Source organism: Schistocerca cancellata, chromosome 9, assembly GCF_023864275.1.
Source record: "Schistocerca cancellata isolate TAMUIC-IGC-003103 chromosome 9, iqSchCanc2.1, whole genome shotgun sequence".
NCBI lineage: Eukaryota > Metazoa > Arthropoda > Insecta > Orthoptera > Acrididae > Schistocerca > Schistocerca cancellata.
In genome coordinates, this window is record NC_064634.1 from 156,343,778 (window position 1) to 156,487,956 (window position 144,179).

At 41.7% G+C, this 144,179-nt stretch overlaps 1 protein-coding gene across 1 annotated transcript; it reads right to left on the minus strand.

Moving 5' to 3' along the window:
• Positions 1 to 14,591: 14,591 nt before the first annotated feature.
• Positions 14,592 to 73,659, minus strand: LOC126100936 (uncharacterized). Its single transcript, XM_049911600.1, has 4 exons — positions 73,349 to 73,659; positions 53,999 to 54,494; positions 38,123 to 38,266; positions 14,592 to 15,045 (listed from the first exon to the last, which is right to left on the minus strand). The coding sequence occupies exons 1-4, from the start codon at positions 73,639 to 73,641 to the stop codon at positions 15,028 to 15,030; spliced, it is 951 nt and encodes a 316-aa protein (XP_049767557.1). The 5' UTR covers positions 73,642 to 73,659; the 3' UTR covers positions 14,592 to 15,027.
• Between the last annotated feature and the right edge of the window lie 70,520 nt (positions 73,660 to 144,179).

Below are 144,179 nucleotides of genomic sequence, written 5' to 3' on the forward strand. Positions count from 1 at the left end.
GGTGCGCGACTTCAAAAAACTGTGCTCGTTTTACGAATAATAACAGCTACATTGCTTTGTGTTTTTTATTTACTACATTAGTAACACGTTACAGCTACTGCCAGCATCAGATCCCAAACTCATGACACAAAATTCAGTATAAACAAAGCTATGCCCTAGCAAGGCGTCAATTGTGTGGAAAGAAGAAGTCATTATCTGGTAGTAGATGTCTCTGTTGTTGTTGTTGTTGTTGTTGTGGTCTTCAGTCCTGAGACTGGTTTGATGCAGCTCTCCATGCTACTCTATCCTGTGCAAGCTTCTTCATCTCCCAGTACCTACTGCATCATACATCCTTCTGAATCTGCTTAGTGTATTCATCTCTTGGTCTCCCCCTACGATTTTTACCCTCCACGCTGCCCTCCAATACTAAATTGGTGATCCCTTGATGCCTCAGAACATGTCCTACCAACCGATCCCTTCTTCTGGTCAAGTTGTGCCACAAACTTCTCTTCTCCCCAATCCTATTCAACACTTCCTCATTAGTTACGTGATCTACCCATCTAATCTTCAACATTCTTCTGTAGCACCACATTTCGAAAGCTTCTATTCTCTTCTTGTCCAAACTAATTACCGTCCATGTTTCGCTTCCATACATGGCTACACTCCATACAAATACTTTCAGAAATGACTACCTGACACTTAAATCTATACTCGATGTTAACAAATTTCTCTTCTTCAGAAACGCTTTCCTTGCCATTGCCAGTCTACATTTTATATCCTCTCTACTTCGACCATCATCAGTTATTTTGCTCCCCAAATAGCAAAACTCCTTTACTACTTTAAGTGTCTCATTTCCTAATCTAATTCCCTCAACATCACCCGACTTAATTCGACTACATTCCATTATCCTCGTTTTGCTTTTGTTGATGTTCGTCTTATATCCTCCTTTCAAGACACTGTCCATTCCGTTCAACTGCTCCTCCAAGTCCTTTGCTGTCTCTTTTACAATGTCATCGGCGAACCTCAAAGTTTTTATTTCTTCTCCATGGATTTTAATACCTACTTCGAATTTTTCTTTTGTTTCCTGCTTGTTTACTGCTTGCTCAATATACAGATTGAATAACATCGGGGAGAGGCTACAACCCTGTCTTACTCCCTTCCCAACCACTGCTTCCCTTTCATGACCCTCGACTCTTATAACTGCCATCTGGTTTCTGTACAAATTGTAAATAGCCTTTCGCTCCCTGTATTTTACCCCTGCCACCTTTTGAATTTGAAAGAGAGTATTCCAGTCAACATTGTCAAAAGCTTTCTCTAAGTCTACAAATGCTAGAAACGTAGGTTTGCCTTTCTTTATTTTTTCTTCTAAGATAAGTCGTAAGGTCAGTATTGCCTCACGTGTTCCAGTATTTCTACGGAATCCAAACTGATCTTCCCCGATGTCGGCTTCTACTAGTTTTTCCATTCGTCTGTAAAGAATTCGTGTTAGTATTTTGCAGCTGTGGCTTATTAAACTGATTGTTCGGTAATTTTCACATCTGTCAACACCAGCTTTCTTTGGGATTGGAATTATTATATTCTTCTTGAAGTCTGAGGGTATTTCACCTGTTTCATACATCTTGCTCACCAGATGGTAGAGTTTTGTCAGGACTGGCTCTCCCAAGGCCGTCAGTAGTTCCAATGTCTCTGCCAGAAGATATACAGTTTCTTGCAGAACAGCACATCATGTATCTCTTAGCTACTTAAACAGTGAAATACAAAAATCAGATATTTTTAATTTTTGGGAGTACCAATGGAAAACAATCTGTACCGGACATCCACACTAAAAACTAAAAATTAAATGGTTCAAATGGCTCTGAACACTATGCGACTTGTCTTCTGAGGTCATCAGTCGCCTAGAACTTAGAACTAATTAAACCTAACTAACCTAAGGGCATCACACACATCCATGCCCGAGGCAGGATTCGAACCTGCGACCGTAGCGGTTGCTCGGCTCCAAACTGTAGCGCCTAGAACCGCACGACCACTCCGGCCGGCTCTAAAAATTAACAAATTCCTTAGGACAACGACATTTGCTGTACATAATGTTATAAATAATTTACTTTTTCTGCATATTTCTGTTAATCAGTCTGTTACAAAATCCGTATTTCAGCTAATCTGATTTACAGAGGTAACTTTTTCATAACGCAGAAGAATATCTGTTGTTGGTACTTGAAACGTCGACGAAACGATGTAATCGTAGCTGTAAAAGTGCACTTATTAGTATTATTTGCTGTTAAAATATTTCTTCTTTTTCTAAAAAAACTAGTAAGGCATAAGTACCATACTGGAGAAAATAATAATGTAAACAGATTTCAAGAGCAGATACGTTAATGTACACGTATTCAACAACCTGACAATCTGTTATTAAACCAACATGAAATACAGGGACTCCCTAGTGAAAGATGGGAGGGCATTATGTAACAGCAGTGAAGCATGTTAAAAAATATAATAATTAGTAGAATGAAGAATCCATGCTGCCAAATCATACACAACTTCTCTTGCTTGTGTTTTTGTCCCGCATCGGCGCAGCGTTGGCATGGTTGTGAACGGATGTTAGTAATACTAGTATGATTAACATTAGTATGATACTGTCACTTCTTACCTTTAAAAGCGCAAAGGGATGACGAAATTTACACCGTTCACCAGCTTCGACACTCGAAAACAAGACATTTAATTGTGATACAAACTCAGTAACTACATCGCTCACTTTCTGGCAAATGGCATAGTGATGTCTTCCCTTTATTCCAAGCACTTCATGCATCCGCTGTATAACAAACCCAATCTACCCACTCTCCCATACTAACCATCTGTCACCTATAAAATACTTCACTTACATTCCCGCAAACGCCGTACCTGGTTTTTGTAATTTAATATTGGCTGCAAATGCCAAGCTGTACAGTAATTTTCTTGATCATTAATGAATTTACTATACATAAATTAACTTCCTATGTTAAATAATATTTTAAATCTACTATCGGTCTAAGAACAAACGAAACAGCAAATCTGTTGCATTTATATATCGGTTCATATATCGCTAAAAAAACGTTTATCGTTTTATTTGTATCAATTAGTAGAAGCCATGAGGCATTCTTCAGTACAAGAATTATGAGGATTATTTCTGAGCATGAGAGCATTTTTTTGACGAGAAGAATAGTTCTATTAAAAACAGAATTGAATATTTTACTAATTAGTAATCTAATGAACGGAATGTGATGTATTTTATTGTGTGTAAGTGGGTTATAAATCAGATGTAAGCTGAAGTATGGGAAGTCCATAGCATGCACTTTTTCGCAATTTTAAAAGCACGTAATATTAACGCTAGGGAGTTCTACCTTTGGAATTGGATTCGCTTTATCATCAAGGAGATACGGTAGATGTTTTCACGAAGCTACCTCCTTTACTTTTTGAATTGTTAAGTTAAAATCGATTTCCATCCCAAAAACTATAAAAACGAGTTGGATTAAATTACCTTGGTATATAAGAAACAAGGCTAAAGTACAGTACTGTATTTGCCTTAAGTAATAATAAAACTGTACCATCCTTGGCTATATATTCTAATTTCACAAAGGTACAAAAAAAACCAAAGAGGCAGTTCGGAGGCCACTATCTAACCTTGGTTCCGTTTGAAAAATTCTAGAGGTTAAAGTTAAAAAGTTATCGGGATGAGTATTTTATATAACATAAACAGATTGTATAATTGCTTAGAGAAACATTGGGATCGTTGTTGGTCTTCAAGTAACAACAATATAAATAATTTTGTGGTGAAAAGTGGCGCTGTGCGTGCACTGCTGCCTTCGCTGGATGCAGGTTTGGACCGAGCGGTTTCTTCGCCGTCCGCACCGAGAATACATAAACACCGAAGTGTCTGCATCAGCCATAAGAAATAACTTACGCTCCGCTGCAAAATCTGCCGTGATTCTGTCCGTGAGAATTCACTTAAGCCTTGGATGGCGTTAATGACGACAGACGTTATTGGTTCTTTGATCGAATGATATACATTGAGTATATATTGTAAAACTGTGTAAAAGTTAACCTAATTTGATTAATTATTTATTGGCAAACTCCTGTTTCGTTTGCGATGTTATGTTTTATGAGCCGCTCGCTATATTGTAGAAAACCACATAGTAAGTGTCTGAGGTAATCCTACACTTTTAAGGCGAGTAATTAACTTTACATAATTAGGAATAAAGAGTAGAGATCTTCGTTGAACTGTGTCAAGTGCTGAGTACGTTAGAACAAACTCCAAGGATTTTCGAAACTATTTCTTGTGCTAGTGAGATTTTGCCAAAATATACTGCTCAGCTAAACGGCAGTAGACTATTATTAATTAACGTCGTGGTCCCTGACTCCTCAGCACTATTCTTATAAAGTTAGAGTACTTTATTTCCGTTTCGGTGACCTGAATAAGGTACTTGTGGACTGAAGACTATGAACGGTACGTTCTCTGTCGCTTTCTGGTTGTTTGCCCTAATAGCTTTCAGGTCCTTGTACAAGGCAGTGGTTTACAAAAATCGCACAAGACTACCAAACATTTCAACTTATGAAACCAAAATTTAACAAACGAAAATATTTTTACTCTCCGACCACTCCAGAAAAACGTACGGCAGTGTAAAATGCTGCAAGATTTGAAAATTATCAGGAAAATAGGTGTAGGCTGTAGCGGAAGGCAGGTAATATGTAGTATGTACAATAACGAAGGAGGAAGAATAAGAATCGAAGGCTAAGAATGAGTTGTCGGATTAGAAAGGGAGCAATACATAAATAAATGCACTCTTTTGGTCCCACCGTTTAGTCCATATATCGAAGGAGCATTGTCAGAAATAAAAGGAAGGTTCAGTTGTTAGGTTTAAATTCAAGTTAAAAGGATATCAACGATAACATTCGCTAATGACATTGCTGTCTTCAGTGAAAGCGGAGAAGAACTGCAGATCCTCTTAAATGAAATGAACGATCCAAATAGGTAACACTACGCATTGATAGTAAACCAAAGAAAGTCGGAAGTAATGAAAAGTGGTAGGAACGACATTAGTTATAAACTTAACATCAAAACAGAAGACCAAGAAGTAGACGAAGTGGAGGAATTCTACTGTCTTGGAAGCAAAATAACACACGACAGACAAAGGAATTACGACATAAAAAGTGGACTAGCACAGGTAAAGATGGTACTCCTTGTCAAAACCAGTCTGCTAGTATCAAGAACCGACCTTAATTTGAGGAAAGTGCGTTTGGAGCACAGCATTATATGGACATGAATCATGAACTGTGTGATAGATGGAGAAGAAGAGAGTCGAAACATTTGTGATGCGGTGCTGTAGAAGAAAACTGAGAAGTATACAAACTGATAACATAAGATATAAGGATGATATCCGCAGAATCACATGGGAGAGTAACATTTGGAAAATTTAGGCAGGATGAAGGGACAAGATGATTTGACATGTGTTAAGACATCAAGGAATAATTTCCATGGAAGTTGAGAGAACTTTAGAAGATTCAAATCGTAGCGGAAGATAGAGACAGGAATAAATCGAACAAATAATACAGGACGTTGTTTTGCAAGTGCTATTATGAAATGAAGAGGTTGACACAAAAGAGAAATTTATGGCATTCCGCATCAAACAAATCAGAAGCCTGATGACAAAAAAAGGGCCGATCAGAAGTTAGTGTCAGCAAATAATGCGAAAGCACATCGCGAGAACAAAGAGTCATTTTTATGTGATGAAATTATCGAAAGGACCCCTATCATTTTTATGAACAAACGAATAGTCTCGGTTGCAGTGTTAAATTTTTTAATACTTCCCAAAGGACGCGTTTCATCTTTATTTAGGCATCTTCGGATTGGCTGACATTTGGCAGCGATGGGTAGATGAGATATCACGTATAAAAATATCCCACCAGGTGTATGTCCCTTGTCAAAGCCCTAAAAACCCTGCGCGGTGTCCGTATTACGGCATGTGATGCAGTCCAATGCAAACCAGGCCTTTGTAATGGACTGCGCCACATGCCTTAATAAGGACACAGCACAGTGTTTTTAGGACCATGACAAGGGACATATACCTGCTTGGATATTTTTATACGCAATATCTCAGGTATCCATCGCTGCAAAATATCAGCTAATCCGAAGAAGCCAAAATAAAGGTGAAACTCGTGATTGTGGAAGTAATAAAAGACTTTAACACTGCAACCAAGACTGTTTGTTTGTTCGTATTACACATACTGGTTGTTGTACGAACCCCGAAATGAAGTGGAAGAAACTTATCAATTTTACAAATCTTTAACATAATGCAGCACTTCAACAACCGTGAATTGTTCAGACAATAAGAAATTCAGCCTTCAGTTGCTTGGTAAAATTTTACCTTGCAACTGAAGGCTGAATTTCTTATTGTCTTATCAATTTTATTTGCTGATCAACAACACTAGCGTCAAAAATTAAAGCAACAAATCGCTGGTTCCCCGTCCTGTGTTTAATTCACTATATAATCATACAAATTGTCGACAGACAGCCGTACGGTCGTGTTCTGCATGGAAGGTGGCATTTCAGTCAACGGAAAACCACCCCATCGTTGACGTCAGAACACCTATCAAACGAATTGTGTTTGTTGGGTAGTCCCACATCCACAATCGCTGTGCATACAGTCAAGACGGTGCAGTATGGCACAGAGAAGACGCCTACCAGTGTCTTTGCGGTGGAGGGTCGTAAGAAAAATGGAAGCAGGATAGTAGCATGATGGCTTAACATGAGTCTTTCTATTGTTTCTCGGATGTGGTGACAGGTAACAGAGACCAGGGCAGGGCAGACCACACGTGACATCAGAAAGAGGGGGACGTTATTCGGATGTAAGGGCACGACGGTATGGCCTTACCACTGCGTGGCAACTGACATCGGACCTCGCAGCATCCACTGGACATGTTGTATCGAGTCTAAACGGTATACAGAAGGCTTCGACACAGTGGCATTTATTGTCGGAGATCTGCTGTACAGGGTGTGGTAGATAAGTAATGAGACTGGCCGCCACGCGGCGCCCCAGTCGCTCGCAGGGCGGTCTCCACCTGTACGTCACGTGGTGGGGGATCTGAGCTAACAATAGAACCGGTTCGCAGTCGCGTCGGAGCTCTGGTGCAGTGAGGGTCGAGCTTCGCGTATTACGTTGTTTGTGTGCCCGTGACACTTGTGAAAACGCTGAAGATGGATCGCTCGATAGAACAGCGGTATGCAATCAAATTTTGCTTTCGCTTGGGCAAAACTGCTTCGGAAACTTTTGCTATGATTACGGAGGCCTACAAAGAAGACTCCCTATCAAGAGCTCAAGTGTTCCGGTGGTTTAATGAATTTAAAAACGGGAGGGAATCCGTTGAAGACATGGAACGATCTGGACGCCCTTCAACGAGTCGTGTGGATGAAACGGTGGCCAAAGTGAAAGAACTCCTGGACTCCGGCCGTCGTTTAAGTCTCAAAATGATCGCCGATGAGGTCTCCGTGAATAAATTTACGGTTCACCAAATTGTTACGCAAGATTTGATGATGAGGAAAGTTTGCGCAAAATTGGTTCCCCGAGTGCTCACCGCTGAACAAAAGCAACAACGAGTGGACGTTTGCCATGAGATGTTGACTGATTTGGAAAATAATCCACACTTTTCAGACAACGTAGTAACAGGCGACGAATCGTGGACATTCCAGTACGACCCGGAGACGAAAGCCCAGAGCTCGTAGTGGCACACACCGGCATCCCCGTGGCCGAAGAAAGCGAGAATGTCAAAGTCCCGCATCAAGACAATGCTGATTGTGTTTTTCGACAAGCGGGGGTTAATTCACGAAGAGTTTGTCCCTCAGGGGAAGACTGTCAATGCCGAATTCTACAAAGAAGTCCTTCAGCGATTGCACAGAGCCGTCAAACGGAAGCGACAGGACCTTGCTCAACGCTGGCGTCTCCACCACGACAACGCTCCGGCGCACACAGCGTTCCTCGTGACCTCCTACTTGACCCGAATTGGAGTTGAAGTTTTGCCACAGCCACCATAGAGCCCTGACTTGAGTCCTCCTGATTTCTTCCTATTTCTGAAGGTCAAAAGATGCCTGAAGGGTCATCGTTTCGACGATATTCCGAACATCCAACGTGCTGTCACGAAGGCACTAACTGGGATAACTCAAACGGACTACAGTGGGGCCTATGAAGCTTGGAAAACACGCTGGCAACGTTGTGTCGACGCCCAAGGCGAGTACTTTGAAGAATATTAACGCTTTGTACAAATTGGATCAATAAATTTGTTTTTCTAGACTGAGTCTCATTACTTATCTACCACACCCTGTATGTGTGCCTCTGACGCCTCTTCACAGAAGGGTACGTCTAGAGCGGAGTCGTCAACAGGCCACCGGCCAGTCGAAGAGTGGGCTAACATTCTTTTCACAGATGAGTTACGATTTGATCTGGAGAGTGATCGTCAACGTATTCGCAACTGAAGGGAATGTGGAACACGGTTTCGAGATCAGAACATTGCGGAAAGAAACCGACACCGCGAAGGATCGCTAATCGTGTGGGCAGGGATTATGTTGACCACTCGCAACACCTCTTCATGAAATTTTATGGGTGAATGGGAAAGGTTTAACTGCTGTCAGGTACCGTGACGAGGTCTTGGGACTTGATGTATGGTTGTTAAGAAGTGCTGTGCGCCCAGATTTCGTATTGATGGACGACAATGCTCGACCTCGTAGAGCACGAGTAGTTGATGTTTTCTTGGAAAAGGAAGATTCTGCGCGCATGGCGTGGCCTGCTCGCCCTCCCGATTTGAATTCCATACAGCATGTCTGGGATGCACTAGGGCAGGGGCGGGCAAACGTTGCACACGGCTCGTGAGCGCACAGCGCTGCACGTGTGCTGCTCCCGTGCAATCGTCGAATGGGGCAGTGGCGACAGCCGGCAGGTTGCGGCAGTGTAGTACAAGGCTAAGCCGCGGACATTGATGCGAAGCGACCACTACGTAGCGAACGCTGTATTTCAAGAACCGGAAAATGCAGAGTGAATCAAGGAAACGGAGACGTGGAGATTTGCTATCTTTTAAAAAGTAATGGGAGAATCATTTTTTCTTTGTGCAAAGACGTGAAAATTCGAAATGTTTAATATGTGGCAGTATTCTCGCTGGTCAGCGGAAGTTTAGTATTGAAGGCCATTATAATAAATTTCACGAGTACAGTTTATTGTCGGATGCCGAGCGGATGGGGAAATTGACTGAGCTTAAGAAGAGCGACCTGACGATATTAGTTGCATCTGTCCTAGTTGCCGTTGTCACGAGAGATCTGCGACTTTCTCTCGTCATGTCTCTCATCTAACTGATTTAACATTTTATGGAGCACTGTTTTCAGTTTTTCAGGACGACAACAATAATAGCCCAGCGGTACGTGCAAGCTATAAAATTGCACATAATATAGTGAGAGCTGGAAAACCATTTGCTGAATCAATAAGCCTCGGTTAAGAGCAAACATAAGTGATGAAAATTTACGTAACTGTTTGCGTTTGTCTGTATGCAGAAATTTTGTTCCAGATATTAAACGTATTGTAAACTCCACCTGTGATAATTAAATAAAATGTATCGTAGTTAATAGACACTCTTTCAAACCATGATTTATTTCAAGCACTCCTGCTAACTTTATTCCATCATTCAATAAAGCAAGCTAGAAAAACAAAACGCATTACAGAGGAAGGAGTGGACAGAAGGTATGGTGGGAAGGGGAGGTAAGCGGGTGGCCAGCTTGCCCCTGTGTGCACGCAGAACAACTGTTAACTGCACGCGTGCAAGTGCACCGCACACGTGCAGGATTCCTGCCCGCCCCTGCACTAGGGAGACGGGTTGCATCACGTCAACATCCGCAAACCGCCCTCCAAGACTTGCGGGCAGCTCCACAGGAAGAATGGGTATTAATGCCTCAACATGACATTCGTGACCTCATTCAAAGAATGCTCCGTCGTTGTGAGGCGTCTATTGCTGCCAGAGGTGGTAACATCCCGTAGTGAGCACATTAACCAGTTGTAGGAAACTGTTTGCAAATCTGTTTAGTTGGAAAAAACGAAGAACATGTTCATCTGCTGTTCTGCATGGGAATCGCGCTGCTGTTACGGTCGCAGGTTCGAATCCTGCCTCGGGCATGGATGTGTGTGATGTCCTTAGGTTAGTTAGGTTTAAGTAGTTATAAGTCTAGGGGACTGATGACCTCAGATAATAAGTCCCATAGTGCTCAGAGCCATTTGAACCATTTGTTCTGCATGTTGCAGTTGTTTACATTCTGAAAAAAAAAATGGTTCAAATGGCTCTGAACACTATGGGACTCAACTGCTGTGGTCATAAGTCCCCTGGAACTTAGAACTACTTAAACCTAACTAACCTAAGGACATCACATACATCCATGCCCGAGGCAGGATTCGAACCTGCGACCGTAGCGGTCGTGCGGTTCCAGACTGTAGCGCCTTTAACCGCTCGGCCACTCCGGCCGGCTTACATTCTGAATTCCTTACATTTTTTTCTACTTTGTTGTCACCTGCTTGTACTATTTTGTGATAAAATAAGCCCAAACTTGCAAAATTTACGTTTGTTGCTTTAATTTTGGACAACAGTGTATATGAAGACTTAATTTATCTGACGTTCTGTCTGTTGTTGTTCTTTTTGTTCTCTTTGTACAACGACACATTTTCCCTAGGTGCGTAAAGTGTCGAAGGTGACATAATATTAAAACTGTCTGAAGATTTTGGAACAACAGAGGTCACCATAAGTAAGTTGTAGTTTTCATGATATTACATCTCTATAATACTGATATATTGTCAGGGTTGTTGATATTCGTATTATTGTTTATGTCCAGACATAATTATGCTTCGTGTTTGTAATACAATATAATGAACGTAGTAGAAAATGCACAGTTAGGAAGTAATTATCAGTGTTGCCGTTAAATGTAACTCACAATCACTTCGAAATAAGCGAGGTGTGAAATAGGTAAACGAAGCTATTGTGTGTACGACGCTATACAGACTTTTATCTGTCCACCATAGTCCACCATTGTGTCTTACACGCAAGTTGAGCACTGTGTTCTATGGCTGTGCAAGATAAGCCAATCTGCCCCTATGCATAGGAGACATGACTCTGAGGTCAATGACGCCATTTGCGGGCTTTCCACAAGTGGAGATGACCCTGTTTTCTACTGCAGATGAATACAACAATAATGCAGCGCGGGAGACAGCTAATGAGACAGGACAGGATTTAACAATCATCGGGCAATATTAGCAGGCATGCTGGGTTATGGTGCGAGCGTACAATCGCGTACAATATGAGGCTGGTGGCAGAGAAAGTGTCTGTGGCGCGGCTGCAGCGTGCAGCTCTGCTGAGTTGCTCGAGTTTCATGAGCCGTCGATCAGTCGTGAGATTAATCGTAATTACGTGGAACGAGTCATTTTACATGTATATCACACGTTCATATTTAAATATGGCTACATACTGGTCATTTTCTTTTTTAATTTTAATACCAGTACTGTTACGAATTAATAATTCCTATCCATCATCTTTTACACATTTCAGAGTTAGAAATTCTTTTATTTAATAGAATAAGCTGTTAAGGAGAAGAATGGTTAGTTTGTCTGTCAGGCATTTTATTTCATTGGGTAAGAGATCAAAAATTTTGATGGAAAACGTGGAATAAGGAACATCATTTTTTTCCTGGTGTTGTAATTATGCACATAATTTTTCCTTCTGAACTGGAGTGGATTGTTTACAGCAAACTTCATGACGGAATAAATATGCTCTGAAGCAGTAGTCAGAATACCTAACTCCTTATGCAGATGGCTACAAGATGATCGTGGCTGAGCATCAGGTGTTATTCTTACAGCACGTTTATGAGCAATAAACACTTCCTTTCCTAAAGTTGAGTTAATCCAGAAATTATACTTTATGACATTCATCATTTCCTTGGGCCTTTGTCCCACTTCAATGCGGGGTCACGCCTATTACTATGAATTTGGCAATGTTAGTGTCGGAGGATGGCAGGATGCCCTTCCTTTCGCCACCACGTACCCCCCGGGACAAAATCAGTGTACCCCAGCTGTCTGCATCTAGTGTAAGCCATGAAATAGTGTGAACGGTTTCAGATGTCTGCGATTCGTGTAATTGAGGCGGGACATTGGGACCAGCTCGATATTCGCCTAGTTGGATGTGGAAAACCGCCTAAAAACCACATCAGGCTGGCCAGCACGCCGGCCCTCGTCGTTAACCCGCCGGGCGTATTCGATCTGAGGCCGGCGCGCCTACCCAAGTCCAGGAAGCAGCACATTAGCGCTCTCAGCTAACCTGGCGCTATTCCATATGACATTATTGAATAAAAATTCACAAAATATGTCAAGTTCTTCATTTTCTCTCCCCAAGCTTTACAATGACTCGCAGTGCAAATGTGGCTGAACTAAGTTGTCTTACGTGTTCCAAAACGTGTTTTATGCGGAGCCCTGAATACGTTACGTTCTTTTGAAATTGAGAATGAGAATATTCGCTGAAAACCACTCAATAATACTTTTAAAAACATTATTTACTGTTTCTTGTGTTGCTGTATGTATGTTTGGACTTATTACGATACTACTCACTCCCGAAAAAAGAACTAATTTTGCTTGTTCTATGTTAAAAGCAACGTTGTTTACAAATATGAGAAGCAATAGTGAACCCAAGATGAGTCTTGTGGAATCCCCATTAGTGATTTTTTCCCCATTCAGAAGAATTTCCCCTGGCTACACTGGACGTTTCAGTAAGTACAACTTCGTGCAGTCTTTTATTAGATATGACGTCAACTATTGGTTTACTATACCATAAGTTCCATAAAATGTCAGTTTATCCAGTAGAATATTATGATTTACACAGTCAGATGCCTTAGACAGGCCGAGAAAATACCAACTGGCGCTGTTACATTTTTCATTGTTTATAAAATATGGTGAGTGAATGTGTAAACGACGTTCTCGGTAAAGTAATTCTTCTGAAATCCAAACTGAGATTTATTGAGGATATTATTGATACTGATGTGGGATAGTATTCTAGAATATAGTGCATTTGCCACAACACCAGCTGGCTCTTTGCTAGTAGTATTTGAAGTCCTGGATGAAGAAAAACATGCTGCATACATTAGATTACATACTGAGAACCCGTGAAGAGAGCGTATAATGGATTTCTAGAAGGAGAGATGGGCCTCGTCTCCCATTAAAGGCGAACATATTTCTTCTTGTATTCATTACCAAAGCGGAAATATTGTTCCCAAATGTCAGGGAGAGATACCAAATGGTCCACATTCAATCAACCTCTGACCTTGGTCGCTATCTAACAGTATACGCCGCATACCCGAATTATTTACATATAACCCAGCTGTGACTGCGTAATCGTAGCTACACATGACCTTGTCCTACTGGAACGTCCGAATACTGAGTCCGTGATGGTAGAAGAAAGACAGAAGCTTCAGAGCACTCCTGTCTACGAGGCAATGCATACTGAGAAGACACTTGACTTCTTGAATGGAAGAATTTCGTTGTAATCTACATAAATAAAATGCACATTTCTGGAATAGCTTCTCAAGGAATTACCTCCAGGTATTTTTGCTCTTCGTATTAGCAAAGAAGGTTTTAAATTTGATCTGAAATCATTTATGATAAACAGCTCCTTCTATTCCATGAACAAATTTCTATTTAAAAACTAGTGGCCTGAAAAAAATAGTTTTTAAATTTGGTTGCATGAGTAGGACTAAAAATTAACGGGTTCACTAGTATTAGCATTAAAGATGTTTGTATATTCTGCAAACTGAGTCGTTCCACATCATTTCGACAAAATAATCGTTTAAATGATGTATGGCATATGTAACTAACTATTCCCACATTCCAGAAAAGCCTCTCCATGGGAACCATCGAATATGATATGTATCTCCGTAACTGTATTGGTGTTACGTTGACCTATCATCACATTGTGCTTTACCGACTGAAGTAAAGGACAGGTTCTCTGTCCATGCTGAATTAATGAATGCGCATCCATTAGACGAGGGCCGATCCGCTAGGTGTACCTAAAGTTACTGCACTTGCTGTCTTCACAGTGTGTTTATTCCGTGGAACATTAGAATAGTGGAAGAAAAACTGATCTTACAGATAAAGACACAAAGGTAGGACTCTTAATTCTAATAACAAGACCACTCCCTGAAAGCGCTTAAAAGGGACCTAGGATCTATAAGGTTCCCTAGTTGAGTGTGGTGGAAAATTTAAATCAATACATTTACGGTGGAACACACACTGGAAAACGTTTTTTGTACTGCGTACATAAATGCAAGAAGCCTGGAGCGCTAAATATGGACTATTAATCAGTATTAACAAATGACGGTTCTACTTTTTCATTGTTTCTGAAGAACTTTCACGCATGGATAAAATCCGATGTCTAAAACCGAGACTGTATGTGTGAGATTGCATCTTCCAAGATTATAATGCTCTGAGCCACATCACTGGATACGTCCAATATTCATTTCATACGTATTCCCCGGTGAATTCAGGCAGTTCTGGTCCGCAAAAACAGCAGTACACAGTAAGTTCAATATTTACTCCAATTCCTATATTTAAGCAACAAGCATTTCTATTTACAGAAGGTAATTATTTTTGTAGCGGGCTTAAGAAGGTATCTCTCCCAGAAGAAAACGTTATACATTCCAAAATGCATTTAATTTCCAGTCCCATGCCATGTTGCTAGAATGGGAACTCAGATTTCATTTTCCTTTCTTTCTCTGTCATCTTTATGGTAGATTCCTCTGATGACTGGAACCAAAGAACGCTCTTAGATGCCAGTAGGGCTACAAATGTAAGAAACATAACTATGGTAGGCGGGAAAAGTATATTTTTCATTTTAGGAACGCTACCCACTCCAGCAGAAGAGCGAATTCATGACACAGAATCCTAGTTGTCCTCTTCGGTATGTTTTCATCTGTCAGTCCAATCCTGCTGACACTACGATGGGAACAGCTTCGTAGAATCATTTAGAGAATGCATCCTGGAAAGAAAATAATTGTTTTTGGTTATGGTGGTAAATGAACAACATAAGCTACTATTACACAAGGCCATTTCTTGTTTCTTACATGTCAAGTTACTATTTAGCGTAGTATAACTATTTTACTACCAACTAATCCCTCTTCCGGTTGTTCGTTAGAGATGTCTATATCTGGAAATCCATACCAATTTGCTTTCAAGAAAAAAGTAAATTCATCTACTAAGGAAATGCACTCGTAATAAATAATAAATATTCTGTTTCTTGGAAGACAGTTCTGAGATTATCAGTTATTCGGATAATAACTCTGCCCGTCAACACAAACGTGATATGATATAAGCTTCGATTACCTAGTAAAAATGTTATTGGGAAATTCCCAAGATATCAGATGAAAATGTTCAGAGCTATTCGTAGCTGTATTGAGAATGTTACGCACCAGTTGTCTAAAGTTGTGATAAAAATTTACAACAGGTGCGTAACATTTTCAGTGATGATACATGAGACAATTGTATTATGGATTCACAACGGACAACTTCTTCGTAGCATTTTAAACTATTCAGAGAAGAATTTGATATAGGACGCAGAGATCGAAAGATTCTTTAAAGCTCGGCACGAACAAAAAGTGCCTCTTATCTATGTAGAGGCCGAATCGGGTCATGCACTTATCAGAGACATATTTTATTTCATTACGATTTCTTTGCAAACACAAGTATCTCAGAAAAAGACTGCGAAATGAACCTTGTCACACGAATTGCCAGCGCTGTTCAAAATTTCAAATTGTAATGTGATTCATTCCCCCCACCCCCCCCCCCCCACCCCCCATGAACCATGGACCTTGCCGCTGGTGGGGAGGCTTGCGTGCCTCAGCGATACAGATAGCCGTACGGTAGGTACAACCACAACGGAGGGGTATCTGTTGAGAGGCCAGACAAACGTGTGGTTCCTGAAGAGGGGCAGCAGCCTTTTCAGTAGTTGCAAGGGCAACAGTCTGGATGATTGACTGATCTGGCCTTGTAACAATAACCAAAACGGCCTTGCTGTGCTGGTACTGCGAACGGCTGAAAGCAAGGGGAAACTACGGCCGTAATTTTTCCCGAGGGCATGCAGCTTTACTGTATGATTAAATGATGATGGCGTCCTCTTGGGTAAAATATTCCGGAGGTAAAATAGTCCCCCATTCGGATCTCCGGGCGGGGACTACTCAAGAGCATGTCGTTATCAGGAGAAAGAAAACTGGCGTTCTACGGATCGGAGCGTGGAATGTCAGATCCCTTAATCGGACAGGTAGGTTAGAAAATTTAAAAAGGGAAATGGATAGGTTAAAGTTAGATATAGTGGGAATTAGTGAAGTTCGGTGGCAGGAGGAACAAGACTTCTGGTCAGGTGACTACAGGGTTAAAAACACAAAGTCAAATAGGGGTAATGCAGGAGTAGGTTTAATAATGAATAGGAAAATAGGAATGCGGGTAAGCTACTACAAACAGCATAGTGAAAGCATTATTGTGGCCAAGATAGATACGAAGCCCACACCTACTACAGTAGTACAAGTTTATATGCCAACTAGCTCTGCAGATGACGAAGAAATTGAAGAAATGTATGATGAAATAAAAGAAATTATTCAGATAGTGAAGGGAGATGAAAATTTAATAGTCATGGGTGATTGGAATTCGAGTGTAGGAAAAGGGAGAGAAGGAAAGTAGTAGGTGAACATGGATTGGGGCTAAGAAATGAAAGAGCAAGCCGCCTGGTAGAATTTTGCACAGAGCACAACTTAATCATAGCTAACACTTGGTTTAAGAATCATGATAGAAGGTTGTATACATGGAAGAACCCTGGAGACACTAAAAGGTATCAGATAGATTATATAATGGTAAGACAGAGATTTAGGAACCAGGTTTTAAATTGGAAGACATTTCCAGGGGCAGATGTGGACTCTGACCACAATCTCTCGGTTATGACCTGTAGATTAAAACTGAAGAAACTGCAAAAAGGTGGGAATTTAAGGAGATGGGACCTGGATAAACTGAAAGAACCAGAGGTTGTACAGAGTTTCAGGGAGAGCATAAGGGAACAATTGACAGGAATGGGGGAAAGAAATACAGTAGAAGAAGAATGGGTAGCTCTGAGGGATGAAGTAGTGAAGGCAGCAGAGGATCAAGTAGGTAAAAAGACGAGGGCTAGTAGAAATCCTTGGGTAACAGAAGAAATATTGAATTTAATTGATGAAAGGAGAAAATATAAAAATGCAGTAAATGAAGCAGGCAAAAAGGAATACAAACGTCTCAAAAATGAGATCGACAGGAAGTGCAAAATGGCTAAGCAGCGATGGCTAGAGGACAAATGTAAGGATGTAGAGGCGTATCTCACTAGGGTTACGATAGATACTGCCTACAGGAAAATTAAAGAGACCTTTGGAGATAAGAGAACCACTTGTATGAACATCAAGAGCTCAGATGGAAACCCAGTTCTAAGCAAAGAAGGGAAAGCAGAAAGGTGGAAGGAGTATATAGAGGGTCTATACAAGGGCGATGCACTTGAGGACAATATTATGGAAATGGAAGAGGATGTACATGAAGATGAAATGGGAGATACGATACTGCGTGAAGAGTTTGACAGAGCACTGAAAGACCTGAGTCGAAACAAGGCCCCCGGAGTAGACAACATTCCATTGGAACTACTGACGGCCTTGGGAGAGCCAGTCCTGACAAAACTCTACCATCTGATGAGCAAGATGTATGAAACAGGCGAAATACCCTCAGACGCCAAGAAGAATATAATAATTCCAATCCCAAAGAAAGCAGGTGTTGACAGATGTGAAAATTACCGAACAATCAGTTTAATAAGCCACAGCTGCAAAATACTAACACGAATTCTTTACAGACACGGGGAAGATCAGTTTGGATTCCGTAGAAATACCGGAACACGTGAGGCAATACTGACCTTACGACTTATCTTAGAAGAAAGATTAAGGAAAGGCAAACCTACTTTTCTAGCATTTGTAGACTTAGAGAAAGCTTTTGACAATGTTGACTGGAATACTCTCTTTCAAATTCTAAAGGTGGCAGGGGTAAAATACAGGGAGCGAAAGGCTATTTACAATCTGTACAGAAACCAGATGGCAGTTAGAAGAGTCGAGGGACATGAAAGGGAAGCAGTGATTGGGAAGGGAGTAAGACAGGGTTGTAGCCTCTCCCCGATGTTATTCAATCTGTATATTGAGCAAGCAGTAAAGGAAACAAAACAAAAATTCGGAGTAGGTATTAAAATCCATGGAGAAGAAATAAAAACTCTGAGGTTCGCCCACGACATTGTAATTCTGTCAGAGACAGCAAAGGACTTGAAAGAGCAGTTGAACGGAATGGATGGTGTCTTGAAGGGAGGATATAAGATGAACATTAACAAAAACAAAACTAGGATAATGGAATGTAGTCGAATTAAGTCGAGTGATTTTGAGGGAATTAGATTAGGAAATGAGACACTTAAAGTAGTAAAGGAGTTTTGCTATTTGGGGAGCAAAATAACTGATGATGGTCGAAGTAGAGAGGATGTTAAATGTAGACTGGCAATGGCAAGGAAAGCGTTTCTGAAGAAGAGAAATTTGTTAACATCGAGTATAGATTTAAGTGTCAGGAAGTCATTTCTGAAAGTATTTGTATGGAGTGTAGCCATGTATGGAAGTGAAACATGGACGATAAATAGTTTGGACAAGAAGAGAATAGAAGCTTTCGAAATGTGGTGCTACAGAAGAATGCTGAAGATTAGATGGGTAGATCACATAACTAATGGGGAAGTATTGAATAGGATTGGGGAGAAGAGAAGTTTGTGGCACAACTTGACCAGAAGAAGGGATCGGTTGGTAGGACATGTTCTGAGGCATCAAGGGATCACCAGTTTAGTATTGGAGGGCAGCGCGGAGGGTAAAAATCGTAGGGGGAGACCAAGAGATGAATACACTAAGCAGATTCAGAAGGATGTAGGTTGCAGTAGGTACTGGGAGATGAAGAAGCTTGCACAGGATAGAGTAGCATGGAGAGCTGCATCAAACCAGTCTCAGGACTGAAGACCACAACAACAACAATGTGATTTCCCAATGCACTTGCACCAGAATAATTAAACAATACAATCCCATACACTCAAGCGAAAGGTATTATTTTCGAACAACTCACTTAAAAATGTAAGAGCATGATATAAGTGTTTCGTTTCATATTCAGAGCTAGCTTGCTATATTTAATTACAAAAGTATTTTTGTATTAGCTTATTCTAAAAAGAAACTGTTGCATTTGGTTAAGACAAATGGAGACATCGTTTGGAGGTTTATATTGCTTTTTACTGCATTGGGAAGAGTTATGCTTACAAACCAAGTTCTAGGAAACAAAATACCTGACCTTACACACTTCCACAAAAAATCACAAATTCATTTGTCTATGGTCAATTTTAAGATGATTCTCGACTTTCAGAGTTCTCTATTATCCTCTTGCAACAGTCCAGCTTACGACCGCTTGTCACGCTGCATTGTACGTCAATGTCGACAGGTTAAAATGCGCTCTCTTGTGTGCGTTAGGTGATACGTAGTTTTCGTAAACACCTGAATAGTATTCTTTTTATATATATATATATATATATATATATATATATATATATATATATATATACAGTGATTACGAAATGACTACACTGCCTCCTAGCCATAACACTACATTAGGGATGTATACCCCACGTCTTCTAGTGCTGTTGGTCGAGATCCAATGACTGTTAGCAGAATATGGAATCGGTGGGTTCCGGAGGGTAATACGGAACGCCGTGCAGGATGCCAACGGTCTCGTATCAATAGCAGTCGAGATGACAGGCATCTTATCCGCATGGCTGTAACGGATCGTGCAGCCACGTCTCGATCCCTGAGTCAACAGATGGGGACGTTTGCAAGATAACAACCATCTGCACGAACACTTCGACGACGTTTGCAGCAGCATGGATTATCAGCTCGGAGACCATGGCTGTGGTTACCCTTGACGCTACATCACAGACAGGAGCGCCTGCAATGGTGTAAACGACGAATCTGGGTGCACGAATGGCAAAACGTCATTTTTTCGGATGAATCCAGGTTCTGTTTACAGCATCATGATGGTTGCATCCGTGTTTGGCGCCGTCGCGGTGAACGCACATGGGAAGCGTGATGGTATGGGGTGCCATTGGTTACACGTCTCGGTCACCTCTTGTTCGCATTGACGGCACTTTGAACAGTGGACGCTACATTTCAGATATGTTACGACCCGTGGCTCTACCCTTCATTCGATCCCTGCGAAACCCTACATTTCAGCAGGATAATGCACGACCGCATGTTGCAGGTCCTGTACGGGCTTTTCTGGATACAGAAAATGTTCGACTGCTGCCCTGACCAGCACATACTCCAGATCTCTCACCAATTGAAAACGTCTCGTCAATGGTGGCCTAGCAACTGGCTGGTCACAATACCCCAGTCACTACTTTGATGAACTGTGATATCGTGTTGAAGCTGCATGGGCAGCTGTACCTGTACACGCCATCCAAGCTCTGCTTGACTCAATGCCCAGGCGTAACAAGGTCATTATTACGGCCAGAGGTGGTTGTTCTGGGTACTGATTTCTCAGGATCTATGTACCCACATTGCGTGAAAATGTAATCACATGTCAGTTCTAGTATAATATATTTGTCCAATGAATACCCGTTTATCATCTGCATTTCTTCTTGGTGCAGCAATTTTAATGGCCAGTAGTGTATGATAACTTTATATGGGCATCATTATTCTCATTTTTATGTTAAATGATGCAAATGTGAGGATGGTTGGTTGTGAGCCGTGTTGGGCTCATGTATGCGTTGGCTTAAGCCTTGGTTCCTATTCTGTGTTTGGTTTCCCGCGGTTATTGCGATTATGCTGTTGTTCGCTCTCTCCGCGAGAGGCATCGGTGGTGTGTATCGATGTTAGTGTAGCTTCAAAAAAGGTATCTGCGTCAACTTAGAATTTGTAAAAACGTTTAGACACTGTGTACGCCCTTGTGCTGGTCCTCAGGTCTGAGCTGCCGCCTTATCAAAACTCTAGTGAAAACTGACTAAGTAGATTGGAAGAGCTGAGTGGAAATTTATGGTAAGCTTTTATGGGGCCAAACTGCTGAGGTCACTGGTCCCTAGGCTTACACAGTACTACTTAATCTAACTTAAACTATCTTACCCTAAGGACAACACACACACACACACACACACACACACATTGTAAGTAGGCTGTTTAGGTTTTTATATTGGTAACGCCACGTAGCGCTCTGTATGAAAATCACTGGCTGTACTGTGTGCAGTCTGTGGCTGGGTGGCATTCTTGGAATATTCGCTATTGTAGTGTTGGGCTGTTGGCTGTTAACAGCGCGTAGCGTTGCGCAGTTGGAGGTGAGCCGCCAGCAGTGGTGGATGTGGGGAGAGAGATGGCGGAATTTTGAGATCGGACGATCTGGACGTGTGTCCATCAGAAAGAGTAAATTTGTAATATTGGATATCATGGACTGATATATATGTATATATTATGACTTTTGAACACTATTAAGGTAAATACATTGTTTGTTCTCTATCAAAATCTTTCTTTTGCTAACTATGCCTATCAGTAGTTAGTGCCTTCAGTAGTTTGAATCTTTTATTTAGCTGGCAGTAATGACGCTCGCTGTATTGCAGTAGCTCGAGTAACGAAGATTTTTGTGAGGTAAGTGATTTGTGAAAGGTATAGGTTAATGTTAGTCAGGGCCATTCTTTTGTAGGGATTTTTGAAAGTCAGATTGCGTTTCGCTAAAAATATTGTTTGTCAGTTTAAGCACAGTCATGTATAATTTTTCTAAGGGGACGTTTCAACATACACACATGCCCGAAGGAGGACTCGAACTTTGATTGGGGGAGCCGCGCGAACCGTGGCAAGGCGCCTGAGACCGCGCTGCTACCCAGCGCGGGAGCTGAGTGGAATGAGAAAGTTGGAAAAGAATGTCAGGTTTCAGCTGTTAAGTGGAAAGACAAGAAATATATTTTATCTTTGCTGTCTTATGACTATAGTGATTCACAGACTGTGTAGCTGCAAGAAAAACGGGGAAAACGGATGTAAAACAACTGGCTGAGGTAGCAGGAAGAAGATATTTTTGTGACTAGTAAATGCCATACTATACGTGCAATGTTCGTGTGATAAAGCGGAAAGTGGCAAATTTTAATCAATTTGTGGATCTAGTTATTGACATTAGTTTTCGAGAAAAATAACATTTATCGAAATCGAGGTATAAGGGATAGCCTGAAGATGAAGAAACACTAGGAAAGTGGTACCTAAGCCTGTTGATGGCGTTACATGTGATAATGTGAGTCATATACCCTAATCGATTGAAGCAGACAATGCGAAGAAATGCACAATGTGCTTAAAATGCAGAGTTGACCTGTGCATCCTGTAAAACGATTTTTTTCTGAAATATTATTAAAAACAACTCTTACGCTTTTTGTACACTAACAACCCAACAATAATTCCAGTGTATCAGTTACAAGTCAGTCACCAGCACCATCATCATCATCCGTAATTGTTCTGCCTTCTGGCAAGTACAGGCGTTGTCCTTGACCATCTCTCCCCGTCTTGTGCTTTCCTCTTTAGTTCCACGTGGTTATCCCTTCCTCCCTGAGACTGTTAGTTGGTATCATCTTCGACACTGGTATCACAAGATGTGGCCTAGCCATTTTATTCTTTCCCTTATGACGCCCAAGAAGTTTCTGTTCGTATAAACTCAGCACTTCCTCTTTCCTCACATTTTCCCTCCCACTCACGTCCTCTAGTTTCCTCCGTACTCATATTCCAGCCTTCTTGCCTCATCTTTTCCGAAACTTAGAGTTTCTGCAGTTTACGAAAATTTGCCCCACATGTAGCATTTGGCCAATCTTCTCCACAGCTTTTTATTCACTGGCTCACACAGCAATTCTCTCTTTTTTTTGTTGATTGACGTGTATATGAAATTTAGATTTTAATTCCTTTTTTATTGTGTTTGTTCCACAGAAATGGTCATATGTGGTGATGCGTGTAATTAATTTGCACCTTTTTGCTCTTTTCTTGGAATAAATAACAGCCGCACGGAGTAGCCGCGCGGTTTAAGGCGCCTTGCCACAGTCCGCCCTCCCCCCCCCCCCACTCCCCCTCCGTCGGAGGTTCGAGGAGTCCTCCCTTGGGCATGGGTGTGTGTGTTGTTCTTAGCGTAAGTTAGTTTAAGTAGTGTGTAAGCCTAGGGACTGATGACTTCAGCAGTTTGGTCCCATAGGAACTTACCACAACCAAACAAATAACAGGTTTGCCGAAATGAATGTCAGGATGAATTATAGTCTCTATTAAAACAGCTGCATGAATTTTGTTTATTTTATTGACTTGGGAGAAGTTCTCCTCGCATGACAGTAAATATAAAATGAAGAGATTTCAGGCAACTGCCACAATGGAGGCACTCTTCATCTCTTACATTTTCCAAAATAAATAAATAAATCACCTGTGCGGTTGGGAATGAAGGTCTGGGGTAATTAACTGACGAGACCGAGCTGAAAACTATTTATTAACAAAAATATCCCTCAGATGAAGCTAGTACTCTCGACTGGCTACAACCTCGCGCCCTCGCGGTTGCAGGACCATCAGCTCCGGGGGACACGCTGAGCGCCACCATTTCTACAGTCATAAGCACCGATCTCAACCTTCGACTATAACAGGTATAAGGCAGCGGCCCACTTACAATGTTCCCAGAGCCTTTAAGCACAACAGCGATACAGACAATGAAAGTACTGCGGAGAGTTAAACTTGAATTCAAATAATCAAAGCAATTTCATTTCGCTTAAGCTCTCAGTAACTCAGGCAAAAAAAAATTGAGACGTCTATCCTGACAGACTGACTGAAATTGCTATCTTTAAAGTATATCCATTCATTAATAAAAGTTTTACTCGATAAAACATTCAAGAAAGTGATCACAAGTAAAATCTAGCTTTAATTACTTTGGAGCCGTGGACAAGAATCTTTCAATACATAATGTCCGCTTTTGCATTACTAGTACAACAGGCAAAATAAAACGACACCTTTAGACGGATAAATCAAAAAACTAAGTGGAATGCACTATTCACTATTGGCGGCCAACGCTGTGTTCCCTAAAGGTGAACATTTAACACTACATGCTACGACGCCACATCGGCGTCTCACAAACAGGATACGTCACGCAGAGCTTGCCCCGAGCACCCCACGCTTCTCACACAGGGCGCTCCGCCGACAACGTGCAGACCAGTCGCAGGCCAGCGCCACCAGAGTTCGGCATCGGGCTGGCGCGCGCGTGAATTCAGACAGCCGGAACGATGCACATTCGACAAAAAACAACAAAACAAGTATAAAATAATGATACGCATTTCCAAATCAGACCATTTTGGTGAAAACACACAAGGAAAAAACTTGAATTAAAATTCGTATTGTGACGAAACAAGTGCTGTATCATTTGAGAGATACAGAGGCGAGGGAGTGCGCCGGGACTTATCCCAGTTCACTGCTACTACGGCCACGTCATCATAACGCGTCTGTGAGTAGCATACAAAGTACTGCGCCATAATCTAAGGATAAAATTAAAAATTAAAGTTCCTTTTCCGAAATTTGTCAACATATGCTTCAGTATATTAATGTTTAAATTGTTCAATCTCAGAATGATCAGATAAATATGTTTACCTACAAACATTATTTTAAATAAAAAATAAGCGGCGCTAAATAATGTGCAAATGTACGTCAAAACCAAGTGTTACAAGCCTCAACTTGATTGGAGCAATGTTTTGGTAGAAATCCACGTTTTTACGAAAAATTGAAGGCGCTAAGTATTAGACTTAGAAAATAGAAAATTGATATGAAGCGTCAGTTTAATATGAAAACATTAACTACGGGGCCCCATTAAGCTACCTCTAATAGTTTTCGAGTAATTTGCTGAGATCTAAATTTGGAACAAAAACGTCCTTATTTGTAGTAAATTAAGTATCAGTTATACGAGGGTGAGTCAAATGAAAACCTTAAATTTGTAATAACAAATCGAAATTTCGCGCCGTTATCCTGTAAGTTGGTAAGCGTGCTACAAACAGCGTGCAGAATGGCCTGTAGGTGGCAGCATAGTGCAGATGCACACATACCGTCGCAGTATCAGTATAAAGATGGCTGCCCCACTTGCGACTTGCACCAGGGAACAACAGCGTTCTGTTATTCGGTTTTTGCGTAGTGAAGGTGTTGAACCTATTGGAATTCATCGACGGAAGAAGGTTCAGTACGGTGATGCATGTTTGTCACAGCAGCAAGTCTACGAATGGAGTAGGAACTTCGCAAATGGTGTGACTTCAGTGGAAGATGCTCCTCGTTCAGCTCAGGCACAACGAGCTGTGACTCCACAGAACATTGCAACAGTTGAAGCCATAGTGAAGGAAAACCACCGAGTGACACTGAATGACATTGGAGCATGTTTACAGATTAGTCATGGGTCAGCACACCACCTTGTGTATGATGCGCTCCAGTTTCACAAAGTGTCTGCAAGATGGGTGCCACGGCAGCTGACTCCTGAAATGAGACAACGACGTGTTTATGCTTGTGAAGAACTTATTCGGCGCTTTAAACGAGAAGGTGATGGCTTCCTTGCAAGAATCGTTACTGGGGACGAAATCTGGGTTTCGGAAACGAATAGAGCGGGCAAGGAATGGCGCCATTCCTCATCACCAAAACCAAAGAAATTTCGAACAGAACCATCAGCAGGGAAGGTTATGCTGACTCTCTTTTGGGACGAAAAAGGCGTCATTTTGGAGCATTACGTGCCTAGAGGGACCACTGCCACCAGTGCATCATATACAGATCTCCTAAAAAGTCATCTGCGGCCTGCAATCAAATCAAAGCGACGTGGATTGCTGTCAGCAGGTGTCCTTTTGCAACATGACAATGCAAGGTCCCACACTGACCGTACAACAGTTGCAACAATCACAGACCTGCATTTTGAGTGTCTTCCTCATCCACCATACTCACCAGACCTTGCCCCAAGTGATTTCCATATGTTTGGACCATTCAGAGACGCAATGGGAGGAAAGAAGTTCCGTTATGATGAAGAGGTACGCCACGTGGTGCATGAGTGGTTGCGCGGACTACCAAAACAGTTTTTTTCTAAAGGAATTTATGCAGTTTGTAACCGCTGGAGGACTTGCATTGAGCGTGGGGGAGATAATGTTGTAAAGTGATACAGCTTTGTACCACTTCTGCACAATAAATAATATTTAAAAATATTTAAGGTTTTCATTCGACTCACCCTTGTATTAATGATGGTTCTGACTACAGAACTTGATTAACTGAGATATAATAAGTTTCAAGACTTTGATGCAAATACAAATCAATACAAGGTCTCTTAAAGATGTAGTTCAGAGGTCATATTCTACTGTTAGTTCCGTTCTAAAAATTCTAGCTGGCAAAGTTTAAATCCATGGGAGCTAAAACTTTTTTCTGTGATTAAAGCCAACTTACTTCCATTCATACAAAAATTACGAGGATTGTTAATTGATTCATGACCGAGTTACTAAATAATACGTATCCGAGAAAGCAACCATTTAGAGGCTGCTACCGGGGCATAGAGTGGATGACTGCAGGTGTTCCCTTCGGCCGTCCGCGGCGCCCATATATAAATACGGCGTGAAAGGCAGTGATTCTTTACTTCGCACCCACCTATTATGCGGTCCGCGTCAGTCAGACGCCGGCTTACGCCCTATCTCGAATGACGTCACAGTATGGTGCTGCTAGACGCACGTTTTTGGCACAAATAGGAAGTGCACTCGCGAGGACTGTACACCGACCTGGATCGCTTAGATTATGCGGAGGTGTGCCGCCCGTAATGTTAACAAAACCGGGTGGCAAGTGGTGAGATTATTTTCCACTTTTGTGGTGAGCAGTTAACTAGGATTATTAAAAGTCAGGGCGAAAGAGCATTTAATGGGTACTTTCCGTAAAGGTCGCCTCTGAACTGCTCATAGTGCAGCTTATGATAGAGACATCATTACTATTATTATCAGCAGGGGCGATTCTAGAAGTCGGTAAGAGGGGAGGGGGACTAATGGAAGGGGGGGCGGGGAATTTGGGGGAATGGAACATCGCTTAACAAAAGGAGAGTTGGGGGTCCTCCACCGACAAATTGGTAAAATTTCGTGTTGCTTAAAGTAGTTTTTAATAACTGCTTTGGAGTTCAGGGTAAAAAATGTGTATTAATAAATAATAAGACGTTCATTTTAAGTTAAATGATATTTATTGGTTTAGATAGTGAGCTATTTGCCGCTCTTATTCTTTTGTTAAAATGTGTCTGAAATACATTGCAACCTATATTGCTACATAATTATTTTAAAAAAATAAATTGAATCTGTTGGAGTAATACACTCCTGGAAATTGAAATAAGAACACCGTGAATTCATTGTCCCAGGAAGGGGAAACTTTATTGACACATTCCTGGGGTCAGATACATCACATGATCACACTGACAGAACCACAGGCACATAGACACAGGCAACAGAGCATGCACAATGTCGGCACTAGTACAGTGTATATCCACCTTTCGCAGCAATGCAGGCTGCTATTCTCCCATGGAGACGATCGTAGAGATGCTGGATGTAGTCCTGTGGAACGGCTGCTATGCCATTTCCACCTGGCGCCTCAGTTGGACCAGCGTTCGTGCTGGACGTGCAGACCGCGTGAGACGACGCTTCATCCAGTCCCAAACATGCTCAATGGGGGACAGATCCGGAGATCTTGCTGGCCAGGGTAGTTGACTTACACCTTCTAGAGCACGTTGGGTGGCACGGGATACATGCGGACGTGCATTGTCCTGTTGGAACAGCAAGTTCCCTTGCCGGTCTAGGAATGGTAGAACGACGGGTTCGATGACGGTTTGGATGTACCGTGCACTATTCAGTGTCCCCTCGACGATCACCAGTGGTGTACGGCCAGTGTAGGAGATCGCTCCTCACACCATGATGGCGGGTGTTGGCCCTGTGTGCCTCGGTCGTATGCAGTCCTGATTGTGGCGTTCACCTGCACGGCGCCAAACACGCATACGACCATCATTGGCACCAAGGCAGAAGCGACTCTCATCGCTGAAGACGACACGTCTCCATTCGTCCCTCCATTCACGCCTGTCGCGACACCACTGGAGGCGGGCTGCACGATGTTGGGGCGTGAGCGGAAGACGGCCTAACGGTGTGCGGGACCGTAGCCCAGCTTCATGGAGACGGTTGCGAATGGTCCTCGCCGATACCCCAGGAGCAACAGTGTCCCTAATTTGCTGGGAAGTGGCGGTGCGTTCCCCTACGGCACTGCGTAGTATCCTACGGTCTTGGCGTGCATCCGTGCGTTGCTGCGGTCCGGTCCCAGGTCGACGGGCACGTGCACCTTCCGCCGACCACTGGCGACAACATCGATGTACTGTGGAGACCTCACGCCCCACGTGTTGAGCAATTCGGCGGTACGTCCATCCGGCCTCCCGCATGCCCACTATACGCCCTCGCTCAAAGTCCGTCAACCTCACATACGGTTCACGTCCACGCTGTCGCGGCATGCTACCAGTGTTAAAGACTGCGATGGAGCTCCGTATGCCACTGCAAACTGGCTGACACTGACGGCGGCGGTGCACAAATGCTGCGCAGCTAGCGCCATTCGACGGCCAACACCGCGGTTCCTGGTGTGTCCGCTGTGCCGTGCGTGTGATCATTGCTTGTACAGCCCTCTCGCAGTGTCCGGAGCAAGTATGGTGGGTCTGACACACCGGTGTCAATGTGTTCTTTTTTCCATTTCCAGGAGTGTATATACGCTGATTTCTGAAGTCATTTTATCCAGTGTAATATGACACTCCATTTCGGGGGGGGGGGGGGGGGCTATAGCCCCTTAGCCCCCATCCCCCTACTATTTTTGCGTGTGTACTCTTCTTAAATATAAATGAATGCAGTTCCTGATCCCGCCGAGTAAGCCGGCCGGAGTAGCCGAGCGGTTCTAGGCGCTACAGTCTGGAACCGCGCAACCGCTACGGTCCAATGTAAGAATCCTGCCTCGGGCATGGATGTGTGTGATGTCCTTCGGTTAGTTAGGTTTAAGTAGTTCTAAGTTCTAGGGGACTGATGACCTCAGAAGTTAAGTCCCATAGCACTCAGAGCCATTTTTGAACCCGCTGACTAATCAGAGACTAGAAACATTTCTTTCAGTGAACAGAAGAAGAATGTGGACTTTCAGACTCGAAAATATGGTCAGTATGTTGTCCATCGCTTTCTGGCTGACCACAAAAATAGTTTTCAGGCTCTCGTAAAAAGACGTCGCCGCCGTCTCAGATCAGATCATGTATCATTGCAGTGGCGGCCAGTTATCATGTGCCACGGCACACTGTAAATATCACACTAAAGTTATTTACCTTCGAATGCAAGTTGGGAATGGCATTAAAATTACACCATTTCTCTTTAAATGTGAGCTGTAACTCACACTAAAATTACACCATTTTCTTCCAATGAATGCTAGTTTGCAAATAAAACGGACGAAAACGTTTGTTGTTGCGCTCTCTCCGCGATAACTAGAAACGCTACGAACAATTCAGAGAAAAGGCGTAGCTGTCTCTTTCCTACTGCGCATGTTACGATGTGACGTCCCGTTCGGCGCTAAGAGTTGATGACCTCACAGTCCCAGTTCAGCATTTTTCTTTGAAATTGCTTGTAGCGTCCTGTGCAGATATACTTTTTTAAAGATTAGTTGACTTGACGGCACTGTGAATGAGTGGTGCAAAACGCAGATTAGTAATTTGGCGATCTATGTTTTATTATATTTCTCTTATTAATTAAAAATTTAAAAATAACGGTTCAGTTTATATACGTAAAATTTATATATTCCATTTACTTACGATTACTACCCTTGGAGTAAAAAGGCTATAGGTTAGATGGTGGTAAAACAAGCGAGTACACGAGGAAATCTAGTAGGCAAGTGTTTTCTGGAGATGACCTACTAATCGGCCTCTTTTCCAGCAGATCTGTGGAGAAGAAAGTGCAATTTAGAGAGTTAGGTGGATGTACTTCAAATGTAAATCTAACAACAGAGGGGCATGGGACGAGGCTCTCCTTTGGCCTATCTAACACTGAAAACATCGAAATACTCGTAAAATATTTTTATCAACAGAGGGGCATGGGACGAGGCTCTCCTTTGGCCTATCTAACACTGAAAACATCGAAATACTCGTAAAATATTTTTATCAGCTGCTTAACTATCCAGAAGCATTCCATCTACATCATACTCCGCTTGCCACCTAATGGTGTGTGACGGAGGGTACTTTTGTACCAGTAACTGAGTCTCCCAACCGTGTTCCACTTGCGAATGTCGCGTGGGAATAATGATTGTCGGTAAGCCTCTGTCAACCGTATCATCTTCACCTTTGCCTAGGTGTGTTGTGTCGTCACCCGGAGCCTTTGCTCTGCCGCGATTGGTCCGTTTGCTTTCAAATTTCGGAGGGCGCTGCGTTCTGTGGAGAGACCTGCTGACGACGAGAGTATCGAGTGCTGCTGCCGGAGTGAGACGGGGAGTTTTAGTTTCCGGTTGTGTGGCAGCGCAATGTTCCGGGAAAGGTGGTATAACTTCCTGTGAACGCACGTGATTGCTACGAGCGTGAGTACTCGGGGCGGCGGCAGTCGTTCTGGACGGGCTGTGTGATAAGGGAGCTCGGCGTGGAACTGTTGACGCGGCGTGTCCGCGTTGCTATGGAGGAACTGGGGCGATTGACATAACTCGAGTTGGTGCTGGTTGCAACCTGTCGCCGAATGCTTGTCTGCCTTCTGGACTAACGAGAGTTGCTGTTATGCCCTATGTGGACGATTCGCCACGTTGGTGAAGTATCTAGTTGTTCTGCTGGTCTGTACTAGAGTCCTGCATGACCGAGTAAGCGAGCACAAAATACAAGATGGGGCGAGCACACCCTAACTGGATAGGCTGCCCGCACTAGTTCTAGTGACCGAGCATAGAAGCCGTGACCGAATACGTAGCACGCAACTTCAAACACATTACACGTGTCATTATCCGTGTGAGACTACAGCCAGTACGGGCTTCTCATTTGTGGTGTCTCTCTCTCTCTCTCTCTCTCTCTCTCTCTCTCTCTCTGCAATTATGCAGTGCGAGGAAAGCAGTGCAGTAAGACGTAAGATTGAAATCAATGTTTACACATTGAAGAGACGGGAAGGTCTAAAAAGCCAAGTACGGAGCATATTTTTGGTGGTTGTAGACGAAAACAGTGCGTCTACTGGATACGTATCGTGCATTAACTGCTCCACATTATTGTGTTTCCAATCGGGAACCACTCTTTTAAAGAAACACATTTGCAAGAAACCTCACAAACATACAGCTCCTTCAGGAATACCGGCAGTAATAAAAAATAGTATTACAGCAAAGTGTGTTGCAATGTGTGCTAAAGATATGAGACCTTTTAATGCTGTTTGCGGTGAAGGTTTCAGAGAACTAGGCCAAGAATTAATACATCTAGGTGCGCATTATGGAAAAGTTAACGTGGCAGATGTCATGCCTCATCCCTCTACTATAAGCACACATGTCAAAGAACAAGCTGATGCGATACGAAACAGTATAATGCCTTCTGTTATTGCGGAAGTTATTAATAAAACATGTGCTGCGATAGTTGATATGTGGACTGATTCGCATAATCAGGTGCACTATTTGACGCTTACATCTCATTACATTAACACAGATTAGTCTCTTCTGATCAATGTTTTATTTACAACAAAATTCCCGGACGTTAGGAAGACGGGAGTAAATATTATAAAAGAAAGTGCTCTATGAATTTAGCTGTGTAAACGTTACTTTTGTATTAAAAGAAAGAGAGAGAGAGAGAGAGAGAGACAGAAATAGAGAGAGAGAGAGAGAGAGAGAGAGAGGCGTTGGATTTGCACAATACGGTGCAGCGAGCCGGGGTCAGGCGAGGTGAGACGTCAGCGGTGACCGGTGATGCTCGGTTATCCGCGTGTCCGGAATCCGGTCATCAGACATGGGGCGAATACGTGACCGAGCCGAGTCGTATGGGGCCGGACAAGAGCGGCTCGGTCCCCCCGTCAACAGGCGAGCCGTGACCGGTCAAACATGGAGCGTTGCAGCACTCTAGTCTGTACCATATTGCTAAAGCAGGCAATGCTAGCACAGCTGATTGTAAATTTTTCCTTGTGGTGAGTGCTAACTCACTAACTTCAACCATTCTCAAATATTTATTACTACCGATATTCTGGCCCTTCAGGCCGAGTGGTGACGTCACTACCCGTTTTTGGTTATTTTATCTTGTTAGCTTGTTTCATAAAAAAAAACCTTTGGTATACGAATTTGTCTTTTGGTCTTTACTGCTCCTTTGGACGAAGTAAATTAACTGTTGGTTTTGCATCCTTGTAGCATTATCAAAACAGCATTTGTGGTTATATTTGATTGGCCCTTCTGGCTGAATGATTCAAGTCATTCCTTTCAGTAACTTATTGGTTCAAATGGCTCTGAGCACTATGGGACTTAACATCTGAGGTCATCAGTCCCCTAGAACTTAGAACTACGTAAACCTAACTAACCTAAGGACATCACACACATCCATGCCCGAGGCAGGATTCGAACCTGCGACCGCAGCGGTCGCGCGGTTCCAGACTGAAGCGCCTAGAACTGCTCAGCCACTCCGGCCGGCTCAGTAACTTATTGTATTGGTCAATAATTAATCAAAAGTGTTGGGTCCTTCAGACCGTGATTATCTCTTATGTTGAATCTTAAGGTTGTCATTCTGACATTACAGTTGTGAATGTTCAGCGGCCCTTCAGGACTGGAGTTTAAAAAATTTTGTGTTTTGTGATATATATGTATGTATGTATTTGTATATGTATTTGTACCAGTAAACAAGTGTTTTTTGATGTTTAATAAAATTAAATTGTGTTTGAAACTGTAACCTCATTTGGGTCTACGCTTTCACTCCCTGCAGCCTTTGAGCTCTGCTTACCTTACGTTTTGGTTAAGTTTTCCTATACCACGACGCATCACTCTGTATTGGCTGTAATTTCTCGAATTTTCTCTTCATGGTCATTACGCGAGAGGTATGTAGGGGGGAAGTAGTATATTGTCCTACTCTTCCCGGAAAGTGCTCTCTCGAAATTTCAGTTGTAAATCTTTCCGTGATGTACAGGGCCTCTCTTGTAACATCTGCCAATGGAGTTTGTTGAGCATCTCCGTAACGCTCTGGTGCCAACTAAACAATCCCGTGACGAAGCATGCCGCTCTTCGTTGCATCTGCTCTCTCTCTTCTATCAGACCTGTCTGGTAGGGATCCCAAATAGATGAACAATACTCAAGAATGGGTCGAACAAGCTCCGTACAAGCCACTTCCTTCGTGGGTGAGTTACATTTCCTTAAGATTCTTCCTATGAATCTGAATCTGGCATCTGCTTTTCCCAATAGTTGTGTAAAGGATGAGCCAGACAATAAGGGATTTTACTTTATTACATGAGCCTCAAACCGGTAACTTCATTTTTCCATTGTGGTCAAGCCACGGCCGGCAGTGTTAGCTGCCTGTAAATTCTTTCGTCCCACGGTTTAGTAACAGGAAGTCAGCACCGATGAAGGGCACCTTGTTCACGCGCCTCTCTCGTGTGCTGACGAGGTAACGCCACCCCAGGCGTCGCTTAGCAGGCAACGCTCTGGAAAGTTCCATGCCGCCCGCACGGTTTGCTCGGTCCTGACCAATCAGGGCGGAGGAAGCCGCGTGGTGCGTCGAATATACCCGGCCGCCCGTCGCCGGGCTCGCTCTCTTGTATTCTTGCTCACCTGCGAGTCGGATGCGCGCCCAGTAGCATCGAACGTCTCCCGCTTCTCCCGGTGCTGCGGCACTGTGGACTTAGTTTTGGCAGACAACCACTTTCGGTAGCTTCGCGAATAATGTTCGCCAAATTGTAAGCTCTGGCTCACCCTCACCTCCCTAGGCCTATGTAGCCCCTTTTCATCGTGCTTTAGCCAATAAATGGCCTTTCTCTAAAAATTAGCCTATTATTCCACAACGCCCACCGCCTGCCCATACCCGCCATCCTGTACAGTTGTTTTATGTGGTCATTCCGCTTAAGGTCCCTCCAGATAGTTGCTCCTAGATATTTTACGGCAGATGCCGTTTCCAGCGGTTTGTCATCAATAGCGTAGCTGCACAGTAGTGGATCTCTTTTCCTATCGATAAGCTCTAACACTCATACATTCATGAAAATCTAGAAGAATATTTACCCCCAACTAGCGAAGAAACTGAAGAAGTACTTTAAAACCTTATAAAGGTACTTGGCGGAGACTCTATTACAGCAGAACCTTTGAAATTGTCTCTACCAAAAATAAGAAAAATGAGCTAAAATTAATCTTTGGGAAATCTAGGACAACATAAAAACTACAAGGAGAGTGGAAAGTGACCTTGACATATCTACCGGATAAGGAAGGCAATAAACAAGATGTTAACAACAACAGAGGAATTTTATTACAATCATTTCCTTGTAACGTATTTTCCAAGACCATGTTAAACAGAAACATCACTGGAGAGTAATTTAGGTGAATATCCGGGTTTTTTTTAGGTAAGAGAGATCATGTTCTGAACCAATATTTAATCTGAAGTCAATCATTTGGCAGAGATTATTGTGTTGAAAATTGTGTGTAGAATATTACGCAAGAGTAGAGAATGAGGAATTTTTAAAGCACCGTCGTCATAAACATATCTTCATAGAACAGTGAATATGTTCTTCAAGAACAAGGTTCCACAAATTGCCAGTCGCCCATTTTTTCCAAAAACCCTTTATTGTATTAAAACACAATGAATTACAATTTTATACAAAAGCTCATCCAAACTCTATCACTATCAAACTATTCTTCAAATTTTTACGTTAATGAAAGAATTACTTTTAAAAAATAAAATAAACAATAAAATAAGAGGCAATGTCGATCAATATTCGTACCCCCAGCATGAACCGATTTTAACTTACATGACCGCCCAGAAGCGGTATTGGGAAATCGATTTACGAAATCCGCTTTTGGGAGACCCAAGTAAACGGGTTGTTAGAATAGCGGATAAAAACGTCACCAGATTTTAATCAGTTTCAAGACAAGACGGCAACGTACAGACGAAACAATCAAGACAGTTAATCAAGAATTAAATGCCAAACAAACGAAATGTATCGTACTAAAGTGACTGTAATTTTTATCGCGAGAATGAATTATTGGATCAAGACCCATATTGGAGATACTACATTCAGATCTCACTAGACCGCGGGACGAGCGAAAGCTATGACTGAAATCTTTTATTTATTTATTATTTGGCGTAGTTATGCATGAACCGCACCCTAGAAGATATTTCAGTCCGTGTTTCACAGTTATTTTTGTTATTAAAATCAATTTATTATTAAAATATAAGGCATGTCTTTGTGATAGTACCAACAAAAATCGCTAGATTGCAGGCCGATGAAAAGGTCGAACAGAACGCGAGATTTCGCGAACTGTAACGTAAGCTGTTCGAACATCTACATCTACATCTACATCTACGTCCATACTCCGCAAGCCACCTGACGGTGTGTGGCGGAGGGTACCTTCAGTACCTCTATCGGTTCTCCCTTCTATTCCAGTCTCGTATTGTTCGTGGAAAGAAGGATTGTCGGTATGCCTCTGTGTGGGCTCTAATCTCTCTGATTTTATCCTCATGGTCTCTTCGTGAGATATACGTAGGAGGGAGCAATATACTGCTTGACTCTTCGGTGAAGGTATGTTCTCGAAACTTTGACAAAAGCCCGTACCGAGCTACTGAGCGTCTCTCCTGCAGAGTCTTCCACTGGAGTTTATCTATCATCTCCGTAACGCTTTCGCGATTACTAAATGATCCTGTAACGAAGCGCGCTGCTCTCCGTTGGATCTTCTCTATGTCTTGTATCAACCCTATCTGGTACGAATCCCACACTGCTGAGCAGTATTCAAGCAGTGGGCGAACAAGCGTACTGTAACCTACTTCCTTTGTTTTCGGATTGCATTTCCTTAGGATTCTTCCAATGAATCTCAGTCTGGCATATGCTTTACCGACAATCAACATTATATGATCATTCCATTTTAAATCACTCCTAATGCGTACTCCCAGATAATTTATGGTATTAACTGCTTCCAGTTGCTGACCTGCTATTTTGTAGCTAAATGATAAAGGATCTATCTTTCTGTGTATTCGCAGCACATTACACTTGTCTACATTGAGATTCAGTTGCCATTCCCTGCACCATGCGTCAATTCGCTGCAGATCCTCCTGCATTTCAGTACAATTTTCCATTGTTACAACCTCTCGATACACCACAGCATCATCTGCAAAAAGCCTCAGTGAACTTCCGATGTCATCCACCAGGTCATTTATGTATATTGTGAACAGCAACGGTCCTATGACACTCCCCTGCGGCACACCTGAAATTACTCTTACTTCGGAAGACTTCTCTCCATTGAGAATAACATGCTGCGTCCTGTTATCTAGGAACTCCTCAATCCAATCACACAATTGGTCTGATAGTCCATATGCTCTTACTTTGTTCATTAAACGACTGTGGGGAACTGTATCGAACGCCTTGCGGAAGTCAAGAAACACGGCATCTACCTGTGAACCCGTGTCTATGGCCCTCTGAGTCTCGTGGACGAATAGCGCGAGCTGGGTTTCACATGACCGTCTTTTTCGAAACCCATGCTGATTCCTACAGAGTAGATTTCTAGTCTCCAAAAAAGTCATTATACTCGAACACAATACGTGTTCCAAAATTCTACAACTGATCGACGTTAGAGATATAGGTCTATAGTTCCGCACATCTGTTCGACGTCCCTTCTTGAAAACGGGGATGACCTGTGCCCTTTTCCAATCCTTTGGAACGCTACGCTCTTCTAGAGACCTACGGTACACCGCTGCAAGAAGGGGGGCAAGTTCCTTCGCGTACTCTGTGTAAAATTGAACTGGTATCCCATCAGGTCCAGAGGCCTTTCCTCTTTTGAGCGATTTTAATTGTTTCTCTATCCCTCTGTCGTCTATTTCGATATCTACCATTTTGTCATCTGTGCGACAATCTAGAGAAGGAACTACAGTGCAATCTTCCTCTGTGAAACAACTTTGGAAAAAGACATTAAGTATTTCGGCCTTTAGCCTGTCATCCTCTGTTTCAGTACCATTTTGGTCACAGAGTGTCTGGACATTTTGTTTTGATCCACCTACCGCTTTGACATAAGACCAAAATTTCTTAGGATTTTCTGCCAAGTCAGTACATAGAACTTTACTTCCGAATTCATTGAACGCCTCTCGCATAGCTCTCTTCACACTACATTTCGCTTCGCGTAATTTTTGTTTGTCTGCAAGGCTTTGGCTATGTTTATGTTTGCTGTGAAGTTCCCTTTGCTTCCGGAGCAGTTTTCTAACTCGGTTGTTGTACCACGGTGGCTCTTTTCCATCTCTTACGATCTTGCTTGGCACATACTCATCTAACGCATATTGTACGATGGTTTTGAACTTTGTCCACTGATCCTCAACACTATCTGTACTTGAGACAAAACTTTTGTGTTGAGCCAACAGGTACTCCGAAATCTGCTTTTTGTCACTTTTTCTAAACAGAAAAATCTTCCTACCCTTTTTAATATTCCTATTTACGGCTGAAATCATCGATGCCGTAACCGCTTTATGATCGCTGATTCCCTGTTCTGCGTTAACTTTTTCAAATAGTTCGGGTCTGTTTGTCACCAGAAGGTCTAATATGTTATCGCCACGAGTCGGTTCTCTGTTTAACTGCTCAAGGTAGTTTTCAGATAAAGCACTTAAAAAAATTTCACTGGATTCTTTGTCCCAACAGTTCTAGTCGTGTTCAAACACGGCCCTACACAAAATTTTAAAATTTAAATAGCTAGATTTCTATATGTAAAATTAATTCATTCAGTTTAATAACGATTACTACCATCGTAAGTCATAAGGCTATGGGCCACCACATTGTAGCAAACTGTACTGGAGATGCGAGAGCTCACCTTTGACACCCGGAACCTGCACCGAGCGGTGTAGCCACCGGCGGCCCGTACCACGAAAGTCACCCTCTTGGCCTTGCTGGAGAGAGAGGACGGCTCGCCATTGCCTGCCCGCTCGCAGCGCACCGCGTGGTTTCCCTGAGGCTCCTGTAAGTATGGGCGTTCTCATATTGATGATGATGATGATGTTTGGTTTGTGGGGCGCTCAACAGCGTGGTTATCAGCGCCCGTACAATTACCCAATCTTTGCTCAGTCCAATTGCGCCACTTTCCTGGATGATGATGAAATGATGAGGACAACACAAACACCCAGTCATCTCGAGGCAGGTGAAAATCCCTGACCCCGCCGGGAATCGAACCCGGGACCCCGTGCTCGGGAAGCGAGAACGCTACCGCGAGACCACGAGCGGCGGACCGTTCTCATATTAATTACACTTTTGTTTACCTCCTACGGTATCAGTACGGATACCCACTCTGCTTGACAATGACTATGGAGTAACTGACATTTGCTAAGAAACAACTGCCAATTGCTACGGAACAACGGACAATTGCAATGGAAAACCCGACCGATGACATCGGAAGACAATACAGGGGGAAGGACGTGTTAAATGCAGCGCAGCCTCTGCACGAACGCTCAGTATGCATCTGGCCACCAGTTATCGTGGAGAGAGGGGAACACGCTGTACACCACAGAATGTGCACGATATTCATCGGTATGGCCTAGGCGTTATTGTCTGGGTAGATATTACGCACAATGTCCGAACACCGCTGCATATCTTTGTGCAAGGTACCGTTACAGCAAAGCGATATTGCTGGGAGATTATTCTGGCTCATCTCCATCTATTTGTGGGAGCGGTAGATCCCGACTTTCTGTTTATAGACGAAAATGGCCGTCTGCTGTGGTGTCGGACACTTAGGAAAGTGAAGAACACATAGGAAAGTGAAGATATTGAACGTAAGTAATTGCCTGCCTATTGTCCGGATCTAAACCCTATACAGCATGCCTGGGATGTTCCTTTCAGATGTGTTTCTCAACTAACACCCTCTCCCCGAACCGCGCAAGAACTGAAAACCGCCTTGAGAGAAGTGAGGGACAATACCCAAGAACTCATCAACAGTTCGGTAGCCAGCATTAATTACGGATGCAAAATTTGAATTAGTGCCGGAGGAGGACATATTCCTCACTAAGAGTGCAATATTGGGAGTGTGAACTGTGTCACACATAAACGTTATTTATGTCAATTATCCTGATTTCCTATGTGGTGAAATCTGTACTATTTTTCGTTACAAATACAACACTCTACCTCTATTATGTGTGTACTGTGATTCATGTTGCCATCATTGCCTTTGATTAGTTTTGTCCAACAATGACTCCGTTCCTTATCTGTTGTCAAGCAGTGTAACTGGCTATTCAGTAATTTCATGGTATTTTAAGAAATATCACTACTGGTATCCAAAGTATGAAATAGTGCTTGTGAAAATAGTCTTCCACCTTAGTTTAATGAAAATTAAATTTTGTGCAGTATCTGTGCAGCAAACAGGAAACAGAAGTGCAGTAGTGAAAATTATATGCCATGTGCGTAACATGTGCAGCAGCCGACAAACATATCAGATTTCAGCAACATGTGCCTGCAATATTAACTTCACTGACGGAAAAAGTGTTACACCAACAACAACTTGGCCGCATACCACCAAATTGGGACTTCAGTATATTCATGCCTGTACGAGATGCTGATCAGAATTTCATCCAACTTCTTCTTAGATTCTTAGCGATAAGGTTGATTAGCAGCAGCTCGCCATACATTCCTCTCTTTACACAGTGTGACCATAACTGTTGAAGTGCAATACAAGAAAGACCAGCACCAACGTAGTTCAACAGTTCGGGTCGAACTGCGCAACTAATAGTGCTACCTGTTCTTCTACATATTTGAAATGACAGTATTTGAAGTCTGCGCAAAGTCTCATGTATTTGTATCTAAAATGATATGCATTTCTGTTTTGTCCTTGACTATTATTGTTTTAGAACTGACTTTTATTAGAAATAAGGTTCGGTAAAATTTATAACATAGCATCTATTACTTTTGTCTATCTATAATAGGTCATCAGATGGTGGCTTAAACCCGAAACGCGTGATAACAGTTAACAAACAAATTCAGAGAAAACTACCGACTATTTTAAGCAATCAAACAGCCTTTTTAGACGCTTTCCAATAATTATATTCGTAACGGTTGCATCCCTTTACAAAAACTTTCAGTCTGACTCAGAAGTGTTTATGACGTCATACCGTCTTAAGCAATTGTACAATGATTTAATTCTGTAGGTATATTATTCAGCGGCATATGTGGGTACCACCTTCGAATTTGGTTGTGAATAGGATTAGTGGCAGAGAAGTAACAAATTTAAACGTAACGCATGATGCGGCAATTTTTCACGCATCTCAGTGTTTATGACGTCATATCTCCTGAACTATGGGTCGCATAATGATATAATTCTGCAGGTACAATCACTGCTGTATGTGAATACTGTCTGAAAAATGTGTCACGAATTCAGTTAATAATAAAGAAGTAATAAATTAAAACGCCATGCCTGATGCGGCAATGTTATTGCATGAACAGCGCAAATGTAGCACACGATAAACTGTTTTCCTTTCATCATTTTTTGTGGCTGTCAGCGAGAAAAAGCTTGAAAAGGATTGAGATTACGTGTAAAGCTTGTTCCTAGTCAGTAAGTGCTCTCATTTTCAAATACTGTATGAATAAAGTCTGGGAAACTGCGCGTCGTGGGTTACACTACCTTTTTCATCCCCAGACTCCGTCTCTTTGATATGCAGGTAGTTCTTACCGCCACAGCGATTCTCTGCAGACAATAAGTGATATGTGTACCAAGTTTGGTTGAAAACGGTCCAGTGGTTTAGAAGTATGAGCCGAAACATTATGTCCACCTGCTTAATAGTATGTTGTTCCACTTTTCAAACACAGTTCAGCAAAGATTTTACTCTGCATGGGTTCTACAAGTCCTTGACAAGATTCCAGAAGTATGTGGCATAGACGTCTGCGAACAGGTCAAGCAATTCCCGCAAATCACAGGATGGTGTTTTATGGACACGCAGCTGGCACCCGACACGTGCTCCAGAGGAAACAGATCAGGCACATTTTTTGTCCGAGATGTCAATATGAGTTCACTGCAATGCCCTTCAAACCACCGTAGCGCGATTCTGACCTTGCAGAACGGACACTTATCGTGCTGGGAAGATGTCATCGCCCTAGGGGGAGACTTCAAACATGAAACGATGCAGGTGATCCGCAGTAATGTTAACGGATTACCACCAGAGATCCCTTGGAAGCCCAATTCCGTAGCATAATCCTTACCTCCCCAGCCTGCATCTGTGGCACGGTTGCCGGCCGCGGCGACCGAGCGGTTCTAGACGCTTCAGTCCGGAACCGCGCGACTGCTACGGTCGCAGGCTCGAATCCTGCATCGGGCATGGATGTGTGCGATCTCCTTAGATTAGTTAGGTTTAAGAAGTTCTAAGTCTAGGGGACTGATGACCTCAGATGTTAAGTCCCATAGTGCTCAGAGCCATTTGAATCATTTTGTGGCGCGGTTCATGTTTCGTGCAGTGATTCGTCTGGATGACGGCGTGTAAGGACCCAACCATCGATCTGGTGTAACAAGAAAGGCGATTCATTCGACAGGCGGCACGTTTCCATCTATCCACGGCGAAAACTCAGTGATGCTGTGCCCACTGTCATCACTGACGATGTCTTTGGATCAACACAGCAACACATAGGGGTCGTGTGATGTGGAGTTCCATGCTCTACAATGACCATTGAACGCTGTGCTCCGAAACGTGTCTGCACCAGCATAGTACCCTGTCATCAGATCTACTTCAGATCGCATAGGAGACCCGTCGATTAAGTTTTGTGATGGGACGTGGTCGTCCAATACCATACGGCCTACTCGTTGTTTCACCATCCTTCAACCACTTTCCGCAAGGGCTCACGACAGGTTACGCCAACAGGCTACCAACTTCGCCGTTTCAGAGATTGTCGTTTCCAGCCGCAGCGTCCCAAAAATGTGAGCCGGTCGCTGTGGCCGAGCGGTTCTAGGCGCTTCAGTCCGGAACCGTGCTGCTGCTACGGTCGCAGGTTCGAATCCTGCCTCGGGCATGGCTGTGTGTGATGTCCTTGGTTTGGTTAGGTTTAAGTAGTTCGAAGTCTGATGACCTCAGATGTTAAGTCCCATAGTGCTTAGAGCCATTTGAACCATTTTGAACCAAAAATGTGTCCTTTGACAAAACCGTTTACATCTGTGGATTTCCGAATTTGCGGTCCGTATTTTCGCTATAATAACTGCCATTCGTCTCTCTTCCGCTTACATTCTTTCCTCACGGCCTCACGTGCTCTCAGCACCACAAGGAAGCATTCAGCCTCGCGGTGGGCAGTTGTCATAATGTTTTAATTCATCAGTGTCTAATGTGTATGGATGTCTAACACACGTACATTTTATTTTTGTTGAGCTTGCTCACCGAAACTTCACTGGTCTCAAAGATGAAATTGCAAGTGCTTTAATGCGTTTTGCGGTTGCAAAATAGTCGGCAAGGTATGTTCCTTTCCTGAACGATTTATTGATTTTGGGTACCATTTCAGACAAGTGAAACAGGGATAACTGATGTGTCAAAACACATTTGGTTAAAGAAGTAAAAAAAAATGGATAAAATAGCGTGCTGCAAACGATGGAGATTTAAAAATCAAATTTAGTTAGTTAACAATGGAAAAGGATTACACGAGCTTCCAATATTAGCAAAAGGATTGTGTTTTAACATATGTTAACGCCTTTATCCGTGGTCTCAGGGTATTATCTTTGGGTACTAATCAAAATCTCGCAACCCCTGCTTAAATTTTGACTAAAGTTCATCAGCATGGCGCCCGAAGATTCCGGCATGAAGAGTCATCCTCGTTCAGCCAACAGCCTTCTCAAAGAGGGCGGAGGAGCTGAGAAAGGTTCAGGGCACCCTTTCGCCCTTGCGTTGCAAAACTGGCTCTAAAAGACCGAAGAATCAGGAATGATCCGCGTCGTGAGGATGCAGAGGGCAATGGAAACCACTAGATTAGAGACGTATAATGTGTATCCACATGACATGTAGCTACCAGTTCAAATACTATCATGTTAATCTTCCCGTTCGTGAAATATTCCGGATTAGACCCTCATTCAGATCTCGAGGAGATGACTGCCAAGGGCGAGGTGACAACGAGAAAAAAGTGAATCTGAGCGTGTAACGTCAGAGGTTTGAAAGTGTCTAAGAAAAAGCCTGAAAACGGGAATCCAAAGACTCAATCTAGATACAACGGGGAGGGGGGAGACACTGAATTGAAACGGATTTCTGATCACACGGATATATAGTAATCTCAACATCAGAAAAAAATTATGTATAATGGGAGTTGGATTCGTTTTGAATAGGAACGTAGGACCGATCGTAAGTTACGTGAAAAGTTCAATGACAGGATCTTTCTCACCGTAATCGACAGTAAACCAACGCCAACAATGGTAGCTCAGGTTTACAACTATGAAGAGAGAGAGAGAGAGAGTGAGAGAGTTGTTTGAAGTCATTAAACGTGTAATTCAGTATGTAAAGGGAGACGGAAAACTAATAACCTGTTGTAGAGGTAGGAATAGAAGACAGTGTTGCAGAGGAAAATATGAGTTTGATATTAGGAGTACGAGAGGGTTTATTTTTTGTGTGTGTGTCACCAGTCTTCTGACTGGTTTGATGCGGCCCGCCACGAATTCCTCTCCTGTGCCAACTTCTTCATCTCAGAGATAGCACTTGCAACCACATCTTCAGTTAGTTGCTGGATGTATTCCAATCTCTGTCTTTCCCTACAGTTTTTACCCTCTACGGCCCCCTCTAGTACCATGGAAGTTATTCCCTGGTGTCTTCACAGCTTTCCTATCAACCTGTCCTTTCGTCTTGTCAGTGTTTTCCACATATTCCTTTCCTCTCTGATTCTGCACAGACCGTCCTCATTCCTCGCCTTATCAGTCCACCTAATTATCAACATTCGTCCGAAGGACCACATCTGCTGTTCTGGTTTTCTCACAGTCCATATTTCACTACCACACAACGTTGTGCTCCAAACTACACTCTACTCTAAATAAGGTCTATGTTTAATATTAGTAGACTTCTCTTGGTCAGGAATGCCCTTTTTGTCAGTGCTAGTCTGCTTTTGATGTCCTCCTTGCTCCGTCCATCATCGATTATTTTGCTACCTCGTAGCAGAATTCCGTAACTTAACCTACTTCGTGACTATCAATACTGACGTTAAGTTTCTCGCTGTTATCATTTCTGATACTTCTCATTACTTTCGTCTTTCTTCGATTTACTCTCAGTCCATATCGCCGCGCGGGGTAGCCGCGTGGTCTTGGGCGCCTTGCCACGGTTCTCGCGGCTACCCCGTCGTAACACTGGACTCGCATTCGGGAGGACGACGGTTCAATCCCGCGTCCGGCCATCCTGATTTCGGTTTTCCGTGATTTCCCTAAATCACTCCAGGCAAATGCCGGGATGGTTCCTCTGAAAGGGCACGGCCGACTTCCTTCCCAATCCTTCCCTAATCTGATGAGACCGATGACCACGCTGTCTGGTCTCCTTCCCCAAAAACCAACCAACCCCGTCGTAGGTCCGAGTCCTCCCTCGGGCATGGGTATGTGTGTGTTGTCCTTAGCGTAAGTTAGTTTAAGTTAGATTAAGTAGTGTGTAAGCCTAAGCACCGACACCTCAACAGTTTGGTCCCATAGAAACTTACCACAAATTTCCAAATTTCCAATCCATATTCTGTACACATTAAACGATTCTAGTCAGCAGATCCTGTCACTTTCACTGAGGATAGCAATGTCATCAACGAATCTTATCATAGATATTCTTTCGCCTTGAATTTTAATTCCCCCATTGTACATTTCTTTTATTTCTATCGTTGCTTCTTCGACGTATAAACAACAGCAGGGGCAAAAGACTATATCCCTTCTTGCACCCTTTTTAATTGGAGCACTTCGTTCTTGGTCTTCCACTCATGTTGTTCCCTCTTGGCTCTTTTACATGCTGTATATTACCCGTCTCGTCCTACAGCTTACGATTGTTTCCTTCAGAATTTCGAACGCCTTGTACCATCTGACATTGTTTAATGCTTTCTCCAGGTCGAGAAATCTTTTGAACATGTCTTGGTTTTTCTTTAGTTTTGCTTCCATTATCAACCACAGCCTCAGAATTATTTCTCTGGTGCCTTTACCTATCCGAAAACCAAACTGGTCGTCATCTAACACATCTCAATTTTCTTTTCCGTTCTTCTGTATATTATTCTTTCCATGAACTCGGATGCATTAGCTGTTAAGCTGATTGTGCGATAATTCTTGCACTTGTCAGCTCTGCAGTGTTCGTAATTGTCCAGGTGATATTTTTCAGAGTCAGATGGTATATAGCCAGACTCGTACATTCTACACACCAACGTGAATAGTCCTTTTGTTGCCACTTCCCACAAAGATTTCAGAAATTCTGATGGAATATTATCTATACCTTTTACCATATTTGGCCTTAAGTCTTCCAAACCTCATTTAAATACTGCTTCTAATACAGGATCCCCTATCTCTTCTATGTCGGCTCCTGTTTCTTCCTCTATCACATTAGACAAGTATTTCGCCTCATAGAGGCTTTCAGTGTACTCTTTCTACCTATCCGTCCTCTCTGCATTTAACCCGAAATTCCCACTGCGCTCTGAGTGTTACCACCCCTGCATTTAATTTCGCGGAAGACTGTTTTCACTTTTCTACATTGTGAGTCAGTCTTCGGACAATCAGTTCCTGTTCGATTTCTTCACATTTTTCGTGCAGCCATTTCACCTTACCTTCTCTGCACTTCCCATTTATTTCATTCTTAAGCTGCTTATATTTCTATATCCCTGAATTTCCTTGAACATTTCTGTTCCTTCTTTCACCGATCAGCTAAAGTACGCCTTCTGTTACCCACGATTTCTTCACAGTTACCTTCTTTGTATCTATTTTTTCTTTCTAACATCGTTGACTGCCCTTTTTAGCGATGTCCATTCCTCTCCAGGTGAACTTCCTAATCAACTGTTCCTTATCTCAATATTGATAGCCTTAGATAACTTCATTACCTGCGTATTGATTCTTGCAGACTAGTCTCTTAAACTTCAGCCGGTTCTTCATCACTACTACATAGTGATCTATGTCTATATCTGCTCTTGACTGCGCCTTACAATCCAGTACCTGACTTCGGAATTTCTGCCTGATCATGATGTAACCTAACTGATATCTTCCCGTACACCCCGGCTTTTTCTAAGTATACCTTCTCCTCTTGTGATTGTTGAACAGAGTATTCGCTGTTACTAGCTGGAATTTATTGCAGAATTTGGACTAGGTCAAACATGTTTAAGAGATGACGTGAAAAGTGGGGATTATATTGGAGGAGGAGGAGGATATTAGTGTTTAACGTCCCGTCGACAACGAGGTCATTAGAGACGGAGCGCAAGCTCGGGTGAGGGAAGGATGGGGAAGGAAATCGGCCGTGCCCTTTCAAAGGAACCATCCCGGCATTTGCCTGAAACGATTTAGGGAAATCACGGAAAACCTAAATCAGGATGGCCGGAGACGGGATTGAACCGTCGTCCTCCCGAATGCGAGTCCAGTGTGCTAACCACTGCGCCACCTCGCTCGGTGTGGGGATTATATTAAGGAAACAGAGGATCTGAGAACTAGCGATATGTTTAAGACTTCTGGCTAGGAGGCGTGGCTGACAGAGATGAGAAAGTTTCGGGAGCAGATTATCAGGTATATTTACAAAGGCAACAAACACGACGCGCATAAGAACAGCGATGTATTGCTGCACTTGCAAGAAAAGTGAATGGGCATGCCAAAGCTTAAGACGTATAAATTTAAGAAGCTTTAAGTTGGTAGGAGGCAACTGTACAAAGAAGTGTCAGTGAAAGGTTTATGGGTGTAGGACAAAGAAACGTAAGTTTGATGATTTTGAAGTAGAGGTTAGGCCTCGAGCTTATCAGAAAGGAAACACTTTTAGTGGGTGGTTAAACATGTTTCGTATTTAATGATTCCACGCTGGCGAGTAGTTGAGCAGTGACCATATCTTTTTGTTAGTGTCCTGCTCTAGTTTGAGGTAGGTTAATGTGTTATTCATGTATCTTTGCTAATAAAAGGATGGTTGGGCTCTGGATGAGGCAGCAGGGATAGGTGGTTCCAGAACATAATTTTTCTTTTTATCTCTGGTATTTCAACAATTTGATTGATATACAGATATTATTAGATAGGGTTATTGATGTCATTGTGTAGAGAGAGAACCTTACGCGCGTTATTGGAGTGTCTGTTACTTTTGAGTAGTGGGTTTTGGGATAAAGCCGTTCATAGCGGAATAGCATGAGTTGTAGGTAAGGCATTTTAAGTGATACCTTTAAAAAAATGTAATTAGCCTCACGGGGATTGAAATGGAAGATACATGTTGTCGGGCTGAGCCATGATAATGAAGTTAGAGTTTTCTGTATAATGACATATAAAAAAGGTTTTATCGAGCAATTTAGCTAAACCTAATAATGATAATGAGGCAAATTAGACCTATTTTTCTCTCTCACCTCATTTACAAGCTTTCAGGTCCAAGTAATGAATGGTGTCAGAACCAGAAAGAATCGCAATGTAACAATAACTAAAGTTAACAGGGCAGCGGTTATTCGACGATGAGTTACAGTGAATAGAAGGCTCTGTGCTATGTCAAGCACGTTTGAGACACTCGCCGTCACTCGCGTGCGAAAGGTCGCTGCGGTATAATCATGTGTGTAAGTTGTTAATTATATTATGTGAACATGTTCTAGATCCACCATACTGGTATCTAAAAGCTACATTTATACTCCGCAAGCCACACAACGGTGTGTGGCGGAGGGCACTCTACGTGCCACTGTCATTACCTCCCTTTCCTGTTCCACTCGCGTATGGTTCGCGGGAAGAAAGACTGCCGGAAAGCCTCCGTGCGCGCTCGAATCTAATTTTACATTCGTGATCTCCTCGGGAGGTATAAGTAGGGGGAAGCAATATATTCGATACCTCATCCAGAAACGCACCCTCTCGAAACCGGGACAGTAAGCAACACCGCGATGCAGAGCGCCTCTCTTGCAGAGTCTGCCACTTGAGTTTGCTACACATCTCCGTAACGCTATCACGCTTACCAAATAACCCTGTGACGAAACGCGCCGCTCTTCTTTGGATCTTCTCTATCTCCCCTGTCAACCTCACCTGGTACGGATGCGACACTGATGAGCAATACTCAAGTATAGGTCGAATGAGTGTTTTGTAAGCCACCTCCTTTGTTGATGGACTACATTTTCTAAGGACTCTCCCAATGAATCTCAATCTGGCACCCGCCTTACCAACAGTTAATTTTATATGATCATTCCACTTCATATATGATCATTCCACTTCCATGTCCATTGTGAAAAGCAGGAAATAGCAGAAATCAGGCAGTGGACAGCGCAGACTCTCAGAGATGATACGACGCTGCGTAGCAGCTGGCCACTACCATGACATCACCAGTACGTGAGTCTAAATGTATTGTCAGAAGTCGAAGTTGCGCTACGCATTTGTATTTTTGATAGTTCCCTATTGTATTTTGCATGGAAGCTAGGCAGTTGTTCGCTAGAGCTGCACGAGAGAGGTACTTAGCGTAATTTAGTAGCAGAATTGCGTGTACGCTGATCATAGGAGAGAGTTCAGCAGAGATTTGGAGTTGACGTCTGTTGGGACAGACAAGTAGTTATAGTGAAGATCTACTGTGTGGTCAGTCGAGATGCAGATGGCTACTACAGATCTTACTGACTTCGAATGATATCCCGTGAAGACCTACAATAAATTTCTGTATCATTAGGTTCGAAAAATAGAGTTCCGTTCCTACGAAATATCATGGTTGTGACAAGGGCGATTTGTAAGATTTTGAGTTGGTAAGAGGGGACATTAGTTTTTATAGGGACGAAGGGTCACGTATATAGAATAAGAAGTCAAATTGTTAGTGTTTGCTGTTGGAGTGTATCGTAATCGTCCGATTTTCTATGATGAACTGTTAGTTCACTGTTAGGCACTCCCAGAGGTAATTGGATGGTTGCAAGTTGATGTTATTGAATAGTGTGATAGAGTGATGCATGGACGTGGCACTAACAGAAACATTCACAGATTTTGCTTGGCTTACGTTCAGACTGTTGCCCAAAATACACTCCTGGAAATGGAAAAAAGAACACATTGACGCCGGTGTGTCAGACCCACCATACTTGCTCCGGACACTGCGAGAGGGCTGTACAAGCAATGATCACACGCACGGCACAGCGGACACACCAGGAACCGCGGTGTTGGCCGTCGAATGGCGCTAGCTGCGCAGCATTTGTGCACCGCCGCCGTCAGTGTCTGCCCGTTTGCCGTGGCATACGGAGCTCCATCGCAGTCTTTAACACTGGTAGCATGCCGCGACAGCGTGGACGTGAACCGTGTGTGCAGTTGACGGACTTTGAGCGAGGGCGTATAGTGGGCATGCGGGAGGCCGGGTGGACGTACCGCCGAATTGCTCAACACGTGGGGCGTGAGGTCTCCACAATACATCGATGTTGTCGCCAGTGGTCGGCGGAAGGTGCACGTGCCCGTCGACCTGGGACCGGACCGCAGCGACGCACGGATGCACGCCGAGACCGTAGGATCCTACGCAGTGCCGTAGGGGACCGCACCGCCACTTCCCAGCAAATTAGGGACACTGTTGCTCCTGGGGTATCGGCGAGAACCATTCGCAACCGTCTCCATGAAGCTGGGCTACGGTCCCGCACACCGTTAGGCCGTCTTCCGCTCACGCCCCAACATCGTGCAGCCCGCCTCCAGTGGTGTCGCGACAGGCGTGAATGGAGGGACGAATGGAGACGTGTCGTCTTCAGCGATGAGAGTCGCTTCTGCCTTGGTGCCAATGATGGTCGTATGCGTGTTTGGCGCCGTGCAGGTGAGCGCCACCATCAGGACTGCATACGACCGAGGCACACAGGGCCAACACCCAGCATCATGGTGTGGGGAGCGATCTCCTACCCTGGCCGTACACCACTGGTGATCGTCGAGGGGACACTGAATAGTGCACGGTACATCCAAACCGTCATCGAACCCATCGTTCTACCATTCCTAGACCGGCAAGGGAACTTGCTGTTCCAACAGGACAATGCACGTCCGCATGTATCCCGTGCCACCCAACGTGCTCTAGAAGGTGTAAGTCAACTACCCTGGCCAGCAAGATCTCCGAATCTGTCCCCCATTGAGCATGTTTGGGACTGGATGAAGCGTCGTCTCACGCGGTCTGCACGTCCAGCACGAACGCTGGTCCAACTGAGGCGCCAGGTGGAAATGGCATGGCAAGCCGTTCCACAGGACTACACCCAGCATCTCTACGATCGTCTCCATGGGAGAATAGCAGCCTGCATTGCTGCCAAAGGTGGATATACACTGTACTAGTGCCGACATCGTGCATGCTCTGTTGCCTGTGTCTATGTGCCTGTGGTTCTGTCAGTGTGATCATGTGATGTATCTGACCCCAGGAATGTGTCAATAAAGTTTCCCCTTCCTGGGACAAGTAATTCACGGTGTTCTTATTTCAATTTCCAGGAGTGTAATTGAAATCGCCAGATTTGGTTGTTTGAAAGTTGATAGAACTCAAGCAGTCATCAACATAAAGCGCGTAGCAATACTGAATCTGGGAAGCTAATACAAGTCGAGTCGCTGTTCAAATGTTTCGACTAAGGCATGTATCGCCGACGCCTGAAGAGGTTTAGCTTCGTAATTTTTGTATTAATGTCACTGAAAGGTTATCGACCAAAGCGGTGGTGACATTCAGGATTTTTGTTTTGTTTTTGTGGTTCTGCTCTTACTGTGTAGTGGGAACGGGTGTTTAGCTTCGATCACAGCACTTGCACTTTAAAATCTGTAGTAGTTTGAGTTAACAGAATAAAAGGGCTGCTAGGCTGGCCGAAAGATAATAAAATCTACCTTATAAGCTTGCAGTATTATGTGATAGTGATACGTGTTATGCGGTTTGGCATTAAATAATAGAATTGTTTATTTTGGCGGATAAGTAGGAAAATTTAAAGAGAGAGTTTATCTTTGGAAGACAAAGATGATTTCGTTTGATTAACTGACGGTAGTCAATGTGGTTAAACGATATTACTGTGTTTCTCTTTAAAAGAGAATTTGTGATATATATATATATATATATATATATATATATATATATATATATATATATTTGTAGAGAATTATGTTGGCCTTAAGAGAACGATAGGAAAGAAGTAATTATACATTCAAAACAGCATAGGCTTATGATCCGTGATATAGCTACAGAGATTCGTTAACAGTCGACAAGCTTAGGAAGTTAAACAGTTGAACGACTTGTCTGTATCATTTACGGAATTATTTTGCAAGTTGGATGTTTAACGTTGGTTTTTTATCGCTAACCTGAACGCTGATCCCGCTTCTGCCTTTTGCTAAAGGGATTACAATACAGGCCAATATAAAAGGTTGAATGAGGTGAGGATAGCCTACATATACCTGTGCTGCGTTGACTGAGATACTTACGCACACCATACGTAACCGCTTTGCTTGTTTGTGCAAACATTGTGTTTGAAATGATTATGCACAAACTATTTAATTGACGCCTCCCGTCCAACTTATCCTTCTACCTTCACAATGACTTTTGATTTTCCCTGCCACCCCTAGAATGTTTTGTGAAGTCAGATGTTGTGTCCTAGGAAAAGGTAACTAGAAGTCGCTGTACTGTACAAATTCCGATGTGCTGTGCGGCATCTGTACTGGAGTAACAGCGCAACAGTTGGCCTTACAAGAATGGAGTGACGTTTCGTACAGTGGCGCACTCCGTTAGCAGTAGAAAGCACTTTTTTACAGACCGCCACAGTTAAAATGGTTCAAATGGCTCTGAGCACTATGGGACTTAACTGCTGAGGTCATCAGTCCCTTAGAACTTAGAACTACTTAAACCTAAGTAACCTAAGGACATCACACACAACCATGTCCGAGGCAGGATTCGAACCTGCGACCGTAGCGGTCGCGCGGTTCCAGACTGTAGCGCCTAGAACCGCTCGGCCCCTACGGCCGGCACCGCCACAGTACAAACTCAATTAGTCTTTCTCCTCTCCCATTTATAGCACAAAGCCCATACTCTCCCGCAAGCTTTTCTTCGACTCCTCGACTCCTTCTCCTACAACCGCATTCCAGTCGCCCAAGACTACCAGATTTTCATCTCCCTTTTCGTACTGAATTACCTGCTTAGTATCCTCATGTACTTTCTGCATCTCTTCAGGTTCAGTTTACGACGTCGACATGTATACCTGACCTACCGTTGTCGGTGTTGGTTGGCTGTCGACTCTGATGAGAACAACCCTGTTACAATACCTTCCTATTCATAACTAACTCTACAGCCGTTATACCGGTTTCTACTACTTTCGATATTCATCTGACCAGAAATCCATGTCTCCTTTCCATTTCACTTCACTGACTCCCTACTGTATGTAGATTCCCTTTTCAGATTTTCTATCTTCCCTAACGCGTTAAAACTTCTGACCTTCCAGGCTCCGACTCGTAGAACTTTATCCTTTCGTTGCTTATTCAGTCTTTCTCTCACGGTCACCTGCCCCTTGGGAATCCCCTGACGGAGATCCTGACTATTGCGGAATCTTTTGCCATTGGAGAGATCATCATGATACTTTCTCAATTACAGGCCACGTGTGTGGATACATATTGGTGCCTTTAATGGCAGTGGTTTCCAATGCCCTCTGCATCCTCACACCGTTGCTCATTGCTGATTCTTTCGCCTTTATGGGCAGGTTCCCACCGCAAGGGCAACAGAATGCCCTGAATCTATGTCCGCTCCTCCGCCCTCTTTGAACAGGCCGTTGGCAGAATGATGCGACTTCTTGTGCCAGATGTCTTCCGCCGCCAATGCTGATAACTTTTTTCGAAATTTAAGCGGTGGCGGTTTTCAAACATGATGACATTTTGGTTACTAATCAAAGTGGCTACTTCTCGACGACGGGACCAAATGGCGAATATTCCATTCAAAAATCATTATAGGAGGAAAATGCTAGGAAACACACGAAGATTTCAGCTTAGATGGAGATTTCAAAATCAAGTACTAGATTGTAAGACGTACCCAGGAGCACACATACTCTCGGATCAGAATTTAGTAATGGCTCAAGATGAAGAGAATTGTCCTGAAGAAAAAATGTGGATGACTCTGAGCACGATGGGACTTCTGAGGTCATCAGTCCCCTAGAACTACTTAAACCTAAATAACCTAAGGACATCACACACGTCCATGCCAGAGGCAGGATTTGAACTGCGACCGTAGCGGTCTCGCGGTTCCAGACTGTAGCTCCTAGAACCGCTCGGTCACTCCGGCCGGCAAAAAAATGTGGAAAAAAGTGGGGTGTTGAAGTACTGAAGAATTACAAGACGCATTGTCGGTAATGTGATAATGAATACGAAAGAAGGCAGTTCACTTGGACGGGAACGGACAGTCATAAAACGAACAATCATTGAAGCTGGACGGAGAATGGCATGTCAAAGAATAGGAATGGACACCCCCAAAAGAACATTCATAGATTCTGGACTGGCAAAGAGGTGTCAAGTCTTCAGTTTTGACATAAAAAATACTATCGAAACGTTGCGATGCGCCCAGTATCGATATTTTTGTATCGATATTATGAATGTGTTGGTAAATTCTTAGGTATAGGTACAGGCGCCGAATATTGTGTAGAATCTGGTACTGGAAGATCCTACCTGAGAGGCGCGCAGCCGCCGCTGCAGGTCGTCCAGCTGTCGCTGCAGCTGCGTCTCGACGAGCCCGGGGAAGTCCCGGTAGGTGCGGAAGACGCAGACGAAGGGGGGGTCGGCGAGGCCGGGCAGAGTAAAGGCGGCGGTGCCGGCCGAGAAGTCGTCGGGCGGAGCCATGGCGCAGGCGACGGTCGGCAGGTCCGGGAAGTCGACGGCGAGCGGCGCGAGCGCGTCCAGGCCGCGCCAGCCGCGCGGGTAGTGGCGCTTCCAGGCGCAGAGCGCCGCCTCCGCCTCGGCGGCGGGCGGCCGGCGCACCTCCAGGTCGAACAGCCAGCGCGGCAGCGCGCTGCGCCGCGTAGTGCAGTCGAACGGCGGCAGGTCGCCCGAGAACCACTTCTCGTCCTCGTACTTCATCATCACGATGCCCACGCCGACGCGCAGCATCTCGCGCTGCCGCAGCTCCGCCCGCTGCGCCTCGCTCGCCTCGAACCGGCACTCGTACCTGTTGCGAGCACACATCTGCTGCGTCACTGCGACACCCGAAACGTACTGGCAGATTAAAACTGAATCATTTATTTTTAAAGGCGTTTAACACAACGGACACCGATCTGTGGTGAACTGAGGAACATTTTTTAAAATGTATAATTACTTTATATGGGTATCTTTATTCGCACTTTTATGTTAAATGATGCAAATGTGAGGATGGTTGGTTCGTTGGTCGGTTGATATGGAGGAAGGGGACCAAACAGCGGATTAGGGAAGGATGGGGAAAGAACTCGGCCGTGCCATTTCAAACGTAACATTCGGCATCTTCCTGTAGCTACACTACTGGCCATTACAATTGCTACTCCACGGAGATGACCGACAGGAAGAAGATGCTGTGATATGCAAATGATTAGTTTTTCAGAGCATTCACACAAGGTTGGCGCCGGTCGCGACACCGACAACGTGCTGACATGAGCAAACTTCCCAACCGATTTCTCATGCACAGACAGCAGTTGAACGGCATTGCCTGGTGAAACGTTGTTGTGATGCCTCGTGTAAGGAGTGTAAATGCGTACCATCACGTTTCCGACTTGGATAAAGGTCGGACTGTAGCCTATCGCGATTGCGGTTTATCGTATCCCGACATTGCTGCTCGCGTTGATCGAGATCCAATGACTGTTAGCAGAATATGGAATCGGTGGGTTGAGGAGGGTAATAGGGAACGCCGTGCTGGATCCCAACGGCCTCGTATCACTAGCAGTCGAGATGACAGACATCATATCCGCATGGCTGTAGCGGATCGTGCAGCCACGTCTCGATCCCTGAGTCAACAGATGGGGACGTCTGCAAGACAACAATCATCCGTAAGAACATTTAGACGACGTTTGCAGCAGCATGGGCTATCAGCTCGGAGACCATGGCTGCGGCTACTCTTGACGCTGTATCACAGACAGGAGAGCCTGCGATGGTGTACTCAACGACGAACCTGGGTGCACGAATGGCAAAACGTCATTTTTTGAATGAATCCAGGTTCTGTTTACAGCATCATGATGGTCGCATCCGTGTTTGGCGCCGTCGCGGTGAACGCACATTGGAAGCGTATATTCGTCATCGCCATACTGGCGTATCACCCAGCGTGATGGTGTGGGGTGCCTTCGTTCACACGTCTCGGTCACCTCTTGTTCGCATTGACGGCACTTTGAACAGTGGACGTTACATTTAAGATGTGTTACGACCCGTGGCTCTATCCTTCATTCGATCCCTGCTAAACCCTACATTTCAGCAGGATAATGCACGACCGCATGTTGCAGGTCCTGTACGGGCCTTTCTGGATACAGAAATTGTTCGACTGTTGCCTTGCCCAGCACATTCTCCAGATCTCTCACCAATTGACAACGTCTGGTCAATGGTGGCCGAGCAACTGGCTCGTCACAATACGCCAGTCACTACTCTTGATGAACTGTGGTATCGTGTTAAAGCTGCATGGGCCTCTGTACCTGTACACGCCATCCAAGCTCTGTTTGACTCAATGCCCAGGCGTATCAAGGCCGTTATTGCGGCCAGCGGTGGTTGTTCTGGGTACTCATTTCTCAGATCTATGCACCAAAATTGCGTGAAAATGTAATCACATGTCAGTTCTAGTATAATATATCTGTCCAATGAATATCTGTTTATCATCTGCATTTCTTCTTGGTGTTGCAATTTTAATGGCCAGTAGTGTATAATAACTTTATATGGGCATCATTATTCTCATTTTTATGTTAAATGATGCAAATGTGAGGATGGTTGGTTGTAGCCGTGTTGGGCTCGTGTATGCGTTGGCTTAAGCCTTGGTTCCTATTCTGTGTTTGGTTTCCCGCGGTTACTGCGATTGTGGTGTTGTTCGCTCTCTCCGTGAGAGGCATGAGTGGTGTGTATCGATATTCGCCCCTTGTACTATTTTTGGCCTGGTGCTTATAGTTTCCGGCTGTGCCGTGTGTTAGTAGTCGGTCGGTTGGCGTGGAGCAGCGAGGAAATTTCCGCGGGCGTAGTTTGGGCGGCCGCGCTGGCGTAGTTTGGGCGGGTTCGCTGGCGGTCTCTACGCAGTGTCGGAGTGTGTGACGCTGTTCCCATTGTTACGAGGTCCGTGGCTCACCGACCCTGGACACAAGAGTTGAGTTTTGATTTAATTTATCAACAATTCAAGACTGTTCATATTGTGCCGTCTGGTTCTCGTTGTTGGCTGTTGGGACATTCCCGCGAGCAACAACGTGTGCGTTCGAGTTGGCGAAGGTTTAGCCACCGTCCGGTGGAGTCTAACTGTATTTCGTTATTTGCAATTGAAGTGCTCCAGCGGAATTTTCTGCCTTGTGGCCGTTAACGTTTCGGGTACGTGCCCTGGCCGTTGACGTAAATACAGGCAGTGTCCTTTCCTCGCCGTGTTGTCGCTGTCCAGCACGGTGTGTAGTTTCACAGCTTAATGTATGCGTTGTTGTGGGTTTCCATGCCCTTTACGTTTTGCATTGAACTCCCGGTTGTGTGCTGGTCGAGTGGAGTGCAAGTTACCCTGTCGGTGGGTCCGTTGACTGTCCGTTGGTTGGGTTGTCGTCGGATCGAGAATGGTTGGGTCGACTGCCTGACTCACCTAAGTGATCGTTAGTATTTCAAGTGTTGGCCAACCCCCGAAACTTCTGAGCGCTGGTAGCTGCACTGCCTTTTCTTATTTTCTGTTGTGTGTATTTGTATGGCTCATAGCCGATAGTTTTGAATTAAAGTTGAATTCTTTTTACTGGTGTTTTAAGTCATGGGCCGTCAGCCGCTTTAAAATTAAAATTCCTTGCTTGTCAAGTGTTGGATTGTTTGGTCCTTCAGCCTGATTAAAATATTGTTTATAGATAAAGCCTAGGGCCTTCTGCCTACTAAAAATTGTTTTAGTTGTGTTTTGAGTCATGGGCCTTCAGCCATTTTAAAATTAAAAGTTTCTTGCTTGTCAAGTGTTAGATTTTTTGAGCCTTCAGCCTGATTAGTATTGTTGTGGATTGGCAAGAGAGCCAACCCACTATGAGAGGAAGCCGAAAGGCACGCGTTTTAGCTCACGCAGGCTGGCGTGAGGTCTGGAACAGGACAAGGGAGTTACACTAGCAAAAAAGGACGTAGCTGTGGAATACTTAACTTTATCCATAAATGGTGAACATCGCTGTTGACGGTACATGTTTTACAGCATCAATAGTAACTGGTAATGGCGCCTTGCAAGGTCGTAGCAAATGACGTAGCTGAAGGCTATGCTAACTATCGTCTCGGCAAATGAGAGCGTAATTTGTAAGTGAACCATCGCTAGCAAAGTCGGCTGTACAACTGGGGCGAGTGCTAGGAAGTGTCTCTAGACCTGCCGTGTGGCGGCGCTCGGTCTGCAATCACTGATAGTGGCGACACGCGGGGCCGACGTATACTAACGGACCGCGGCCGATTTAAAGGCTACCACCTAGCAAGTGTGGTGTCTGGCGGTGACATCACAAATATATTGTTTAAAGATAAAGCCTTGGACCTTCTGCCTACTAAAAATTATTTTAGTTGTGTTTTAAGTCATGGGCCTTCAGCCGTTTTAAAATTAAAGTTCCTTGCTTCTCAAGTATTAGATTGTTTGGGGCCTTCAGCCTAATTTAGGGCTCTGTTGTTTAATTTTATTTTACCTTTAGTTTTAAGTCATGGGGCCTTCAGCCGTTTTTAAATTAAGGATCTTTGTCTTTCGAGCATCAGACTGTTTGGGGCTTTTGGCCTAATTGAAGATAAGGCCTTCTGCCTTGTCTTTTTTTTTTAATTTAATTTTACCTTGAGTCTTAAATCATGGGCCTTCAGCTGTCTTTAAATTAAGGTTGTTGCTTTTCAAGTGTTAGATTTTGGGCCTTCAGCCAAATTGTAGAACTTACTTAATGTGAGGCCTTCTGCCCTCTAAATATTCTCTTTGGCGTCTGAATTTTGGGTTAATGGCTTTTAGCCGTTTTTCTCTACTAAAGTGGTCGTGCCCTTAAGACATAAGATAATGTGGCGTATTCAGCCAATAACTAAGTTCAAAAATTTGTACTATAACGTTTGGTCAAATAAATAAAGTTATATGTGTTCGAGAGTAATTGACAGCCGTTCATTTTGGCCCCTTTCCACAATTCCAACTATCTGTCCTGTTCTGCGGGTGTAGCAGGGCGTTTCAGGTTGACTGGTTGATTTGGAGGGAAGAGACCAAACAACGAGGTCGTCAGTCCGATCTGATTAGCGAAGGATGGGGAAAGAAGTCGGCCGTGCTCTTTCGAAGGAAACATCAGGCATTTTCCTGAAGCTGTTTAGGGAAACCACGGAAAACCTAAATCAGGATGGTCGGACGCGTGTTTGAACCGTCGTTCTCCCGAATGCGAGTCCAATTTGAGGATGAGATAAGACATTAAATTTCTAATGTTATACAATGCTCAAAAGAATCAGTGGGACGTCTGCCATGTTCCATTGAGAAGTAACTGAGGACCGGGGATGTAACGAAATTATACTTTTATCTTCCACAAATGAAGTATACAACGAAACATCATTACATCCTACATCGTTTCCATAAAAAGAATTGAAATGTCCGACAGGTGTCGAAAACAAAGAGGAAACCACCATTCGCCCCACCATCCTGGGCGTTTATCATTGGCCTTTGAAACTTTCAATAACGTGTACGACCTCCGTGAGCGTTTATCACTGCCTGACAGCTACGTAGCATGCTCCACCCTGAGGTATCCGTTCCCAATCTTCAATGAGAGCCCATGAGAGTTCTTGGAACAGGACGATGACGAACACCATGTCCCACATACACCCGATGGGGCTTAGACTGGCACTCATCGCGTGCCATTCCTTTACTTCAATGTCCAGGCTTTGCAAGACATCCCTTCCGATGCCCACCACATGTGCTCTGTCATTAGAAGGAATTCAGGGCCTTATGCAGCAGCCGCCGCATGATCCAACAGGACCGGTTCGATGTTCATTCTGGTGGTTAAGTGACCATGGAGGACAAGATACGTATGGCTGTCAACACTGAAGCCTCACCACATCACAGAACCTTGGAAATCTGTCGATTTCCTAGACACCATTTGGCAGTTACTGCTCACCACGCGTCACCACACATGAACACGACCATCACCTTGCGTCACAAGATATCTGGACTCGTCTGTGAGTAACTCGTTTCGGCCGGCCGAAGTGGCCGTGCGGTTCTAGGCGCTGCAGGCTGGAACCGCGAGACCGCTACCGTCGCAGGTTCGAATCCTGCCTCGGGCATGGATGTGTGTGATGTCCTTAGTTAGGTTTAACTAGTTCTAAGTTCTAGGGGACTAATGACCTCAGAAGTTGAGTCCCATAGTGCTCAGAGCCATTCGAACCATTTTTTTAACTTGTTTCGCCAGTGACGGAGTTGCCCGTTAAATGCGGATGGCAGAACTGAAGACGAGCTGCAAGACGTCGAGTGAAGCGAGTACTCGAACAGCACGTATGGGTCGTCAGTTTCTTTCTCGTAATACGTTCATTACAGTGTGATCGGACTCAGCGACTCCCGCGGCCTTTCAGGGATCGTTTTACAGTGCTCTGGCGGTATCCGGACAATGGCAGAGACGGCCAGATATCGGCCTTCACGTGGGGTTGCAGTGCGTCGGCGACCTTGTCCAGCTCGCCATGTGTACTGACCTGCCTACCTGTAACGTGACCACAACCTACCGATGACACAAGAGGGGCATTGGTACATGCAGCTAAACGAACGAAAGTCCATCCTTTTCTGTATGAACCTGACCGCCCTTGCTACTTGCATTGCATGAAGATGCCGTATTCCACGTGCTTGGTTGAATACGAAATCCACAAATGACAACCGCCATCTGTGTGGCTCACTAAAAACACTGGGGCACCTGTACTCACTCTCTTCTGAGCGGTCATCTGACGCTATTTGCATAACACAGGCAGCAGATGGCGAATGATTTTAAATGTTCTCTACACTGAAAGCGATGATCTCAAGCCGTGCGAAGATCACGCGTATCGCCTGTACCACGACAGATGTAACATACCGGACATTGACACACGTGACCCCCCCTCGTTCCTTTGAACAGTGTACTTTGGTAATATAATTAATAATTAAAACCTGGAAACTGATGCCTTTAAAAATTCATCTAAAAGGTACTGACGCATATTTTTATTGACATAACATTATCTTGATTCTATAAAATGTAACACGTACAGTTCTAGATTTCATAATACCAATTCATCATTCTACATCAATAATAAGTGTGGCTGTCTTTCTTTACAGATCACTTCAAAACTTCTTCATAGTACGGTACGGGTTCATTAAGCTGATAACGTTGAAGTTTGTTCAAATTCATGATTGTATTGGATCACTTGCAACCTTTCCTGATGGATAAGATAGCTTTTCAGGTGCACTCAGCGGACCACGACGAAGACCTAGAAGTTAAGTGTGACTAGTCAGACCACTGATCGTTGAAGAAGCTATAAAACAACCGTTCCTTGTGTTGTCGGAAACATAACTCTGAAAAAGTGTATTCATAGAGAACGTCATAATCCTTTATCTTCCAGTATTTCCAGCTTTTTCAGAAAGTCTTGTCTTTCTATAGTACGATTGCCACCTTGACTTGAAGTCTAACATTTCGGAAGCAGCAAGTTCTCTAACAAGAAATGTACCTGGTTTCGAACTTGAATCACATCTGTGACGTCATGCACAGTAAATACTCGTAATCTGTCATATTTACTTCTTTTCCTTTTTATAATACGGAAATCCCTGACGCAGGGTAAAAAAGAGTGTCCACTCACTGGAAAATAATGCTAAATTTCGATTAATTTCCCAAAGCCGGTTAGATACAACAGAAATCTGCTGACAATGTGATTCTTACTCAGAGCTGAACTGTTGTTTGAGAATAAGACGAAGTTCGGTTTACTATTGTGGTATATTTTTTACATAATCGTTTGTACGTTTCATTGGGACTCCGGAGGAGGGTTGAGTAGAAACTATTTAATTATATGCAACATCCTCAGTGCCATAATCTAAGCTTTAATTTCAAAGAGGCACGAGTCGCGACTGATACCTCTTGTTTTTAAATAGGCGTGAGTCATTGACTTATAAAAACAACATTGTTTTTCAGAGTCCTATAAAGTGTACACTAACTGACAGACTGATATCCCTTTAATGTCATTTGTGCAATTACATATGTAGTATCCAAAGCAACAGCTAACACAGAATCATCAAATTATACACTGATGCCGTTTTAGACATATACGATTCATTATTGCATTATTGTGTGCCAGACCAGGATTCCAACTCGGAACCTTGTTTTTTGTGGGCCCATGTTCTTACAAAAAGAGCTGCAATGTATAATATTCGTTAAGGAAACAATCCTCTTATCAGTTGGATAACTATTTCTCCACATTATCTTTTCTTCCACAGGTGTTAGGCCAGCAAGGTAAACAGAAAAGCTTCTGCGACATTTAGAGAGTACGAGGGAGGTAGTAGCAAAAGCAAAGTCTTCAAGGTGAGTAACGAGTCGTGCATGGATAACTCAGTAGGTAAGAGCATTACTTGCAAAAGGCTAAGGTCTTAATCTGCTAGAAAGATTGAAATCAGCGCAAACTCCGTTGCTAAGTGGAAGATTCATCCTGGAATTCGTACTTGACTGTGTGAGCAATTCCGTGGATGTAAGTGTTGTGGTGCGTTACAAGGTCAAATCAACATGGCGTCCGGTGGGTTGTCGTACGTAATAACAGGTGGGGCAGTGAAACACGCGATTTGGCAGTCTTAGAAATAGCGCTTTACGCTAGGAATCAGAAAACAGGAGTGGTGCCATCTGGACGACAAACCATTGCCATTGGCCCTGCTGTCGATGTTCAGTCAATATGGCGTCGTGGACCGGAGATCAACGCTCTGTTGCCGTGAAGGCATGTGGCCATGCAGTGTGTATTTCGTGTCCATTACAATCTTCATGTCCCAGTCCCGTCGGCACGTGCTATCAGAGTGTGGGTACAGAACTTTGAGAGAACAGATGACAATGTGCGAAAGAGGGGTCGAAGTGCAAAACAACGTGTGCGTAGCAAAGGATGTTTGAAGATAGAAAGAAACCTTTAGCTGAAGTCCCTCGCGTTCGGCACACAGGCAAGCACTGCAACTTTACATATAGGATCGCAGTGAACGGCGAATATTGTACAACTAATCGCAATAACACAAGTAAAAAAATTGTGCAAAAAGTTAATGGAGACTATATCCCAAAGACAGTATGCTTTTGTCAGGAGTAGTTGGAACTCGTGAACGACAACCAGGCGTTTTCGACAATCTGATCGTGAGCGATGAGGCAATTTTTGTTCGTTGGTTGGCTGATTTGGGGGAGGGGACCAAACAGCGAGGTCATCGGTCCCATCGGATTACGGAAGGATTGGCAAGGAAGTCAGCCGTGCCCTTACAAAGAAACCATCCCGGCGTTTGCCTGAAACGATTTAGAGAAATCATGGAAAACCTAAATCACGATGGCCGGATCAATTTTCGTGTGTCAGGCTTTAACAAGTAAATCTTTAGATACTGGTCACGTGAAAACCATGAAATACTTCATCGTAATGAGATGCGGTGTATCATTCTTTGGAATCATAGGGCCTTTTTTTTTTTTTAAGACTATCGTGGCAATGGTGTCTCTGTGAATACAGAACGTTACGTTCACATGCTGAACCATTTACTATTTCGACAACTTGCTCATCTTCCTGTAACTGTACACAAATTCTTCCAACAAGAGAGGGCCACATACCTCGCGGCATTTAATTGACTGCCTCGAATATACCCTGACCTTTGAGCGTGTGATTTCTTCGTTTGGAGTAATTTGAAATCTCAGATTTCCGGTGTGACTCACCATACACCATCAAGTAACTGAAGGATCAAATTTAGGATTAATTTAATCGAATTCCAGTGCCAGTCCTGGAAGATGTGACGTCTAACTTCCGTAAAAGATTTGAAATGCATGTGAAAGAAAACGGAGGTCACCCAGGTGATTTTTTCAAGTGATGGGCAATTTAAGTTGCAAGCATTGTAAATTCATTTTGAATTTCTTTCATATCGCTTTCAATAAATTTGTATCGCTGGTGGAGGTTTCAAAAACGCTCGTTCCACTTCGCACCTATTAAATTTACTCTTCACCTTGTGGTGGCTTTTTAAAAAATGTTTATATTTTGATTAAATTATTATTCTCTTGTGAAGATTCAGAAATCTGTTGTGAGTTTTGCACCACTTCTTGGCGGGAAAAACGCAAGTACTGTATGTGATAGTTTATATGTCACCTGAAATCGTTTGCAGAAGGCGTAGCCTTCTCAAGCTTATGAACAGAGTTCGCATTGCCACTTAATTTATTTGTGTAGTCATCATGTTCGATCACGACCGGATAAGAGACATAGCAACTACGAACAAAGAAACCTAAGGGGCCAGACAGAGCTGGAAATTTTCTTTGCTATACTACAACACACGTTAAAAGAAATTGGTTTTAAATCACAAACAAGGTAAATGGCAATACGCCTTCTGCCTTAGCTACGACGTTTCCGACATGCAGTCGGTCCCTGGTAGCTGCATGAAAACTATAAAAACACCGTTATTTCTGTTGCCATTAATAGGAGATGGATAGCATGGAAAAACTTTAAGTAATAAGAAGGCACTACAACATTTAAGAGCACAATAACCAATTTAATTACCTTAGTCAGTACTGCTAACAATAGGCTCCACACAATTTCAATTTTCTATCTTGCTGGCTGTTTCTTTAAATAAAGTCCTTTATTATCTTCCATATTTCATCTTAGATGCACACATAAATTCTTACATAGCACTGAACAATATTAATATTTTATAATAACTAATTAGTGACTGCGGACTGCAACACCTTCGCGTCCGCCGTCTTTAAAAAATATATCAGACCTGTGGTAACAGAAGAGAACTACAGTTCTTCAGCTGTCAAAAAATAAGAAACACAAAATATCGCTATCGATACAATCCATGTACAAATCGTATTCTGCGCCGTGGCGCATAAGATATTCTTTGAAATACCAGGTGGTCGCTACTCAGCGACGATCTAAGTAATTTTTACACAAATTGTATGGCTTTTATTAGCCTGCATGGTTAGATTCAAAAATGGCTCTGAGTACTATGGGACTTAACTGCCGTGGTCATCAGTGCCCTAGAACTTAGAACTACTTAAACCTAACTAACATAAGGACATCACACACATCCATGCCCGAGGCAGGATTCGAACCTGCGACCGCAGCGGTCGCGCGGTTCCAGACTGAAGCGCCTAGAACCGCTCGGCCACTCCGGCCGGCTGTGATGGTTAGATTATCGAATGTAAGTTTATTTAAGCTATCGACCAGATACTAATATTACAACCTTCAAGCTGCTGCTCTAGGTTTCCGAGTAGTAGTTGTATCAAATGGTGCACTTGCTCTTGGTAAATTCTCTTTTCATGATACTTTTTTCTGGGAGCTGGGCCTGTGCTGCAGCCTATTGCTGGAACCACTTTTTTTTCTTTTGTTGCATACTTTGGCTGTCTTGGAGCACTGAAGAAAAATCATTATATGGCACATTTTCAGCGCGATTTTTGATCATCTTCTGTATGGGAACACGTGAGACATAGCGAGTTGTACCTTGAAGGGGGATGATCTAGATAATCAATTGAACAGCATACTTTTTAGGGTTCCATGCCTCAATCTGTAAAAACGGAACCATTATACTATCGCTCTGTTGCCTGTCTGTTTGTCTATCTTTCTGTCTGTCAGATTGTTAATACCCTTTTCCTCAGGAACGAGTTGACGTATCAAGTTCAAATTCATAACACATACTAAAGTCTATAGTTCCTTGACGGTGTAGAATGTCAAAGCTTCTGACTCAGTGCAATCAAAAGATATAGCCGTTCATGTCACATATTTTGATACTCGAAAACTGACTCATCAAAACCTATATGGTACTTCAGCTTGACCTAGAATTGCGAAATTTTCCAAGAAGCGAGGTTTCACAGTACAAGTAAATGAAAAAATACGAAAATGCTAATTTGTAACTATATAACGTGAAAAATATTTTTTTGTCATTTTGGCTGCGTTATATATTAATACACGGATCGGCAGAAGCAGAATTTGGTCCGTCTCTAAGGCAGCGCCATCTCGTAGTGTGGAGACGGAGGAGTGCTGCGCCTGCACTGTTGTGCTTAGCGAGGCGCGCTCTAGTGGAAAAGTTGTGTATGCGCTGACTACGCGGATCTATGTACACAACAAAATGTAAGTGCGGCTTGTCTGTGCATGCTGCTATAACTCAGCAAGCAACCCCATAGGGATTCATGGCATGGTAGCCCAACATCCCCCACCCATGAAGATGGTTTTGGTTTGTAGCTGCAGGTGTTGGGTTCGAGGATATGAGTGTCAAAAGAGAGCATCGCAGCAATGGACTTCTTACAGTGAGTCAGTGAAGCAGCTGGGAATCAAGCGCCAATGTGACCGAGACGGGCTAGAATGTCCCTTCTAGAATTTTCCTTCCAGAATGTTGAAGAATGTTATAGAATGTTCCAGTGTGTTATATAATCTTCCACAAGGATTGCTAATGTTCTAGAATATTCCAGAATGTTCTAGAATTCTCTTAAATATTCGAGAAGTTCTAGAAGGTTCCAGGGAGTTCGAGAATTTCCTCGAATGTTCTATCGTCCTGTTGCAGTGAGGATACGTTCCAGCTCAGAAGGATATGCATGATGATGAGAAGCATGCATCAGTACAACCTCGGAAATCGACTGGAGCAGATGAAGAAAAAGTGAAAGTGATAGAAAGTGCTATAAATTTAAGACCAAGCGAAACGGACCTTTTTCAGCTACTTCAAAATAAATCTCTGATGTCTATGTCTGATGACATAAGGAATTTAAAAAAGAAAAAAATAACTCAGTTGGTAAGAGCACTGCCCTGACAGATAAGGTTCCTGGTTCGTTTCTTGGTATGGCACACAGTTTTAATCTTCCAGAAAGTTTCAGAACGGCACACGCTCAGCTACAGAGTGAGAGATTCGTACCGTAATACCTGTTTTAAACGGGCGAACTCCTTGTCTAAATCGACTGTGGTGGGGCGTCGCATGCCGCCGCGTAAATCTGCCGCCAACCCCGTCGCGAGTGGACTGGTGGCGTCATAAGCATTTGATTGTGGCGAGTGTAGAGTTCTAAAATCCAGAATTCTTTGAGGAGTGAGCGTACACAAAAATGATACAGTACTAACAGAAAATGGTAGCGTCGGCTGTTAAAATCACAACTTAAACAATTGACGCCGCACTTATGCGTGTAATAGCAATGTATTTTTGGATTTTCGTTGTCGGTAATGTTTTGTTTATTTTGTTTTCGTGACACATTGCTAAGTTTGCATTAGAAGATAATACTTTTCCTGTCTGTAATCGCCCACAAGGGAGATCATACATCTGAAAGCCAAAAATTGTTTAGTTTTCACTAGACCCAGACCAAGAAATAGCATACACTGTTTACAAGTAAGAACAATAGATAACAAAACGTTTTTCAATTACAGTTGTTACAACAGTGAAAAATTCAGCTTTATTGATAGACAAGAGTACAGCTACTTTGACATTATTTGGCATTTAGAAAGAAAATAAGGCAGAACGGCTATGGTCAGAAGGCGCTATGTACTTCAACATCCAAATCATTGTTGAAGTTTTACAATGTTTAGACAACATTTTCCCTAGTCTGTCAGCTCTCAGCCTTGTAAAATATTTACTAATCGACTTTTGAAAAGAGCGTCTGTTGTGAATTTTGAATTGGTTATTAATAAACCCTGCTATCATTAATAGCTCCATACTGCTACTGCGTGATGCATCATAATAGCAAAAATTGGCCCGGACAAGACAGACAATAGTAGAAGCAAAATCGTTCCGATAAACATGGACCCACAAACGAATGGTTCCGAGACAGGTTGGTGCATAAGTTACTAGCGTTTTTATTTTGCATGTTAGTACCGCTGCTAAAGGCTTTTCTGTCGATTGCCATTTTTTATTTGTAGTTCACGGTTGCTATTTGAGTTTACATATTGTCGTTTAGTCATTTGGAGATGGTGATTGGAGCTCTGGACGGTAGAAAATGGAGTGCCACGTTGAAAAATTCGGAACGTTTCCGACATTCTCTTCTGTTTGAGTTCAATAGAGGGGTGACATCAGCGGAGACAGCCCGAGACATTTGCGCCGTATATGAGGATAATGGCCTTGAACAGAGCACGGCAAGAAAGTGGTTTTCCCGTTTTAAGGACGATCGTTTTCACATTAGTAGCTCCCCTCGTTCAGGAAAACCTTCGGGATTCGATGAAGATCGTTTAAACGCATTAATCCACAATGATCCACGTTAGTGTACTCGAGAACTGGCAAATGTGATGAACTATCGATAGTAGAAGCAAAAGCGTTCCGATAAACATGGACCCCCAAACGAATGGTTCCGAGACTTTAGGCTGGTGCGTAAGTTACTAGCGTTTTTGTTTTGCGTGTTAGTATGCCTGTTGCTACAGGTTTTTCTGTCGATTGCTATTTTTTATCTGTAGTTCAACGCCAACATCATTATGCAACATTTGCATGCAGTGGGGAAGATTAAATAATCTGGTGTTTGGATACCCCATACTCTAGTCCAAAATCACAAAAACCTGCAGGTGCCCGTAAGTGCATCTGTGCTTGCTCGTCATTAACTGACTCGTGAGCCGCACCGACCTTTCCTATCCCGTATCGTTACTGGTGATGAGAAATGGTCTGTCTTTACGCTAACCTGAGGTAAAGAAAGGAATGATTGAGCCCAAACAAAGCAGAAATTCCCCGCACAAAGACCTGCGCACATCCACAAAAGATAATGTTATGCATCTGGGGGAACAGCAACGGGGCGGTGTAGTACGAACTGCTTCCCCGAGGTGTCAACGTCACTGCTGACGTTTATTGTCAACAACTGAGACGTCTTGCAGACGCAGTTCAAGAAGGAAGACTGCGTGAAATGAAGCTACTCCACGATCACGTCTCCTGCATTCTTCTAGACTGACAAAGAACGATATACAGGCGTTTGGTTGGGAAGTCATTCTGCACCCATGTCTTCACCTTTCTATCGAACAACCTACAAGGAACTTCCTTTCCGGATGAAAATGCGCTTCGAACATGGATCAACGAGTTCTTCGCCTCCAAACAACGTGATCTATACAGTCGCCGAATCCCAGTGCTGGCAGACTGTTGTGAACCGTAAAGGATAATATAGTACTGATGACTAAAATCTCTTTATGTACACTCCTGGAAATTGAAATAACAACACCGTGAATTCATTGTCCCAGGAAGGGGAAACTTTATTGACACATTCCTGGGGTCAGATACATCACATGATCACACTGACAGAACCACAGGCACATAGACACAGGCAACAGAGCATGCACAATGTCGGCACTAGTACAGTGTATATCCACCTTTCGCAGCAATGCAGGCTGCTATTCGCCCATGGAGACGATCGTAGAGATGCTGGATGTAGTCCTGTGGAACGGCTTGCCATGCCATTTCCACCTGGCGCCTCAGTTGGACCAGCGTTCGTGCTGGACGTGCAGACCGCGTGAGACGACGCTTCATCCAGTCCCAAACATGCTCAATGGGGGACAGATCCGGAGATCTTGCTGGCCAGGGTAGTTGACTTACACCTTCTAGAGCACGTTGGGTGGCACGGGATACATGCGGACGTGCATTGTCCTGTTCGAACAGCAAGTTCCCTTGCCGGTCTAGGAATGGTAGAACGATGGGTTCGATGACGGTTTGGATGTACCGTGCACTATTCAGTGTCCCCTCGACGATCACCAGTGGTGTACGGCCAGTGTAGGAGATCGCTCCCCACACCATGATGCCGGGTGTTGGCCCTGTGTGCCTCGGTCGTATGCAGTCCTGATTGTGGCGCTCACCTGCACGGCGCCAAACACGCATACGACCATCATTGGCACCAAGGCAGAAGCGACTCTCAAAACTGAAGACGACACGTCTCCATTCGTCCCTCCATTCACGCCTGTCGCGACACCACTGGAGGCGGGCTGCACGATGTTGGGGCGTGAGCGGAAGACGGCCTAACGGTGTGCGGGACCGTAGCCCAGCTTCGTGGAGACGGTTGCGAATGGTCCTCGCCGATACCCCAGGAGCAACAGTGTCCCTAATTTGCTGGGAAGTGGCGGTGCGGTCCCCTGCGGCACTGCGTAGGATCCTACGGTCTTGGCGTGCATCCGTGCGTCGCTGCGGTCCGGTCCCAGGTCGACGGGCACGTGCACCTTCCGCCGACCACTGGCGACAACATCGATGTACTGTGGAGACCTCACGCCCCACGTGTTGAGCAATTCGGCGGTACGTCCACCCGGCCTCCCGCATGCCCACTATACGCCCTCGCTCAAAGTCCGTCAACTGCACATACGGTTCACGTCCACGCTGTCGCGGCATGCTACCAGTGTTAAAGACTGCGATGGAGCTCCGTATGCCACGGCAAACTGGCTGACACTGACGGCGGCGGTGCACAAATGCTGGCCATTCGACGGCCAACACCGCGGTTCCTGGTGTGTCCGCTGTGCCGTGCCTGTGATCATTGCTTGTACAGCCCTCTCGCAGTGTCCGGAGCAAGTATGGTGGGTCTGACACACCGGTGTCAATGTGTTCTTTTTTCCATTGCCAGGAGTGTATATCTGTTACGTTAATTAAACTCACAGAAAAACTTAGGCACCAACCAGATAATTGGTAATGTGTGGCTACGACCAGCAACTGATTTCACTCTGAAATATTGCCCTAGTTAGCATAAATGCATTTGAAATGCAATGTTTGCGATTAAGTCCACTAGACGAAATCCATCATGCCACGAAGGACAATCGCAAGCAGAAGGATTGTTAACCAGGTAAGTTACTCGACGTGTGTACTGGGGTCCTAAAGATGTGGTGCAGACATGGAATCGTGTCCAATATGCAGATAGTGCTGAGCACAGGCCGTCAACTTTCAACAAGTGCACTGTATGATCGATATCTACGATTTTTAGCAAAGGATCCAAGGGCTGAGTCCTCCAGATCTGAATTCGACCTTCGAAGAGGCTACAGGACTTCATGTACCGCGTGTGTTATGAGACGATTTCGTGACGCAAATCTCTGTTACCGACGGCCATGGCAAACACTACATCGTACACCACAACATCGTGAACTCCGTTACAGAGATCATGCAGAATGGGCGCCCCCGTATTGGCGTAGGGTGTTATTCATGAACGAAACTCGGATCTATTTGCGCCCTGATAATCACAGTGAATGCATCTGGAGATTACCCGATAGTGACGAACGCCTCCAACGCTATATCCCACATGAGTAAAAAAGTGGTGGTGGAGTGAAGTTTTGGGGTGGCATGGGGCCACCGTAGACTTCTCACGATTGTATAGGGCATTCTCATCGCTCTGTGGTACAGGGCCGAGGTTCTGCAGCCGATAATGGAACCGTATCGCCAACATTTTGGTGGCAATGTCGTCATGATGGATAATCACTCGCGTGCTCATCGTCGTGTTCTCGTGGACACGTTCCTTAAGTGTGCTTGGACTACCAGAATGGAGTAACCCGCATATTCCCTGGATATTACTCCAATCGAACATGTGTGGGATCGATTGAATCGGGCTGTTTTTGGACGACGACGAAGGCCACATAATCTGCGCGCGACGTACACAATCGCCATTGAAGAGTGGGGCAGTTTGGACCAGGGCTGAATTGACGTTCTCATCGATGTTACTCTATGACGCATTCAAAACTGCATCCGAGGAAGGGGACGTTCCATCACTTGCTGATGTTACTCAAAAGAGCTGGAGAAACTCCCCATGGTAAACAGACGGTTTTGTCGTTACACAAATGTTTGATTTTTTTTTTCTTTTGGTATCGGGACACATTGCAAGTGAGTATAAACGCATGCCTCAGCGCCAAGTTTTGTTTTCTGCGCCATGAATTTCAAAATAAAGTGGTAATACAAAACTGTGGTTGTGTGTGTAGATGGTTCGATGAAGCGAAGAAAATTACCGACCTGCGTCTTCACGAAGATCGCTGTGGATGGTGACACGCAGTCGAAGGTTGAGTTACTTAAGAAATTTATAGAGAAATGAGGTCATGACAGTTAGCAATGACTAAATCGACAAATGATGATTAATCAGTTTGTGATTATTGTTATATTCTCCCGATAAACGGAAGTCGTTAAGGAAACAACTCAATGAACTTTTCTTTGGGTTGTTCTTGTTCCTCCAGTAGGCTTTTATTCTCTCTGAGAAGACCTGTTTACATTCTTGTGAACACTTTAGTCTGTATTGTTTTTTAATGTCATTTTGTCGATGTCGAATTTTGTTTGTTTGTTTTATTTTGGTTGGTCTGATGTAACTTCTCATTTGCCTACTTTGGGCTAAAGGTGTCTCTTTCTAAAATGTCGGTTGGTTTAACGTCTGCGTTTTTTGAGGTCATTGGTACGTCTTACTACTAAAATTTTCAAGTTCGTTTTTTCTGTTAGGTGTTAGTGTTTCACTTGGTTTCATGAGTGTGTTGCAGTGCCGAATTTTTTCTGTCTTTGCATGGATTTTTTTGCTGCAGAGGTTTATGGACTAACCATAATGCTTTTCTGACTTCTTGGAGCCGATTTTGTTGTGAGAGTTTTCCAAGGCGTGTCGATTGGATGAAATCGCCGAGGTATTTAAAGCACGCAGGCTCGCGATTTCTGTCTTTGAATACAAGAATTCAGTTTTTTCGAATAAGAGGTGTAACCCTATTTTTCAAGCACATGCTTTAAGTATCTCGAGGTATTTGACGACAGTCTCTTCGCCGTCTGTAAGAATCGTCAAGGCGTCCGCAAACGCGGGGTATGGTATGTAGAGGTTGTTTTTGGGCTCCCAAACCCCACGTTTCTTGAGTTCTTTCTCCCAGAATTCCATAACCTTGTCTAGGACGACACTCTACAGGAGAGATCTCCTTGTCTCGCACCTGTTTGAAGGTGGTTTCTCTTATAAATTTTACTTTAGATTTCGTGCCAACTAGTGTTAGTTTTATGAGTCCTCGTGTTTTGGGATCTAGCCCCCTCTCTTCAGAAATTTTGAATAGTGAGGCCTGCTATCGAATCGTGAGATTTTTAAGTCTACGAATGTGGACATGAGAGGTTCTTGTCTGAGGGCTCGCGTTTTGAGTATGGTTTTGAGGTTAAAATTTGTTCTGGAGATGGCCCGTACGGTCTAAATCCTGCTTGATATTCTGCTAATTTGGGTTATAATTGCTTTTGTGCTCTAATCAAGAAACGAGCTGATATGATTTTTTAGGTCGCCAGTAAGAGGGAGATCCCTCTACGCCGGCCGCGGTGGCCGTGCGGTTCTGGCGCTGCAGTCCGGAACCGCGGGACTGCTACGGTCACAGGTTCGAATCCTGCCTCGGGCATGGGTGTGTGTGATGTCCTTAGGTTAGTTAGGCTTAAGTAGTTCTGAGTTCTAGGGGACTTATGACCTAAGATGTTGAGTCCCATAGTTCTCAGAGCCATTTGAACCATAGATCCCTCTACAGTTGTTTACACCTGAGTGGTTCCCTTTTTCTATTCATTTGGATGGATTAGAGCGGTCTTTCAGTCACATGGAAGTTTTTTCGATTTTCCATATATTTCGGATTGTTTGTGTAATTTCTTTATTATTACGACATGAAACATTGTTTTATTGTTATTATTATTATTAAAAACACGCACATCTGTGATATGTTGAAAGCCGGGTAGACGCGAGAGGGGGTGGGGGTAGGAGGTACGGACAATAACGAAAGGTCTCCCCCTTCCCCTCCGCACCCCTCCAACAGAACCGAACCCTGCCTACGTACCTGGTGCCAGTATCGAAGGCTCTGAAAACGACGTCCGGCAGAGAGGAAGTGTCGTTGTCGTCGTCGGCAGCGGCCGCGTGGTGGACGAACCTGTCGGCGGGGGAGTCCCGCATCTGGCAGGCCAGCCAGATGGGCGTCTCGCGGAAGCGCAGGTGGACGGCGTTGCCGACCGGCGGCGGCCTGTGGAGGGCGAGGGCGGCCGCCTCCGAAGGGTCCGCGCGCTGCAGCCGGAGCCCCAGGGCTGCGGAGGCTGCCGCCACGGCGACGAGCGCCAAGCCCAGCTGCGGCGCCATGGCGGACTGGCGAGCGCCATCTGGGGGCGCGCCGCGCCGTGCGGCACTTATCACCTCTCGCGGGTCGCACTATCTCACAGCTGTCGGCCAGCTGGCTGCCAGGGCAAGGTGAAGCCGAGGTCGACGCGAGCCGACGCGTCTGCTCTCGCAACACTACTAAAATGAATGACAATTTGACTTTAAACAGAAATTAAAATCAATTATTGGGTTCAAAAATGGTTCAAATGGCTCTGAGCACTATGGGACTCAACTGCTGAGGTAATTAGTCCCCTAGAACTTAGAACTAGTTAAACCTAACTAACCTAAGGACATCAGAAACATCCATGCCCGAGGCAGGATTCGAACCTGCGACCGTAGCGGCCTTGCGGTTCCAGACTGCAGCGCCTTTAACCGCACGGCCACTTCGGCCGGCTGAAATTATTGGGAAAAAACTTAAAATTAATTGAAAAAAAAACAGCTATTGTTGATGGTGGATGCATCTTTGTTAGTGGCCAAATTGACTTCCAGAAAAATGCTATAAAATTTAGAAAAGGCTTTTATGTGGGGCAGACAGGGAGATCGTTTTTTACTCGTTTTCGTGAGCACACGAGAGCCCACAATAAATCCGCTTTGGGTGACTATCTGCGGGATTCGAACCATAAAATTACTGACATGCAGCAGGGTATGAAAATCTTGCACAAAGCACCGAAAGGAAGTAAACTCGACGTTTTGGAAAACATCGAAATTTACAAAAACAGAAAGAGGTTTCCGAGCAAATTCTTGAACGACCAGTTAGAATCGGCGGATCATAATTTCTTTGACATATTCCATGGGATGCTCTAGAGACTCTGTGCGACCTATTCACACATTGTGATGGGTGCTGTGTATCTATTATGCTCGAAAGCCACCTTTAGAATGCTGCTAATGTTATTTATATGTTTTTTAGGAGGGCCTACCTTGGTAAAGTAAATACTTGTTACAAGGCTTGAAGTGTAGTTGGCCAGCTTCGCTAGTAAAACTTTACTCGATCAATACCATTGCACGCCAAGCGAGGCTTCGTACTTCTCTTATTTTATTCATTTTTATATAATTGGAAGAAGAAACAGCATTGGTTTGTGATCGCTCTAAGCTTGTTGATACCAGTCCCTACCAATTTTAATTGTATATTACAGCACTGAGGATGCTCACTAAGTGACCGAAAATCGATTTTGCGGATAATAAAACAAAAAAATACGACCAATGCTGTTTCTCCTTCCAATTATATCCATTAGCTGGTCGTGGTGCACAGAACACTCCATGGAGTCGCCAAACATTTTTATATGTTACAGACATATATTTGTGTATGAAGCCAGAACGCTTGTGTTTTTGGTATCATTGTAATATGATTTTTCATTATTCCCCATTCGGTGAGGCCCATGGACGAAACGAGTGCCATGCCGATGGGAGCGTACGTGGAGTCACTGTGCATCTTGGTCCGCATGTTATTTTCTGCCCTGTTCCTGTGCCCTTCGGTTTGCTTCTGATCTGGCATTCCTTAATTCCATATGCCTGCGCAGGTTTTCGTAGTTGATTCGTATCTTGCTCATAACGAATCTGTAGATGGTGAAAGACTTTATAGCAAGTTAATACATTTTTTTAGCTCTTACAATATCTAAGACCATAGTGCCTAGACAGGTAAAGCCCAGCATACAGGTTTTAATCGCTCGTCACATTCTACCTAAGTCGTGTTATGAACAGCTTTCTGTGTGCATATTCCTGACACCCTTGTATGAATAAAGTAAATTATAATATGTAGTTTTGTAAGGCGCTAAAGGATAATGTCTGTTCCTCAGATGCTTTTACTTTGCAATTGACGTACTTTATAGTGATTATAGTATGTACAGGAAATGTATGCGCAAATGTGGGCTTCGCATGGGTATGTGACAAGCAGTTATAGGAAATCTTCTGGTAAACCTTCCGGGATGTAAGGTCGTGGTCCATGAAACTCTTCAGCTCCTAACGTTTCGTCCAGAGCTGCGCTGGACATCTTCAGAGGGGTGATTCTCCTCCGGTGAGTCTTGCCGACTGACGGGTCGGACGTCTGAGAGCGTCTTATATATCGTAGAAAGTGGGTGTGACCAGAGTTACACATGATATGCAGAGATAATCTTTGTCAAAGATAAAACTTAACTATCGATCGTAATTTCGTCACGGATAAAACTGTCTAGCAATTCTGTAGTGCTACTGTCCAAATATCACTAAGTTTCATGGTCTCTTCTTTCCGATTAAAATTATGCCTATGTTTATATATTTCAATTGCTTCTCTACAAAGCCCTGGGTAATAGTTCGTCGTCGTAGATAAAATTTTTGTTTCGGAAAACCTCACTTGATGATTTCCTGACTGAAAAGCGTGTTCTGCTACAGCCGATTTGTCTGTTTTTCCTAATCGGCAAAGGCTTCTGTGTTCTTTTAACCGTATATTTACGCTTCTTTTTGTTGTTCCAATATAAACTTTTCCACATGTACACGGAATTTTATATACGCCACTGGCTGATAGAGGAGCGCGTTTATCTTTTACAGACCGGAGAACATGACAAATTTTCTTCGTTGGTCTAAAAACAGGTCTAATATCATGTTTACTTAAAATCTTTCCAATCTGATCCGTTACTTTTATCTTTGACAAAGATTATCTCTGCATATCATGTGTAACTCTGGTCACACCCACTTTCTACGATATATAAGACGCTCTCAGACGTCCGACCCGTCAGTCGGCAAGACTCACCGGAGGAGAATCACTCCTCTGAAGATGTCCAGCGCAGCTCTGGACGAAACGTTAGGAGCTGAAGAGTTTCATGGACCACAACCTTACATCCCGGAAGGTTTACCAGAAGATATGTCATCCGGTCGTGAAAGCCTTCATACAGTTACAGGAAAGTTGTGTTTTAGTAGTAATGAGTGGTTATACCGTGGGATTGTGTATGCGCTGCTTGGACAGCGCTATCTGGTGGCCGGTTGTGAACCGCTAGAATCACAGCAGGTAGGCCTGCGCGGAATAGGGCAGTGACGATGACGACCGGTGTTAGGCGAGCAGTGTTAGTTTTATATAGTGACTTCAGTTTTATATTTTATGGAAAGAACGACCATGAGTTCAGTTTTTTTATTATTTTTTGTTGGTTGTGACAATGATGTTTATCCAATGGTCTGCCTCATGTGTCTTGATGTCCATATGGTTTTATAAATGTTAATCCACGTTTCAGGTATGTGGTTCTGTAATAATTGTAATGTATATAATTAACTCATGTAAGTCCTCCCTCAAACCTGTTATGTTATACCTTCACAGATCCGATGATGGCACCTTCAGAGTGCTGAAACCGGTCATCTAGTAAACGATATTGAAGCGATCGTGGCTTTTCAATTATTTTAAAAACAGAGTGATCGCCCCACGACACACCATGTGTTCACTGCAAAATTTAGGAAAGATTACATCTTTTAATAATACCATCACTTTAGCGTGGCCGATATCTCTTATTTATGGGCAAAACGTAATTGTAGCTTGGAGACTGTGGCCAGATCATTTATGGTTCCGTGCTTCCATTCAAGTTTTCAAACAGTTCGTGATGATCGGGAATTATTCTCAGGGACGCTGTAGCAAGTTGCGAATGAATAAATGTCAGAATACTAATTGTTTCTGGCCATTGCGCCTCAACGCCACGATCCGTTAAGCTTCTGATGGTCGTTGGCCGTAACAATAAAGCATTAAAACTTTTTATTTATCGTAAATCTGTTAGTGGAAGTGCTAAATTTACATTAGTTTAATTGTAAATTGTTCCAAAGCTGATACATGAGAAAAGGAAGATCAATTAATGATCCGCAAGGAACGCAACTGCAGTGTGTCCTATCAGGCTAGACAGTAGAGAGTGATTTAAGCTCTTCACGTTCTTTCTAAGAAGAAAAAACAAACTAACTGCTGCTATAGAATTTAAATGTTATTTATCGAATAATAATCGCATTTCGTTACATTTCGCAAAACTAATTTACATAGTTATTTACACTGAAGCGCCAAAGACACTGATACAGGCATGCATATTGAAATACAGAGTTATGTAAACAGGCAGAATACGGCGCTGCGGTCGGCAACGCCTACGTATATAAGATAACAAGTGTCTGGCGCAGTTGTTAGATCGGTTACTGCTGCTACAATGGCAGATTAACGAGATTTAAGTGAGTCTGAATCTGGTGTTATACTCGGCGCGCGAGCGATGAGACACATAGATAGCGATGAAGTGGGCATTTTACCGTATGACCATTTTAAGGGTCTACCGTGAGTATCAGGAATCCGGTAAAACATCAATTTCCGACATCGCTGCGGCCGCAGAATGATCCTGCAAGAACGGGACCAACGACGACTGAAGAGAATCGTTCAGCGTGACAGAAGTGCAGCCTTCCGCAAATTGCGGCAGATTTCAATTCTGGGCCGCCCACAAGTGTCACTGTGCGATCCATTCAGCGAAATATCATCGAAATGGGCTTTCGGAGTCGAAGGCCTATTCGTGTACCCTTGATGACTGCACGGAACAAAGCTTTACGCCACGCCTGGACCCGTCAACAGCGACATTGGACTATTGATGACTAGGAACATGTTGCCTGGTCGGACGAGTGTTGTTTCAAATTGTATCGAGCGGATGAACGTGTACGGGTATGAAGATAACCTCACGAATCCATGGACCCTGCATGTCGGCAGGGGACTGTTCAAGGTGAGGACGCTCTATAATGCTGTAAGGCGTGTGCAGTTGGAATGATGTGTGACCCATGATACCTCCAGATACCACTCCGACAGGTAACACGTACGTAAGCATGCTGTCTGATCAGCTGCATCCATTTGTGTCCCCGCATTCCGACGGACTTGGACAATTGCAGCGGGACAATTCCACACCCTTAACGTTCGTAAGTGTTTCAGGGTGGCTCCAGGAACACTCTGCTGAAACAGACATGAACATTACTGGGCGTATCTGGGATGCCTTGCAACGTGCTGTTCAGAAGAGATCTCCACCCTCTCGTACTCTTACGGATTTATGGACAGCCCTGTTGGATTCATGGTGTCAGTTCCCTCCAGCACTACTTCAGACATTAGCCGAGTCCATGCCACGTCGTGTTGCAGCACTTCTGCGTGCTGGTGGGAGCCTCACAGGATATTAGTCAGGTGTATCAGTTTCTTTGGCTCTTCGTGTAGATTTGAATTTATCAGTAAATAAACAGGTAAGCTTACATTTTTGTGCTTACAGTCTTTTTTGCTACGTTAAATTTACATAACATTAACATGGGTGGGTCCAGGCTACTCTCCGCTGTCCTTCGGTTGTGACATAACTGGTCACGTGCCTCTGTGTGAGTCAGCTTCTCTTCTCAAAGGCGAACAGTTCATTGGGTCAATGCCACGTGCATTGTGGTTGGGCCAGTTGTTCCCTACCTTCCTAGTACCCTGTGAGATATTATTCAGGATGATTTCGTGATAATGTTGCAAAATTTCAGGGATGATGGGGAATTGGAAATGTGTCAATTCGTTGTAAGAGACGTTAGTCCGCAAACAACAGAGTGGAAAATCTCTCTGACACTTCTGACAGTGGAATATATGTACTGTATAAAGCCAGAACTACTGTTGAGAAATTATTAATGATGAACTGTCAAGATGAATTATTAGCGTTGCGTATTATGTGTATGCCACATTAACCGCAATGACGTGAATACTAAACCGTAGCCACGATAGAAAACAAAAGAAAACGTCATTCCAACTTATTTGCTTCCATTGAGAGACTCTAGAAAAGAGGTCCAGGTTTCTTACAGAATGAACCGCAGTCTTTTTTTTGCTCCGCCCACAATATTATCTATCTGATCGTTCAATTTAGGTTATTTGTAATTGTAATCCCTAAGTATTTAATTGAATTTACAGCCTTCAGATTTCTGTGACTTATCGCGTAATCGAAATTTAGCGGATTTCTTTTACCACTCATGTGGATAACTGCACACTTTTCTTTATTCAGAGTCAACTGCCAGTTGTCGCACCATACAGGTATCTTACCTAAATCATTTTGCAATTCCTTTTGGTCATCTGGTGACTTTACAAGACGGTAAATGACAGCAACATCTGCAAACAATCTAAGACGGCTACTAAGATTGTCTCCTATATCGTTAATATAGATCAGAACAATAGAGGGCCTATAACACTTCCTTGGAGAAAGCCGGTTATTACTTCTGTTTTACTCTATGACTTTCTGTCTATTACTACGAACTGGGAGCTTTCTGACAGGATATCACGAATCCAGCCGCACAACTCAGGCGACATTCCATAGGCACGCAGTTTGGTTAGAAGACGCTTGTGAGGAACGGTGTCGAAAGCCTTCTCGAAATCTAAAAATATGGAATCAATTTGACATTCCCTGTCGATAGCACTCCTTACTTCATGGGTATAAAGAGCTAGTTGTGTTTGACGAGAACGATATTTTCTGAATCCGTGCTGACTATGTGTCATTAAATCGTTCTCTTCGAAATAATTCATGATGTTCGAACACAGTATATGTTCCAAAGCCCTACTGCAAATCGACGTTAGTGATAGAGTTATCATAGAGTTGTGATTTGGTTTTGTGATTTTGGTTTTTGATTGCTTGTGTTTACATATTTTTTGCGTTTAATGTGGCATTATTCGTGACGTTCAAAATCCTTTTTTTGCCTCGTAAGTTGTACACCATATCGCCAAGTCGCTTTTTTTAAGTTTTGGAGTCTGCAAGCTTGTGCATCTTACGGAAGCAAATCTCGTGCATGTTTTTGATGGATTATACATGCAGGCCAAGCTTGTGTTTAACATAGGTGAGGTCCACCAGCCAACAGTTCGTGCCTCTCTTCCAACTATTTTTTCCGTCGCGCACGACGGTTAAGTATTTACCGTTTTCGCCTCGTGGCGTGATTTGATGCTAAATCTCTGTTGACCGCTGACATTCTTTACATTCAGCTGTAAGTGGGAGTGGTTGCCTTGGTCATTTACCTTATTATCTTTTAGCGACTTCCTATATCAGTTTTGTCCACGCTGCCAGCGCGTAATCTGATGACTAAAGATTTACTCATCTTACTTAAAAGTTACTTCTCTGTTCAGCGGGCTATCATTGTATGCTGTACCTTGGGACGTGTACCCACTGGTTGCTTAGAAAAGGAGAAGTGTGAGGAGCAGAGCAATAGGCTTGCCCTAACTCATTTCGGGGCCGTTCATCCAGACATCGCCTGAAGCGTGGTGGTTTCATATCAAGCAGCTTCTTTTTCCTTTTAATGAACTCCTTTTTGGGTAAACCTGAATTATTTGTTGCATTTTGGTCAAACTTGTTCTAAAGACGTTTATTGTCTGCCTGTTGTGAAGACTGTTTGCCTCTCATGTTATACTTGTTATAAAGCACTGATATTTGGAGCATACTTGAGTTTCGTAATTAATCGTTTATTCTTTTAACAAAGGAAAAGAAAGTTTATGGCCCACCTGTTTTGAAGACTGTCTTCCTAACATGTTATACTTCTTGTAAAAGACTGTTATTTCGAACATCCTTGAGTTTTGTACTTAATCGTTGTGGCGTTTTGTGTCTGCTCGATGGTGATGGCTGTCCGAGTCTGGTTGACATGGAACAGCGTCCGCAGATCGCGACGACTCCGATCTGTAACTGTTAAAAACAAACTCCTAGCTTGGTTGATTAGTTTCAGATACTATCTCCCTTAGACTGATATCAGCGTATCGGTTTGGCAGCACGCCGGAGAACCCACCGACTGCACCACTCGGTACCGCAACAGCTCCCTTGATCTGAAACAATTAACCAAATATGCTTCGCGTGTTCGCAACAGGCTGATAAGCTTACGCGAACTTGATAACTGTAGTTCTTATGCCCGGATTGCGAATGCAGAGTTCAAACGCAGACAATAGGATATCTTGAATTATGAAGTCCATCACTCAAGCCGATGTTACATCATAGTTTTGCGAGGATGTTGATTTATTAATTAATATAGCGTCGTCAAGGCGTCGCTACGGTGTTAATTCAACTAATTCAACAACTAATGCGACGTAATTCCAGAGATAAAATACTCTTCTGACGACGAACAAAAAGCGTCGTATTTCTGTGTAAACTTGTTGTGAAAGGTGGCTACACTAAGCCACAGCGCCAGAGATCGCGCCAGAGAGTTTTGTTCTGCCGCCTCCACTGGCAGTGATTCTTGAGAAGTCGTGGTGGGCAGTTCTTGTGCAGATGTAGCGGAGAGTGATTCTTGAGAAACGGTGGTAGGCGGTTCTTGTTCAGATGTAGTGGAGAGTTGTGGAGATGTGGTAGTAGGGAGTGTTTGTTCCATGTTTTATGCAGCTATTTGATGGGAGAGATAGCAGATGTTATTCTAATGGAGATATTGTAATGATCAGAGTGCATTTCGTCAATATATATGAAGGTAACAAATTCCCTGTTTTTTTTTCTTTTTATTATTTGTGTGTCTCAAATAATGCATCATTACAGGTTCAGTCAACAAAGCATCTGGCTTGTGTTCTTGTATTAGAGTGTAATTCTGGTTTTCTTGCGCAATTATAGTATTTCTAATTTTCTTTTATCACGTCAGTATAATTGGTATTTAAAAATTCTTGTCTTGTTGAAGAAGAACCGTGCCAGATGTGTACGTTGAGTCACACTTCCACACACAGAACAGCTACACTTGTGCTTTGTTGGCTTCGTAGGTTTTATAGTTGCTGGGGACTTAATTAATTAATTGTGTTAACAGAAAATTTTCATTTCATTCTTTGTTGTTGTTCCATGCAGTCAGATTGCGTACAATTACTAGTCAGGGCCAACCGTTTACGAGACAGCGTAACCGGCCAGCTACTAAAATTATTTGCATTTAAAATATTTAATTAAGCCCCCATGCACGTGGCGACCACTGCTTCGGATCGTCCCTTGGAATTCTTCTGATTGTAAAAATAGTAGACAGTAGTATTGTAGTAATTTGTAGTTTTGTAATTGTAGTCTATTTTGCATGTGTAGATTTGGTAATTGTCATTCTTCTAATGGTATTTTTTTCTCAGAATTTGATTTGTTGTCTTGTATACGCGTTTGACAATCTAGTGCAATTATTTCAATTGTTCGATTAATCGTGTTTGAAGGAAACATTTCGTGTAAATGGTATTGTTGGGGATAAAGAGTCATTGTGTGTAATTTTCGTACAGTGACGAGTTTTTTTTATATTTTGTAAATGATCACGCGATCAATGAAAAAGGCAAAAATGATGAATAGTGAGAATAACGAAATTGTTAACATGGCGAACTCGCCAACAGAGGAAAACAGTATGATGGATAATGAAGTGGAAAACAATGTAATAATTCGGGTAAAAAGTCCGGAACCATTTCAAAATTTTTCTCAATCAGAAAATTCACAGAATACGAGATTAACGATAGAAGATTCTGAAATAGTATCGAACACAGATAGCTTTATGGATATGCAGAAGGAAGTTAGTTTTGTGGGAAATGTTAAGGGCGAAAAGAATTTCGAACAACTTAACACGGAGCAGTTGATGAGTGCAATATTAAATTTGGGATCTCGGTTAGAATCACAAATGGAAACACGGTTAGACTCACTGGGATCACAAATAGGAACAATTAAAACAGAGATAGGAGCAATTAAAACCGAGATGGGAACTTTGGGATCTGAATTAAAAACAGTGGCAACACGTTTAGAAACAGAGATGGAAACAATGGAAACACGGTTAGACTCACGAATAGGGACATGCTTCAAAAACATGAAAGATGAATTAAAGAAAGAAATCAGAGAAGAAGTACAACCGATTTTGAATTCTCACAATAATAGATTAATTGCAGTAGAGATTAGACAAAGGGAACAGGATAGAGAACAGGAAGAAAGAGATCGCGTGATAGTACAGATATTTTCAGAGTTAAATTTACTACGTGCAAAAGATAAGGAAGAAATATTTGAGAGAATCGAGGAATCCGTACCAAATGACAGGATAAATAACTTAACGCAACAGTATGAACAGTTGACTATTAAATGTGACAATACCGAAACCCGAGTCGCGACACTTACGGAAGACGTAAATAAACAGAAAGAACGAATAGGGGATTTATCGGAAAGAGTTGAGGAGATTTCAGATAAATTGACAAATCTTAGTTTACATGGGGACAGAGATTCAGATGATACAGCACCATTGCCATTTGCAGAAACCGAAGAGTATCAGAACATAAATAAGCATGTTGAAAATCAGGGAAAATTTAATGAACGCGTGAAAAGGGAATTTGAGGCATTAAAAAAGCAAGTCAAACAAATTGAAGGCGAAATCGTAGGAAAAGACGGCAAAAGAAATTTAGAATCACAGATACCAGAGGGGTTTGAAGAAAATAATTTGTTTCATTTACGGGATGCAACAAGAGAGCGCCAGGCGCGCGAACTTGACAATAATCGACATTGGGACTGGGACAGACGCGGTAGGTCTTTGTCGCCACGAGGCGAAAACTTTGACTATAAACACTTTTTGACTGTTCGGAAATTTAAGATCTTCCGCAATCCTAAGAATGACATACATCCATGTTCTTGGTTAGATCAATTTATGTACGCACTTCCACCAAATTGGCCACTAAGTCACAAACTGGAATTTATGTGTGGGTATTTAGAAAACGAACCGGCGACGCGGATGCGCGCACTCATTAGAGATTGTAATAATCTGAATGATTTTTATCATGCATTTCTATCGGAATATTGGTCCGAAAACACGCAAGACAGAGTCAAACACAGTCTTATCATGCAGCGTAATTTCAAACAGTCTGAGTTCTGCACGCCAGCGGAATATTTTGAAGACATGATTCGAAAGAATCAGTTCCTTTCCAACCCTTATAGCCCGACTGAATTAATTCGCATTTGTTTAACTAAGCTGCCACAATCCATAAGACAAATTGCTTTAGCTGGAAGATGTAAAGACGTCATCGAGACTTTTAAGACTTTGTTGCAAGAACTCGAGTACGACAACGACGACGGGACTTCTCGTAACTTTTTCAGTAACAGTAATTACAATAGATTTTCAGAGAAAAGGGGTAGTGATCGGAACGGGCGTTATATGGGTAACTTTGAGAATGACAGACGTAACAGACAGGACAATAGATACCAGCCTTATGACAATAACAGACGTTCTAACAGAAATTACACAGACAATTATAATAACGGTAATTCTTACCGGAATGATCAATCATACGGAAACAGTAATCGGTATCATCAAGACAGAAATTATTCATACAGTAATAGAAATTCTTTCTACAGAAATAACCAGGGTAGTAGATACAACAATAATTTCAGAAGTGACAGTCGAAATTACACAAGAAGTAGTCATGGAGACAGACAGGAAAATAGAAATTTTAATAACAGTCACAACCAAGAATTTGCATCTAACAGACAGGAATGACCTAATTGGCATCCTCCACGTGACAGAACTTCAGAGAGACAAGTGCAAATCGTAGAAATTGATCCGCGAAATGACGCGAATACTCAAAGACGTGACGCAAACAATCGACAATGACTTGCAGCTTCGGCTTCTGGCAGCAATATAGACGGTTCAGAAAGTAATGACACTACGACTTTACACTACGTACGCCTGGAAGACATTAGAGACATTTTGTTAGACGAAAAGGAAAATAATGTAGACGCATTTTTACATCCTGTTATTGGAGTATGGCCCGCATCTCGTGGTCGTGCGGTAGCGTTCTCGCTTCCCACGTCCGGGTTCCCGGGTTCGATTCCCGGCGGGGTCAGGGATTTTCTCTGCCTCGTGATGGCTGGGTGTTGTGTGCTGTCCTTAGGTTAGTTAGGTTTAAGTAGTTCTAAGTTCTAGGGGACTTATGACCACAGCAGTTGAGTCCCATAGTGCTCAGAGCCATTTTTTTTTATTGGAGTATGTGTGGGTAAGAATAAGTTCACTGCAGTTTTAGATTCTGGGAGCCCATTGAATGTCATTAGTGAATCAGTTTTTCGTATATGTGAAAGAACTATTGCCTGTCCTGTGTTACCTATTTCTAAAACTACAATTCGAGGAGCGATTTCTGGAAAAAGTGTGGAAGTCAAACAACAGACCAACTTAAATTTCATTTGTCAAGGATACGAATTTTCTGCTAATTTTATTATTGTTCCATTACTCAATACACAAATTATATTAGGTATGGAGTTTCTTAACGCACATAAGGCAATTTTGAACTTTAAAGAAGGAAGTGTGAATTTGACTGTTGCCGGAATGCCGAAATGTTTGAAATTTTTCGAGTGTTTAACAAGATCTGAGTCAGATACAAAATGTTTAAGGTTTCTTACTTCTGATGTTTTCGTTGAGCATTATAACGACAGTGTGTTTATTCATGACAATGACAATAGATACAGAGACGCGATGGATGATATAATTAATAGTGAAGAATTAATTAATGAAAAGGTTAAGAAAGCTGAAGTGCCAGATGACGTTGCAAGAGAAGAGCTGCACCACATTTTGACTTCACATGCTACAGTATTTAGTCATCACACAGGAACTATACAAGGCTTACAATATTTATTTAAGGTAAAAGAACACACACCATTTCGGGGGAAAACGTACGCTATTCCTTTGGCTTACAGAGACAAGGTTAAGAATGAACTTCAGTACATGTTAGATCAGGGCACTACTGAGCCTGCAGTCAGCCCTTATACTAGCCCATTACACGTTGTTCTTAAAAAGGATGGGTCAATTCGTTTGGTTCTGGGTTCCAGACAGATAAATAATATCATCATTCCTGAAACTGATCGCCCACAAAATTTAGATGAACTTCTTCAACATTTCCATGGAATTAAAGTTTTATCCACGATTGATATGCGCGCGAGTTTTTGGCAAATAGAACTCCACCCTGATTGTAGAAAATATACTGCCTTTTTAGCCTTTGGTAACTGTTACCAGTTTCGGAAATTACCGTTTGGACTTACTGTATCTTCAGCAGCATTCATTCGTAACTTAAATGAAATTTTACCTGTTTATCTTCGTGACAATATTACTTCTTATGTTGACGATATTCTTATTGCTAAACATTCTTGGAGTGAGCACAACAAAATTTTGGATTCATTATTACGTATTTTTGCAAGAGTTGGCATTACAGTGAACTTGGGAAAATCTGAATTTGGTCGTTCTCAGGTGAAATTTCTCGGTCACATTATTTCTACAGAAGGTATTCTTCCTGATCCAGAGATATTAGACGCTATTCGTAATTATGCTGTACCTACCACAAAACGTGATGTTCGTAGTTTCCTTGGTGTCTGTAATTTTCTTAGACGCTTTGTTAGATTGGACGATTTGGCCACACCTCGTTTATGTGAACTATCTGGAAAGAAATCTAATTGGTGTTGGGATGAGGAAGCTCAATCAGAATTTGAACAACTTCGTGATGCTTTAGTTGCTGCTCCACTTCTTTCACACCCGGATTTATCTAAAGATTTTTGTTTGGCGACGGACTCGTCATACAAGGGCCTAGGTGCACATTTATTTCAAGAAACAGAAGAAAACGGCGTTGTAGTACAGAAGACTATTGCATTTGGAAGTCGTGTTCTCTCTAAATCAGAAAAGAATTATTCGATTACGGAACTTGAAGCTTTGGCTGTTGTTTGGGCTTTTACAAAATTTCGGACATTTTTGTTTGGCAGACATACTGAGGTTTACACCGATCATCGAGCTCTGTAATTCCTTATGTCAACAAAATTAACTCATGGCAGATTGTCACGATGGGCGTTGTACCTACAGGAGTTTGGTTTTAGTATTGTTTACATACAGGGTTCTTCAAATATTGTTGCTGATGCTTTATCACGTGCACCTATGGGTTTGAAACAAAGTGCTGAAGAGGACTACAAGGAAAACAATTATTGTTTGATGTATATTCAAGGTGTTGCGTTTGAGAACTTTATTTCGTCTTCGCTCCAGGACATCGCTAAGGAGCAAAATAAGGATCCAATCTGGAAGGACATTAAGGAGAAGTGGAGGAGAAAGGAAAGCGTAGCGATTAGACAGCATTATTTAGTTCGCAACGACATTCTTTTTAAACGAAAATCGGTCGACAACTCTGTTTGGTTAGTTTGTATTCCTGACGAGTGGGTTAATAAGCTGATTTGGTATACGCATTTGAGTTATGCACACTTTGGTCCCAGAAAATGCTTTCATAAATTATAAGAAAATTGTTACTTCAGTAATATGGAAAAACGTATTCGATCTGTTCTGGCCAAATGCAAATTATGTCAAAAGGCTAAGCCGCCAACAGTTTCTCACAGAGCACCGTTGTTTCCTATCATTCCAGCGAAATTAAAGGACATGGCTGCAGTTGATTTGTTCGGTCCAGTGGTTCGTTCTACTAATGGTTTTGCGTACATTTTCGTAGCAGTGGAACTGACATCAAAATATGTGTGTTTTACACCTTTACGCAAAGCAACAGCTCGTTCAGTATCTAATGCTTTCATTAAACATTTTCTTAAAGAAGTGGGTCATGTTGATAAAGTTATATCAGATAATGGATCGCAGTTTTGGTCTAAAATTTGGCTTCGTACTCTACGGCGTCGTAAGATTAAACCAATTTTCATTTCACTTTTTCACCCTCAATCTAACGCTTCAGAGAGATGGATGAAGGAAATCAATAAATTGTGTCGTCTTTATTGTCATCAGAATCACAGAACGTGGGATCAGTATCTTCATATTTTTCAAAACATTCTGAATGAACTCTGTAATGATTCAACTTCTTTACCGCCTATACTGATATTAAAAAACAAAGCACCGACAAATTGCATATCTGAAATCGTTCCTTTTCCGCCTTCACGGAAACTGCAGCATTCTGAGGTTGTGAACATGGCTCTGCAAAATATTGCATCTGCGGCTGCTAGAAGAGAGAAATCAGCTAAACGTCCTGGTCGTTTAAAAATCTTGTCAGTTGGTCAAAAGGTGTTAATTAAGTCTCATCGTTTGTCTCACAAAGGAAAAGGCTTGTGTAGGAAATTTTTTCTGCTTTATAACGGTCCATATAGAATTCGCAAAATTATTCATGATAACACTGTTGAAGTAGAAACTCTTAAATCACGACGCTCTAAGGGAATACATCATATATCTAACGTTAAAATTTTTGTAGAATGACATACTTGTGAGAAACTAACAGCTACACGTAAACACGCAGAGAATACAAGGGTACCGTGCTGTGTTTTGGCGGCGGCATATACTCAAAGCAACAGTCAAGTCTGCGCGCCGCACAGGGCAGTCGTTGACCGCAAACAATTGCTTCCTACGTCACGCGCCTACAGCTGACCGAGCGCTCAGTGCGAATGCACTGACAGCCGTAAACAAATACACAGTTTAATTTCTCCGATTAAATTCAGTATAAAGCTATAGTGACTTGATGAATTATGTTATTAACATTCAGTATTTTTCAGGATACGGTTCTATAAAATATTTAAGAACTTCAGGTAAATTCTGTGCGTGTCCGACGTTAAGACGACTTGCTATCGAGAAAATTTCAAGAAAAATGTCATTTCGAAGAAGAAAGTAATAAACTAAAAAGGTAATTATTAATTGAGTTTATTTTTCAGGTAACATATTTCCACTTAGGTACGTACTTTAGACGTAATTTGCTGCTCGCGATTACGTGATTCATACTTTGTGCTAATTTCATGTTCTATGAATTTACTTGTGAAGTGACGTGCTTGCGTACGTTAACTGATTTTGACAATGATCATTAATGAACTGGGTTGTTATTTGTATATATTATGCATCGCTTGACTGCACTGCTTTTTCACTGATGTCATATTTTTTTTAATTATGTGCCTGCTGTGCTTATTTATTTAAATTATAATTGTCACCTGATTAATTGTGCTGATGTGGTTAGGTATGTAAGTTATACTTTGTGATTTATCTGCTTGCGCCTTCATGTTTATTTATTAAGATTACATATGAACATTTATTTGCTTATGCTGATATGATGCTAATGACCTGTTTATTACGTAAGATATATGTTTACTGCTATGCGTATGGATTGCATATTTATACATTTCTGTTTGTTGTCACAACTACTCTTTAATTTGGTATATAGAAATGCTGATATACTGTGTACAAACATAGAGTTTAGGTCACACTATTGTATTAATTATAGATTGTTTGCTTGGCAGAGCCTCGTTGTAAGAATTGTGCTGCATCCACTTGTTGACATTCTGTTCTCTACTGGTATATTTACTCGCTATTGCTTGTTTTGCTTACGCTTAGTGCCTTATATTTTTAAGATAAGAAAATGAACTACTATAATTTGACGAACGACATTAGTACAAGAAATGTCATAGAAGTCACATGAGCTGGAGGTTTTATGGAAGCTGTATAAACTTATGCTAATAGGAAGGAAGCTAACGACATGACATACCAAAACTAGGTTTAAACCATTGACAGTTATTACACTGCATTTTTCGTGAGCAATTGAAATAGGAAGTGACACTTGACACAAGAAATACTCCACATGTTTGCTTCTGTTTGCCATAATTCTTGAAGTGGTGTACACACTGTGAAATATTATGATCATTCACACTCTGTAATCGTACTTAATTACTGAGAGTTATTCGAACTAAGTCTGTTAGAGGTCATGTATGCATTTCTTTTGTTTATAATTCATAATGAGTAGAAGATTTTGGTCAGATGGATTACACAGAGGTTGTGTGTTGACATTGTGTCTTCGGATTGTATGGGATGATGAGGTTTGCATTAGGATTTTATCTGTACTTGTTCAAGGAGACTGACTAGAGGAAAGAGTTGTTATGGAAGTGAAATGATATTGGTAATAAGGTTTATATGTATCGACATATAGAAGAGGTATTATTGAGGTATTGAGATTATGTGAAGTTGATGATTATTGGAGTTTTTGTGGATAAGAGGTAAGGTAAATGATATTGATGATAAGATTTATATGTATCGACGTAAGAGGTATTATTGAAGTATTGAGATTATGTGATGCTGATGATTATTGGAGTTTTGGTGGATAAGAGGTAAAGTAAGTGAGGTGCATTTTTTTTTTGTTGGTCTATATGGAACAAGGAGGATGAAGATAGCAGACTAGAACACTAAAGTGGAAGGAAGATTGTCTACACACACTTTGTTAAATCACTAAGCAGTATGTACTGTTTTGTTTTTTTTTTTTTTTTTTTTTTTTTTTTTTTTTTTTTTTTTTTTTTTTTGAGAGAGGAAGCATTTGCATATCTTGGCCCACTGACAGTTGTTCAGCAACCGTACATTTTGATCTGGCTTGGCAAACATTGGTCTTGACATGATGACTATGACGTTGACTTAACTATTATTGACTGTTATACATTGCTGCCACTACCACTTGATACACATGATGAACATCAAATTTTGACAGAATTGCATTTACACAGTTAACACTATTCAATTACACAGTAGTACTTAATGTGGATGAAAGATGAGTGAGTGTGTTTTGTGTGTTTTCCTTTCCTAATCCTACCCACCTATCTCCTAAATATTATTTTATTTGTATGTAGTGGCTTGCACTGACACACATAAATATTATAGGTTTATTGATATTTGAGTATTTGTAATAGTAATATGACAATTGTCTGATATCATTTGTGTGTTTATTAGAATTTGTATGTTTAGTGTAAGAGCATTGTAAAAGCATTTGTATGTGTATTCAAACTATTGGTCATGCTTGAACTGTCTGATCAGTGACAGTGATATTATGGACCGTTACTTGTACTTTTTCTACATGATTGGTGCCAATAGGACATGTTTACTTTCTGCTTATAAACTGTGATGATCAGTGTGATTAGTGATAGTGAATATTATGGACTGTTACTTGTACTTTTTCTACATGATTGGTGCCAATAGGACATGTTTACTTTCTGCTTATAAACTCTGATGATCAGTGTGATGATAGTGAATATTATGGACTGTTACTTGTACTTTTTCTACATGATTGGTGCCAATAGGACATGTTTACTTTCTGCTTATAAACTCTGATGATCAGTGTGATCAGTGATGGTGAATATTATGGACTGTTACTTGTACTTTTTCTACATGATTGGTGCCACTAGGACATGTTTAATTTCTGCTTATAAACTCTGATCAACAGTGTGATTAGTGATAGTGAATATTATGGACTGCTCTCTGCACCTACTCAACACTACTGGGTGCCACTGATGGACTGCTTCTACTGAGAAATGTGACTTGTTGCTGTGTGTACCTCTTCAACTTTGCTGGGTGCCACAGATGGAACTGCTTCTACTGAAATGATGTTACTTCTTGCTGTCTGCACATTCTCAACATTGCTGGGTGCCACTGATGAACTGCTTCTGCTGAAATGATGTCACCTGATGGTGTCAGCACCTGTTCCACAATGCTGGGTGCCACTGATGGACTGCTTCTACTGAACTGATGTCACCTGATGCTGTCTGCACCTGTTCCACAATGCTGGGTGCCACTGATGGACTGCTTCTACTGAACTGATGTCACCTGATGCTGTCTGCACCTGTTCCACAATGCTGGGTGCCACTGATGGACTGCTTCTACTGAACTGATGTCACCTGTTGGAGTCTGCACCTGTTCCACAATGCTGGGTGCCACTGATGGACTGCTTCTACTGAACTGATGTCACCTGATGCTGTCTGCACCTGTTCCACAATGCTGGGTGCCACTGATGGACTGCTTCTACTGAAATGATGTCACCTGATGCTGTCTGCACCTGTTCCACAATGCTGGGTGCCACTGATGGACTGCTTCTACTGAGATGATGTCACTTGTTGCTGTAGCACCTATTCAACATTGCTGGGTGCTTCTGCTGGAACTGTCAACTACTTGTTGTGAAAGCATTTTATGTGAATATTTGTATAAACTGATTTTTTGTGTATTACTGTTTGTGAAAAGTCATTGCTGACGCTATCAATGGAATTGTTTAACCTCATGATATTTGTGTAAACTATTATGTAAAGTCATATGTATGAAAGAATTTGTATTCCTTACTGTATTTTATATATTAGGCTATTGAAAGGTCAGTGCAAAGCCAAAATTTTATCTAGTTATGGGATATTTACATATTAATATTATCTTTTATTTTTGTCTGTATTTTTTTTTGACGAATTTGGTGGTATTTTCACCACCAATTCTGGCAAAAATACCATCAAATTCTAGCCCGTGGAGGAAGGGCATATGAATGGTGGCTACACTGAGCCACAGCGCCAGAGATCGCGCCAGAGAGTTTTGTTCCGCCGCCTCCACTGGCAGTGATTCTTGAGAAGTCGTGGTGGGCAGTTCTTGTGCAGATGTAGCGGAGAGTGATTCTTGAGAAACGGTGGTAGGCGGTTCTTGTTCAGATGTAGTGGAGAGTTGTGGAGATGTGGTAGTAGGGAGTGTTTGTTCCATGTTTTATGCAGCTATTTGATGGGAGAGATAGCAGATGTTATTCTAATGGAGATATTGTAATGATCAGAGTGCATTTCGTCAATATATATGAAGGTAACAAATTCCCTGTTTTTTTTCTTTTTATTATTTGTGTGTCTCAAATAATGCATCATTACAGGTTCAGTTAACAAAGCATCTGGCTTGTGTTCTTGTATTAGAGTGTAATTCTGGTTTTCTTGTGCAATTATAGTATTTCTAATTTTCTTTTATCACGTCAGTATAATTGGTATTTAAAAATTCTTGTCTTGTTGAAGAAGAACCGTGCCAGATGTGTACGTTGAGTCACACTTCCACACACAGAACAGCTACACTTGTGCTTTGTTGGCTTCGTAGGTTTTATAGTTGCTGGGGACTTAATTAATTAATTGTGTTAACAGAAAATTTTCATTTCATTCTTTGTTGTTGTTCCATGCAGTCAGATTGCGTACAATTACTAGTCAGGGCCAACCGTTTACGAGACAGCGTAACCGGCCAGCTACTAAAATTATTTGCATTTAAAATATTTAATTAAGCCCCCATGCAGTTGTTCACTGTTAATAAAATCACTAAATCACCTTTAACTTCTGAGTTCTTTCAGGAAATAGTTAATTTCAGAATTACACAGTAAGTGTCCATTAAATGACGTAGCCGACACGAAGCATTAAGGTTATTTTGGAGTTTATTGAACTTCGTAATTATTTGAACCTGCACTGAAAACACGCCGATCTTTCTTTCAGGGTCTTGAATCTATTTGCATCAGCGATTCTGAGATTGACTACAGCTTCCGACAACACGGCGTAACTGTAAGTTCTTCGTGATGGCGTGTAGCTGTTTCCTACTGAAGGCTAATAATAGAGTTTTTCATGGCGGTTGGTATATTGCTGTGTCCTTTGGTGTTCGTGACAATCACAGATCACGAAGGCTAAGTACCAGTATTAATCAGGTATCACACGATTTACTTTTCTTTCACATATAATAACTGGTCCGTTGTCTGGCTAAACCGTAAATGTTATTTTACTTCAGTTAGAAAATCTGACTAGTACGTCAAGTCGATACTGGAAAACTTTTAAAACGTCAGATCGGTTTGAAACAATCTAGTAGCGTTCAATAGGCTTACTACCATCGCGACGTCTACAAGAGAGACTGAATTAATATCTCCATTGCAGTGTTACATTGTAGTCGCAGCGAACTTACAGCTGGATGCGGCTACAACTCTCTTCTTGGATAAATGTTATCTCTGATCTGTTTATGGTCTGGGCTTTAACCTTCGTAAAGAATATATTTTGAATTATTTATTTAAAGTTCAGGCTTCGTATCATCTGATAGTCCTTCATTCAGTCCCTTCCTTATACCAAACATTATCAGTTACATAGTATTCCTGTTAGTCAAACTTGCAATAGTGTTCATTTTGTTGTCAGTAGCTCCCGTCAATGTCAGGATAACTAATTTTGTTATGTCTTTTGCTACCAAAGGGCTTTCATTGGGGGTTCCATATTTGGGGTGTTACATCGTTTATATTTTTAACAAAGGAAAAGAACCTTTGAAGAGATTGTTTCATCAATTAACGGTAATTGTTCTTAAATTGTCTTATCTGATTGGGTGGTTTTGTCTTAATATTTTAAGGTCCTCTTGATCTAATTCGTAAAGTTTCTTTCCCTGAGGAGTGTTAATAAAAATTTTGATACTAATGTCGTTCAGTCCTTATTTTGCCCGGTCCTTCCACTCCCAGGCAACCTTCGAACGTGGTAGTTTGTGGAAGTTGAAGGACTGATTAATATTGAACATAATCCGTATGTATATAATCTTCATACTTCCATCGCGTGTTGCTAGGCACAATCTGTTGTTGCTTTGGGTTTCATTTGTCTGTTAGAGAGCCTCGAGCCATGGCGGGAATGGGCTGCCTTCGCAAGAACTAGCTGAGACACGAGTATAAAACCAGAGGAGTGGCAGAGGATGGCGGCGTCACAGAGCTTTCGGCGCGTCTTCGCGCGGTTACCGGAGCTCCGGTGCAGGCAACGGCAGAGTGTGTTGGTCAGGTGAAAGGGGCCATCGAGCACTGCGTCGCTTCCCTGTCAAACATAGACCTTAAACTTTCTTGAGTTTAACGCCGCATCGCACACCCAGCTGTACTGATTGCAGGCGCAAATAATGTATTGAGTACGAACAGCAGAAGATTTGGCTTCGATAGTCATGAATTTCCAGTTCACACCTCAGGCTGATCGAGTACATAATAGTGATAAATTTGCAAATTAGTTTGAGTGCCTTAGAGTGGGACAGTGATCATGGGCTTATTAAATTACAAAATCTGGCGGTTACCGAAAATGGAATCGTTTCTCTGGGGCTCAGAAGTGACGATATAGAAAACCAGCAGTCCAGTTTTGCTAAATTACTGGGATAGAAGCCTTGCTGTCGATACTCAGCAGGAGTTGGTTAAATTTTTGTCGATTACTGATACTTTAGAAGAACAAGTTGTTCCTCTCCTCTGACAACCTCTTCATCTCAGAGTACCACTTGCAACCTACGTCCTCAATTATTTGCTGGGTGTACTCCAATCTCTATCTTCCTCTACAGTTTTTACTCTCTGCAGATTCCTCTAGTACCATGATAATTATTCCATGATGTCCTAAGAGATGTCCTGTCATCCTGCCCCTTCTCCTTGCCAGTGTTTTTCACATACCCATATTTACTTATATGTCTCTGAATCTGCACGGAACCTCCTATTTCCTTACCTTATCAGTCCACCAAATTTTCAACATTCGTCTGTAGCACTACATCTCAAATGTTTTGATTCTCTTCTGTGCCACTTTTCCCACAGTTCATGTTTCAGTATCATACAGCACTGTGCTCCAAGCGTACATTATCAGAAATTACTTCCTCAAAATACGGCCTATGTTTGATACTAGAATACATCTCTTGGTCAGGAATGCCCTTTATGCTATTGCTAGTCTGTTTTTGATGCCCTCCTTGCTCTGTCTGTCATTGGTTATTTTGCTGCCTAGGTAGCAGAATTCCTTAACTTCATCTACTTCGTGACCATCAATCCTGATGTAAAGTAACTCGTTGTTATCATTTATGCTAGTACTTCTCATTACTTTCGTCTTTCTTCGATTTATTCTCAGTCCATGTTATGGACTCATTAGATTGTTCATTCCATTCAGCAGATCATGTATTTCTTCTACACTTTCACTGAAGATAGCAATGTCATCAGCGAATCTTATCACTGATATCCTTTCACCTTGAATTTTATTTCCACTCCTGAACCTTTCTTTTATTTCCATCGCGGTTTCTTCGATGAATAGATTAAACCGTAGACAGTAAAGACTACATCCCTGTCTTAAACTCTTTTTAATCCGAGCACCTCGTTCTTGGTCTTCCATTCTTCTCATTCCCTCTTGGCTCTTGTTCCTGTTGTATATTATCCATTTCTCCATATGGGTTACCCCTATTTTCCTCATTTCGAAGAACTTGTACCATTTGTCACTGTCGAACGCTTTTTCCAGGTCAACAGATCCTATGAACGGGTTATGGTTTTTCTTTAGTCTTGCTCCCGTTATCAATCTCAGCCTCAGAATTGGCTCTCTGGTGCCTTCATCTTTCCTAAAGCCAAACTGATCGTCATCTAACACTTCCTCAGTTTTCTTTTCCATTACTGTGCATCCGCATTCGTCATCTTTTGCAGTCTTCGGAACTGTGTGGATGATGTATTCCGAAAGTCAGATGGTGTATCACCAGACTTACACATTTTACACAACAACATAAATAGCCCTTTTGTTACCAGTTCCCCTTGATTTTAGAAATTCGAATCGGATGTTATCTACCCCTTCGGCCTTATTTGATCTTAAGGCTTCCAAAGCTCTTTAAATTCTGATTCTAGTACAGGATCCCCTATCTCTTCTGAATCGACTTCAGTTTCATCTTCCATCACGTTAGACAAATCTTCCCTCATGTAGAGGCCTTCAAAGTACTGTTTCCACCTATCTGCTCTCTCCTCTGCATTTGACAGTGGAATTCCCGTTGCACTCTTATTGTTACCACCCTTGTTTTTAATGTCAACAAAGACTGTTTTGACTTTCCTACATAGTGAGTCAGTCCTTCTGACAATCATTTCTTTTTCGATTTCTGCAGATTTTTCATGCAGTCACTTCGTCTTAACTTCTCTGCACTTCCTATTTATTTCATTCCTAAGCTATTTCTATTTCTATATTACTGAATATCCCTGAATATTTTTGTACTACGTCGATCAACTAAAGTATTTCTTCTGTTGGCGATGGTTTCTTCGCAGTTACCTTTTTTATACCTACGTTTTTCTTTCAAACTTCAGTGATTGCCCTTTTTAGAGATGTCCATTCTTCTTTAACTACACTGCCTACTGAGCCATTCCTTAATTATCTATAGCCTTAGAGAACTTCAAGCATGTCTCTTCATTTCTTACTACTTCTGTATCCCACTTCTTTGCATATGGGCTCTTCCTGACTAGTCTCTTGAACTTTAGCCTACTCTTCATTGCCACCAAATTGTGATCTGAGTCTATATCTGCTTACAGTCCAGTATATGAGTTCAGTATCTCTGTCTGACCATGATGTAATCTAACTGAAATCTTCTCATACCTCCTGGCGTTTTCCAAGTATACCTCCTCCTCTTGTGATTCTTGAACAGAGATTTCTCCAGTACTAGCTGAAATTTATTGGAGAACTTCAGTGGTCTTTCTCCTCTCTCATTTCTGGTAGCAAGTCCCTATTCTCCCGTAAATTTTCTGCTACTCCTTCTCCGACAACCGTATTCCAGTGGCCCATGGCTATTGGATTTTCATCTCCCTTTATGTGCTACATTATTCGTTCAATATCCTCAAACACTTTCTCTATCTCTTCATTGTCAGCTAGCGACGTAGGCATGTATATCTGAATTATCATTGTCTGCGTTGGTTTGCTGTCCATTCTAATACGAATAATCCGATCACTGAATTGTTCACAGTAACACATTCTCTGCTCTACCTTCCTATTCATAACGAATCCTGTTTCCATTATACCATTTTCTGCTTCTGTTGATTTTACCCTATACTCATCTGACCATAAATCCATACCTTCTTTCCATTTCACTTCACTAACCCCCATTATATCTAGATTGAGCCTTCGAATTTCCCTTTTCAGATTTTCTAGCTTCCTTGCCAAGTTCAAGTTGCTGACATTCATGGCCCCGACTCGTAGGACGTTATCCTCTGGTTGGTCATTCAAGCTTTTCCTTATGGTCACCTCCCTCGTATCAGTCCCCTCCCAGAGATCCGGATGCGAGGCTATTCCGAAATAATCTTTCGCAAATGGAGAGATCATCATGACACTCTTTCAGTCACAGGCCACATGTCCTTTGGATACACATTATGTGTCTTTAATGCAGTGGTTTCCATTGCCTCCTGCATGCTGATGCCGTTGATCATTGCTGATTCTTCGGCCTTTAAGGACAGTTTCCCATACAAAGGGCAAGAGAGTGTCCTGAACCTGTGTCCTTTCCTCTTCCCTCTTTTACAAGGACGATGGCATAATGAGAGTGACTTTTTATACTGGAAGTCTTCGGCTGCCAATACTGATTATTATTCAAAATTTAAGCGGTAGTGTGGTTCCAAAGCAGGACTGAAGACGTTTTGATTACTAATCTAAGGTACCACCGCTAGACTACAGGTGCAAACGAATAACTTAACGTTCTTAAAATGTCGTGGGAAACAGATTTTCTGTTGATGTTGAGCTGTGGCTGGCCCGAGTCGTGCTTGTCTTGGGGTTAAACCTTCGCTGCAGTCCTGTGGTTTTATTTCTCCTGCGGTTATCGCGATAATGTTGCTGTCCTCTCTCTGAGTGGCGGCAGCAGCGTGTATCGATACTAGTACTGCTGAACTATCTTTGGTGTGGTGGATATAGTTTCCAGCTGGGCGGTGTGTGACCAGTCGGTCGTTTGGCGTGGAGCAGCAAGGAAGTCTTCGTCGCACGTACTCTGGTTGGGGCCGCTGACGGTGTGCACGCGAGGTTGAAGTGTGAGGTGCTGCTTGCGAGTGCTACGAAGTTCGTCGCCCACCGATTTTGGACATGAAAGTTGAGTCCACACTTAACCTACTATCGAGCCTCAACTGATTACATTTCTTCGTTTGATCCTGGTTGTCGCTTTTGGGACATTCCCGCAGGCAACAACGTGTGTGTATTCACTCAACAGAGGAAAGTCCACTGGACCTGACGGGATACCAATTGGATTCTACACAGAGTACGCGAAAGAACTTGCCCCCCTTCTAACAGCCGTGTACCGCAAGTCTCTAGAGGAACGGAAGGTTCCAAATGATTGAAAAAGAGCACAGGTAGTCCCAGTCTTCAAGAAGGGTCGTCGAGCAGATGCGCAAAACTATAGACCTATATCTCTGACGTCGATCTGTTGTAGGATTTTAGAACATGTTTTTTGCTCGAGTATCAAGTCGTTTTTTGAAACCCAGAATCTACTATGTAGGAATCAACATGGATTCCGGAAACAGCGATCGTGTGAGACTCAACTCGCTTTATTTGTTCATGAGACCCAGAAAATATTAGATACAGGCTCCCAGGTAGATGCTATTTTTCTTGACTTCCGGAAGGCGTTCGATACAGTTCCGCACTGTCGCCTGATAAACAAAGTAAGAGTCTACGGAATATCAGACCAGCTGTGTGACTGAATTGAAGAGTTTTTAGCAAACAGAACACAGCATGTTGTTATCAATGGAGAGACGTCTACAGACGTTAAAGTAACCTCTGGCGTGCCACAGGGGAGTGTTATGGGACCATTGCTTTTCACAATATATATAAATGACCTAGTCGATAGTGTCGGAAGTTCCATGCGGCTTTTCGTGGATGATGCTGTAGTATACAGAGAAGTTGCAGCATTAGAAAATTGTAGCGAAATGCAGGAAGATCTGCAGCGGATAGGCACTTTGTGCAGGGAGTGGCAACTGACCCTTAACATAGACAAATGTAATGTATTGCGAATACATAGAAAGAAGGATCCTTTATTGTATGATTATATGATAGCGGAACAAACAATGGTAGCAGTTACTTCTGTAAAATATCTGGGAGTATGCGTGCGGAACGATTTGAAGTGGAATGATCATATAAAATTAATTGTTGGTAAGGCGGGTACCAGGTTGAGATTCATTGGGAGAGTCCTTAGAAAATGTAGTCCATCAACAAAGGAGGTGGCTTACAAAACACTCGTTCGACCTATACTTGAGTATTGCTCATCAGTGTGGGATCCGTACCAGATCGGGTTGACGGAGGAGATAGAGAAGATCCAAAGAAGAGCAGCGCGTTTCGTCACAGGGTTATTTGGTAACCGTGATAGCGTTACGGAGATGTTTAACAAACTCAAGTGGCAGACTCTGCAAGAGAGGCACTCTGCATCGCGGTGTAGCTTGCTCGCCAGGTTTCGAGAGGGTGCGTTTCTGGATGAGGTATCGAATATATTGTTTCCCCCTACTTATACCTCCCGAGCAGATCACGAATGTAAAATTAGAGAGATTAAAGCGCGCACGGAGGCTTTCAGACAGTCGTTGTTCCCGCGAACCATACGCGACTGGAACAGGAAAGGGAGGTAATGACAGTGGCACGTAAAGTACCCTCCGCCACACACCGTTGGGTGGCTTGCGGAATATAAATGTAGATGTAGAAGTCGGCTAAGATTCCAGCCGTCTTCCTGTGGAGTTTAACTTACTTAATTTATTCCCTGTTATTGAAGTTGACCAGCAGTATCTTCTGCCTTGTGGCCTTTGACGTTCCGGTTACCTGCCCTGGTCGTTGACGGCATTTTCGGGAGTGTATTTTCCTCATCGTGTTGTTGCTGTCCAGCGCGGCGTGTAGTTCGTCCAATGGTTCCAATGGCTCTGAGCACTATGGGACTTAATATCTGAGGTCATCAGTCCCCTAGAACTTATAACTACTTAAACCTAACTAACCTAAGGATATCACGCACATCCATGCCCGAGGCAGGATTCGAACCTGCGACCGTAGCGGTCACGCGGCTCCAGACTGTAGCACCTAGAACCGCTCGGCCACTCCGGTCGGCTGTAGTTCATCAGCTGAGGTGTCGTTGGTCGTTGTGGGCACCAATATTCTGTGTGTCGTTGTATTGAAATCTTGTGGTCGTTTTACTGGTTGTGTGGAGCGGAATTGATTTGTTGATTGGTCGGACGGCTGTCTGTCGGTTGGGTTGCCTTCAGATTAAGAAGTCGTTGGACAGGCTGCCTGTCTCACCTAAACGGGCGTTAGTGTTACAGTCCCAGGCCGACCCTTGGAAACTTCTGAGCGCAGGTTCTCTGTGTGTCACATAATAATTTCCCAGTTTGGGTTTTAGTTATTTGGTTGATGTGTGGTCTTCAGCCGAGTATCAATATCTCATAAACTAATGTTCTTGTCTTGCCCTTCATGCGTGAGATTGTTATTCTTTTATATGGGGCCTTCAGCTGAATTTTACATGAGATGTTTTAAGATAAGGCCTTCTGCCTTTTAAATTGAAACTCTTTTTCTAGGCCTTAAGCCGTTAAATTATTTGCTGATGTGCGGCCTTCAGCTGAGTTTTAATACCTCTTAAATTAATGTTCTTGTCTTGCCCTTAAGGCATTATGCTTTTATATGGGGCCTGCAGCCGAATTTTGCATGAAATATTTTAAGATAAGGCCTTCTGCCTTTTGATTGAAACTCTTCTTATTGCTTAATATGCGACCTCCAGCCAAATTCCATTAAAATTAAATTGCTAAGGCATTCAGCCTGTTTACATTGAAGATTTAGAAAATAATCTTGGGTGAAACCTCCAGAAGAACCTTGTATTTCAATTTCTTGCTTAGGCCTTGCGTCTTGGTTTTTAAGTGTGGCCTTCAGCCGATCTAAAGTTAATCAAAGGAGACCGATTAAAGTTTTGGGTGTCTTGCATCCTTGTTGTAATATTGTGTGTTGATAAATAAATTTTGTATGTTGAGTGCAACTGAAAGCAACTTATTTTGGCCCTTCTCCACAACCTAATCCGCTCTGTCCTGCTAGCCCGGGCATTTCAGATGTTGCACAAGGAGCTTTATGATTTTAAATATTTTAGCGATGACAAGGTGCTATTTTTATCCACTTGACATCTTATGTCTGAGGTCAGCTTAAAATGAACATTTTTGAAACAAAAGATTTTAAGACCTGAAGATGACAGCAGTGTGATGAAACCTGTTGTCTTAAATTTAAAAAAATATTTTATGCGATCTTGGCTGTTGAATGGTTTTTAACAATTAAACAGATCGCCCTTCAATTCTCGCAAAATTAGAAAACTTAATAAAATTTTGATTAGTTTCATATTTATGTATTGTTACGTACAGGGCATGACAAGAGTATGGAATCGCCGAGAGGAATGTATGCTTCAACAAAAATATCAGATGCTAGCCAAACCTGCAGATGGTACCAATGTATTCAACCACGAACGGCAACTCTGCAGTGACGTCAGCAAATTGCTAGTGCCAGTTTTGGTCACAACAGCATTCCGTGTAATTGTGAGCGAATTATGCTGGAGCTAAGTGAATCTGAACGTGTGTACGTTGATAATGCCCGTACGGTGGGTACTTGCGTAACTAAGGTAGCAGAAGTGTTTGGTGTTTCAAGAGAGTTGAGTAATCGTGACAAAAAGAAGAGGACGACAGTTGCAAAAGTCACTCCAGAACTGATTGTTGCACTCGCGAACCCTGTCAGCATCAAAATAATGCGAAGGAGCTCCACAAGCTTGGAATTGTAGGGTGAGATGGAATTCCAAAACCTCACATCACTGATGCCATCGCCCGTAACAGGAAAACGTGGTGCCGAAGTCATAAAACCTTGTCTCATACTGTTCCAAATTTTTGACGGAATTTACGTCTGACCTACATCATCCCAAGCCTGTGATGCAGACTGCTTTCTGTCGACAGTTAAACATGGCCGAGGTTCGGTGATGATTTGGCAGCCAAATCGTGGTATACCATGGGCCGCGTGATTACTGTGCCATTTTGGCTGATCAGGTCTGTCAGTTGGTACAATATTTGTTCCCCAATGGTGAAGTTGCGTTCCGAGACGACAGGACCGCTGTTGACACAGTTCGCGTCGTCCAAGACTGCTTTTATGAGCACGAGGACGAACTGATGCATAGCCCTGGGCACCACAGGCACCAGATCTCAATAGTATTCAGCCTTTTGGTGTACTTCTGAGAGAAGGTTACGTGAACGCTATCGATCTGTCATCGTTACTTGAACTTTCCACTATTTTCCGAGTAAAAAAGTATAGGAAAACCACGCACGACCTCTATTTATCCATTTCCAGACGGCTGGAAGCCGTTTTGAATTCCAGCGGTTTTCCAGCACCACATAAGGCATGATAACGTGTTGCGTTTTTTGGTGTTTCCATAATTTCTGTCCACGCCTTGTAATTTTAAGAATGCATTACTATTATACTCTGCCTTCAACAACAGGTCTTGTTTGGTGCGCAACAAAGTGTAGCGAGTTTTGGTTTAGAATGTTTGGTACTTAAAATTAATGGCATATGTTTAAAGATACTAATGACTGTCACAGTGCATGCTTTGAAGAAATAAGAGGGAACTGTAGTCTTTGTTTCAAATCTGAAGACTTCTTCCGAACCTGCGACACCACAGACCTACCTTGAACCTAGGAGACCAGAGTCCTACCATACATTTATAGTTCGTCAATTAGCTACCTATGCAGCCCGAAAGTTAGGAAAATGATTAGAAATTTACGCGGAGAGAGGAAAATGAGAGAAGGAGAAGGCGACAAACTTCAACTGATGGTAGTATCCTGCTCTAGTAGGTACAGGAAAGGTCTGTGACAGTTGCAGGATGTGCTGTATCAAAACGCAAGGGTTACGTTCGCCTTTACAATTGATGAGCATCCGACCCGATAAATGGCTAATAACACCTGGTGGTTACTATAAATAAACATGTACTATGTGTTAAGGGCGTCAAAACATGTTTTAGATTATCCGAGAGCGTCGACGAAAAAGAAAAAAAAAAAAAAAAGCGATGCAACAACTTGCCATTGCTGGGTCCAGAGACGCTGCCTGAGCGTCGCGCAGCAGCCGGCCGCTGTCGTAGAGAACCGACAGCATCAGCGAATTATTAATTAATTGTCAAAAGTTGGCGTGGCGCTGCGTGTTTGTTCGTGTAAATGGTTCCTATTGTACGACGTAAGAAAGTAGTTAGTTCCCGAATAGACCTATTACCGACTAAGTTGGTATATCGGGGTACGTCTAGGTCGGATAGGATACCGACCCACTGCGTGGTGTATCGAGACAGTGCAGTTGGTGTTTAATGCTTGGGAGAGGGAAAGAAGTTTTGTCGGTAGAACCAGTAACTTATTTTGGTGCAGTTCACGAAGGCAGCGTGGATACAGGTCTTTTAGGCCCCTGATCATACACATGACTGACGCTGGTTTACTCCCAAAGCTTAACTACAGAATGTACGTAGGCTCTGTGTGATTTTATAAATAGTTGCGGATGAGACACTGGTTTTGGCGAATTTATGTGCTAGGGCGATCGATTTACTGTCGTCCTGTGGACAGTTCGGTAGTAAGGAATAGTTTGCTGTTATAGATACAGCGTGAGCCGGGTTAGAGAGAAGGAACTTTGCAGTTTATGAGTTTTTGGGAATCGTTAGAACTGATATCCTGTCCGTGGTGTATGATTAGCGGTCACGGCTCTCCCGGAGGTAATTGGATTGTTAGCTGTTTTGTTGGAGTGGTATGATAAGTGATTGGTGTGTATCGAGAAGGGAAAGCCTCAAACACATGTTGTTGTTTGTTTAAATACCACGATCATACAGCGGACCTACAATTGGCTCGTATAGATTCGAACTGTTTCACTGTAATATGATAGATCGCATCAGTAGTTGAGCTGATAAGCGACGAGGATAAAAGGAATCATTTACAAGCAACACGCAACTAAACGAAAACTTTGTTAGTCAAAGTGACGATCGGCCTACTTCAATTTAGGGGACTTAGCGGGTCGCGTTTTGCTAACGCCTGAAGAGGCTCAGAATTGCGTTAAAATGTTACTCAAGGTTAGGGTTAAAGAGGCGGTGGCGCCTAGGATTTTTGTTTTTTTTATTATTCTTGAACTTCCGTTTCTGTGGGGTGTGTTAGTCTTTGGTGGCACTCGTTCACTTAAGTGAATTAAATTGTATTGAGATACACTCGTTCACTTACGTGAATTTAATTGTATTGAGATACCTAGACCCAATAAATATCAGTTTTTTGGGTTAAAAGAAACCTTTACGTGTGGTCAATTAGTAGCTGTTGTGTGTAGCTATATTTTGTGAGAAAAGCAAAGGTTTAGTTTCAGAGGTATTAATAACGCTTTACATGACACAATTTTACGATGGTATTTGTACGTTTCAACTTATCAAAAAGTTCATTAATTGAGTTGGTCCACGCTAAATATACAGATGGTAGATATGCTAAACAGTTAAAACGATTTCATTTATGGAAAGAGTGTCCTAAGTAACTTCAATTAGAAATACAGGTATTGTATTTAAAGTGGTTTGGTATTATGTTTTGTCCCATAGTACGATAACGGGAGTTGTTATCGAAATCTGCATGTCTCGTAATTGCTGTTCGATATTGTTTGTCAGTGTCATTGGAATGTTTTAGCGTGTCTATTCGTGGTGTAATAGTGTCACTATATGATTACGACGTTGTGTATAGTAAAGGTGCTGTTTATTATTATTCGACATTTGAGTTTGCCGTCTCGTCATTGTTTATGATTGCTGCAGTATTAATTATCCGAGGGTTGATCTGTCTTCAATTTGTCTTTTAAGAGTGCAACTACGGTACGAGCTAGACTTGGAGTATTTGCCAGGCGCTCCGCTACGACTGGAATCTTCTGAAAACTAATAGCGATCCACAGTTATAACATCGACTGTAAAATTAAAACTGAACCAAATTCATGCTGTAGTGGTCGATTTGTTCGCTCAAGCAATTTTGCGCGGCAGGAAGCCATACATCAGCGACATAGCGACGTTTGTACAGTACGATCCATTGTCGTCGTGAGTTCGATCTTGAGTTGGCACGTTACAAGGATAACAAGGAAGTCATCAAATACAGATCTAAGAGCACGTTTCTTTTGATATTTCAATCTCTTTTTCCACAGGATATTCATTGTGACAGTAATTAATTTCCTTAAAGACTATGATCCACCAATATACTAACTGCCTTACACGTAATACAAATCTCACTAGAACATTCTGCGCCAGTGGTTCTAAACCTGGGGCGATTACCTCTTGAGGAGTAAAATATAATTTTCTGGGGAGGTAGAAGATGGTTTCGAATACAGACTACTCACTAAACTAAATTTTAAAAAATTCAGTATTACTACCTCGTTAGACTAATAATTTTTAGATAGGTAACTAATTTTACAATGCTGAGATATAATTGAATTTTCTCATTTTCAGAGTATTGAAGGGCCGTCGGTTTTAATTGTTACAAACCATTCAAAAGCCAATATCGCATAAAAAATTATTTACGTAAGACGACCGGTTTCAATTGTGACTGCTGTCATCTTCAGAACATCTCTTTCTTGTAAACATGTTCATTTTACGCTGAACTTCACGCATAAATGTCAAGTGGATAAAACTCAGCACATCATAAATGTTTGTCATTGCTATGTTTTAAAAAATTTTGACGATGACAAACGTTTATAATGTGTTGAGTTTTATCCACTTGACATCTTATGTTTGAGGTTCAACGAAAAATGAACTTGTTTTACAGCAAAAAGGTGTTCAAGAACTGAAGATGACAGCAATGACTGTTGTAACCGGTCGTCTTAAATACACTAATTTTTATGCTATCATGGCTTTTGAATGGTGTTTAACAAAGCTGAGATATAAACAGTGACACATAAAGCAACGCCGCGGAAAATACAGGGAATGTACACACTAAGGGGAAAAAATACCACGCTCCACGAAGGAATTATCCGAATGAGACGGAAATCGGTAGGCGTGATATACATCTACAGACAGACAAATGATTACAATTTCAGAAATATTGGATGATTTTCAAAGGGTGTCTGTTGGCGAGGTAAAACTAGTCCCTTGATATGAATAAGAACGTATCTCACCTCCCCCAGGAACTGTTACTCTCCTATCCTGCGCTCGAATGTCTAAATGCGAAAGAGTGTATTTGAACCAGTTTTAGTGACAATTCATGGGTGAACCCCTTTACATAATTAAACGTATCTATAATTACTGAAGTGGTGGATGGATTTGCACTGAGGCTCCAAAGAAACTGGTATAGGCATACGTATTCAAATACAGAGATGTGTAAACAGACAAAATACGGCGCTGCGGTCGGCAATGCCTATATAAGACAAGCGTCTGGCGCAGTTGTCAGATCGGTTACTGCTGCTACAAAAAAATGGTTCAAATGGCTCTATGGGACTTACCATCTGAGGTCATCAGTCACCTAGACTTAGAACTACTTAAACCTGACTAACCTAAGGACATCACACACATCCATGCCCAAGGCAGGATTTGAAGCTGCGACCGTAGCAGCAGCGCGATTCCGGACTGAAGCGCCTGGAACCGCTCGGTCACAGCTGCCGGCTGCTGCTACAATGGCACGTCATTAATATATATATATATCGGCCATTTGACCATCATCTGTGCTGATGCACACACATTGCCCGAACTCATACGGGAATCCGTAAACCCGCGAGTAATGACTGTAATGGGCACGGGCACTACGAATATAGTGCGGGACAATAAGTTGGGAACGTGGATCTCACGGGGGACGTGCCAGAGATAAGTCCCTGCAGTCGCACCATCCTCTGTGTCCTCGGTGACTCAGATAGATAGAGCGTCTGCCATGTAAGCAGGAGATCCCGGGTTCGAGTCCTGGTCAGGGCACACATTTTCAGCTGTCCCTGTTGACGTATATAAACAGCTGTATGCAGCTAAGGGTATTCATGTGGAAGTCGAGGCAATTGGTCCATCCGTATCCATCCACCTGTCACTAAATCTGTTATTTAGTAGTCAACCGACATTAACACTAAAATGAGGAGGTGCTCCACTGTGCGTGAGGTGCTAAAGATACATCCGCTGGCAGATGCGGTGAACATTCTCTACGAAATTATGATAACTTTGTCTGTTAAGCCTGGGTAGAAGAAAGCGAGGCCCCACCAAACAGTCACCACTAACGCCGGCCCAAATGTGACAGAAAATCTTTGTTGATGACTTGCTTCAAAAGTTACATGAGGATTGACGTCTGCCCATATATGCTGTCTGAAAATTTACAATCCGATCTCACTGAAACGACGACTCATATGTGAGTAACACTGTTGCACTAAAATTATGGCTGACACTTTGTTGAATAAACCATTCACAGAAGAGTACCTGTGCAGGATAATCCAGCTGCTGATAGTGTCTGCACACGTTGTAAATGATATGGATACAACTGGCCCACGTGTAACATTTGCCAGACGGTCATGTGGGCAACATTAAGTATTGCAGCAACATTCCGTTTACTGACACTAGGGTCATCGTCAACAGCACGAAGAATTACCACTTCCCGTTGCGGTGTCCTCATCCATTTACGCCTCCGTTGGTCGTGAGTATCAGAATAAAGCCCCATGTTCCCTAAGACGACGATCAATTGCTTCAAACGTTTTCCCAGAGAGACATCTTCGTCCTGAAAATCTCTTCCAATGCAAACGTTGAGCGCGAGCGCCGTTGCCGTCAGCTAATATGTACAGTCGTGCTCAAAAGTATCCCAACGACCTGAATTGCATTTCGCCTGATTCGAATGCAACCCACATAGCGCAGCTGTCTAGCAGGTCCTCTAATCGCCCCTCGGTACAGTCGTTTGACTATTGAAAAAGGTTCCAACAAGTCACCACTAGCAAACACTAGTCTGTATCGCAATAACTCAAGATATAAAGTAATACCAAGGTACTACAGATATCAGGGAACATCTTATCACAAATAAGACGGTTCTTAAGGCTTGTAAGCTCACATTTATTACAATAAATGACATACATGAAATGTTACCACTCTCATTATTACGTCAGATAGGTATTTACGTAGTAAGTTCGTCGTATTCACGATTTCCTCTTCAAAATAACATACCGTACTTATTATTTAACACAAAATGACATTAAAAATTTAAGTTATTCACGAGCAGCTAGTTGAGAATATGTATGAACTTCAAATGACACGATGAACCGTCTCGTTCTGCATATGGATTCAAACCCAGGTCATGCAGGCTAAGCAAAGACTTCGTGACTGACGGAAACTAACAGTCATTCCGGACTAGGCATACAGAGAGTGATATACCTCGACTTCAGACAGTTTCCGTCAGCAAATCTCAACTTTAAATTACATAACGTAAACATTTTTAACGGACGCGAATTCCTACTCAGCATCTATTGTCCTTGTTAACGAACTACGAGAGATGTTAAATATTGCTTCTTTACAAGTAACTTACTTGAAATGCTGTGAGGTAAAGCTTTGTGTTGGACAGGGATTCGAACCCAGAACCTAACTGGATTGTCATCGAAGCACAATCAAGTGTGACATATCGGATTTTCTCGGCAGTAGCTAGATGTTTTTAACTGAAATGACGAGACGAAACATTAATTTTTTCTTTCCCAGGACTCCAAACTGGCACCTATCGCTGTTATATTCTAGAGAAAACGAACGTTGAAAATGGGTTTGTTACACCAGCAGCGACACGTGGGCATGTTTCACCTAGAAATAATATGACGGAGAGTTCAGTGCTGACTGGGAATCGAACCCCACACATATCGTTGTTGACTGCACACAAAGAGACATCAGCTACCGAATTTTTCTCCACCAGCAGCTCGGAATAACATCCTTGAATTTACAATGATTTCGCAAACAGTTCTGTGTCTCACTGGGTTTCAAAAAAGTCAGGTATCGTTAGTGTTGACAACGAATGAAAATACATTAAAAATCAAAATTATTACCCACCAGCAGATAGACGTTCTCATGCTAGAGCTTGATAATATATAATGAAAGCTTTAGTGCCGGGCTAGGCTTCGAACCCTTTCACGCGCAATATGTGGAGATGTTGAGGAATTTGCAGTTTTGAACAAACAACAAATTGCAGTCCAGCTGCATTGTTAGGAAGGGATCAAATTCCGCGTTAAGGGTGGTCTGAGTTGCATTCCCATTTCAGAACCAATTTTATCGACATACAGAAGCTCAAATAGAAGATGGAATAAGTGTCCTGTGACCCTACATTGCGTTTGTTTCGTCACTAGAAATAAATAACTTGTATAAGAAAGGTTATTGTTGATAGAGTTTCTACGTGTCGCGACTCCTGACTTTACTGAGGTTCAACCTAACATCTACTTGGTAGAGAAGGAATATCATGTTTAACATGAATGTCAGACCACAATGCCATTACACCTTCTTCACTTGGCGTAGCCAGAGGAGAACAGAATCTGTCTCTCCTTGTCAAAAATCATCAGCAGAAGTTGGAATCGAACCCAGACCATACGTATATGAACCTAGCATCAATCCAAGAGACCACCAAATTCTCTTCTCCATCACTCATTTTTCTATCATAACAATGTCGCGCCACACTGGATGAGAATTCTGACACACAGGCTCCCTGTAGTGACTTGCAGCATGTTCAGTACATTCATTTACTTGGTTGACCGAATCGCCATGAACTAGCTGCCTCGGCTTGCCAGTGCATACATTCTACTCTATTTTGTAATCACTGAAATAAAATCTCGTAACTGACACCTACACAGAACTGCCAACAGTGCAGGATGCAGAAATTTAAATAGGAAGTGCTCCTTTCAACTCTATTGCGCTATCTGTTTGTTAAAAAAGTCGTGCAGTACAAAAGAAAAGCTGTAACTGTCTGTCTCTCAGAAGTCTAGACCCGGCCATATGCATTATCTCACATTACTGTGAAATGTGGAAGTTCTGGAAGTGTTGTAGCTATGTGTCAGTCAGTAGCGTAACGGTAAGCGTCGCGCACTGTTGATAAGACGTAGCGAGTTCTATTACAGCCGCTGCTACATTTTTTAAAACGCAGTTCTGCTGTCTGCTGAAGTTATCAATTTAATGGAACTTTGAACATAATTCCCTTCACTTCTCGCATGTGGAAAAAGGGCTAACTTCTGCGACATTTTGTTCTTTTCAGGTTTAATAGATGGCCAGGTTGCAGATGCATCTCGAAACTTTTGTATTATGTATGGGGAGAGCGAATCGTGCCAAAATACGTCAGAAAAGTATTTTCTACATTAGCTGTCGTGTGGCAGTGGCATTTTATTCTTCATCAAACCGTGTTTGACAGCTTTAACTCAGAACAAGTTTTCTACATGCATGTAATCAATAAAACTGCGTGTGCATTGTCAGACTGTTATAGATAACATCAGAGAATTCGCTTTTATAGTTGATGATTAATTTCTCTCTGGTGTTAACTAATGTTTTAACAACACTAAAAGAAACCGTACGAATACGGTGCACTGTATTATAAGAAATGAAACTACCACAGCGTGCCTCTATCGGCACGAATTAGTAAAATACTACTCACTTAGATTTCTATTGGGTCTGCGTTTGATAGGTATGCTGTGTCGTACTCAAGTGGTATGCAAATGTGGCATTTCATAAATAATGTTATGCATTCCTAGAAACCCAAAATTTGCTTGTCAGCAGCGGAAAGAGGCGTTACCTGTTGTGAAGCATTGTAAGTTTTTCACCATTGCACTATGAGCCCAAAGTATTTTCTTGCGATTTCCCTATCGATGTGTGATCTGACTGCTTGCAGCTCTTTCACAGAAGGGATAAAAACTTTACAGTCAGCAAAACTGGAACCGCAAACCATAACACACAGTTTCTCACGTTTCCACTGAGCTAGGGAGGAGGCACGCTTCAAAGCTTCCTCTTACGAGACCAGTAGTGTCTAGAACTCGTAAATCGCTATTTAAAGGACGACATTAGATGCGATTTTCATGTGCAACGACTTTCCTGTGCTGAAAACCGAAAATTTACAATCTTTTGTTACAGCTCAAGCGTTAATAATAACTCAGATTAATCAATGGAAATGACAGGAAAAATCAAGTGAACTATGAGGGTTAATTCCGTGCACACCAGGTAGTAACTCGTCGATCACAGAGTTGCCAAATATACCTTGCCTTGTTGCCAAATCTCAGCTACATTACCAGCAGGAAGAAGACGAACCGATGTGATCCTACAGTGGGCTGGGAAATGACCATTGCTGACGTCTCAAAGACGCGGCAGCTACGGCCTGGAATACGTAATCCGTCTGATTCAGATTTCTGTAACTGGATTTAGTGACTGGAGCGTAGTTACTGATAATACTCAGAACTGACAGCAAACTAAGCTTCATAAATCAGTAACTCTCATAGTTGTTTTTATATATCTTTCGTAAGTGTACTCAAAACTAAGAAAACCATTGACGAACGTTTTCATGCCTCGCCGATAGTCGAGCACAACAAACAAATAAAATAAAAAAGACTGTGTGTATGTATGTGTGTGTGTGTGTGTGTGTGAGAGAGAGAGAGAGAGAGAGAGAAGAGAGAGAGAGAGTGAGGGAGAGAGATATAAATAAAAAAGAATGAGAGAGAGAGAGTAAAAAATTGTTGCAAAGAAACTGAATCATGGTATGTAAAGAAATCTTTCATTTAAATGACACGTTCCACATCATTACGAAATGTCGTATTCATGATCTATGGAACAAGTATTAATCTAATCTAATCTAATCATATTGGGGACTAGTCATGAAGAGGCACGAATTACAGAAATTTACGTCAATATCAGTAACCAAATCTAAACCTGAAAATAAAAGACGACAGTTTTTCTAATACACCGGGACTCCTGTAAAGACACTTTCGTCCCTGTTAACTAACCGCGAAAGATGTGTGATATGCCTCCATTCAGAAGGAACAAAGTGTTCATGCATTTAAAGATGAAGTGCATGATGTGAAGTTCTGTGACGGAGATACGAACCCAACACGCAATCGGATTGTTAACTTAGTAAAATCAAATGTTACGTATCGGTTTTTCTTACCAGCTGTTAGACGTTTGAATCGAAAATAAGGATACAAATTTTTGTGCCTGAGCTACAATCGAACCGCACACCTACCGTCCTTCTTTATCATCCACGAACATAGCTTAAGTAACACTTGCTTACTCACCAACAGTAAGAAGTGTGCGTGTTTGACCATAAATATCGACACCTTTTGCGATTGTTGGCAACACATGAACAGACATTAAAAATGCACGTTAATTTTCACTAGCATACTGGTATGCACGTGATAGGGCTTGAAATGAAATTATTAATATTTTTGTACTGGATCAGGATTTGGACCCACATGCTTACCTTGGAGGAGACCTAGAGAAGATAGCAGTCTTGGGAAAAGGAATGAAATGTTTGAACTATACTGTTCCGAGAGATTCAGATCCTCGAAAGATGAGATACGAATTCGAATCACAGTCCAGCACCAAATTTTTCAACGTCTCTAGTTCGATCAAATACAAGAAAAATATGAGCCCTGTTCCTTTAAATGGCTATCGTTTCATCAAATAAAATCAAATTTTCTAATTTAAGTTAGTTTACTGGAGACAGTATTTCTGTTTACCATGACTTCCGCCTATGTCATTTCCCAACGTAAACCGGCTCTGCCCAAGTGATAATGAAGGAACGTGATGTTTAATGCGGATTCTGGATTATAGCGTCTTTCTCTTGAGGTTACCAGAGGTAAAGTAAATCTGTTTGTGCCTCTTAAAAGTAAATACCTGAACCCACGCATTGCACCTGTGATAGTTCGTTCCACCAGACCATTGTGGCCATATTTCCCAGCCCCAGGAGTGTGCTGTAACGGATGATGTGCTTAGCTTACAAAATTAGTCACGGTGGAAAAAATGCGAGTCTATTAAATGGTTAAGTAGAAGCAATCCTCTGACGTGGAGATTATGCTATTCTCGTGTCAGCAGTATGTAAAGACTCTTCTAGGCATCATAACCTCGATGTGAAGCCATTTTGAAATATTCACTAATTCAGCAAATATCTTAGTTCGAGAAAATCCACTGTGAAGTGTGAAGTTACCGGATAATTCGATTATTACCGTCATTGTTACTATCATTTGCTTCATACCGTTGCTGGAACACGTGTGCTTGCAGATAATTTAATGCCTTTTGGTCATTATCGAAGTAGTTGCCCAAGAAGAGGTTCTTTCCATGTCTTTTTTTTTTGGTCATCAGTCTACTGACTGGTTTGATGCGGCCCGCCACGAATTCCTTTCCTGTGCTAACCTCTTCATCTCAGAGTAGCACTTGCAACCTACGTCCTCAATTATTTGCTTAATGTATTCCAATCTCTGTCTTCCTCTACAGTTTTGCCCTCTACAGCTCCCTCTAGTACCATGGAAGTCATTCCCTCATGTCTTAGAAGATGTCCTATCATCCTGTCCCTTCTCCTTATCAGTTTCTTCCACATATTCCTTTCCTCTCCGATTCTGCGTAGAACCTCTTCATTCCTTACCTTATCAGTCCACCTAATTTTCAACATTCGTCTATAGCACCACATCTCAAATGCTTCGATTCTCTTCTGTTCCGGTTTTCCCACAGTCCATGTTTCACTACCATACAATGCTGTACTCAAGATGTACATCCCCAGAAATTTCTTCCTCAAATTAAGGCCGGTATTTGATATTAGTAGACTTCTCTTGGCCAGAAATGCGTTTTTTGCCATAGCGAGTCTGCTTTTGATATCCTCCTTGCTCCGTCCGTCATTGGTTATTTTACTGCCTAGGTAGCAGAATTCCTTAACTTCATTGACTTCGTGACCATCAATCCTGATGTTAAGTTTCTCGCTGTTCTCATTTCTACTACTTCTCATTACCTTCGTCTTTCTCCGATTTACTCTCAAACCATACTGTGTACTCATTAGACTGTTCATTCCGTTCAGCAGATCATTTAATTCTTCTTCACTTTCACTCAGGATAGCAATGTCATCAGCGAATCGTATCATTGATATTCTTTCACCTTGTATTTTAATTCCACTCCTGAACCTTTCTTTTATTTCCATCATTGCTTCCTCGATGTACAGATTGAAGAGTAGGGGCGAAAGGCTACAGCCTTGTCTTACTCCCTTCTTAATACGAGCACTTCGTTCTTGATCGTCCACTCTTATTATTCCCTCTTGGTTGTTGTACATATTGTATATGACCCGTCTCTCCCTATAGCTTACCCCTACTTTTTTCAGAATCTCGAACAGCTTGCACCATTTTATATTGTCGAACGCTTTTTCCAGGTCGACAAATCCTATGAAAGTGTCTTGATTTTTCTTTAGCCTTGCTTCCATTATTAGCCATAACGTCAGAATTGCCTCTCTCGTCCGTTTACTTTTCCTAAAGCCAAACTGATCGTCACCTAGCGCATTCTCAATTTTCTTTTCCATTCTTCTGTATATTATTCTTGTAAGCAGCTTCGATGCATGAGCTGTTAAGCTGATTGTGCGATAATTCTCGCACTTGTCAGCTCTTGCCGTCTTCGGAATTGTGTGGATGATGCTTTTCCGAAAGTCAGATGGTATATCGCCAGACTCATATATTCTACACACCGGCGTGAATAGTCGTTTTGTTGCCACTTCCCCCAGAGATTTTAGAAATTCTGATGGAATGTTATCTATCCATTCTGCCTTATTTGACCGTAAGTCCTCCAAAGCTCTTTTAAATTCCGATTCTAATACTGAATCCCTTATCTCTTCTAAATCGACTCCTGTTTCTTCTTCTATCACATCAGACAAATCTTCACCCTGTCTACGGAGTCCTTTTTATGTTAATTTCAAACATCAGCAATTACTCGCAGATTACATTAAAACTAAAGTAATTGATGAAGACGTTACTTGATAACAAAAACGCGCTGCCTTTCTTAACTTACTTGCGCCTAGAAACGGCGGTCGAATACTGCCAAACCAAAAGCCAAGGAATCTTACTGTCTTCCGTTATACGTCGCTGTCAGTCCTTCCACATGATTTGGTCGACGTGACCTGTTTCAAGTTTTGTATGGCAGAGAATGTTTTAGAAAATCAATTGTTTTCCTTTGCAATAAACAGAAAGATTTTCATTGTAAGCTATCCACGTTCAAAATTTTCGCATTATTAGTTCAAATTTAATATTCACTTCTATAATGTAGGAAAGTATTTCACAGTTGCAAAACGCTCATCCGACTCATTGACCTCATACTTAGTCGCTGACCATAAATTCTAGCTCAGAGTGACACCAGTTTAAGTAACCTAATGTAGCAAAGATTGTTTTCCTTTGCTCTTTTTCACCGGAAAATATGCAATTCACTCATTGGGCTCCAATAGTACACTGTAACAGTAATTTCTGTGTGTATGCAATGCATGCGGATTGTGGAATTTAGTGATGCTCTCTCTTCCACTTCTGTATACAATATGCCTGACCTAAACGGGCCCTTTATCATTACAGGCCCCGGGCAGTGCAAATTCATACTGCCAACAGTAATGTGCTTATACTGACAGCCACACTGTTCTTTTTAGCTGATTTTGTAATCATTTAAATGAAACAACATGACCTTCCAGTGGGAGACATTTCGTCACCCTTTTCCTTGTCAGTAAGCTTTTTTCCTTCCAACCAGCGAAATGCGGCAGAATACAGCCAGTAAACGATTCACAAACCACGATTTAGTGGCGTTAAGACGATTTCGGGGGCTGTGGCACTGCGATGCCTTCTGCCGGCAACGTCTGCTCCACTCCTCACTCTCGACGATGTAAAATGCTTTATGTTGTTGAGTGGTGACCCATAAAATCTGTCTACTATTTGTGTTTCACACTCTATTCCAACGGAGGCACAAAACCACTTTTATTTGGTCAGTATTTTATTACACTAGTATGCAATACATCAATGTGGCACAGATTTAATTTCATTATGATCCTGTGCGCTATAATTAAAGTGTCATATCCAGTTCTTTTTCCTTTCACAGGAGATTCTTCAACTAATTTATTTTATTCATGGAGTCATATGTGTTAGTCAAGGCACAGAGAGTAAATGCAGTGTAATGTGTTTGGCTCCTTTCTTTGATTCCCTATGGTAAATGGATGCAAAACATAGTGTCAATACCTTTCAGAACCTGATACATAGCTACTCAATCATATTGCTTGTTTTGAGCTTCAACACTTCCAGAACTTCCACATTGCACAGTAATGTGAGATAATGCATATGGCCGGATCTAGACTTCTGAGAGACAGACAGTTACAGCTTTTTTTTTTTCACTGCACGACGTTTTTAACAAACAGATAGCGCAATAGAGTCGAAAGGAGCATTTCCTATTTAAATTTCTGCATCCTGCACTGTTGGCAGTTCTGTGTAGGTGTCAGTTACTTGATTTTATTTCAGTGATTACAAAATAGAGTAGAATGTATGCACTGGCAAGCCGAGGCAGCTAGTTCATGGCGATTCGGTCAACCAAGTAAATGAATGTACTGAACATGCTGCAAACCACTACAGGGAGCGTGTGTGTCAGTATTCTCATCCAGTGTGGCGCAACATTGTTATGATAGAAAAATGAGTGATGGAGAAGAGAATTTGGTGGTCTCTTGGATTGATGCTAGGTTCATATACGTATGGTCTGGGTTCGATTCCAACTTCTGCTGATGATTTTTGACAAGGAGAGACAGATTCTGTCCTCCTCTGGCTACGCCAAGTGAAGAAGGTGTTAGATTCATGTTAAACATGATATTCCTTCTCTACCAAGTAGACGTTAGGTTGAACCTCAGTAAAGTTAGGAGCCGCGACACGTAGAAACTCTATCAACAGTAACCTTTCTTATACAAGTTATTTATTTCTAGTGACGAAACAAACGCTATGTAGGTTCACAGGACACTTATTCCATCTTCTATTTGAGCATCTGTAAGTCGATAAAATTGGTTCTGAAATGGGAATGCAACTCAGACCACCCTTAACGCGGAATTTGATCCCTTCGTAACAATGCAGCTCGACTACAATTTGTTGTTTGTTCAAAATTGCAAATTCCTCAACATCTCCACATATTGCGTGTGAAAGGGTTCGAATCCTAGCCCGGCACTAAAGCTTTCATTATGTATTATCAAGCTCTAGCATGAGAACACCTATCTGCTGGTGGGTAATAATTTTGATTTTTAATGTATTTTCATTCGTTGTCAACACTAACGATATCTGACGTTTTTGAGTCCCAGTGAGACACAGAACTGTTTATGAAATCATTGTAAATTCAAGGATGTTATTCCGAGCTGCTAGTGGAGAAAAATTCGGTAGATGATGTCTCTTTGTGTGCAGTCAACAGCGATATGTGTGGGATTCGATTCCCAGTCAGCACTGAACTCTCCGTCATCTTATTTCTAGATCAAACATGCTCACGTGTCGCTACTGGTGTAACAAACCCATTTTTAACGTTCGTTTTCTCTAGAATATAACAGCGATAGGTGCCAGTTTGGAGTCCTGGGAAAGAAAAAATTAATGTTTCGTCTCGTCATTTCAGTTAAAAACATCTAGCTACTGCCGAGAAAATCCGATATGTCACACTTGATTGTGCTTCGATGACAATCCAGTTAGATTCTGGGTTCGAATCCTTGTCGAACACAAAGCTTTACCTCACGGCATTTCAAGTAAGTTACTTGTGAAGAAGCAATATTTAACATCTCTCGTAGTTTGTTAACAAGGACAATAGATGCTGGGTAGGAATTCGCGTCCGTTATAAATGTTTACGTTACGTAATTTAAAGTTGAGATTTGCTAAATGATACTGTCTAAAATCGAGGTATATCACTCTCTGTATGCCTAATCAGGAATGACTGTTAGTTTCCGTCAGTCACGAAGTCTTTGCTTAGCCTGCATGATCTGGGTTTGAATCCATATGCAGAACGAGACGGTTCATCGTGTCATTTGGAAGTTCATACATATTCTCAACTAGCTGCTCGTGAATAACTTAAATTTTTAATGTCATTTTGTGTTAAATAATAAGTACGGTATGTTATTTTGAAGAGGAAATCGTGAATACGACGAACTTACTACGTAAATTACCTATCTGACGTAATAATGAGAGTGGTAACATTTCATGTATGTCATTTATTGTAATAAATGTGAGCTTATAAGCCTTAAGAACCGTCTTATCTGTGATAAGATGTTCCCTGATATTTGTAGTACCTTGGTATTACTTTATATCTTGAGTTATTGCGATACAGAGCAGTGTTTTCTGGTGGTGACTTGTTGGAACCATTTTCAATAGTCAAACGACTGTACCGAGGGGCGATTAGAGGACCTGCTAGACAGCTGCGCCATGTGGGTTGCATTCGAATCAGGCGAAATGCAATTCAGGTCGTTCGGATACTTTTGAGCACGACTGTACATCAAATGGACATCTGACATCTCTGCATTTGTGTACACTGCCACTGTGCGAGCCAAGCCTGCGATTAACTCTACATAGGAACCCGTGCGCTGGCAACGGGTGTACTGATCGCTGGAGAGTTGATGTTAGCTGTTAACAAGCAATGACGTACGTCGCATGGCGACAGGGACATGTAAAAGTGAACACAAAGTGACCAGACATCACCAAGAGTGCATGTTGCCCATGATTCTAACGTTCTGTTGCGTTTCCCATGATTAATGAGTTGGAGAAAATGAGTTGTGGCGTGGAAACAAAGCGTTTGTAGAAAAATGGCTCTAAGCACTATGGGACTTAACATCTGAGGTCATCAGTCCCCTAGACTTACAACTATTTAAACCTAACTAACCTAAGAACATCACACACACGCATGCCCGAGGCAGGATTCGAACCGTAGCAGCAGCGCGGTTCCGGACTGAAGCGCCTAGGACCGCTCGGCCACAGCCGCCGGCAAAACGTTTGTAGACCCACATTCATATAACATAACTGCTTTGTTTACATTTGAGGAATATGTTCTGTAATTTGTCTCGTACATTTTTGTTACATCCTAAATTTCCTCTGTTTGCACTGTTGCCGTCACAGTATCCATTTTAAAAGAGGGAGACTTTATCCTTTACTCGATGTAATATAAGGTGAGGTCTGTTATAACATGCATTGTAGCAAGAATAAGAATCACACCTGAAGAATACAAAATGGTAATACTTCATGCAGCAAATGAGTGTTTGTGTTTATTCAGTCACTTTAAAAAAAATGAGCTGACACAGCAGTTGAGCTCCTAAGAACAGAACACATTAGGCAGATTGAGAAACTTAGGGGTTAATATGAAGATTTTTACCGACAGACAATCTCACCAGCAGAATTTCCATCTTTTGTTTTCTCGAGAAATAAGAGACAGTATTCTTCCATGAGTTTTGTGTGCCTGTAAATGGATGGAGTGACATAATAGGTAAACTAAATTAACATTTACATGTATATGCTTACTTCGCAAGCCATAGCACTGTTTGTGGCGAAGGATACACTGTACCACTACTAGTCACTTTCTTCGCTACTCCACTCACAAATTGACCGAGGGAAAAAGACTTGTCTATATGCCTCCACATGAGCGCTAATTTCTCGTGATCCTAACGCGAAATATATGTTGGCGGCAGTGGAAATGTTCTGCAATAAGCTTCAAATGTTCTCTAAATTTTCTTAATAGCGTTCCTCGAAAAGAACATCACCCAGGGATTCCCACTTGAGCTACCTGTTGAGTGTAATCTGACAGCAGGAAAAAGTTACCATGCAAAGAAACTCCCATGGTTAGTTTAATTAATTTGTCAATCGATTTGATACCAATTATGTATTGTTGGGCAGGTGACAGGGAGGTTGAGGCTATCCTGTTGTAGAGGATTATCACAACGAGTGACGATACTTTAGCGATGTGACAGCGTGTGTGCCCTAATTTCCTCTCTTCGAAAATAATTCATAAAAAGGAAGGAATCTACGTTCCGTGTGAGAAATTCGAGGTGCATGGACAACAACATCCCCGTTTCGGAGTGGATAAAGTGGACTTTTTTAACTGGAGAGTCTGTCTTGGTGGAATTGCAGTTAGATTAGATTAGATTAGATTCAGTTTTCGTTCCTTAGACCCAAAAAATGAGGTGCTTCTCGTAGGTGTGGAACATGTCAGAAACTATGACATAAAAACATAACACACTTGAAGATAATACGTACTACCCTGATCATTTCTCAGGAAATAGTCGAAAATAAGCTAATACCACGCAGTAAACTGGAGCAACTAGTATTTACAGAATTAACACACTGTCAGAATGAAACACTGTCAAACACTATTAATAAATTTATCATACGCAAAACACCTAATCTTGACTGTTGTGACGAAGTGTTGTCAAAACTGAAATCTATCAGATATTTTTACTTAAGCTGACTTAACAGTCTCTGTTAAGATATTCATCTATGGACTAGGAGTTGCCTATCAAAAAGTCTTTCAAACTCTGTTTAAACCGTGCTTTATCTGAAACCAAGTTTTTAGTGGTTGCTGGCAATGTATTAAAAATTTGTGTTCCTGAATATTGGACCCCTTTTTGGACCAAGGTAAGTGATTTTAGGCCTTTATGTAGATTCTTCTTATTCCTAGTATTGATACTGTGTACTGAGCTATTGGTTGAAAATGGAGATGTATTACTTGCAACAAATTTCATTAAGAAATAAATATACTGAGAAGCAGTCGTTAGAATACAAAGCTCCTTCAACAAGTTTCTACAAGATGTTCTTGAATTTGCACCACAAATGATTCTTATCACGAGCTTTTGCACCCTAAACTCTTTTCCTCGGTTTCATTTCCCAGAATATGATCCTATATATCTCTACGTCCAAGTCATGCCTGCTTGTCTCACAGTGCCTGCGGCTAGCGACCAACCAGAAGCCGCAGCTTAGCCCCACACAACCGGCAGGTACAAAGAAAGATCCCAATCAGTCGCGTGCCAGTGGTGTTATTCGCAGTGCCCTCTGAACAGCTGAACTAGCCAGTATGCAGTTTGAGCAGCGGCAGAAGCGGATGTGTGTGTTGCGTGAGAAGTCTCAATATGGCGAAAGTTTGCACTGGACGATTATTCCTCTCACATAAATTTATCAGTTGACTGCTAGGCGGTAACGGTGACTGTCTCTCTGGCCTCAGAGTATCTGGTACACACTGCATGTGGATACCCAGAGATGTGCGCACTACTACTGACCCTACGACTTATCTTAGAAGCTAGGTTAAGGAAAGGCAAATATACATTTATAGCATTTGTAGACTTAGATAAAGCTTTTAACAATGTTAACTGGAATACTCTCTTTCAAATTCTGAAGGTGACAGGGACAAAATACAGGGAGAGAAACGCAATTTGTACAGAATCCAGAAGGTAGTAATAATAGTCGAGGGGCACGAAAGGGAAGCAATGGTTGAGAATGGAGTGAGACAGGGCTATGGCCTATGCCCGATGTTATTCAATCTGTTCACTAAACAAACAGTAAAGGAAACCAAAGAAAAATTTGGAACAGGATTTAAAATCCAGGGAGAAGAAATTAAAACTTTGAGGTTGGCCGATGACATTGTAATTCTGTCAGAGACAGCAAAGGACTTGGAAGAGCAGTTGGATGGAAGGGACAGTATCTTTAAAGGAGGATATAAGATGAACATCAACCAAAGCAACACAAGGGTAATGGAATGTAGTCAAATTAAATCAGGGTGATGCTAAGGGAATTAGATTAAGAAATGAGACACAGAAATTAGTAAATGAGTTTTGCTATTTGGGCAGCAAAATAACTGAGGATGGTCGAAGTAAACAGGATACAAAATGTAGACCGGTGATGGCAAGGAAAGCGTTTCTGGTGAAGATAAATTTTTTAACATCGAGTATAGATTTAAGTGCCAGAAAGCCTTTTCTGAAAGTATTTGTATGGAATGCAGCCATTTATGGATGTGAAACATGGACGATCAACAGTTTAGGCCAGAAGAGAATAGAAGCTTTTGAAATGTAGTGCTGCAGAATAATGCTGAGATTATATGGGTAGATCACATAACTATTGAAGAGGTACTGGATAGAACTGGGGTGAAGAGGTATTTGTGGCACAACTTGACTAGAAGAAGGAATCAGTTGGTAGGACACATTTTGAGGCATCAAGGGATAACCAATTTAGTACTGGAGGGAAGTGCGCAGGGTAAAAATCATATAGGGAGACCATGAAATGAATACACTAAGCAGATTCAGAAGGATGTAGGTTTCAGTAGTTGCTTGGAGATGAAGAGGCTTGCACAGTATAGAGCAGCACGGAGAGCTGCATCAAACCAGTCTTTGGACTGAATACCATAATGCAGATCATTTGAATGATTCTTTTATCAAAATGATATCAGTTTACAGAATATGTAGTTAACATTAACTAACACATTATCATTTTATTCCTACTCATGCAAATACATTTTTAAAAAAGTTTCTTGCTGCTATCATTTCTTTTGTTGTGGTTCTGATGTCTGTTTGGCTGGTAATTTGTTGGGGACAGCCAACATTGCCTCATGTGGTTGTCCTTCACTACCACTGTTGCTTGTACTTGGCCTCCATGAGTAACATCCTCTACGCCCTGGTCATGACTGACAGTCCTCTTAAATTAAATCTATGGAATCCAGCAAAGACATAAATTATTCCACATTGAATTCTCACTAATGGGTAAGTTTCTCTCTAATTTCAAGAGGTGGTTTTGCCTTCAAGATTCTTAATATATCCCTGTGAAAAATGGGGTCATCCCAGGAGTAGGCCTTATTAAGGTATTTTTCAAAATATCTGCACAAGTTCCCATTTCAAAAAGAGAAAAGCTCAGGTTTGAGTCAGCTTTCCTGCACACCACATGACAAGTATTTGGCAAGAAATGTGTTCTCAAAATCCTCATAGCTTTTGCATGAATCAGTTACTTCAGTTACTCATGTGACCCCATCACTGTATATATTCCCAGTTACATAGCTTATCTTTTGTGCCTTGGTCCATGATTGTGGCTACACACCCCTAAATCCATGAATAAATATCACAGGATTTACCAACTTCTTACGTGGCAAATATCTTTGAAACTGTTGAAACAAATTTCGGGCTTGCATCCAGTCGTCATTCAATACCTCACACGATATTTCAACTAGGCACCTGCCAGTCATCTTCAGGTGAGCCGTTGCAGACTGACAAAAATTTCCTCCGTTCCAAAATATATAGTGCGCTGTAACTATTCTGTGAATGCTCAAGCATCTTCTCTTCAATCATCATTGTTGCGTACAGTATTCTCGCCAACAGTGTACCATGCACAGAAGGTGAAGTATTTTGAACAGGCTGGTACACATTTGGATTGTTATAATTTGATCTAGGGCTCAAGGGCTGTGACCTTTCATTTTCATGTAATTCATGTTGGCATCCCTGCACTACCCTCCTCCCCTCCCCTCTGCCTGGATGTTTATTAACTCTTTGTCCATGGGTTTTACCAGTTGAGCAATGTTATTTCTCCTCTGAGAAAAATCAGATCCTATTTGTTCCTTGATCTTAACTAATTCCTTTTTTAATCCACTGTTGGCAGGAACTTCGTCACCTGACAGATTGCTAACCACTTACTGGATTCACTCACTCACAAGTTGTGTCATTTGAACTCCTTTAGACTTTGCACAAGCATCTGAGTCTGAGGGGACTTGCTGCTTGTGCACAGTAAAAATTGTTCCTATATCATTTTTTCCTGCCGTAATGACAAATTCGTTATTTTTGCTCAAAGTTTCTTTACCATGTCATCTAGGGACACTTGCCTATGATGGATCTCATTCCATAGATAGCTCCTCCATACATCCAAGAATTACAATTCAGTTATCTCATTTAGCCTAATTCCTTCACTCTGACTTCCTGTTTCCAGCTAACTCAGTAATTTGAGTGCTCAATGCAGCCAAATCTTGCATAGTTGGCATATCTGCCTGCTTATTCAATGTCTCCTTTTGCTTTGTAGTTAAATCTTTAGCCTCAGTGGTCATCTCTCTTTGTTTTGTGCCTAATTCTTTTCTGTTTTGTACCTAGAATTCTCAATGTCTGCATAAATTTGGTTAAGGGGTCCTCAGCTGGTATATCAGGTACCCCTGCTTCCAAAACCTCCTCAGTATTCTATCGGACAAAGTTTTTTTACCATAAAACTGAAACAAATTCAGACAAGGACTTCATAGCTCCTACCAGATTGCAACAAAGTTTATCCCTTACACTCATACTCACAAATTATCATCACATAGACAAAAGACATGAAATTGACAATCACTGTTAAAAACAGAACAAAAATATTGTTTCCTGTACACTGTGTTCTAAAGAATACTACTCAGAAAATAGTGGAAAATCCTGGCACTACTAGAAAGATTGACAAAAATATATATCAGCTATTTACCTCAGTAGATCACGTACATCTTGGTACAGGTACACATTAGTCAAGAAGGCAAGAGTGATAAGCTTTGACTTTATTTGCTGCTGCATCTGTGATGGATCTAAACTAGGCTATAACTGCACCTGACCTCCACTCAGAGAATTCTCATAGCATGCAACCAAAAATATAGTAAATGTTAACAATAGAATACAATAATACTACACAATGACTTGTCACCATGGGAGCCAATCTAGTATATAGATACTAGAATCTTTATGAGCTTATGAAAAGTGTTGGATAAAATTATGGCTGCACTCTAGATGGAACTTACTAAAATGAAAAGTCAGAATTTCACTAACACATACCAGACTTCAACAGAATTGTGGGTAGAGGGAAGGCTAAACAGTGTGCAAGGCATAGCATTATCATTGGCTAATGGCCAGCAACCATCATATTCTATTTTAAGAGTTTAAATGAAAATTTTCCCAATCAAGGCTTGACCCAAAGTGCAGATTCTAGCCGCTGATATACTTTCCAGCGATTCCTCCAACCATATATAATTATGAAGATGGATCAAGATAATCACACTAAGAAGTCGTGGAAATAATTATCTCATCTTGAGGTGTACTTTGGAGAAAATACAATGAACCTGTTCCTTTATATTGAGCTATTGTGAATAATATTACTATTGTCCACAATCTGAAATGTTTATAATGATTATAATCCCTTTTATGTAATGTTACAAAAGAGCAAACTAGTTTTTTGTCTGTATCATGAGATGGCTAACAATCAAGAGAGCTTCATTTCTTTCCTCCTAAGAGCCATGGAATAAAAGAATCAGTACAGATCTCAGAATTCCTATTGTATACTTACCGTCAATGGATGCTTATTGTTGTCTCTGATGCAGAATGTGCACCTGATTAACAAAAATGTAAGAAGATATGCTATATTGGAGCTTTCACAACAGGCAACCTCTGCAATACATTTAAAACAGTTTCTGCATCAGTAACTTGTTTATTTTGCCACTAGGCATTTCATTGGAAACATCAAAATATGTAAGGGCAAAATAAACAAGTGATCGGTGCCGGGACTGTATTATTTATATTGATCAACAGTTGCAGCCCTCATAATACTGTCCCTTATGGGCAAAATATTCACCCTCTACAATCGAAATCTGCAAGGAAAAGTTATCTCATCTCAAATAATTACTGAACTTTCCTTTTTATGGCTATAGTTTTTGTCTCAGACTTAAAATTTTCTCTTTCTTTCCATCTGATTTCAAGCTCACTGTCTTACATTATGTTACAGATATTATTTCCCACTTTTTTCACAGAAAATTGATGTTAATGACTTTGTCATGTCCTCCAGAGGCAGAAGATATATGGCCAAAAGAAACTAAAAACCATGGATAATGGTCATTTAAGTATTAGAAGTGTTTGAACTGTCAACACAACTGGTACTGCTAGTTGTATCCTACGTCTTCCACATTGCTGGCAATGGGTTGTACACAGTGCTGGTGACTACTTTCAAGGTCAGCAAAACTTTGAAACACGTATTTTGTATGATCTGTAAATAAGTAGTTGCCAGTATCAAAGTTCCTACCCTCGTATCAAGCATGAAGAAAATTCTTTTCTCTTCTAAATTTCTCATGATACGAGTGTATGGGCTTCTGCTGACTTCTCTCTCATCCAAAAAATATTTCATTTCTCTTCTATTTCATTGCTGCTATGAAAGAATTTATTTTTGTTCTAAAAGTTCAAAAATCAGTGTTCCTCTGTGAGAGTTTCTATTATTTCTAGTATCCTATATGACAGATACATTCTGTTTACTGACAGATAATTCAGTTTAGACTATTTTTTTGTAGTTTCTTTTATTGTAAATGAAATTCTCTGTCAATAGTACAATACTGGAAAGTGTTGGGTGGAATACAAATATTGGAGGTCATAATGTTTATCAGCTCCTCAGAGTTACATAAATACACACACCTAATTATCAGTGGCTAGTGTCTCCTCTGACACTGGAGGAGATACCAAGGAAGTACTAACTTTATTTTCACAGTCATAGGCTGTTCATTATGTACAGGGGCCACTGCTCCTTCAGTGATTTGAATATGGAGTCTCATTTTGCTGAGTTGGTAGTCAGGGTCCCTATTGATCAGGTTTCCCCTCAGCTTGATTTCAACTGTCTCATTAATGGTACTGTCTTAGAACCTGAGAGTCTGCACCAGCATTTGTGTCTCATCAGCTTCATTGATTGTTTGTATTCCAGACAGTGTTCTTGCTTGTTCTAACTACATCTTTAGGAGTGTGACAGGGTAACATGTGGTTTGTGGGTTTTAATGCAAGAGTATAATATATGAGGCAGGTAAAATACCCTCAGACTTCAAGAAGAATATAATTTGCATTCCAAAGCAGGCAAATGCTGGCAGGTGTAAATACTACTGAACCATAAGTTTAAAAAGTCATCATTGCCTAATATGTAAATTATTTACAGAACAATGAAAAAACCAGTAGAACCTGACATCAGGGAAGATCAGTTTGTGTTCTGGAGAAGTGCAAGAATACATGAGCCCATACTAATCTTACAACTTATCTTGGAATATGGGTTAGAGAAAGGCAAACCTATGTTTATAACTGTTCTAGATTGAGAGAAAGCTTTCGATAATTTCTGAATATATTAGGGATAAAATACATGCAGTGAAAAGTTATTTACAGTTTGTACAGAAACCAGACTGCAAGGTCAAACAACAAAAAGAGAATCACGGGTTGAGAAGGAGTTGTAACATAATAAGTTGTTACGAGATGACATTCGTTGCAATAAGACACGCAGCCATTTGGTACGGTGGCAGCAGGATGGCTATGCTTTTTTGTCGCTTTACTCACAGAACAGCTGACACTGCCTGCTGTGAGAGCTGCATAGCGTAACAGTCTATCAATACAAAGATGCATACCCTCTACAAATCTAAATAATCCATATTAGTTATTATCCAATTTTGTTCAAATTTGGTACACAGCCTTTTGTTATTAATAGAATGATGCTGTCAAAATTTCAGATTTTTATTTATGATAGTGCTGGAGAAAAGGAAAATTACCTGAAAGCCTTAAAACCAATGCTTGTTTTTTAAAACCGTGTTAGTAACAAATACAGATTGACTTGCATCATCATTTGAAGCCATTACAAAGTTACCAGTGCATAAAAATCAATTAATTAGCATTTTCTTTTTTAACACTTTAGTCACTGTGCATTACGTAATACAAAAATCAGTCAAAATTATTATTTTGTTGTGTGAGTGCATGAGAATGATTGAGAGTGTATGTGGGATATATGTTAAAACTTAATATGTCATTTTTCATAAAATCTTGTAAAAATATACCATGGGAAAGTTATAGCGCAACCATGATTCAGATGACGTATAGAGGTGTGAGCTTGGTTTTGTATAAAAGCAGCCAGAATGAAAGTTAGAAACGGAGTAAGTTTATTTATCAATTTGGAGAATAATTCATACTTCTCTTATTTTGATTAAACAATACACTAGAAACTGAAGTTTTAATTATTATTGACTGGATAAGGCAAGTTTTGCCACTAAGATTATCTGGAAGGAACATTCTGACTGGTCATTTAGATCAACAGCCAATCAGAATCAAGCTGTTCCTGCGCAAATATAGTGGAGTGGGCAATGAGTAGAATAGTTCGAGATAGTCACTTGCTAACCATCCTACGGATAACACCATGTTAGATAGCACTTTGAAATACTCTGGAAAATGAAGAAATAGCAGTTAGAATACCTTGTGACTGAAGCAACTGGAGTTACGAACATTTTAATGAAAGTTTGGTGTTTCTGAATTAAATAGTTTGAAAGTTGTGAGTGTGTGAACTTTCTGATCGTAATAACAATTCCTTGTGGCATGTTTCTTGCTTTGTACAGAATACTTTGGTGCGCACTTCTTTCAATGAAGACCACTGAAGTGACCAAATGTTTAACTCACGAATAGTTGTGGGTCGGTACCTGGTAGATCGTGAAAATTAGTCAGGTCGGACTTGCAAAAATTCTGGCTGATTTTTGAGTCAAACTATGTTGTACAGACAGTGAACTTTGAATGATAGAGCATTACCATATTAAATACAGACTTAATTAATCAAGAACAGGGGTATGCTGTAGCTTACTAGATGGCATTTGACAGCAGCCAATATTTGGGAGCCCAGCCATGAATATATTTGAGAGTTGAGGAGTGAAGTAGCTGCTCCAGTGTCCACATGCAACTCCCTCATGTTGCACAAAACAAGAGGGGCCAGACAGTAGTGCCACACAGTACCCTTGTTGTTGCCAATGCAGTTGTCCATTGCAGCAAGCTTTCCTGGTGTGAAATGCAGTGACTTCCTCTTCACCCAGCAGGCTTGTTGCCATATGTTGGTGTGTTTCATGAACAATGACAGTGCTGCCCACTTTGATTGGACAGTGCAGAAATCAGCGTTCAAAGACAGATGCCACAGTAATTGGTGCACTGATGAACCATTTTGTTGACCACTAGGCAAAGAATTGCATCCCTAACCATGAAGGCTGCATAGGATGTGGGAGAGGTTGTAGTCAGAAACAACACAGGGACTGACATGACTGGTTGTGACACTAGGAAAAATAAGACATGAGCAGCAAGGGCAAGGGTGTGCAAGCAATGATGAAAAGACAACAAATTACACAAAACAGAGAAGGAGGATGAAGCTGGTCCTGAAACATGGACTAATTGACAAAACAATTAAGAGAGGCAGGCTGTGTCTTCAAAAGTGGCTAACCAACAGCACAGCAATGAGAGGCAGGGAATTCCTGAAAAGTAGGCCAACTGACATAGCAACAAGAACAGGCAAGGAGGAATTGAAGACAAAAACAAAATCTTACAAGCAAGCGTCCATGTTCGCTACCCAAAAGTTTTGCACCACCCCGGTTCCCAGAACCCCTGAAGATAGACGTTGACTTGGATTTTGTATCACAGACACAGTCCCTTTGACTGTTCAGAGATGTCACTAAACCTGCCCAGATATGTAAACAACCATGCATGAGTAGCACCTATTAGACGGAGGTTCCAGTCAGTTCCAGTCATTCCACCAAGAATTCAGTTCACAGCTCGTGTTGTTTGTAGTTCAACCATACCTAAGCGGTCAGTACTGCAATTGGATCATGTCCGCATTGTTACTTTGTGCCAGGAAGGGCTCTCAACAACGTAACTGTCCAGGCATCTTGGAGTGAACCAAAGCCATGTTGTTCAGACATGGAGGAGATACAGATATACAGGAACAGTCAACCACATGCCTTGCTCAGGCTGCCCAAGCACTACTACTGCAGTGATGACCACTACCTACAGATTATGGATCGGAGGAACCCTGACAGCAACGCCACCATATTGAGCAATGCTTTTTGTGCAGCCACAGGACGTCATGTTAAGACTCAAACTGTGTGTAATAGGCTGCATGATACACAACTTCATTCCCAACATCCATGGTGAGGTCCTTCTTTGCAACCACAACACCATGCAGCGTGGTACAGATGGGAATAACAACATGCAGAATGGGCCAGTCAGGATTCTCTACACTGATGAGTGTCACATATGCCTTCAACCAGACAATCATCGGACGTGTGTTTAGAGGCAACCCGGTCAGCCTGAACGCCTTAGACAAACTGTCCAGTGAGTGGAGGTTCCCCGCTGTTTTGGGGTGGCATTATGTGGGGCCGACGTACACCGCTGGTCATCATGGAAGGCATCTTAACAGCTGTACAATACGTGAATGCCGTCCTCCGACTGATAGTGCAACCATGTCGTCAGCATAATGGCAAGGCAGTCATCTTCATGGATGACAATTTGCAACCCCATCATGCACATCTAGTGAATGACTTCCTTCAGAGTAATGGCATCGCTTGACTAAAGTGGCCAGCATGTTCTCCAGACATGAACCCTATTGAACATGCCTGGGATGTATTGAAAAGGGCTGTTTATGGATGACATGACCCACCAACCACACTGAGGGATCTACAATGAATCGCCATTGAGGAGTGGGACAATCTGGACCAACAGTGCCTTGATGAACTTGTGGTTAGTATGCCACGACGAATACAGGCATGCAGCAGAGCCGTCAGGAGACTGTGGAGCCTGTACTACCATCATAGCAATGACGTGGTCTAAGATGGTCAGAAAAAGTAGCTGTTGGTGTAGAAGCAATCACAGAATCACATCCATCGGGAAATATGTGAAAAAAGATTCATTGAAGTTGTGCGCATAAAAGTTCCATAATGGAGCCCACAAAAGCTTCAAAGTTGAGCACACAAAAAAACTTGTACTTCTCGCTACTTGTGTTCTGACTCTGTTCATAAATAAAGACACAGTCATGAGAAACCAACGATTATTACATCATGGTGTCACTGCATAAACATACATAAAACAATAAAATTTAAGGACATGTACAAGAATACTGATGAATACAGATTCCAGAGTGGAAATTTATAGACTGCCATCTGGAGCTGATGCATCATAATGTAAAGAGCATTTGCCCATCGAGGGCTGCTGGCTCTTGGCTGCAGGGAATTGAGGCATCAGACCACAATTGATGATGACATCCATTGGAGGAGGTCTGGAGCAGTCGAACAGCATGCTACTCAAACTGTGTGATGTGTGCTGTAGTAGGGGCAGTGAACATGTAGCGGTGGAAGCAGTGTGTGGGTTACTACAGTATGTAATTACCGAGGCTAACATCTGTATCCTTTTGTTGCATAAAAGACCCTTAAATAAAATGTGTCCTCAATCAAAAACTTGTTTTGAAGCCTACAGTACTTTGTTTTACGTGACCATTAGAAGGTTTTTTTGTCCTCTCCTCCCTTCACACTTTGAATGAAAATACCTGGTGAAGAATAGAATATGTAGAAAACACTGACAAGGAGAAGCAAGAGGATGACAGATATCAGAGAATGACTTCTGTAATGTTACAGGGGGCTGTAGAGGGAAGACAGAGATTGGAATGTGTCCAACAAACGAAGGTGTCACAGAGATATCCAAAATAGAAACCTTCTTTGCACTTCAAACAGTTGCTTAATACTTGCAAAGCATGTAGTGAAATGGCTAACTCTCTTTATACTATGTAATATTAATTTTAGAGTCTATTTAATCAAGATCTAGCCATTAGTGACTTACAACAATATCCCACAAAAATTATTTAAACCTAAATATAAATTTGTAAAGATTTATTTCGAATTACTCTTAACAGTGACCAGTATTTATGATCTTTATACATTTACACATGCATTACGGGTAACAGACTAATAAATTATTTTACACTGAGACAGTTAGAGAAAGGTAGTTCCTCTACCTCATCATTGTTCACATTATTTCCAGTACATGACTGAAAGAAATCTTGACTTGCTGCTGGTATGTATGTCATAAGATAGAGTATATCATCATTTTTTTCTGGTTTATCAGAAGTTGCTCTCTGTACTTTCCTGGCAGCTGATTTATATCTGGTTCAACAAGCCTGCCTTTTCTCTTGATATGAATATTCACTGATGTGAAGGCTCATATGTCTGAATAACAATGTTTTACATTTAGCTTGAAGGGATCCTCAGACTCAAACTTAAACTGCGTAGTGTCACTGAGATGAGGGGCATCACCAGACCTGAATAATGTAGGTTTTGAGATCAATGTCCTCAGGGTTTCCAAACTTCTGAAGTCTTTCCTATCCATTTTAGTCACAATGAAATTTTTTGGACTCACAGATTTTATCACTTTTGCCCATTCATCATGCTTGTACACTAATGGACGTCTGTTTCCTTCATACATTTCAATGTAATAAAAATTATGATCACAAGGGAGTCTTGTGTGATCTACCACAGGAAACTAATGCTGAACAGACTGAAATTTTGTGGTAGTAACAAGGGACTTTTCCAATAATAGTCCAGTTCTTTGCCTGTCCCTTGAGTTGTCTGTGATTATGTTGAGATATTTTGTTTAATGATTTGTTATCTCCAAGCACTTTAACAATTTTCTGTTCAGGTTCTGGAACTCTCGCAACTGATGTCATGCAAAACTTTTTTGGTGTGTGTATAACGCTGGACCAACTGTTATTTTAGGTGTGAGGAATGTTTGCTGCATGTCCATTGCTATAACATGGTCCTCTTTTGAGTTTGATTTAGCCAGAGCAGTTAAAGAAGTAATCATATTTTGTCCACTGTCAGTCTCTCTGAGATGCATTTCAAGTTGTTGTTTCTTCTTCTGGGTCATTCGTTGCCATTAGAAATGCATCGCATTTTCAGCAGGTGTCACCTTTCGCAGTTTGAAGCCTATGTTAAATTCAGATACAAAAATATCTCAGATTTACTTTCAGATACTGTAGGAACCTGCTTTTCTTCACAGTAATCTAAGTATTCATCATGAAATGAGGATGCAGTTGTGAGATCACATTCCAAATACACTTTGTTGGGGTCCTGTTGCCTACCTTCATGACTTTTATATTTTGGTATGGCATTGAGAAAATCTCTGATGCCTTGTATAGCTTCATCTTGGAATTTATGTGGGTAGTTCCCATGATTTCATAAAAGAAAAAAAAACATTTGTGTTTATTTCTCTTCCTAATACAAATATTTCTATAATAATCTATTTGAGTAAGTGTCTAACATAATAATACAGTGTAACATATAAACCTCTTTCATCTTCTTTTGGAGCTGCAAAACCCATTCTTCATTTGCTGTTGTAAATTCCTCAGTCTTCCCACTTGATTCTGTAAGCTGTGAACCCATACCAAAGCTTCCTTGCTGATCATGATTTCCATTCTATGTACATTCATCTTATATGGAAACATAACAACACTACATGACATTTTCTTGGTAGCCTTCTTTGAGTAACCGTGAAAGACATTAGGATAAAGTGGAACAAAATAAAATAAATTTACAATATATTAGATCATTTGTATTTAAAAACTGAACAAACCTCCAATTTTTTGATACCAATTTATGCAGATCATAAGCTGAGTATTCTGGGTATTAAAGTTTACCATGTCCCAAATGAATGGAAAATGTTTTCTTCTTCCCCATGCAGTTTTGTGTAGTGCTTATTTGAAAAAGCACAGGAACTTCCTGTAGAGGCTGCCTGAACTGTCTTTTGGTTTTAGGACACATTTACTGCTGACCAGCATTTCGTTGACATTTTGCCTTTTTTCCTCTGATCAATATTTTGTTTTCTTTCCCATGATGCCTTTGATTTTTCAGGTTATTCTTCATTTACTCTACTTATTTCAGGCTGTAAAATGTAGAGCAAAATAGTCTCAGAAAATGCGTGAGATGCCACACAAAAAGCAAAACACCGGCTAAATGGCATTCATGAGACAAATATTTTTATATGTCTATTGCATGCAATCTACATTCTTGCAGTATTATGCAGTCATAGAAAGGTTCCCATAAAGATTCGTCATTAACACATAGGACAGTGATTGCATGAGTGAGCAAGGTTAGGAGAAACAGTCACCAAAAATAAGCCATTTTATATACTTACCAAAACAATATCTGAACTGGACCTGTTGGCCTATGGATGCCAAGATTCATCGCTTTCTGTATCCAAAGTATAAAGCTCTTCAGTTCCACTACTATCTGTCACATACATTTGTTGAAGGTGTGAAGACACTTCAGATGTTTTTGAGCCATTTTCCATTTTCCTGATGCTTGTGACTATCTATCTTCTGAAAATACCATGGAATGGCAGAGCATAGAACTGCACTCCATCATAGTCATCTGTTGCAGGAAGACTGAACTTCTTCAACAGAATATGAAGACATCATTTTTAAGAATGTTGTGGCTTATGACTATATCTCTATAAGTCCTTCAAATAATTGAGGACATAGGATGAAAGTGCTACTTTGAGATGCAGAAGTTGTCACAAGAGAGGAATTCCTGGCAGGCCATGCCCAGCAAGTCAGAAGACTAATGACTCAAAAAAAAATGTAGCATGTTTCACAATGACGAATCATTCCCAAAAGACTGGAAACTAGACATTATGACTCGTAGTCTGACACTTAGCCACACTGCATACCTATATACATACAAATGTACAGTATATAGTTTTCCACTGTTATGGAAATGTCATCCAAGGCAATACTGTTTTCATTTACATTGCATCCTGTACTTATGTGCACTGCGGTGCCCAGGGTCACAGCACAAAGTTATAACACTTGATGATGGGTATGTAAGAGTCCAAAACTGCTCGTGGTTTAAATAAATATAACCTTGAAACTGAAGCAGTATTTCCAACCTCTGCTTCATTGACTTTGTTTTTCTTCCATCATTTGTCAATAATACCAGTACAGTCGACAACTGATTTATGCCAGTATCTCTGTTTATTGTTGCAGAACGCAGTAGATGGAGCAGGATATGATGCAACTGAACAGTCAAACCCTGATACAGGTGGTGGTGATAATGATGCAGAAGGAGATAAAGATGATCCAAACGCAGAATAGTGTCGAGATGTGAATGATGATTCAGCTGGAAGCAAGAATGAGATTCAGAGCAACAGTCAAGAACTCCAAGCCTGTGTCAAACAATAAGTTAATCTCACACTTGTGGTAAGCTTTGCTTTTTGTTTATTTATGATATGTGTGAAGTAAAATTTGTAAATTAGGACCTTGGTTTATAATGAGTTAACTTTGTAACAGATGGTGCTACATAAATTGTAGATATGTTATTTTACTATGTTGCAATTAAAAGTTTAATTATTACAAAGACTTCCCGCAATACTTCCACTGTTCAAAGCAATGGGCTTCCATCATTTTTACAGGCAATACAGTTAAAAATTGAATGAGAAAAAATAAAAGATATAAATGTGCACAAGATAAATAAAAAAACCTTAATGAACAGCACGCAAAAGACGTTTTTCTTTTGAACCACTGTAATTTATATACAGCTGCTGTGAAAATGGCCAGCACAAGAAACTTGATAAAAAATGTATTTAAAATTGATCACGATAGGAAACTATCTTTTTTCTCGTGCCATTAGTAGTACATGCCATGTGACCCTCTGCTGTTTTGAGTACTTTAAGCTTAAAAAAAAATGTGGTGAATTCTAGTAACAGATAAAAACTATTTTCTTTATGTAAGCAGTCCAGCAGCACTGTTGCAGATCAAATAGGCAGTGATGTATCATTGTGGCTAACCTAACATGGATCCAGTAGTCTATATGGGATCCCCACTTTGGCAGATTCTGGCCTCTGGCTGTGATTTCCAACCTACCTAGGAGGTAGCATGAAGGAAAGTTGTCCACAACGGAGCTCATAGATTTGTTCCAACACACTTAGAGGTCCAGTTCTTCAAACTGAAACCATTCAGATGACTGGCACTAACACCTGCTTTCTTGAGTATGTTGATGGCAACACTTACCAATCCCAAGCAAATGATTTCTGACCAATCAGGCACCACAGATGCTGGAATGAGTGATCTGCCAAAATATGGCATATGGAGTTGCCTAAATGAAGGGCAATAGCTCAGGCTCTAAAATTTAGCTGATGTAGTGGCCATAGTTTATTTTTCTCTCAATATGCAGGAGAAAAGGTTGTATGTTGTAGCCCATGATGTCCCCAAAACATCACACTTGGCGTACACCCAGCATGTCACCCATCAATAAAGACTGTCAGATGGTGTTAAACTCACCAGTATTTTAAAATGCATGGCCATCACTATGTCAGGATGAAGCAAGACTTCTCCAAATATGCTCCCTTTTGTCAAGTGGCACACTGTGAAGTATTTATAGAGGATGCAAGCAGACACAATGGCAATCATGCCATAAGTCCAATCCCCAGCAGATGACACTGAATCATTATGTAGACAGGTCCTCACCTGCAGTGTTCCAGTGCTAAGCAAACACTGAGAATGAAGACATATCCTTGTGTATGGCCCGCTGCTATTCACTGGTTCTGCACATACTTCACTGCCAAAATGACACGTCCTGTGGGAGCCAAAAAGGTGGCGCTATGACAAACAGTCAATCTGCATTGTTCAGAGTTACTCACTTTCTGTGTCCTTTGGTACTGATGAAGTATATTAGTTCTTGTTTTCATTATCCAACTTCATTTGTTTGCCCTTCAGTGGATGAGGTTGGCTTAACACTGATATTCCTGGTTACACAACAGAGGAGACTGTTAGTCTACATCTGAGCTGTGGTCTTGCAGTCTTAATCTGTTATTGGTATGGTTGTTTTACACGTCATCTGAATTTCATTTCTTAGGGCTATTCTTTCTCAGTGTTGTATTTTGACAAATTTTACGGTAATTTTCATGGGATGTCCTACAACAACATTTTATAAAAACATTTTCATTAGTCTTGAGCTTTGCAGGGGAATAATGAACTGAAAAAAATTTCCAATTTACCTTCAGATTTAACAGTTATTGGAAAAATGTATTCTGAGCATCAGACGACTGATCTGAAGGGGATTGTTTGTGGCTGTTGAAATTGGAAATCTAACAACATAAATGTGAATGTGTCTAGGAACAGTGTATCATAGAGCAACAAGAGCTTAGGGTAAATGAAGTAACATTTTATTAGGCATGATCCTTCTTGCAGTCATGTGTTCTTGGATTTGATCTGAAAATAAAACAATACATTCACATGCACATGTAAAGAAAGGGGACAGGGGGGTGGGGAGGGGTCCTAGCATCACTCTGGGTTTTAAAGATGAACCTAGTATTACTATTAACAAAGCAAATTATGTGACTCTTCAGTTTCTCCCAGTGTATCTGTAGCTGAGTACTCTGCAGTTCACACTTAAGTTCCTGGCAGAGGGTTCATTGAATAACTTTCACAACATTCCTCTACCATTCCACTGGGAAAAATGAACACCTAAATCTTTTCATGCAACATTTGATTTCTCTTATTTTATTAAGATGATCATTTGTCCCTATGTAGGTGGTCATCAACAAAATATTTTCACATGGCTACGAAGTCTTCCGTGACGTATTTCTTGAATAAAAATCTCTCTGTGTACATGCTGTGTCAATTCAGGATAAAACTCCAAGCTTTCGACCACTACCCCCATGGTTGTTGGCAGGGCTAAAACTGACTGTCGTGAACTAGTGAGCCTCCCACTTTTACATGCAAAGGACAGCTTCTGATTGGCTAGAGTACGTCATAGCAACAGCGATACAGCATGTAATGAAGTGGTGCCCTCTACTTCCATAGATGTAGTTTCTATCCCACATTGCTTGCAGTGCCATCCCTTGAATCAGGAGGTAAAGTGCGGGAAGTTTTCCTCTGCAATTTTTCTTTATCGTGTGCACTCTTCCAGTGCATAGCCATTGTCTCTGTTAAAGTTATTATCGCTAAGTATAATTTCAACTGCTTCCCAGATCTCAGACTTGATGTGTGGGCTATTACTCTCGTTTCTTCAAATAAAATCTTATGCTTGTTAAGCAGGCTATGCTCAGCCACCACTGATTTTTCCAAATACCTGAATCTCAGGTGGCGCTGGTGCTCGATGCAACGATCAGCAATAGTCCTTACAGAATGGCCCACGTAATTCTTGCCACATTCGCAAGGAATACTATAAATTCCCAGCACCCTTAAGCCAAGACTATCTTCGACTGTTCTCAACAGTTCCTTAATTTTCCTAGGTGGTCAGAAAACTGGTTTTATTCCTTGCCTCTTTAGGACTGCCTATTTTGCTTGTTGTAGCACCGCAAAATGCAAGCCGCACTATGTGTTGGTCCTCTTCTTGTTTATGGACGGCATCATGTCTTACTTTCTTGGACAATACTGATTTAATTTCACCAGCAGAATAACCATTCCTCCTGAAAACAGTCCTCAAATGGTTAATCTTGGGACTGAGGTGGTCCTTGTCGGAAATAGTCCTGGCTCTGTGTACTAAAGTATTCAGCATAGCTCTCTTCTGAGACGGATGATGGAAGCTGTGGCTATGCATATACAAGTTTGTATGTGTTGGCTTCCTGTACACAGAATGGCCCAGTCGTCCATCCAGTTTTAGCCCCACCAACACATCTAAAAAAGGTAACATCCCTTCCTTCTCTACCTCCATTGTAAATTGGAGTTTTCTTCTGAATTGACACGGCATGTACACAGAAATTTTTATTCAAAATATTTTTTCATTTAGAGGACAAAGCTGGAGATTGAAATTTTGTGACAAGATCTTGCCACAATGAAAAATGTCTTTGTTTGAATAATTGCCACCCCAACTTGCGTATCATATCCATGATACTCTCTTCCCTGTTTTGCAGCAGTGCAAAATGAGCTGTCATCTTTTCAAATTTTTCAGTGTCCTCCATCAATCCTATCAGGTAAGGATTCTATATCGCACAGCTCTACTCCAGTACAAGGCAGTCAAGCACAGTGCAGGAAGCCTCTTTAGTGGATTTGTTGCATCTTCAAAGTGTTCTGCCAATAACGTGCAGGTTTGATCGCCTTCCTCACATCAACATCTATGGGATAGTTCCAGTTCAAATCATTTGTAATCTTATCCCTAGATAATTAGTTAAATTAACAGCCTCCAGATTTGTGTGATTTATCATGTAGTCAAAACTTTTATTTGAGTAGTCACTTGTCATTATTGAGAGACAGTTGTCACTTTTTGCACCATACAGACAGTTGGTCTGAATGATTTTGTGAACAGTTTTGATCTTCTGATGACTTTACTAGATGATAAATCACAGTATCAGCTGCAAAAAACCTAAGATGGCTGTTCAGTCATCATTGTTAGTGTTCTGCCAAAAAGCAGGTTTTAACATGGTAACTCTACATGCTCTACTGTCCTCTGCCATCCTCTTCAGGTCCATGAACTTTTCACTTCATTTCACATCCTTGTATCTCCTCCTCAGATTCTCCCCTAGATCATTTATATAGATTAGGACAGCAAAGGGCCTATAAGACTTCCGTTGGAGATGCCAGATATCACTTGTTTTACTTGATGACTTGCATCAATTACTAAAAATGGTGACCTTTCTGAATGGAAATCATGAAGTCAGTCTCACAGTTGGGATAATGCTCCATACACACAGTATTTGATTAGAAACCACTTGTGAGGGGTGGTATGTAAAACCTTCTGGAAATCTACAAATATGAAATCAATTTGAGCACCCCCGTCAATAGAGTTCAGGCCCAGGATCTAAGGGGGCAAACTGGGTATCTGCCCCCAGGTGGCAATTTCAGAAGGCGCCAAATTCATATTCTTGAAGAAAAAAAACCTTGTTTCACAAAGTGCCTATCATCCAGCACATGTTGCTCTATCGATTATTCATATGATTTTGACATGCATTCCAGTTGGTTTCTGAACATTTTTGAACACATTCTAAGTTAATTTCTGAATGAATCATAAGTTGATTATTGGATGTGTGCATAGTGTACATGATGTGTCTGCCGGAGGAATCTCTGTCACATTTAGAAATAACAATCTTTCCTGCAGACAAAAGTGGATGGAGCTATATGAGCTGAACCGAATAAACCTGAATGGGTGAATGCCAATTGCTTTTGTTTGTGTGATTGATTGGGTGACCAAATAATCAGCTTTGTTATAATTATTAGAGGAATCCATAGATTCAGATTAACAGAGTGGAAACAAACAACTAACAGGAATAACATGTAAGAAAGATTACATATTATATTCTTAGAGTGTCAAAGAAAATGAAATTTTGACAGAAAATTTTTACCAAATTGTTACACTACCAGTTGTCCCAGGTAAGCAGCTGCTTTAAGTTCTATTCTAGGAACAGCATGTAAAACACATCATACAAACATGCAATAATGTCTAACCAGAGAACAAACGTGGGATAATTGAACCCGTGATTCTGGCAGGTTTTGTGAAGTTAACCAGAGGATAAGAATTGAAAATTGCAGGAACAGTTACAGAATTAGTGATGATAAGATTGTTTTTTAGAATGAGGAAGGAGAAGAAATGGGGATATCACGCACGGAAAGTATATGGAAGAATATGATGATTCCAAATATATATAAAATTTTCGTACTACTACTTTTTGATCTCATGCTCGAAAAAATGGAGCATATGAATGAGAAGTGAAACTATTTCATAGTGTAAAACTTTTTGTTGTAGCCCTAATAGATGTTTGATATTGGTATTTTATGAATTATGCTCTTTTGTGTTATTTATGTAAACGAGGCACCGAAAAATAGCTGTTTCAAAAAATAGAAATTAGTTTTGAAATGCATCATAAAATAGGCAAAGATTAAGGAAAATGACAAATTTATTATGAAGTCATCAAATAAAACTAAATCCATGTGGAAAGCTGTGCAGGATTTTATGGGGAAGAAAACTCACAAAAACATTGTGGTATCACATGATGACAAGAATGTCACTGATCCTAGGGCAGTTGCAAACAGCTTCAGTTCTTATTATGCAGCTGTTCCTGGAAAATTAGTGAAGGAAAAATTTGGTAATCCACCTAATACATCATCTGTTGAAATAAATAATATATCCATGTTCCTCAGTCCAATAGACCCAAAAGAACTCCTAAGTACCATTAATTCACCGAAGAGTAATTATTCAACTGGTATTGACAATATTCCAGACTATATCGTAAGTGACAGCAAGACACAATACTCTCTTCTTTATTAGACACATGCAATTCATCCTTATCATGTGTGCCTTCCCAGAGCAACTGAAAATTGCAAAAGTAATAACACTATATAAAAAAGGTGATCAGCAATGTATGGGTAGTTACAGACCCATGGCACTACTCTCAAGGTTTTAGAAAATTATTGAAACGTGTTCCTTTCACATTTAACTACATTCTTTGACAAGAATATTATTTTATCAGAAAAACTAAAGCATCATTCATCAGGATGTCTATAGATAAGGGAAAGAACCACTCAATAGGTTTATGGTCGTTGATTAATGAAGAGAGAGGAAAAGTAACAAATCGGGCGGAGGACATCTGCCCACTGATGAGTGGGAAAAGCAACACAAACCCTCTAGAAGTAGCCAATACTTTTAACAGATACTATATTACTGTAGCAGACGAATTAATAAGTCAAAATAAAACAAATGCAGCAAGTAAATTGTTAAACCCCCCACATACAAATCATACTATGGTTTTCATACCTACAACGGATGCAGAAGTGTCAAACCTAATAAAACAACTTAAAATTAAACATTCATCTGGCTTGGATGGTGTCACATCACATCTCATAAAGGAATGCAGAGAATGTATATTAAAACCATTGACACACATGCTGAATGCTGCGACAGAAGAAGGTGTATTTCCAGATTCACTGAAAGTAAGTAAAGTGAAGCCAATATTTAAGAAAGGGAACAGGGATGAATTAGGAAATTACAGGCCAATATCATTGATCTCAACATTTGCTAAAATCTATGAAATGATAATAAAGAATAGAATTGTAAGTTTTATAACAAAGTACAGTATACTGCATTCATCACAACATGGTTTCAGAGAAGGGAAGTCAACAAAAACAGCATCAACAGATATAATAGAGCACATTCTTAATTTACTTGACAGGCAACAAAAGACTTGTGGGATTTTTATGGACCTATCTAAGGCATTTGATTGTGTGAACCACTCAAAATTAATGATGAAGTTATATCAGTATGGAATTAGAGGAAAATGCTATGACATACTTAAATCATACATTACAAATAGGAAACAATGTACAGAAATCAGACATACTAGTGGGGGAAATATAACAAACTACAGATCAGAATTACAAACAGTTAAACATGGTGTGCCGCAAGGGTCTGTGCTTGGGCCAATACTATTTATACTCTATGTATATGACTTCCCTAGCTATATAAATCAGAAACTTATAATGTATGCTGATGACACAACAATCATTTGCACAGCTGACACAAAGGAGGAGCTTGAGAAGGAAGCACTCATGACTATCGAAAATGCAAATAAATATTTAACACAAAACAACCTGTTTATGAATCAGTCTAAAACAATGAATGTAGTATTTCAGACCAAGCATAGTGAAAATTATAATATAAATGTTAATATAAATGGAAAGACTATTAAAGAAGTAACCAGCACAAATTTTCTAGGAACTATAATAGACAAACATTTGGCATGGGGGGAGCACATCGATGCACTGTGTAAAAAGATAAACAAACAGATCTTCATCATGCATAAAACAGCTAAGACTGTGGATGATAAAGTCCTCAGATCAATGTATTATGGACTTGTCTTCCCACATTTGTCTTATTCAGTTCATATATGGGGAAGTGCACAAGCTGGCTACCTAAAAAGAATATTCACAATTCAGAAAAGGGCAGTGAGATGCATTGCAAAAATACCACCAAGACAGACCTGTAGGCAAGCTTTTGTATACTATAATATTATGACAGTATATTCACTGTACATATACCAAAGCATAATGGCGGTAAGGTCAAGTAATAAACACCTCCTAAATAAAGATGTACACAAACACGGTACAAGAGGAAATGAAAATTATTACATGATAAACAGAAATCTAAAACTGTCTATGACTGCCCCAGAAGAAGCAGGCAAAAGGGTTTTTAATAAACTCCCCAAAATCATTAAAAAAGAAGCAGACCTAAAATGTTTTAAAATCATTTGAAACTATATCTCACAGAGAAATGTATATACAGTTTGAGTGAATACTAAGATGGTGTTTAATATGTTATATCATTACTGAAATGTATCTTTTAAAATTATCATGTATGTTGTTTGGATTTGTGTGTACATATAATGTGAAACATGTAATACCTTTGTATGATTATGGACTATTTCTGTTTAATCATTTGTTTCATTTATATATAATGAA

Bases quoted from the DNA above. Each gene is read 5' to 3' on its own strand.
- LOC126100936 (XM_049911600.1), bottom strand. From the start codon at position 73,641: ATGGCGCCGCAGCTGGGCTTGGCGCTCGTCGCCGTGGCGGCAGCCTCC. The intron at 54,495-73,348 runs GTACGTAGGCAG...TGCTCGCAACAG, and splicing joins GCCTTCGATACTGGCACCAG to GTACGAGTGCCGGTTCGAGG. The intron at 38,267-53,998 runs GTAGGATCTTCC...CCATACTTACAG, and splicing joins GGCGGCTGCGCGCCTCTCAG to GAGCCTCAGGGAAACCACGC.